This window comes from Glycine soja, chromosome 17 (assembly GCF_004193775.1).
Source record: "Glycine soja cultivar W05 chromosome 17, ASM419377v2, whole genome shotgun sequence".
Lineage (NCBI taxonomy): Eukaryota > Viridiplantae > Streptophyta > Magnoliopsida > Fabales > Fabaceae > Glycine > Glycine soja.
Window position 1 is genome coordinate 12,325,578 of NC_041018.1, and position 103,558 is coordinate 12,429,135.

Consider the following 103,558-nt stretch of genomic DNA (forward strand, 5'->3'; position numbering starts at 1 on the left):
ATCTCTTCATGACCTGAAAGCAAATACAAGCATGCAATTAGATAAATACCAACTTTTTAGATTGGAAACTTTTAACATTACTAACAAAAAATAAATAAATAAATAAACATTACTCGTAATATGTACTGTGTTCCACTGGGGCTACAAACACATACAAGGATGTGCATTGCCAAGATATGATATAAATAAAATAAAAATGCAAAAGGCAACAAACTCTAGACCATGACCACGATGATAAAGGACAATTAAGGTGGGGAAAAACCACCTTTCCACGTTCTCTTCCATCAGTACCCTCCAAATCCATCACAAGTGTACAAGGCTCTATGCCAACACATCTAGCCATTCAAATTCCTTTGGTTGTTTGAGACCTGAAAACAAGCACATCCTATCAGGTTCACCTTGCTAATTGTGATAGCTAGATTGAACTGTTGGAGTGAATATAAGGGGTTGTAAAAACATGCCTTCCCTTAAATGCATTCATCTCTATGAAGTTAGTGCAAAACAAACTATTTAAGAACATGCTCTTGCTTGTCTAAACCAAAGAAAAAAGTCAACAAGTTAAGCATCCCTTCATAGAAATAAAATGAATAATAAGATAAAATTTTCAAAGGGAGGAATTAATAAATTCATTAGAAATCACTAGTATATATAGGTAATTGAGCTATGAAGCACCGACACGGACACCGGACACAACACAGACACGGACACGTGGACACCTAAAATGTTGAAAATGTAGGACACAGACACGGCTATATATATAATTAAATAAAATAAAATTACATAAAATTAAATATAAGCGATATGCATAAAAGATCTAAATTGAAAATCAAGATTTATATATTCATCATCATCTCAAAAGAACTTTTCCTATGATAATGAGTCACAAAAAATACTAAGAGGCCTCATTATACAATTTGTACGCTTTGTTTTTTTACAAAAAAAATTATAAAGCAAGATGATGAATTAGCAACTTCAAGTCTTCAAGAATTCCACAAACTAGCAATCATCATTGAAAAAGACACCCTCTAACTCTGGTTCATCTAAAGACAAACTAGCAATTTCAAGAATACCACAATCATCAAGTGACCCAAAATCATCTCCAGCTACATCCCACATTTTAGTTTCCTCTTGATGATATTGTGGAGTATTCCTTGAGAGAAGTCGTAGGTTGCTATGAACAAATACTAAATCTTCAGCTCTATGTGGTGTCATCTTGTTTCTCTTTAAAGAATGGATAAATGAATATGTACTCCAATTCCTTTCACAACAAGAAGATGAAAAAGGTTGTGCAAGTAGCTTAAGGGCAATCTTTTGAAGTATTGGAGCATTAATGCCATGAACTAGCCACCAAGCTTTTGGATCCATTTGACCTCTATCATTTAAAGAATCAAGATCATCAAAACCTTCTCTTCCATCCGAGAAGTTGGCAAACTCAATATTCACTTTCCTCCTTACATCCACATCAAGAAAGAACCTCTTGAAGCATTTTAATCTTTCACGAGTGAGTTCCATGTCTTGATGTGGAGGAACTCGATTAGAATCTTCACTTAACCATTCATGACTATAATATCTACAATTAAAAAGAAATATATACATGATTAAAATTTATGTAATTCTAAAAAAAATGTAAGTAAAAAAGTATAGAGTCAATTACCTAGGATTTAAAGAATGAGCTAAACAATGGAGATGAGTGCTACTCTTAGTCCAACGGTCAATTAATATGGAGTGCACTACCTCATAAAAGGTTGATCCTTCACTCTTCTCCTTTCTCTCATATTGATATATGGCATTCTTCACCTTTTCAATCATTGAATCCCACATCTCATATACCAGATGGAGAGATGAAGCTTCTGTATCCATTCTTCTAAGAACATCATAGATAGGGCTAGTGAAAGAAAGAATATAATCAACCTTATCCCACCATTTATCATCCAACAAAGTATCTTTCACAAATTTAGCCTTTGCAACATCATCTTCCTTATAAGAAGACCATTGGTCACTAATGACCATCTCTTAGAGTCCTTTCTTCAATTGCTTGAATCTCTTGAGCATTACAATAGTGGAGGCAAATCTTGTTGGAGCAATGGATAACAATTTCAATGAATTGAATGAATTGAAAATTGATAGTCTCATAGAGTGACTCATGACAAAGTTTTTCACAAACATTGCATCATCCGCAATTTGGGTGATCCAAGAACATTCTTCATAAGCAACATTATTTTTTTCTGTATTCTTGGCTGCACATATGTTCTTCAAAGCAAGATTTAATGTATGGACAACACATGGAGTCCAATAAATGGAAGGAAACTCAACCTCAATTATTAAACCTGCTGCTTTACAAACGGCTGCATTATCCGTCACAATTTGCACAACATTTGAGTGCCCAACCTCCATAATTACCTCCCTCATATGTTTGGCAATGAAATCCTTGTCTTTGATCTCATTTGAACAATCAATGGCCTTTAAAAACATAGGTCCACTCTCCGTGACAACCATGAGATTAATAAGAGATCTTCTTTGCGGGTCACTCCATCCATCACTAACAATGCTCACACCCTTCTGGCTCCATGCATTTTTAATTGGTTGTAAAAAATTCTCCACATGTCTTCTCTCGTTTTGAAGTAATGTTGTCCTTAATTTATTATAACATGGAGGTTGGTAACCACTGATCTGATTATTGGCAGCATAGGCAAATGCCTTCCTATAATGAGGATTTCTTGCTAAATGAAAAGGCAGCCCCAAAGAGTAAAACATCCTAGCAATTTCATGATCAAGTGTTTCTCTAGCTTGCAAATTAAAGGGATTTTCTACAGATGATGTCTTTCTCTTTTTTGGATCAACACCAAGAGTGTTTGTATCCATTTGGTGTTGAGTAGAAACCGAAGGCAATGACACAGATTTTGTTTTTGACCTCTCCACCCTCAATGTAACCTCATTGTCTATCTTCTTCAAATCTATAAGTTTGACAACTGTTACCTTTTGACAAACTCTAACTCCCTTTCCTGTCATCTTCAACAAGTGTGCCCTCACTCTAGTGTAAGACCCATTAAAGGTAAAATCACAAATATTACATTTTATCTCATAATTTCCACCATCAGCTACACGTTTTATCTTTGTAACATAGGTCCATAAAGGTTTGGTATCATCATCTTGTTCTTTAGCTTGACTAGGACTAGAAGCACTCATCTCTACAACAATTTAAAAAAATAAAAAATTAATGTAAACAATTTCTAAATAAAAAACAAACAACAAAAAGTAATTTGTAATCAATGTTGACCGGGAATGTGAAAATAAATACGTTCCAAAAACAAGTACATGACAAATACATAACAAATTTATCTCCAACTTAACTAAAAAGAATAATAAAGATTTAGAAGCTCCTCGTGCTGCATAGTTCATGTATGGTTTGTTTGAAATTTGAAATAAGATGGATAAATAATTAAATAGTGAAGTTGACTATTTCACATCAAAAAAGGTAAATGTGTGTGTGTGAGAGAGAAAACAACCTTTACAATAAAATAAAGTGGGATACTTTAAAGGCCTACATGCTTTTTACAATGAGAAGTTGTTTTTTACAATAAAATAAAGGTAAATGCATTTAGAAGGGAAAAGTGGTATGTGTGTGTGTGAGAGAGAAAACAGCCTTTACAATAAAATAAAGTGGGATACTTTAAAGGCCTACGTGCTTTTTACAATGAGAAGTTGCTTTTTACAATAAAATAAAAAATGGAGAAACATGTAATACCCAGCGGATAACAGCCAAAGAGAGAGAATGTGTAAATGTTTAAAGAATAAAGTGGAACACCACAGTCCACACTAAACGAAGGAAAACCAAAGGCATCAGGCAGGAAGAAAAGAAAAACCAAAGGCAGCAAGAAAAGAAAAACTAGAGAAGAAATAGGAAGCAAAGCTTACCTGCGCGGGGAAGGAAACGAATGCGGCAATGGAGGCGCTTGCAGGAACAAGAAGGAGAAGACACAGAATGGCAGAAGATGTATTTTTTTGGTAAGCATTTTAAAATAAATAATAAAAAAACCTAAGGCTCTTAATGGGCCACGACGCGCGTGTCTACGTGGTGGGCCGAGTCCAACCAGAGGTGTCTTCCTGTTCAACCGCGTCCGGTGACGGCGGAGGCGACAGACACCACGTCGCACCGGAGTCATACGCGCATGCGTGTCCGGTGCGAGTCCGACGCGGGACACGCCGGTGATGGGCCGCGTCCGTGCTTCATAGTAATTGAGTCATGAACCTACAACGGTGTATTGAGTTTGGAGAGAGATAATTTCAATTACTACTTTCCGAGTGTCAATTTAGCTATTGATATATTTCATGAAGAGTAACTAGGATCCATCAAGATGCAAGCTTCAAAGACAAGAATAGTGTGCATAGATCAACGATTTAAACAGGGCGCCACAACACACTCATTAACGCGTGTGTAAAATCTTACAAAAACATACTTTAATTAAGACAGAATCAAACCATTCACTTATCAAAAATAAAAACAAGGTTTAATCAAGAAGCATCATAAAAATATGCATGGAATTTATATTTTTTTGTCGAAAATGATACTCTATCCCTCATTAAAACTTGCTAAGGGTCTCAATCTTATTTAACCACAATAGCAGTAGTGTGTGATCGTGACAACTTCCAAGATTAAGTGAGGACCACCCAAACAAATGCTTAAATAACTGTCATTCCAAAATACAAATTTAATCAACTTATAAATATAGATGGCTAACCCAGTATTAAAGTACAAATCAAAATATAGACAGAACATAGTCACATCACATATTTCTAGGCTTCAGGGTTTGGCCATGCCAAGAAATCCAATACGCAACAAGTGTTTTGTTGTCAGTGACATAGGAAATAGGTTTACAAAACACTGAATCAGAACATCATTTCAAAATAAAAAAACTTCATCACGTTTAACAAGTAATGTTTTCTGTGACAAATGAAAGCAAGTTTGATGAGTACCTGTAGATTATTATGTTAAAACTCAATTATTAACTAAATCCCAGTTTCCAATTAAAAAGCACATGGTAGATGGTAAAGAATGAAAGATAGGTGAAGTACCTGTTGCCCTGTATCTCTCCAAACGGCATGCTCTCTGCTGGTTTCTTTGCCGTTGGCGAAAACGCATATTCCTTCGTCGTTTGGTATTCCGAACCCTATGGCCAAACACGAAACACAACCGTCGTATGGATGGGGAACCGTGATCAACTTGTGAATGGCAAGGGCTCAAAGTTTTCGCTTCTTCACAACAGCAACCTCGCCTTAAATGATGCTGACTAGTCCCATGTTTGGTCCTCAAACACCATTTCATTGTCCTCCTCTATGCTTTTGTTCCTCAACAACACCGGCAACCTCGTTCTCCGCCAAACGGAGAGTATCGGTGTCGTTTTGTGGCTAAGCTTTGATTTCCCTACAGATACACTTTTACCTCAACAAGTGTTCACGAGACACGCGAAACTGGTCTTTTCTAGAAGCAAGACAAACAAGTCCTTGGGTTTCTACACTCTGTTCTTCGACAACAAAAACATTCTTCATCTTCTTCTTTACGATGGTCCTGAAGTTTCTGGCCTTTAATGGCCAGATCCATGGCTGGCATCTTGGAACGCTCATTAGGACACAATGCACTCATTAGGACGCAGTGAAGTGAGCAACAGCTCTTGCGATGTTTCTTCTCTCTGCCTCTCTCTCTCTCTCTATGACAACAATGAGAATGGAAGAATGAAGTAGAAGAAAAATTGAGATTTAGGGTTGTCCAAACTAACCCAATTAAAATGTACCACGTCAACATGAAAGAGTGGGAAAACATATCTTTTCGAAGATGGTTTTTAAAAACCGATGTGGTAAATCATTTTTAAAGTCGTTTTTAAAAGATTACAATTATTTACAAAAATGTCACTGCTTTACTTACTACATCGATTTTTATATAACCGTCTCAAAACCAATGTCGTAGGATGCTTTTTTTTCCTGTAGTGTTTTGATCTCATCCTCAATTTTGTTTATATTTTATTTTTTTTATTTTAGTCCAATTGAATCATAAATCTAATATATTTATTTAAGGTATTATCAATAAATGACTTATGATAATATATTTATTTAATTAAAATATATGAAATAAAAAAATATGGACAAAATTAAAAATTAAATAAAAAATATAGATTTTTAAAAAATAGAAAGACTAAATATCTCTCTTAAAATAAAATAGGAGACAAAACTGGAAATTAAACTAATGAAATCAAAGTTGTCTTTAAGTCTTAAAAATAACTTTACATTGAACTATCATGTTTAAAATACTTAATTCTCTTAAGTACCAATCTAATGTAAACTCAATAACGATTAGGAATGGAACCGCCCTTCTAACTGTACCATTGATTGTGTTATAAAAATCTACTAAATCAAAATGAATTAAGTTATTCCTCAGAAAATATAGCAAGAATAATGTTAGAATAAGAAAATATAGCAAAAATAATGTTAGAATAAGAAAATATTTATTGAGGGAGGTCCAACTTTAATTTTTGGTTCATCTTTAGTTTTTGGTTCAACAATATATATGAGTTGTTGTAAATTTTTCATACGGATAAAAAAAGAAAATAATATATTTAATGTTATGAAATATTGAAACACATATTCTGGCTTGATATGTATTTTGAAAAAAAGAATATTCAAAATCAATATATTGACTGATATTAAAAATTATCATGACTGATATATATTTTGAAAAAAAAGAATATTCAAAATTAATACAATACATTTTATAAAAGAAAAACTAAAATATTTCTTAATTTTATTAAATGAAAAAGGGAATAAGATCTTGAGTTACATAACATTACTTGTGGGCCTGATTAAATACTATTAACGATTGGTTGATTCAACAGTAGGAATATTCAAAATGAGGTAAGTGCACAAGTTTTTTTATTTTTGGTCAGCAGGTAAGTGAACAAGTGATTAATGGGTTTGACAAATATGAGCAGTTCTATTCTCTGTCAGGAAATTTCAAAACCAAAATCTTCTCTTTCTTGTTTGGAATGAAAAGAGGAAAAATCAAGTAAAAGGAACCCCATGTGAGGCAATTGACTAAATAGGAAAGTGCTTGATTTAACAACAGGAATATTCCAAATGATACCCAATGATTCCATTTTCACTTTTCCATCTACAATTGTAAAAAAAAAACTATGAATTTAAATCAGAGTAATTTTGTTGATTTAGTCATTCTCAACACGGTATTTTCATAATTAATGATACCTAATGCATTATTTCTCTTAGAATTAAATAAGAAGATCAACACACATTAACTTAACTGATTAAATGAAAAAATAATTAAGTAAAAAAAATAAATTATGAGTCTGAATATTTTAAAAATGATTTTGATAAAATACTATAAATTATTAGCAAATTTAATATAATCATATTAATCAATTTTTTTAAAAAATGTAAATTAATTAAAAGATCTCATATTTAGATACGGAAGTAGCAATATAGTAATCTTTTAAGATAATTAAATAAATAATTAATAATTTTACTTATATTAAATTTTGTATGGGTTTTGCCGCCATCCAGAAACACGAGTTCGCCGTTACCGTTTCTAACTTCACTTCAGTTTCAGACAAACAAGAACAGAGTGAATCTCTAAACTGTGCATATTATATAAGGCTTCATCACAAACTAACAATTACGCTTTTTTTTCCTCCCTCTCTCTCTCTATCTACGAACTCCGCGTAAACCCAAGTTTCTCTCTCTACCCTTTTTCTTTATACCAGCTTCTACCTCCGTCGCCGTACTCGCTCCGATACCAAGTTTCTGAACACGCACGCTTTCGAAGAGGGTAACTTTCTTTTCTATCTGCTTCTATTTGTGTTCATTTTTTTAACAAAACCTTGTTATGATTCCATTTCCTTCTTGATTTTTCTCTGTTTCTTTTTTCCTTTTGAGTTTGACTTGCTTTGATTCAGATGCTCATTCTTTGATGGGTTTTATGGTTGGGGAATTGGGAAAGTACAATGTGGGTTTTGTTGTTGTTGTTATTGTTGTTCCTTTTTCTTTTGTTGAACAATTGGGCTTGTGGGTTTTCTTTCTTTCTTTCTTTTTTTCTTTTTTGATATTTGATCTTCTTGATTTGTTTTTTTAGCCTGCTTTGATTCCGAGATAATGGAAATAAAGTTATAATTTTGGCTTCCGTTGCGTGTTGATTGGATTGTGTGATGTTGATTGTTCTTTATGTTTTAAGTATTTTTTTTTTTTTCATATTGCTTGTAATGGGATAAATCCAAATTCAAGGTCAATTTTTTTTATTTCTTTGATTACTTGATATGTTGTTTATTGTTTGCCCTTTTGCTTCATATGGCTCTAACTTGTTTTTGAAAAAGTATTCGTCAATAATTACGTAAATTATGTCTCTTTGTGACACCTGAGCTCATGGCCTTCATTTGGTAATTGTCAATTATTGTTTCTGACATATATGTTTTGGAATCCTTTGGACTGCAATCATTATTTTAATTTTTTCTTCATCTTTCTTTTAGCTTTTCTGAGACAACTTTTTGTTTTTTTAGTTAATCTACCATGAATTATTGGAGGGTTGAATTGTTTATTATTTATATAATATGGTGTTTCAATTTGGTTGGAATTGGAAAAGTTAAGATGGTTTTGATGATATATATTTCAGTTAAGTTCGAGTACACCGGTACTGTGCTGTGCTGCCTTACCTGCATTTCTTCCATAATGGGCTGCATGAACTCGAAGTCTGTGAGGAAGTTTCCGGCACGGGAGGATTCTCTTGATCTTGCAGCGGAGACAGCTTGTAAGTTGATGAACTTTTCCAATGAATTGATGCAAAGCTGTAATTCTTGTACAATGATATGTGATGGTTTCATTGAATTCTATCTGTGTTCGCATCGGAGGAGTTGTTTATTGAAAATTTACTTTTGGTCTTGCTGGATGAATCTTATAAGTATTATACTAATGATAAAACTAAGTTTCATGATTTCGTCTGTACGGGCTTTTAATTATGTATGGTATGTCTCCTGTGCCTGTGAGGTTTTTCAGACGGGAAAGATTCCCTATTTGTAACAAACAAAACAAAGTTCACTTTGTTTGGTTTATTGTTAAAAGTAGAAACAGGCACTTCCCTTTGGTCCTACCCATTCGTATTCTATCTTAATGTTGGCCACATTAAGGGAAATGAAAAGACCATTCTCTGTCAATATAGCTGTATCTGTGGGTATATAAATGTAAGGCAATAATTAAGATAAATTGTATTTCTTCTGTATTTTCTGAAGTAAACTAAACTGAAGAAAATGTTGTTAGGTCACTTGCAAAATTGAAGAGATTTAAGACCTCTGTCTTTTCTGTTGAATTAGATTCCATAATCTTCCATTAGTTTCCATTCTGCCACTTTGCTACAAAGTTCTTCTCCTCTTTGGAACACGCAATTTTAGGCCTATGCATTTCAGCAAGTTCTGCAAACAAAATTGAGAGTTGTTGGTTTATAACTACGTTATATGTTTCATTGTCTCAGTTGAAATGGTTGTGTCTTGTTACCTGTCAATTATTTAGAAGAACGTTTCCATCTACTGATGCATTTGTTATAAAATTGCTTTGTCTCTATTTCTCCATGTGTTAGTTTTGTAGTTTAAACTCGTGTATCAATTTTTTGTTTTCCACTTCCCAGTTACTGTCAATGAGGTTGAAGCACTGTTTGTGCTTTTTAGGAGCATCAGCAATTCTATTGTCAATGATGGACTGCTAAGCAAGGTACTGCATAGAAAATACCTTCTTTTTTTTGCGCATAAGTTGTTCTATGATGATTGTTACTTTTTATTGTTTCTATCTCCACTCATTCTCTGTGAAGAACTTAGTTATATTCTGATATCTATCTTGCAATGGGTATTTTGTCATGAGAAACTGGGTCATATATTTGCATTTGTAATTTTGTCAAGAATTTAGTCCACACATAGCTTTGGTTTGGAATTTTCCAATTAATCAATTATATGTAATAACGAAGATAATCGGTTGTTATTTTCTCAATGATGTTTCCAGGCTCGAATGATCATACAATAAAATATCTGTTTTCTTAAGTTTTTCTTTCATATATTTGATTTTTGATTTGTTTATTTTTTGTTTGCTAATGAATTTTTCATATTATATTGTCCAAATCTAATTCATTATCCATGTTGTGGTTATGGGGTGATCTTTCTTTACAGGAAGAATTTCAATTGGCAATCTTCAAAAACAAGAAAAAGGATAACATTTTTGCAAATCGGGTACACATCACACTTTTCTTTCTTCATAGTAATGACTATGCCATAAATGTTTATGTTTCTTGCAAGCAACTGTGAATGACTGTAGACTGGCCCAAAAGTACTCTTTAGATCAACAATTTGCTGTGCAAGTAGGCTATCAAAGAAATTTGCTGTTTCATGAGTTATGACGTTCTTCTGAAAGAAACTCAACTAATTAATCCTTTCAGTACAAGCCTGTAATATATTTATTGGGAAACCATTTGCTTCCATCCAGGTTTTGTCAAATTTATACGTGCATATTATTTTTCTCATCTCCAGGATTCCTTTGCAAATAGAAGTCAATGTTTGATTATTGCTACTTATAAATATCTTAAATGTCATTTTATGTCATTCTTGTGTGGCATCTCTATGAAGTAATCTTTCAATTGACTATTGATATGCTACTTGCAGATCTTTGATTTATTTGATGTCAAGAAGCTTGGAGTCGTTGACTTCGAAGACTTTGTCAGATCTCTCAATGTTTTCCACCCAAATGCTTCATTAAAAGACAAGATAGCTTGTAAGTTAAAGTTCAAATCCTTAGCCCATGATTTATTGGAAATACTTTACTGTAATCTAAGTTGTTGATACATTAGGTTGGTTTGGTATCTTGTTTCAGTTTCATTTAGGCTCTATGATTTGCACAATACTGGCTTTATAGAGCGCCCTGAGGTAGGATGGTGATTTTCCTTTCTACCTTCTTCATTTACCACCAAACCAACCTTATAATTGTTAGTTGTTGAAGTGCTTATTGCTACAAATACAAATACAATAAGTGCTAACCTACACGTACGTAGAGATAGGTCTTTGATGTGATGGGATGATTTCATTTTGGTTTGGTGTATTTTTTTCATGGCATCTATCTTCAGTGTTTGTGCACTCCTATCCTATTAATTTTTAGTGGGCTTATTCATTTTTCTTTTTTGTGATTTCCAACAGGTCAAGGAAATGTTAATTGCACTTCTTTTTGAGTCGGATATGAAGTTGGCAGATGATGTCATAGAAACAATTCTTGACAAGGTTAGTTATGCTTATAGAATTCCAAAATAATACTAGATAATTTGTCTGCTGCATTATGAAAGAAATATAGTTTATGGCTGCCATGTTGTATCTCCTATATTTTTTTGGCATCAATTATTTCAAACAAAATAGAAGGCTTAAGTTTGACATCGTATTTTTATTATTGTCCAGACTTTCGTGGAAGCTGACCTAAAGCAAGATGGGAAAATCGACACTGAAGAGTGGGAAACTTTTGTTAAAAGGAATCCGTCAGTATTAAAAATCATGACCCTACCTTATCTGAGGTATTGTGTAGAATTAATTTTATGGTAGATATGAATCTATCTACATTCATCCGTATTTTGAGATTTAAATTATGTAATAATTTGTTATTCTTCTTTAAAATGCAGGGACATAACAATATCTTTCCCAAGTTTTATTTTTAACAGCACTAACGTGGAAAGGGTTGATGAAACAAGTACAAGGCTTTAGGTTATGTGATTGATGGGACAATTGGATGTACCAAACACTGAGAATGGAATAGGTGCCATGCTTGATTAGTTAGCCTTAGTAAAATTGTAAATGACGTTTTTGCATTGAAATTTTCTAGCCACATCTCGAGTTAGTTCCTGTTTGGAAACCCTTTATTTTTAAGGGATATTTTTTAGTAGAGAATTTTGAAATGAGTTGCAATGAAAAAAATAACAATTTTTAAAACCGTTTGTCGTGAAAGAATTGGAATTCACAATTTGTAGAGGATATGCAATTCAAGAGTTGCGATTCACAATTATGGATGGGAATCCAAAACCTATCAAGACCTCAAATTCATGAAAAGCGTATGATAGTAATATCATAACAAGTTAGAAGAACACCAAATTAAGCTTAAAAGGACTTTTAAAAACAAATTATGGAATTTTACACAATTACAATATTGAAGGGACTACAAATAGTCTTAGAAACAATTACGGAATTTTGTTATGGTAAACTATTTTTTTAAAAAAAAAATAAGTAAAATAAGAAGGAACACATTCTAGAAGATGAAATTTCCTAATCTTTATATATATAAAAGGAGAACGGTGGGGATATTTTTGGAAGGGTTTGAAAGAAAATCAAATTTATGAGAAGCATTTAAAAAATCCATTATGCGGTGTATTTAAAAAACATTTCCAAATTAAAAGGTGGATTAAAAATTGTCGATAGGTTTCGTTTGATGAAAAAAAAGGCGTTGCAAACATAAAGGATTCATTGTAAAATTAACAATAATAATTAAGGTGAAAAAAATACCATAGACCTAAAAAAAGGGAAACACGTTTATTTCTTTTTTAAAAAATTCTGTTTTTTCCTCAGTTACATTAAATAAGATTCATGAGTTAAATTATTATTTAATCAATTTTAGTTTAAAATTTGTTTTTTCTGCTTTTAGTATATGAGTTAAATGCAATCATATATTTATGAAATAAATTTAATTATCTAAGAACTGATTATTAAATTTTTTATGTTTTTATGTATTAATATTTCTATTCATTTTTAAACTAATACATTTACTCATTATTGATAAGAAACTACCAATTCAAAAAAAAAAAACTGGAAGAAAACTAAATATTAAAACGTGTGCATTAAAAGGAATCAATTGAGTTAGATAAAAAAAACTGAAATTAATATTATACCTGTGAAAAAAATCTAAACAAATAAGATAAAAACATTTTCCCAAAATATATGATTTATTTTCATAAAAAGAATTATTTGGACGATTAATGCGCGATTTGTTTTTCTATAACAATTCACGGGAACATCAAATTCAAGACATTCAACCATTTGATATTCCCTGATGTATTTGAAAATAGATAAATGAAGAGTTGTAATGTTCAGAGTGGAATATCATTAACGTTTCTTCTTTATGTAGTATTTGATTTCAATAAACCAATTGTTTCAGGTCTAGGTTGGTGAGAGGAGGTTGATCAGGGGATGAGACAACCAGCATTGTATGAGATTGCGACAAATATTGGATACAAAGTCATACGTTTTTCTTCTTTTCTCAATCACTTTTTTCTTCTTTTCTTAATCACTTATCCTCATGTCTCTCATATGTCAACATTGTTTTCTGGAGAGGTTGCAGTTTCAAATGACGACGTGTATTCATGGTACTAACATGCTTTTCTTTATTATACTTTCGTTTTCGAAAGCAAAATTGGAGGTTCATCTTTCCTTCCTATTTTCACTTTATTTCCTTCGTTCTTTTTTCTTTCTCAAATTTCTCGTTTTTTTTATATATTTTATCAGGTTGAATCCTACTTTCTTCATTTTGTTTTGTTTCATTTTAAATTATTTATCATCAATTATTATATGTAGCTCGATTGGCCTTTTTGTTTTGTTACAATTCTTCACAGGTCGATGAAGGTAATGATGCCTTTTTAGGTTAAACCTTGCAATGATTCAGGCACTGCTTCATATGGCCTGTGGCTTTTGGACTGCATAAATAAAGATCTTAGAGCTTCATATATCATGAAATATCTTCATCATTCGATAATATATATATAGATATGATGTTATATCGTGAAATGCCAATGAAATTTATTACTAATCTAAACTTAATAAAAAATATGATATCAACTAATACTTAATGAGAAAAAATTTGTGTGCAGTGCGTATATAAGTTTAATATTTTTTATTTATAATTTATATATAACTTTTTCAAAAAATTTAAATAACATTCATCTGTATGACTTTTTAATAAAATATGATATCATACGATATATATGTTACTAATAGTTAATATTTAATGTAATATAAATTATTAAATATGTATTTTTATATAAGTTACGTTTTAATTATAATTATAATTATAATTTTTACTTTTTTATTTTCTATGCGATGAGGAAAATCAAAGCATTCCCACCAAAAGTTCACAATCGAAATTTTAATTTGATCATAACCGTTGATTTGATTTAAATGTCTCACCTAAAGTATGGTACACACATTTAATTTCTATTTCATTCTATTCCATTGTAACGTTTATATTCGCAATCATGTGTTTTTTTAAATTACATATGATATTTCTCTTTTCTTTTACCCTATAAACAATTCCTTAATTGTTAAACTCACATTACATCCAATCTTTTCTCTCCTAAACATCGTTTAATCATTTAACATAAAGTAGACACATGCTGGTCAAATGATTTTTAATGAAAAATTTATGTCTAAAATATCTCTATCTTCCTCTTAACTCCATAAAAGATATGTTACCATTTTCAACCTGAAAATATTTTAATATTCTTTCTTCTTTTTCTTTTTTCTCTAATTGGATGTGAATTAGGTTTTTTGTTGGATGTAAAGTCACCTTGTTGGTACCCATGTGTTAACATTATTTCTTCTTTCTCTTTTTTTTAGTTTAATTTTTTTTGTGCGTGTTGGTCGTTTGATTGTTGTGTTTTTTGTTGAACGTGTTTCCAACAATACTTATTGATTGAAATGATCATTTGCTTCAAATTTTAGCGTTTTAATCCTGTATTTATGTTTTTAACTCCTTTCTTTGAAACACTACTACAATAAGCAGTTTCAACGACTAAAGTTCAACTACATTCCTCTCAAACGCGTCGTTATTTTTTAACCGGTGGTATTTTGGTAAATAAAAGGAACATCTCAAAGACAGTGATTTTCAAAACCCGTCTTTGAATGATGTGAGTTTTTATTTTTATTGTGACTACTCAACTCATGCCCTAGCTAGCCTTCGCGTGGACTCCCCTCACTCCATCTTTTGAACTTCTCTCTCAACCGTGTCGTCGAGGTCTGCAATGTCGACACCCTTGGCCGCGACGCCGTCAAGGATCTTCAACGCCTCATCGAGATTGCTGTCACGACCCTCAAACAAACCCTTGCCGGTGACGGTCAGGTCCACTGCACCAAGAGGGCGCTCTCCGCCCTCGTCACTTCCACCGCCCTCGCTGAGATTGCTTGACGACAACAACGCTGCCGCCAAGGGAACCGTATGCACCCACTCCTTCAGTCACCGCGCCGAAAACACCAACACCACCACTAGATCTACATGATGAGCACCAGATCTTCAAATGTAAGCAGACTTCACCTTTAATTTGCATGAAATGTTGTTCTGAGTTTATTGGTTAGCTGAATAGTGGTTTCTGTTTGGATTTTAGAATTTATTCTAACACTTGGATGTAAATTAGATTGTTGGATTGGACATTCAATGATAGTGGCAGCAGTCTTCATTTTGTTAGTCTGCTGTTTCAAGTTCCTAAATTCATTTCTATGCTTGTTTGACAAAAAATGATTCAGCTTTTGATCTTCACAATGGACCTTGAACTTAGGATTAGAGAGTAGAAATCCTCACCATTCGTGGAAGTTTCTATTAGAGAGGTACACATGCATCTCCTGTTAGGTTGATTCCGTCTAGCTGTTAGCTCTAAAGTTATTTTAATTTTTTTTACAAAAAAATATTATTTACTAAAACTAGCTTTTACTGTAATGTATTTTTATATGTATTTTTATAAAGCTTGAAGGTTTTTATGATATATATATTATATTTTTATAGCGCTTATGAAACGATCGTTATTCATTACACCCAAGAGGTTTATGTTATATTATATTTTATTTGTTTGTTAACAAACCTTTTTCTGTCTTTTTAGGGAGAGCTGGGTGAATTTTCTTTATATGATTTTCAACCTTACGAAATACCAGTCCCTGTGTTTTACTGTTTTACTATTAATGGCGCATCAATTTGGGTAGATTATTTTTTTCATGTGTCCATCCAGTCTTTAATTTGATCAGTAGACCATTCAATACCATTAATTTATAATGCAGCACTTGAGGCTCTAAACAGTGTTCGATGTTCATTCACCACAAGGATACTTGATGAAGATGAAGCACTTCTTAGTTCAATTAAAGCAAGAGGTACTTAACTGCTTTTTATTTTTGCTATAGAAGGGGTAATATAAGGCTGTTTAATTTACATTAAAATACTCTCTGTCTTGCACTTACTTTTGAAATTGATATGTGTGCAAAGTTTGATTTTTAAAAATCTAAGCTCGATTTTTAAAGTAGCAGTCAACTTGGTTGCAATAAGCTATTAGAAGACCATATATAATATTATAGTGTGCTTTGTGTATATTGTGTGGTTTCTTCTTTATGGAAATATATTGTGTGATTTTTAAAGGATAATGATGACTTTTATATAATTATCTTTAAAGTTATACCAATGGTAATTATCTAATCTGCAACTATATACTTAGTTTCATGAATGTTTAATTATATTTGTTGATTACTACTTAGATAATATTGGAATTATAAATACGCAACTTTTTATATTAAAATCAATATTTATAATTAGAAAACTATTTTATATGTTACTAATAATCAATAAATATATTTATTGATTATTAGTAACATATAAAATAGTTTTCTAATTATAAATATTAATTTTAATATTATATAATAATATTTATTGATTATTAGTAATATTGATAATATCGTAATATTGATTTAATTTACCTAAAATTTAATTACAAGTAATTCAATATTTAACATCGGTGCTCAAGTCAAGAATGATGTAGAAATATGTAGTTTCTAAGACGGTACTGACGTCAGCACCGATGTGAAAACGAACATATTCTACATCGTTTACGAAAGAACGACCGACTTAGAAGATGTAATTTCAACATCAGTGACCTGGATAGCACCGATGTAAAAATGCGACTTTCAAAGATGGTGGTGGTGTTAGGATCGATGTAGAAAACGTTGTATTTTTACAACGGTGGATTTGGGAGTGATGTTGAAACATAACACTAACAACGACGTCATATTCTATATCGGTTGACCACCGATGTAGAATGTCGTTTTCGACCGATGTAAAAAGCGCGCTTTGTAGTAGTGAAATATTTATTTTTGATCACTAGGTGTTTGATATAATGTCAATTAAGAATTGCATCTTCTTCAAATGTTAGCAACAATGAAATACGGGTCAAATATTAAAGAAAAAACTCTTATTGCCTTAAGAAAAGTCTATTCACATGATCAATAGTTAATTTGTTATTGGGTATTTAATAAAGATGGTAGGACAATTTCGTTTGCTAACATGTTTCAACCGATGTTAGTTAATGATGTTAACAAAAGAGGGTAAAAGTAATGTAAAAAAAAGGGAGAAATATTATGTGCAATTAGAAAAACACATAGGGTGCATGTGAAACAAAGATGTTACGAAAATTTCGTATGTTCACATATTTCAGTTTACGTAGTTAATGAAGTTGACGAAAGGAGATAAAAGTAATGTAAAAAAAGAGAGGGGTATCGAGTACATTTTGAGAAAAAACACAAAAGGTTCGAGTGAAATAAAGATGTTTAGAAAATTTCATTTGCTAACATATTTCAATTCACGTTAATTAATGACGTTAACAAAATGAGATAAAAATAATGTAAAAAAAAGAATGAATATCAAGTGCAATTTGAGAAAAACATAAGAATTATGAGTGTAATTTACTCTAAGATAATTCATATTGTTGGATTGAATTCTGACTTAAAAATAAAATTTTATAAATCATTCTACTAATTTGTAATATTATATTAGAAGATAGTAAAAAAAAGGTAATATTTATAATAGTAACTATATGTATAAGAAGTGTATTCTAATTATATATTTTTTCATTTTAGAGTGAAAAATTTATGTTTCCGCAATATGATTTTAATTATATTAAAAAATAAAAAATTGCACACTAAATGTATATAAATATTTTTTTTAGAGTTTAGAATGGTAAATTTATGATAAGGTAATGATATTTATTTTGAATATGATAATTGAAAAATTAAAGTTATTATAAAAATTCATATAAATTTAAAACATTAATATCATAAATAAAATAAAATTAAAAAGAATTATATGTAAAAGTGTGTCTAATTTTTTATTGATTGCTAAATTTTAGTCTTATTTGGTGTTGACTAATGGACATAAATATAACATAATTTTTAATATTTCTTAGTCTTTTATGTGAAAATTTAACAAAGAATGTCTGAATACCAATTTTGATTGATTCTTACAATTTCAACTTATTTTTGTGTCAAAATAAAGGGTTTGTAACATTTCTTTTTTTAATATTTCTCATATTGGAGGTTTGTCAAAACTTTGAACAGGCAACGACTCAATCCATCATAATTAAAATCATCTATGAATTTGAATTAAAATATATAAATGTAATTATAAATGAAATGATATTAATGTATAATATACATTTAAATAAACAAATTTTATTGTATTTTTATATTATATAGATAAAATAAAATTATTATATCAATAAAAAATTATGATTGACAAAAACAATTATTTTGGTAATAAGTATATAGCAACAGAATTTAAATATTTTTTGTTAATAATAAAAATATTCCATATCTTTTTTTATGAAAACCTTTAACAAAAATATTTTTGTTAATAATAGAGATAATTCAAATATGACTTTAAATATTATTTATCAAGATGTTTTTCAAAATTTAAATCAAATATTGTTACTATTTATTATTTTCTATCTTATTTAGTTTTTAATATTTAGAAGCATATTATTTCTGTATTTGCATATTCTTAAATATTAATTTAATTGTTTTAAATTGATACAAAAATATAACATAAGATTGAAACTTTGACATCTTTTATACAGTGTCGTCTCGGATATTTTTAGGACCCGAAGCAAAAACTAAAAAAAAGATTCCTAAACAATGGAAACGTATTTTATAAATAATTCATGGACAAAAAATTTCATGAATTTGTAAATTCGACCAAAAAAAATAATACACAAAACTCTTGTATATTAAAAACTTCACCAAAATGAAGTTAATAAAAAAAATTCTAAATTTTTTAAAAGCTGTGGGACCTCTCAAAATGTGATCTTTAGTCGTCGATTGTCTTGTGCATGTGTCCAAGATGACACTCTTTTATATAGAAAACATATTACAATAAAGATTTTCATTTTGTTAAATTTTAAAATATAATTCATCATGTATTGTTGGATATAACATCCTATATTAATTAACATTATGTTATTACCAATATTAATTGTCATAAAAATAAACTTATTTATCTTAATGGGTCAACAATTTATTATCAATTTTACTATATTGAATTAATTTTATTTAAATTTTTTATTAAGTATTTTGGACATGTGACTAATAATAAAAAAATTAAGGATACGCTTCAAAAATTTATAACTCATTTAAAAAAGATTTAAATAATGATGATAGACTTATTTCTAATATCGATAGATGTTTTGTGACGTACATTACTTATTTTTTTTATTATATTATATTTATACTTATTACATTGACTTATTTTTGAGATATTTTATTTACTATATATCACAATAAATAATTGAACATACATAAATAAACTTTAACTTGCACGGGTAAAAAACTAGAATTGATAAAAGGAAAATAGCAAATCAAAGTTGATAATGGAAAATGAAAGGGACACATAAATTCGAGAAGACAAAATGAGCTCAACTAAACAACCACTTGTGCTGTGTGTGGTTTCATTAAAAGTCAAATTAAATTTATAGCCTGTTTGATTTTGAGTTTGAATTCCGAAATTCTCATGCCCTGATTTTTTTTAAGGCATACTATATGGTTTGGAGTCTTTCAAATGCAAAATTAAACATACGCTTGATTTTAAATTAAATATATGGATTACTATCGAATACTTGGATTTGAATTGGTGAGAATTTTTTTTTAAGAAGAATTGGTGAGAAGTTGTTTGAACTTAATCAATAATTTTGAATTTAATATACTTGATGTATTAAATATTGTTATTTATAATAATCTTAGTTGATTAAAAAAATTAAATATATGAATTAAATTTTAATATGCAGTGAGAGGTATCCCTATTGGAAGTGAATGTAGTTAACGATTTCTGGTTAGGACAAAGAATCTCTGACCTGAGAAAGCAGTCCTACTATTAACTACTTTGCCACATCAACTACTACACCTGTTTAGGGCAATGTATCGTATGATTCTAAAAAGAGATAACTTGAGGATTTTTACCCTTTTTTTAAGATTGTTAATAATTAATATATTTATGCTATTGATCAACAAAATAAAAGAAAAAATATATTTAGTGACAATATAATTTTACATATCTTATAAAAATATTGTTTTTTAAAATTTTACTCAGTGTCCTAGGATTACGAATTAACATTATCCTTTTGAATAACAAAAAGGTTATCAAGCTACATTTAAACCACAACTTTGGTAAAAAAAGAAAGAAAAAAAATGAAATAATACACATTAGCAAAGAAAATATATATAAAATTTCTTGCTGTAATTTAAAATGCAACTAGCATCACATTTGTTTTGTTTGGGCACTTAAACGTTACCATTATTTTATAAGATTCCTTGTTATTTGATTAACTTTTTTACAAAAAAATTCCCATAAATAAAATTGCGCTAGTGTCTTTTTCTTTTTAATATTATATATTATAAAATAATCTCGCTCTTTATAATCTAATAATATATTGTTATAATAATTTCAATATTTAAACATAAAATTATGATATTATTATTTAATTATTTTATCTATAATTGATCCATTACTACTACTAGAATAATAAATATAAACTTATAATATATATTATGAATAAATTAATTTATATATGTAGATAAACATAATTTTTGTATTGTTACTTTTTAAAAGAAAATACTTTTTTTGCTTTATTTCCACTCTTATTTTATTATTACCACAATATAATAATAAAGTACAAGGAGTATAACAAAGATTTATAATTTAAACTTCAAGGCTTTAAATTTTAATAAGAAAAAAATATTAATTTAGTTTATCAATGATTCCCTTAACACTGACATGATTTTCTAATACATAATGATATTAATTATTTCTCTTAAATATTAAACATAAAAAACATTTTAAAAAAATATCTAACGTAATGAAATTAAAAAATAAATCAATGTCAAGTAAATACTCAGAAAATTAAATAATTAATTTAGTATATTGTAAACTGAATTATAAATATTAATTTTTAAATATATAATTTAGTCTATTTAAATTAACAACACTAGTTATAATATTCTGATTAATTTACAGTATATATATATATATATATATATATATATATATATATATATATATTAAAAAAATTACGGTATATTGTAGTATATACCTATTAAATTAACTTTAAAAAAAACTAAGCAATATATATTACAAGTTAGGGCTTAAATATAATTTTTATGATTGTAATTTAAAAAAAAATTTCATTTTCATTCTTATAAATTTAATTTTTTCATTTTAGTATTTATAAGAAATATTTGTTTTGTTTTTAGTTCTTAAAGGAGCTTTAAATGATGTTCTGAACAGAAAAAAAAGTTTTGAAGAGAAAAAATATTATTTAAAATATTTTAAGGATAAAAAATAAAATAAATATATTTTAGATGGATTAAAAAAATTAATTTATAAGGAGAAAAATGAAAAAAAAAATAGAGTATTTTCATTTTGGAGGGAAAGAAAATGTTTTGGTAGAAAAATTAATCGTAAAACAGAGAAGGCGTCATCTCTTCTTCTTCAGTCACCTTAGGGTTTCGCTTTTATTCGATTCCCTTCAGAATTTCCCAAATCTTCCATTGTTTTGTGTCTGCAACTCTCAAAATCGAAAATTCACCATCTCTCTATCCGTTTGAGTAGAAACCTTTCAGTCTCGGCGTTGCATTTGTTTGCATATAAATGCATCTCAAATAGCATAGGCATGGTGGAATGGTGCTTCCTTTGACCAAATTCATTTTGTTTCGTAACCATTTCTTCAGAAAGTTTTCACCTTTACACAGGATTTTTCAAGGGCATGTCTGCTTTGAGCAGTTTCCTTTTCTGCAAAAATTTTCCACTTCTGGCCACTGTGAAAGACTATCATGGGAACGTTCCACCGAAGAAATTCTATTGGGGAAGCTTAAATTTGCTTTGAGGAATCACCAGGTGCAAGAAGCATGGGAATCATTTCATGATTTTAGAAGCCTTTATGGTTACCCTGAGGTTCATCTAGTGAACCAGCTCATTGTTCAACTGTCTTATTCTTCTAATCATGCTTGGATGAGAAAAACTTGTGATTTGGTTTTGCAGATTGTTAGAGAGAAATCAGGTTTACTTCATGCTGATACGTTAACCAAACTTGCACTGTCTCTAGCTAGGTTGCAAATGACATGCCCTGCCTCAGTGGTTCTTAGATTGATGCTTGACAAAGGGTGTGTGCCCTCTATGCATTTGTTGTCTTTGGTTGTTTTTCATATTGCGAAGACAGAAATTGGAACATATCTTGCATCTAATTATCTGTTTCAAGTTTGTGATTTTTACAATTGCTTGAATGATAAAAAGGGTAACCATGCGGTCAAGGTCGAGCTGGATACCTTGGTCTTTAACCTTGTTCTTGATGCTTGTGTGAGGTTTAAATTGTCTTTGAAAGGCCTGAGCCTAATTGAATTAATGTCAATGACTGGGACCGTGGCCGATGCACATTCGATTGTGATAATTTCACAGATTCTAGAGATGAATGGTTTGAGAGATGAACTGAAGGAATTGAAAGATCATATTGGCAGAGTTTCGTCTGTTTATGTTTGGCACTATCGTCAGTTTTATGATAGTTTGTTGAGCTTGCACTTTAAATTTAATGACATTGATGCTGCTGCTAAGCTTGTTCTGGATATGACTAGCTCGCATAACTATGATGTTAAAAAAGAATGTGAGAAACATTTGCAAAAGCCTTGCTTTATTGCCATTGGATCTCCTTTCCTTAGGACTGTCTTAAAGATACATATTGAACCTGAGCTACTGCATAAGGATTCTGTCCTTAAAGTGGAAAGCAGACAAGATCTTATTTTCTATAAGGGTGGGAAACTAGTTCTTAGTAATAGTGCTCTGGCTAAATTCATCAGTGGTTACAAGAAATATGGGAGGATTGGTGAACTTTCAAAACTTTTACTTAGTATTCAAGGGGAACTAAATTCAGTGGCAGGGTCCAGTTTGTGTTCTGATGTAATTGGTGCTTGTATTCAGTTAGGATGGCTTGAGTGTGCTCATGACATTTTGGATGATGTTGAGGCCACTGGTTCTCCAATGGGCCGGGATACATATATGTTACTTGTGTCAGCATATCAGAAGGGGGGAATGCAAAGAGAAACAAAGGCACTACTGAAACAAATGAAAAAGGTTGGTTTGGACAAAGGATTATCTGATGATGCTATTGATGAACACAACCTCTGTGAAGAAACATTAAATTCACTTGGTAAAGCTGATTTGGCAATCGCCTTGGTTCAAATATTGAAAGATGAAGATCAGACAGTTTTTCCTTTGGTGTATAACTTAAATTCTTCCATTTTCTTTTTCTGCAAGGCCGGAATGATAGAGGATGCACTAAGGGCATATAGAAGAATGGTCGACATGAAAATTCAACCCACAAGTCAAACTTTTGCTTTTTTGATGTGTGGATATTCTTCTCTTGGTATGTATCGGGAGATCACAATTTTGTGGGGAGACATTAAGAGATTCATGAGGAGTGGCAATTTAGTGGGAAATAGAGATCTGTATGAGTTACTGCTGCTAAATTTTCTTCGAGGTGGTTACTTCGAGAGAGTGCTGGAGGTCATTAGCCATATGAGAGACCATAACATGTATCCTGACAAATGGATGTACAAAAATGAGTTCCTTAGACTTCATAAGAATCTTTATAGGAGCTTAAAGGCATCAAATACAAGAACTGAAGCACAAAGCAAACGGCTTGAGCATGTTCAAGAATTTAGGAAATGGGTGGGTATTGATTAAAGGTCTCTGGCAAATATTCATGTGTCGATGTACCTCCATGTTTTCCAGCAAAAACCTGGGTGTCTGAACCTTGTGAATGTTATGTCTGCTTAGGCTTATTTGAAGTTTATTTAATTATGGTTGTGGCTCAAATCTATCACCCCTGGAATTAAGTGGAAATTTGGTTTCATTAATCCCCCATCCTATCAAGATCTTAAGAATGAATTTCCTCGTATGGATGGTGTATTTCCCAATATGAAGTGGATACATTGAATGATCTCTCATCGTACAACTCATAAATTCTGCGAAGTGGTGGGTACTGCTCATTGATGATGTTCTTTTTTGGTTGAAAGATGGCATGTTGCTGCCTGCTTGTTTTAGAGGTTGCGAATGGAATCAATTGTACTTATTTGCTATGTAGTTGGAAGAATTCTGACAGAAAGACCTTTTCACTTCACTTGTTTGTGGCTGATGAATTGATGATGCTTATTGTGCAGCAACTAACGTTATACCACATTTTAGTTGAATGGAAGTTGGAAGGAATGAAGGATTTATAACTACATGTATTAGCCCATTGTTACACTCATGTAAGTAATTATATAACAAATCATATGGTGTTAAAGTAGGAGTTATGTAAATTAATTTTTTGGTTACTAGCTCAGATTTTGAAACTTATATTTATCTGAATGCAGGGGAGGAACACCATTTTGTGTGAGACAATGAAATAAAGGGTAATTTTTTCTTCAAAGAAAGTTGTTATAATGAGAGTAAAAACGAACTCTTGGCTGGTATATTTGAACTGCTGCAAGGTGCATGGTGGTTAATCTTTGTTTTGGTTGACATTACAATTATTAGTAAACTTTCCGCTCCTTCATGCTATTCCAATGCAGATGTACAAGATGTTAACTTCCTTCTCTGACATCAATTAGTGATCTTCACTAAGCTAATCTTTGTTTTGGTTGGCATTTCCTGATGAAGTATTATGCTGGCTCTTTGAAACAGTGAAAGAGAGTACTATTTATTTGACCCAGCAACAGTTTTGTTTATTGAAATGATGAAGTCCCCCAGAAAACTCCTTTGCAAATCAATTTAAAATGCATGTCATTCTGTCCATTAGTAATTTAGTGTGTTCGTTTCCTTATTGGTTCATATGAAGATTACTTATTGCAGTTTAAATTTAAACTCTAATCCACCTTGCAACCGTTGGGATTTGGGAGCTTTCTTCAAGCCCGAGTTATGCGCAGATGTAAAATACTAGTCATTTAGAGCTTTTGTGAATAATCAGTCCTTACAAATATATACTAAGCGAGGGGTTTGAACTCTGGATTTGCCCCTGTATCTTCATTAAGTTCAGTTCATAAACTTTTGGGGTTCAATCATTTGTGAACTAAAAATGTTAGGTCTCAATTAGCATCTCAAATGAGGCACATGTTAATATTAATAATGTACTGATAAATTAGAATACACAACATAAAAAGTGAGATTCTCACTCTCGTATCTCCTTTGGAGGTATATTTCATGCTTAGGCATAAGTGTTTCAACTTTATTTTATCTTTATTTTTAAATTGAATTTTAATAGTATTTTTAAAAAGAATTGTAAATAGTTAAAAATCATTTTATAACACAATTTAAACTGTTTATTATAAGGTTTGGACATAATTTATATGTTTAAAAAAGGGTAATCTATCTGCCTCCAAATAAAAGTGGGGGTAAATAATCCATCCTAGGTGCTCCAATAAAATTACATAGAATTTTGTACATAAAAAATCTAAACAAATATGTGGAACTTTATTGTGCCACGGTTGTTTAACTCTATATTTTTAGTTGGATTAATAAGACAAAGTTTTTTAAAAATATTTAGTTATTATGAATTTTAATTATTAAATATTTTTTTCTTAACTTCTGTTTTATCCCTGAATTTGAGGTGTGTTTTTTTTTAGTTCTTAGAATTTAAAAATGTTTCTTTTAATTTCTGAATTTTGATAAATTGTTTTTTTCCTGATATAATAAATTGACACTTTATGACGATTTCAATCTTTTGTGGCTGTTTTAAAATGCAAATTCAAGTGGCTAAAAAATAAAAATTAATTTATACAACTAAAAACTGTCACAAAATATCAATTTATTATGTTAAAAAATAAAATAAAAAATTATCAAAATTCAGGAAAAAATAATTTTAAATTTTAGAGTCTAAAAAAACATACACATTCTAAATTCAAAGACTAAAATAATAATTAAGTCTTGTTTAAAACTAGTTTTGATACCAAAGACAATTTTTTATACTTTTTTTTAATTGTTGAAATCAGTTTGATAAAAAAAACAAATTGATTTTCAAAATTAAATCATAATACTAGTTCATTTTGAGTTTTCATTTTAAAACTATCACAAAGTGTTAAAAAATCATCATAAAGTACTAAAAATCGGCATAAAATGTCAATTTATTATGTTAGGGACTAAAAAATCAATTTATCAAAATTCATGGACTAAAAAAATATTTTTAAATTTCAAGGACTAAAAAAAGCGCACTCCCCAAATTTAAGAACTAAAACAATAATTAAGCATATGTTTTTTTATCGACAAATATTAGTTTGTTAGAATGACAATTTTTGTTAGACGGGATCCAACTTGTGATTTTTCTCATTTTTTCTTCTCCTCCGATCATGCAATTCACCTTATATCTCCATTATAATATAATTTAGGGTTAATATATTTTAGGTCTCTCATAAAAGATTGATTTTTGTTTTTGGTCCCTAATAAATTATTTTGGTGCATTGGATTTCTAATATTTCAAAACTTTTGTCTTAAGTCCTTAGTGTCAATTAGATGATGATGTGACACCATCTCAACTATTGATTATATTAGAAAGATTTATCCTCACATGTCACATCTTCACTTAATTGATAACATAGACTTAAAACAAAAATTTTGATACATCAAGGATCTAATGCAATGAATTTTTTTATTAGAGACTTGAAATAAAAATTGGCTATTTATTATAGACCTAAAACAAATTTTAGCCTATATTTTATATACTTTAAAAAATGTTTCTTATAAATTTTAATTATATTTATCATATGCAAAATATTCAATACAAATACTATGCAATGAAAAGGCAAATACTACATACTCAAACTCAGAGAAAATGAATGAAGCACTTTTTTATTTCATCATTAATTTTTTTCTTCTTCCATATTTACATTATTTCTTTTGCCTTAAAAATTAGGGAATTGTTTTGCGCACTAGTCAGATTATTGGTATACCCAGCACTAGATGGACGATTCCAATAGTGTCCTTTTGTAAAGTTGATATAGATTGCGAACCCGTAAACCTATTACGGATTGACAATCTGAATGACATATGAATTAATTTAAAATTTATTATATGTAAAAAAAAACATTATTAGATCAAAATTAATTATAATAAGGCCAAAAAATACATTAGTAAATTTATGTTAATAATGTATTTTTTACATATATAAATTTTTATTAATGCATGAGCTATTAATTTTAAATTAATACATATGCCATAAGTATTGACAATCCGTAGTGGACTTACGGATTCAGAATCCATATCAACTTTATGGAAAGATAATATTAGAATTGTCTATCTTATGTTGGTGTATCAGCAATCTCACTTGTGTGCAAAGCAATTTCCGAAAAATTAGGGGCGAATACTGTTTTTGAAATCCAACAAAATGGGCCGATATGAGTGGGCCAAGAGAAGGAAACGTCCCTATATAAAGTGTTTATTTTTCGAAACAAAAAAAGAGCAGAGATGGAGCAGAAGAAAGAGACGGTGACGACGACGACGAGGGAGGAAGCGAAAGAGAGACTATCATATGTTTAGAGAATCTCTACTTTTTGCGCGCTCTGGAATCCACCGTCACTCTCCCTTCTCAACGCAAGGCCATCTTCAGCGACCTTCTCTCAAGAGACGTTGCTCTTTTCTTAGGTCCGTTTTCAATTTTCCTATGTTGCAAACAAAACCCTAACTAAACCCTAACTGTTTGTATTGTTGCATTGTGTGTAGAACGATACGGGTCCAAACTCGCGTGCAGTGAGCTTAACGAATTCGATTCGATGAAAGACGGTTATGAGGTTAATTGGCACGTGAAGCGGTTAAGGAGCATAATTAGTCCGACGTCGGAGGAGCTGAGGATGCGGCCAGTGACGGTGAAGAATCGGAGGCGCGCCTGCTTGGACAAACTGCTGTGCCAAGGGCATTACTTCTCCGAGGATGCAATGAGGGAGAGAGAGCCGTATCTGCATCATGAGTACGTGGGGAGGTTTCAGGACCAGAGTTGCAGACGCATGGCGAGGCCGGGGGAGCGGTGGTCCGAGACACTGATGAGGAGGTGTGATGAGACGGAGCTGGTTGTGAAGATTAGAGGGGGAGCAGCAGAGGATGGGCGTGCCGTAGAGGGACTGGGTTGGTAATGAGGGACTTCAAGAATAAGAAGAGGAGGAGGAGGAAGACAAAGAAGAGGAAACTCAAGAGGAGGTGGAAGTGGATGAAGACAGGAGAAGAAATAGTAGCAATGGACAACCCTGTAGAGGTACTACTCTTTAAACTATTGATCATGTATTTATTTATTTTTCTCTTCTGTTTTAACTATCCTTGAGCATTTGGTTTTTTAATTCAGCTTCAGTGTTGTGTGATCCATGTAATTGATCTCACTTGGTGGGATAATAATACTATTGCTCTTGTTCTTGTTTAACTAGAATAATGGCATGTAAGAAAAAATAATTGAGAAATCCTGCTACAGAGAAAAATTACAAAGGGGAAGGATGATAAGGAATCCTGCTACAGGAGAGAACAGAACAGAAAACAATTGAGAAAAAATGCCACATGCTTTGCACCAACTAGGCACCAAATACTTAATCTTATCCCAAATCAAGTTCTGTGCCAATGAAATCTTAAGCATGTGAGAGTTCTGGTCCTATTAAATGCACCAAACTATTGAAGTAGCATGGGTTGCACATTGCCACAAAAACTTAACCTGTTTACTTTCACCACAACCAAGAAAGCTAATCACTATAAATTGTTCTAGGGACTTGGGACACACCCAACATTCGCCTGAATGAGGAATTCCATAAAGCAACCTGGCAGAACAATTTAAGAACAGTTGAGTGACAAATTCTCTGCACACACCACACATCACAAACACATTAGGGGAAGAACTAGCCCCCCTTTTTTTAATATCATCTGTCCTGTATTGTGTCATCATAATAAGTTAATAACCTTTTGGCTTTTGAAATTAGATCTTTTTGCTGTTATCAGCTGACTATTACCTTGCTTATGATATTTTAAAATGTAATTTGATAAATTTATCATTGTCTTTGGTAGATACGCAGATTTAGACTTAGCATGTACAACTTCAGTTTGGTAGTTCATGAGATATAAAGAGCTTAGATCAATGTGTTGTGTACTTTTTTGTGTTTGATGTAGAAGTATGAGTATTGTGCATACTTTTCCTTCCTTTTCTCCACAGACAATTGTCTGATAGTGACTAGTGAGATTTCTATCAGTAATCAGTTAAGTTTGGTTTAAGCTCTTTTATTATCTTCACAGACAATTGTCTGATGCTCTTTACTATTTATGCATAAATAGGTTTCACCAAATTTAAACTGAAAAATATGCTTCTGCACATTCTAATTTTTATTTGAATCGAAACCCTGCATCATTGTTACTCATAAAGAGAAAGATGATGTATCCCATTCATAATAATTGATTTTGGACTGGTCTCTCTGAATAAGACGGATAGCCATTAATATTTATGCTTGTGCCGAGCAGCAATCATCAGTGCATTATAGGAATTTATTTTTTTTCCTGACATTTCTGATAGGACCCGGGAAGTTATTTCTTGAATGTACTTTCTTCGACATTTGATTTGACCCACCCAATTGTGTATTATGTCTGTGCTTTCTTTAATGGTCACCACTAACTTATTTTCCCAATAATTATGTCCATCCAGTGACGAACCCCATGTTTTCAAAACCTTGAAGTTGGTATTGTTTTCAGGATTGTATTCCAATATTATTATTATAATCTATTTGACTTGAATTCTCTGTTTTAAACAGTTTGACTATTTATGAAACTATGTAAATGCTCCTCATTTTTTCGGACTTGGGGACTTTAGTGCTGTAGTACTCTTATGTTTTATGAACTTCAATAATTTATTTTCTTATTTCCTACTGGCAGAGACACCTGAATGAGGGTGATCCAGGCAGAGTGAGTGAGGAGAATCAACTTTATCTGCAGAAGAACTGGAGGACCGGATGAATCAGTTCACCTACATTATGCAGCAGAAGTTTCTATTAGGGAAAGATCACGAACATCTTGATTACACTAAAATAGATAATGACGAGGCCCTTGACGATATTTTGCTGATGACTGAACAAACTGAACTATGGCATCATACTGGGTAATGGGGATTCAGATTCGCCTTTGTCCATATTGAAATCTACATTGTACGTAAATAAGTTACAGGTGTATATTCTTAATATAAAGTTTCTTTAATTTCTTTGTAGAATATGATTATTGATTGTGATAGGAACTCGGAAGCTTGGCATGGGTCGCTTCTTGCATTTTCCGCAATTACTCGGTTTTTATTTTTGCAATAAGAAAAAAAAATCGGTTGTGACTATACAAGATCAATACTATATAGTATTACAAAAAAATATAGTATTATTTATACAAGGAATTTTGATTAAATATTAAATAATATTATAAGTCAATACATAAAAAGTTAAGGTGAAAAATGAAATAGTATTAGATTAATTAATTTAATTACAATGCAATGATAATATAAACGAATTATAGTCCTTTTTATGTAAAATTATAGTCAGTTATAAATTGATATATGATATATATCATAAAATTATAATAATTATATCTAAGATGATTTACATTTACTATAAAAGGTACAGCAAAATTATTGTACTGTATAAAATGGGGTGGATGTGGATGTCCTTGGGAACAAATATCTCATTGTGGAACCAAAAACATGGTACGACAACAACACGGACGCAAAAAAAAAAAAAAACAAGAGGGTCCCACCGAAACAATGTTGGAGCAAGTACGCAGGAGACACGTAGACGCAGAGAGAGGGAGTTACTAAAAATGAGATTTCGTTTGGAGGGAGTTGCATCAACGACAAACACTGGTGGGAGGGAGAAAGGAAGGAATGAATGAAGGAAAGTCTTATATTTAATAATTGCTAATTAGTAATTAATTAATTAATTAATGAAACAAACAAACTAATCTGTCATTTCTGTTGTCGGAGAAGAATGAATCCTGAGAACAAGACACTCACAAGAACAAGAAGAAGCATTTAGAATCGAAATTGGAAGAGAAGCATAAGGAGGGTATGAATGATTACAAAGGAAGAGAAGGAGAAAGTAGTGTTGTTGTTCGGAAGCGATTCAAGGAGAAGCAGCAACAACAACAACAACAACCCTTTCCTTCCACAAGGGCCATCATCAACCAACAACACCGTCGCTGTGCCTCCCTCCCCAACAACACTCAATACGGTTAGTCATCTCATCTTTCTTTACAATTAATCGCTCGTTTTTTCTCCCTTTATCCCTTAATTCGAACAACCATTTCAATTCTTTTTTCTTTTATTTAAGAAAACAAAATCACCAATCTTCCATTCCATCTGAAACGTCGCCTTCTTACACATCTCGCATGCACTAATTGAACGTGGCATCGTTTATATATTTCATTATGGAAGCCTGCAGAAAATGATTTCTCTTAGTTGGCACGTCTTATTGTTAATTATACCTTTATTTCCATTACTGTGAAAGCCCCATCATTTCAAGTTTCATTCTTGAAAATAAAATTCAAAGGGGATGCTATTGGATGGCAAGAGGAGGATTCTAGAATTGTCTAATATCTCTGTTGGTTTTCTACTTTTTAAGGTTTAAATGAATGCTCCGTGAACTTGGAATGAAACCATGTATGGTTATGTGCAACTTTTTCGAACTTGTTGGTTCTATAAGATAAAAAGGAAAAGGACAATGAAAATGAAAATTTGCCAGCGGGATGGAATGGACCTATTGTGCACGGCAGAGTTTTGGGCTATGTTTAGATTTCCGTTTAAAATGCGGTGCACGAATTTCAAGATAAATTTAATGATTCACAAACTCAGTTTTGCAAAAGGAAGGGTCTGGATGCTTTTGTATACCTCATTTTGCCTCAAAAGTCTATTTGAAACGATAAAACAAACATGCACTTGGACACATTATAATTACTTGGGTTTTTTTTTATCAGCCAATGTTAGTTTGTTAGTTTTGTTAGAATGTTACTGGTGTAATTTGAACAACTGGGGCTGACTTTAATTCGCCGATCTTTATTTTCTGTGTATTGGGTGCAGAGGAATCTGAAACAGATGTCGAAGTGTCTGATGTTAGCGTTTCAGAAGGGGATGACACATCTTGGATTTCATGGTTTTGCAATTTGAGAGGAAATGAATTCTTTTGCGAAGTGGATGATGATTTCGTGCAAGATGATTTCAACCTTTGTGGATTAAGTAGTCAAGTGCCTTACTATGATTATGCACTTGATTTGATTTTGGATGTTGAGTCCTCCCACGGTAAGCATATTCTTTTCTTACTTGAATTCAATATTTGTTCTATAATGCAATTTCAAGTTGTTTGATGAAATTGGAAGCACTTGTTTTTCTCTTGCTATGAAGTAAGGCAAAATCTTCTTCCCTTGATGCTAAATTCAACTGTTTTTCTTAAAAGGCAAAGAGGAATATATATTATAGATTCAGGTAAAGTGTGTAACTGTGTATACAAAATCTGTACAAGCTGTACTGTATAATTCTAAGCTAAGTGTAGCTATACCAAAAAACCACATAGCATGCTAAACTCAAGTTGTTCACCGATATGACTTTAACTCTGAAATCCTCTTTGGCTATTCTTCTACTTGCTTGATTGACTGTAACTGATGGTCCATTGATTAGGAGACACGTTCACAGAGGACCAAAATGAGTTAATTGAATCTGCAGCAGAAATGCTTTATGGTCTGATTCATGCCCGGTACATTTTGACAAGCAAAGGAATGGCTGCAATGGTATGATTTTTCTCCTAGTTATCCTGTTTTTTGATACTTTGCTGTGGACAAAATTGGCACTGGTAAATGACACTAGATTATCTACAGCTTCACAAGTACAAAAACTATGACTTTGGCCGATGTCCAAGAGTTTTCTGCTCTGGACAACCCTGCCTTCCAGTTGGCCAGTCAGATGTTCCTAGGTCAAGTACTGTAAAGATATATTGCCCCAGGTGTGAAGACATTTACTACCCAAAGTCCAAGTATCAAGGTAGTATCCTTTGAAATGCCTTGTTTAACACTTGAACTCCTCTCAACTATATTTATATTTTCTTTTTGAAATTTTGGATTTTGTTATTCTTCGATCTATGCGCTTTATCATTGCCTTCTAGATTTTTGTTTAATTTGTCCGTCAATTAAGGTTTTAACTTGTTCGCTGTCATATATTAAGTTTTGGCTTTTGAGCATTTCACTTCTCTCTTACATTTACTGGCTGCTTGTTGCCTTTTCTTTTCATATTGGTATCTAAAATAAAAAAATAGAAAAGAAAATGTGTGCTGATCTCAAGGTCTTCCTCAAGCATGGTTTAATTATCAATAAGAATGACAAAAGAAACTGATTACTAATTCTCAAAAAATTTCTTTAACTTGAATGAGCTAGTAAAATATACACAAAAAAGTCACAATTTTTACTTGGATTTGTTGGTGCTGGTATTTGAGACTAAACTATCATATATTAAATATGATGATTAGGGGAATAAACACATAATATTATATCTACCTGTTGAAGTCTGTGTATCTTGTACCTTTTGAAGTTTTTGTTTTGCTATAATAATGGGTGGATACTCAAACACATCATAAGGTATTTCATAATCAAGTCCTTTGATTATTACAGACATGTGATTAGTAATGTAGTAGGTTATGTCTCAACTACACTGTTTGATATTATATCTTAGAAGTTTCTGTTGGCTAGATAAAGGCATGTTCTTCTGCCGTACCTCTTTGATTATAAGTACAGTTTTTGAAGTTTCTGAATTGTATGCTTTGAAGGAAAAAAAAAAACTGGAAACTTGCAGGGTTTTCTTTACACATTTTTTACACAGTTGCTATTTGAATTTATAGAGAAATAAGTGGTAACAAATTAATCTTAGGTTATGAATATTTGCCTGATTTCTTTAACTCAGTTAACAAATCAATTTTGTTTAAAACTTTTGTAATCTTATTGAGATTTTCTCATTACCAACTAAATCCTGAACATTTTTGAAGTGATAGTGTGTTACTCTGTGTTCTGGCATATGATTGTGGATTCTATTTTATTCATTGGAGGAAATAATATCCTGTATTTCATGCTCAAATTTCCTTAACTGTGTCTAGACATTGATGGAGCTTATTTTGGAGCTACATTTCCTCACCTTTTTCTGATGACTTATGGGAATCTGAAGCCACAGAAGCAATCACAGAACTATGTACCTAGAGTTTTTGGTTTCAAAGTTCACAAGTCCTGAAGCTGGATGGAGTTTCAAGCTTTCATCAAAGTAGGAATCTGAGCATGCCTTGCTTAGTTGTATTTCTTTAAAATTCAGTGAATTTTCAGTTTCTGAAATCAGTACATTCTAGATCCATATGTTCTGTAAACGTAAAGATATATGCAGGCACCAACATCAAGGCCACAAGAGATTAATTTTGTTCTCTGCTTCAAATTCAGTGTGCCTTTGTAAAGTTTTTCTGATAGATTTTAATGATAAGTATTGAATGCACTTTTCAATAATATACTATTAAATTAAATTTGTCCAAGAAGTGGACACTGTCATTTTCTTATCAAATGTGTTCCTGCCTCTTGCCAATTTTCTTTTCAACTTTTTTTTTGTTTGTATTTCTCCTTGTTCAAAATTCAAATGCACGAGAACTTTCTCTATTGATGGCTTATTTCAAATGAAATGGTAAATTCATACTACAATAACTTATATAACACTTCCTTTTCTGTCTATTTCTCTCCACAACACCACTACATCAATTTTATCTCACATTTCTCTTCCTACCTCTCTTATATATAAAAACCGGTATAAAAATGAGGAAATTACAATGAAAACTCGTGTGGTTTGCTGTAATTACACGGGACACTCCTGTTTTTTTTAACCCTAAAAAAACATTCTAATTGTTGATTTTTTCGTGGGTTACTTTTTGATGTTTTATTTTTAGTTAATAATAATGACCATTACTATGGTTTGCTTTTATTACACTATCATTTTTTTCTTTTTGGACATTACTTTTAACCTCATATGTTAATTTCGAGAAATTTCCGTTAGTAAATTTAATAAAAGAAAAAAAAAGACATTTATTTATGAAAGGCAAAAGAAAATAATGTTTAAATAGTGACATGAAGAATTTTGTTAGCAACTATTTCAACACTCAATTACACGTAATTTTTTGGGTTTACATAATTGAATTTTAAATTTTGATTTAGCTTATTGAAATTTAATGTGAATCATTTTACACAAATGTACTTCTCGACAACCATTTTAATGTGAAACAATTGTAAAGTTAAATGGAACGAATAAAGGTATTTTAGGCCAAAAAAAATATCATTAAAAATCATATAGTCCTCATGTGATAGTCTCAAACTAATGTTTTTCACATCTAAAACATCAAAGGATAATTTCAAAAAAAAAACCAACAATTAGGATTTTTTGTAAGGTTCAAAAAAGTCAAGATGTCCAGTGTAATCAAAATAAATCACAGAGGTGGTCATTGTAATTTACTCTAAAAGTAATGTCGAAAAAGAAAAAGGTGATAAATGTAATAAAAGCAAACTACATGGGTGGTGATCATGATAATTAACTAAAAAAAAATCAAAGAATGGTCAATAAAACAAAAAAACCAACAATTAGAATATTTTTTTATAGGATTAAAAAAGCAAAAGTTTCAAATATAGTAAAAACAAACCAAAGGCCCATCATTATAATTTACCCTAAAAATATTGAATGAATAGAATTTCTCGTTTCAAATTACTTAAAACCTACTATTTTTGTAATTATTTTATTAAGTTTGTTACTTAATACTTGTATAGTTGGACTTACCTGAATGTATTTGTGCTTCTGAATTTGTTTTAATCAATTACAAGTGATTCAATTTCAAGTCCATTTATCCAAATCCCAAATATTATAGACATTATTGGTGATTGTCTATGAAATTCTGATACTTCAAAAATGACCATATATATCATACTAGTATTTGATATTCATGCATGCATTGTTACCGGACATGGTTCAAACCAGTAGGATCAACGCGTTCATCCGAGAATCATCTAGCATGACAACGAAATCCATATGCATGGCTATTCCTCTAAACTCGTTCCGCTTTTAACAGAAAATACTTAAGTTGTTCAGGTACAGATTTGGATTTAAGGATTATTTGATTTTTTTAATCGTGGTCCAGGTTAGAATTTGGGATGTTATTATCCGTCTCATACCCGTACCCATATTCATCCATGTATCCATCCTGATGATGAAATTATTAAAATTTTATTTATTACTTGTTAATATTATTTTAGAATTTTACATAATTTAATATTCTTTTCTTGACGATTTTTGTAGACAAATACGTTGCGATGAATTTATTGATATATAAGTAGTTTAAAATAAATGCGTAACAATTAATTTATTTTTTCTAAAATCAAATTTTTAATTAAATTTTTTTACAAAAAAAAAACTTATTTTACAAATCTGAACCATAAACAAGGCGGAGATAGGAATATCTGATACCCAACTAGTATAGGAATGATGTAACAAATTTTAACCGAGTATCGAAAATGGATACAGGAGTATGTTGAGAAGTCGGGATTGGGGATTGGTGAGGCAATTCCCGTCCCTGTCCTGTTGCCATGTCTAGAATCAACCATTTAACCAGTTCAAGCCCTTAAATGGATTGGTCACGAAACAGATTGATACGACTTGATTTGACTCTGTTGGTTTATAGGTTGAACAGGTGACTTGACAACATGGTTGATTTGGCGTTTCACATAATAATTTTATTTTATTTTGTTTTATTTTTACAACTGAACAACATCATGCATATGAAAAAAAAAAAATTGCTTTATACCTCACACTTGTGTTATTTATAGATTTACTTACCTTTTTAACAAGCATAATTGCATCTTTGGGATTTGAAATGTTAAAGTTGTTGTCACTTTCAATTTGACTTTTTTTCTTTGTCTTATATTGTTATCTACGAATAAACTATATTTACCCTATCTCATCCACTAGACTTATTGGTTTGAAAATGATTATTTTTTATCATAGCAATAATGGAATGAATGAAAAAATTGTATTGTCTAAACAAAATAGGTTTTGTAAAAGTTTATTCACTTCATTGAATTTGCTTTTATATTTGTTCTCATATAAATAGATACATGGCCTAATGCACAGGATATATTAGATTATGTCTATCATTGAGCCAAAGTTTTAATTTTTCGTTAGAAACATTAATGTTTGGTTAACTTTTAAATTTTAAAAAAGGATCAAAACAATACATTTCGAAAACATAAAAGATCAAAATAAAACTTTTAAATCTTAAAGTACAAAAACAAAACAACTTCAAAATATAATAAGTCAAAAGTGACATTAAGCCTTTTAAAGTAATTAGCTTCACATAGTGGCAACTAAAACTACCACTATCTTTATTTTATTTCAAAAAAATTCATCTAAAAAAATCATTATCTCTACAAACTTTTCCTAATTTGAAAAGGTAAAAAAATAGTAGCACACAGATTAAACAACGTTAACACATAATCTTGTTGTAATCACAAAAAATTATTATATTCCTCACCGAAAAACCCAAACATTTCATACAATTATGTTATTGGAAACAAAAGTAAGGGAACTCAAAGCAAAAGTTGTCTTCAATGAAAGAGAAAAATATGATCCTAACTCGCCAATTGATTCAGATCCAAACGAAAAGTTAAAATTTAACTCTTCGTGAGGTTTGTGAGCAAGACTTCTATTTTCACACACGGTTGGACCGGACAAGTGAGGATTTCCCATTCGATATTTATGTCTTCCTCACCGGTAGTGGAACTCAACGAATCAAGGTTGTTTAGCTAGATGATTGGCCCTCTTTGGTTGGCAATCGCATGTAGTTCCACGGAGGATTTTCCTCAACGTACTTCGTTACGCACACAAAGACCCAAATTTGTGATGCACTTCATGAACCTAGATTTGTGACACACTTCACCAAACAATACATTTTAAAAATACAAAGGACCATGATAAAACTTAATGTATAAAAAAAATAATTAAAAAACATAATGAAAAAAATGACATTAGACTTTTTTTTTACACTTTTTCCTTTCATCTTCTTCCTACACCGTTTAAGATCTTGAAAACACATTATTTTCCTTTTTCTTCTTCGGGAAATTAAAGTCAACACAACTTATATATATGAAGTTATTTTAATTGGATTGTATTATAAAATTTAACATAATTAACATGAAGGTAGTTATATTGTCATAAAAGATGCCTAAATTTAACATAATTAACTTGAAGGTAATTTATTATAGTTACTGTCTAGGGTTCGAATCATACTTAAATATGAAATATATCATATTAAAAGAAAAATATTTATTTTGTATACGCTAAAGATCCTCTACAAATATTACTTTTGGTTGAAACAATTTGGTACCAAGATCAAGATTAAAAAAGTATATCATCATATGACGCTAAATGAAGTTTCCTTGTTGTAATTCGTTGTCTATTTTGTTACTTCAAGATAGATGTATAATTCAATACTAAATAAGTTGGTCAAATTTATGAAAAGGACTCAGCTCAAACATCTGCAGCCTATTTTAAATCAGATTAAATAGACAATTTCAAATTGATTTTATCAATAAATCACAAAACAATTGGAAAAATTAAGTAAAGGTGTTTTATAGATAAAAATGCGGGGTGCCAAGATTAAAAAAAACTCTTAGGTTACCCTTCCTTTGATAAAAAAAAAAACAAAAAACTAGATAAATAAAAGCCGTCAACGTTCAAATAAAGATAATAGAAAAGAAACAAAATGAAAAGCGATTTTTTCCGCAAGCTAAACTATCAAACTACAAGGATTCCATTATTACTTTGTTCCTCTTCCATATTTTGTTGATTTGAGAACAAGCTAGTAAGGACATTGACATTGAAAGTTGTAGTAGGCTTTGTGTGCTATTACGGGATAAGGAGACATGGAATATAGATAAAACGGATAAGGACAACGGTTTGGGTAATAATATAAGGCCATGAGTAGGATTGGCAAACATGGATAAGAACAAAGTAAGACCACTCAACCCAACCATGCTGCACACTCATACACATGTGGACCCAGGCTTCAACACTTTTCAACTCTTATCACCTCTAATATTATTATTATATATAATTTGAATCTCTCGTTTGATTTTTAATCCTCCCGATTGTGTTGTTCTAATGTCATCTTCATGATTCTTAAGTTAGTATCGTTAAATCTCTCTGATAATCATGTGGCACTACTTTTGTCCATATCCTTATTTATATGGACAAAATAATAACATGGCACTGTTCTACATCACTAAAAAGAAAAAAGGTATCGTGTCATGGTCAAATAATTTGATTTTATTTTTATTTAAAAAAGACTTAAATATATTTTTATTCTTATAATTTTTTTCATCCATAAAATTTGAATTAAAATTTTATTTAAGATAATTAAACTCAATATTATTAAGACGAACGAATTAGTGGATGTATCACTTGTATGTATGTATTAACTTGGAATCATTTCAAATATAAGTAAATCTATAAGTTATGAAATAAACATTTACCAAAACAAAACAAAATCCAATTGTAAGGCGCATTCCACTTCTCAGGTTCAAAGTTTCTTCCCAATTGAGGATTAGCAAATAAAGAGCCAAACGAATTCAACGTGTCAATGAAACAATGCGCCACGTGGACACTGTTCCTGGAACGGTTATCCTCGTTAGCTACTGCAGTTGCCGTTATGAGAGGGTAGCTGATCTGATTGATTGCGCATTAATTTGTTCAGAAGAGGCGACGCCACCGACCACATCTTTACATGTTTGCCCTAATTTTACGGACTAACCCTAAACGTAAGATCATTTCTATTCGATCTCTAAATTAATTACAATTATCTAACGACTTAAATAGTTAAATTTATTAATGAAAATACGATGTGGTGAAAAATTAATTTTTGAGATATAAAAAATACAAATTTAATTTTTAAATGTATAAAAAAATATAACAAAATAATTTTTTTTAAATTGTAATGTTTAATGATTAATTTGTTATTTTTTTTACATATTTAATGATTAAATTTAAATTTTATTTTTTATGAATTAAATTGTTATGATATCATGTTCAGGAATAAATTTAACTGTGTATCTTTATCTAAGAGCAACATTTTCTTGTCTTTAAAATAGTTTTTGCAACTTATTTACATTTAATACATAAATATTTGTGTATAAAAGTAGCTTAATATATGTTTATAAATTATTTACATCTTATTCCAACAAACTTTGAAACTAACTTATATGAAAATTTAATTCTATTTTTTTTCCTTTAATTGAGTGTGTTTGATAAAATTAACTTATAATTTATTTGAAAATTTATAAATTAACATGGTTAAATTGAAAGTGTTTGCAAAAATTATTATTAAGTTGGTTGATAAATATAAAATGACATAAAAATGATTAATATATATTTTTCATATTTAAATTTATTTTTAATAAGTTATCATCTTAAAAAATAAGACATAATTTTTAATTTTTTATATTATAAAGGAATGGAAAAATTTTGATAATTTTATATTATAAATTTTTTTTGATAATTTTATATTATAAATTTTTGAAAATTTTTGATAACTGTATGTATTAACTTGAAAATTTTTTATATTATAAAGTTGGTTGATTGTGAATTCAATCAAATATACATATTGTGCTTGTGTGAGAGTAAAAGATGTAAAAGATAAAATGTGATATGGAGTTTAGTCTTGTTGAATATAATATGCATATATTTTAAAGAGTTGAGTGTGAAATCATAACTTCACAGGATACAATTCACTACTCAAGTTTTGTCTTGTTTCTTTCTTTTTCTTTTTCTTTTTCTTTTTCTTCTTTTAACAGAAACGTTTAGTCTTGTTAACTATCATATCTTGACCATTGGGATCACATTCTGCGTGGCATGTTTACAACTGAATTTTCTTTTATGGAGTCATGAATATCAGGATAAGAATGAAATTGATCCGGATGGAATAATCAATCCTTTTTCCTATATAATTTTCTTTTTTCGTGAATTCTTTTTCCAATAGCTAGTTCACTAAAACAAGGAACTCATCTTAATTATCTAAGTTAATATTTTTATATTTTGTTCATGAATTAATATAAAAGGACAACATAATTAATAAATAAGCAAAACAGATACGATTAACCTATTAATTTGTAAGATGTACCAAAAAGTCCAATGAATTTAATGGCTATGTACAGCTAATTTCTAATCCCTCAACATGCGTTGCAAGTTGCAATCTCGGACTGTATACAATTGGAAATTTAGAAAATTCACAGACAGAAAGCACAGGTCTCATAATTTATACGCATCAACATGCGTTATTGCAAGTTGCAATCTAGAATTGTAGTATTACAAGGGGACTTTTGGTATTGTATTCATTTTAAAAAATAAATATTTTTGGGAAATGATATTTTTTAGGAATATTTTTTAAACAATTTTTCATAAACAAACTTCATACGAAGGTAAAAATGTTATTTTTTTTACCACAATAAAATTATCATATTCTTATTAAATTAAAATAAATAATAAAAATATCACATAATTTCTGGAATTTAGAAAATCCATGCATTATTTTGGTTTCGAAATCCCACTTATTATAATGACACCCCCTCTCATTGGACCCTCAAAACAGACACAAATTGCACACTTTCCCCACCTCTCCATTCTCTCATCTCATTCCAACAAAAAACCAAACCCCAAAACAGCAGAGCAACCAACAAAGTCATAATAGTATTACCCACCCGCCGCAGACTGAAAAAACAAAACCAGATACAATCGCAGAATAATAATGCCAGAACACTCTTCATAGTTGTTCATACAGTACATAGTTATTCTCACACCAAAACCACGTCAACAAATTCAAAAACTGTGTCACCTTCCTTGGTGTGTTAATGTTAATGCATCACCACCACAAGCCAGAGCTTCACATCGGAAAAGAGAACCCCCACCTCTCTTCCGATGACGCCGCCACTTCAACTCCACAAACCCATTTCTCAATTCAGGTTTCACCTTCCTCGCCCCATCCACCTCCACCAAACTCACCAAACACGCCGTTCCACCATGAACGCTTCTCCAACAAGAGAATAATACCCATCATGACTTTCCCTCTGTTCCAAACACCCTTTGGCGCAAAGTTTCCAACTTCCAAGCTTCTCCCGCGTTTCCGCTTCCTCCTCTTCCTCCCCCTTCCTTCCCTCTACCTCCTCTTCTCAAACCCTAGCCCCTTAGATTTCTTCTCAGTTATCGCTTTCTCAGCAGCACTCTTCGTTTCCCTCAATTTGGCACTGTCTTTCTTCACTCGATTGTTCCCCACCAAATTCTCATCATCATCATCATCCTCTTCTCCTCAGCCTGTTGTATGGTCTATTGGGTCGAACCCTAAGCAAGTAAAGAACACAAATTGGGGGTGTTGGGTCCAAGTTTACAGCAATGGGGATGTTTATGAGGGTGAATTTCAAAAAGGGAAGTGTTGGGGGAGTGGGGTTTATCACTATCACATGCATGGGAGGTATGAGGGAGGATGGGTTGATGGAAAGTATGATGGGTATGGTGTTGAGACATGGGCTAGAGGGAGCAGGTATAGAGGGCAATATAGAGAAGGTTTGAGGCATGGAATGGGGATATATAAGTTTTACTGTGGGGATGTGTATGGTGGTGAGTGGTCTAATGGACAGTGTCATGGGTTTGGAGTCCACACTTGCATTGATGGCAGCCGCTATGTTGGGGAGTTCAAATGGGGAGTCAAACATGGACTTGGACAGTACCATTTCAGGTTTTTTTCTTTTTTTCTTTTTTCAATTTGCTATTTGTCTGTGCAGATGCTTTAGTTGTTGTGATGTTGGAAAATGTTGTTTGTTTACTTTAGTCCTTATTTTTTTTTATGGGCAAATGTTAGTTGTTTAGTTTTGTTAGAAATATCAGTTGAAAGGGATTCAAACCCGTCACCTCTCCCTTCACCCTTCCCCAACCACTGGGCTAACATCATATCTCCCCTTTAGTCCTTCATGTTCTAGAGAAAGACTAAGAACTAAGAAGTAAACAATGCTTTGCAAGGGAGTTTAATTTCTATGCGCTGGTGGTATAAAGTTGTGCCTTGGTGACTTGTTGGTCATGGGTTCGAATCCGGAAACAGCCTCTTTGCATATGCAAGGGTAAGGCTGCGTACAACATCCCTCCCTCATACCTTCGCATAGCGAAGAGCCTCTGGGCAATGAGGTACGTAGTTTTTTTTATTGTTAACCAATTAAAAATCATAGCTTGTATGACTTTTACAGTAGTTATTGTAAAGGTCGATTAAATTACCATATATGGAAGTTTGTGAATGAACGATAGTGTAAAAATCTTTTACACTGTCACCATATACACTATTTATTCTGTGAAAAGTAAGTGGCTGAAATGAAGGTTTTGTAAGGTTATAGAGGAAAATAACTGATGCATACAATCTCAAGTATTAGAGTGGGGGTTCAGTCTTATAGAGATTTTACATAATCTTTTTAGGTTTGATATTCTCATAGTTCAATGCAATGGGACTCTGAGGGACTCTGATTTTCTCATTTAGACTTGTTGAGCATTTCCGAAATTATGGTTGATTGGGGAACTTTTAAGTTTTGTCTACATCTGGTTCAAGACTTCTTTTTTATTTTCTTTTTAAGAAAGCATTGATATTCCTGTGGAAAAAGTTTAGAAATATGTTCATCTGGCCTGTAGAAGTTTGTGCCAGAGCATTATTGGATCCAATATGTCAATGCTTCAATTATAACTTCATAAATTTACCCATGTCAGGTCTGTTGATATTTTTGTATGCCCGTCATTATGATTCTAGACCCTTTTTTATATAAAGTTTTGGTCGCAAATATGACCATTCAAATTGTCAACAACCTGTGCTAGAAACACAAGTTTCATTTTTTAGTTGTTACATTCGTACTCTTGTTTTAAAATTTTAGGGGGATATTGATTTGGATTTACTATATGCTTCATTTTAGCCAAACAAAAAATGCCAACACTTTGCTGCACAAACTCACCAAGATTTTATTTCTGCCATCTTTGCTTTATTCTGGTGTTCGGTTGGTTGTTTGTAATATTTTCCATCAGAAGCCAAAGGGGTTAGTCTAGTTTCTTACTAACCACAAGGCAACAATTTAATCGAATTTTCTGTAAATTTTTCAACTCGTTTTGATCAAAGCTCAGTCTGTTTGTAAGCATGTTAGTAAATCAAAGCTTTTCATGCCACATTTCTTGTAAAGAATTACTAAAGTTATTGATGATCTTCCTGAAGATGATAAATTTGCTTCTGTTCCTGGTAGTATCAAGTATATAATGTCTCAACCAATTTTACCTGTAATATACATATCCAGCTAAGACACTCGAAAAGTGATTGGAATTGCAATTGGAATATTGAATCTGTTACTCTGTAGCAGTGTAAATGCACTTGAAGTTTTGTAAGTTACTATATCAGTATACAAACAATATAACTTTCTGATTCTGTCTATCTTCTTCAACCTTGCATTATTAATAGCTGGAACTAGGTATTGAATTTGATCCACATTTCCAGAACTGTATAATTTCCATATTTTTTGACCCTTTCCCATTTTTTAACATGAACCAAAGAACAATCTCATTGGAAGATGGTACAAGACTGTTATTACTTATTGTCATTATTGCTGTGTTGTTTTAAGATCTCTCTATATATTGAATGCATTACAAAAGAACAATTGTGACGGGAAGGTTTGATTTTTTAACAAATACGAAAAGTATCTCTTTTGAGTGGGTCTTTACACTTATTTTATGTATCCTGCAGAAATGGGGACATATATGCTGGTGAATATTTTGCAGACAAGATGCATGGTTTTGGAGTGTATCAATTTCAGAATGGTCATCGGTATGAGGGGGCATGGCATGAAGGAAGAAGACAAGGACTGGGAATGTACACTTTCAGAAACGGGGAAACACAATGTGGTCATTGGCAGAATGGGATTCTTGATGATCCTAAAAGACATAATAGTCCTACTGGGTCTCCATGTGCTGTGGACCATGCCAAGGTTTTCAATGCAGTACAGGTAATAGTACATTTTGCACTTGAGATGGATTAATATGTGTATATAACAGATAGATTGAAAAAGAAAGGGATGAGGGTAGTTATTCTTTATTCTTTGTATTGGGAACAAAAGGGAGTTAAAAACAATGATATAATTACTAGAAAAGGCAATCATCGAATTACTTTTGTATTTTTTTATATAATAAAATGCTTTTTATTTTTGGCTCTATACCATGTACAAGAGACACATTAGAAAATCCGTTTAACTAAATGTTGTTTTGCTGCTTCTTATAGTTGCTCTCCCTGTTTCTTCCTGGATGTTATTATGAAGGACCTTCAAATAACAAAATCATGAATAAACCTGAACCTTCCCTAATTTTATCAGACTTGGCTTTCTGCATAAGCTACTTGGGTCTTATGCTGGACCTTAAATCACCTTGATTTCATAAGCACTAGACTCTGCAATAATAAATATGAGAAATGTTTATACTTGATACTTACTTCTCTCATTCTAAGCAGGACGCACATTCTGCTGCTGAGAAAGCTTACAATATGGCAAAGGTGGATGACGGGGTGAATAAAGTAGTGGCTGCAGCTAATAAAGCAGCAAACACAGCCAGAGATGCAGCTGTAAAGGCTGTGCAAAATAGGATGCACCATAATAATAGTAATAATAAATGATAATAACCCATTTCCTCAGTGTCATCCTCCATCATAAGTTTGCATACACAGAACATTATTAGATATGCGAAAGCAAAGGAAGCAGAATGAATGCAAGGAAGGAGAATCACAAAGATGTGCAAAAAAATGGTATCTTCTCTGAAGTTTGATAGCTAAGTTATGTACATTTTCTTCTCCTCTCCACTTGAGAGGTGTTTCCATTTCTTGTATCTTTGTATAGCTACGAGGTGCCTGCTTGGAACCACTTTCTGTCATTGAACTCAATGGCAGATTGTGGAGCAAGTAGGTTCCTCACTTTTGGTGGATGCTTTTATGTGTATAAGTAAGAAGAGCAAGAATAGTAGAGTATAAAGTTACACCGTGTAAGGCAAAAAGTGCCACAAAGATGGACAAAGGATAGCGTAGGATTTACATGTTGGCTTCTTGCCAAGCCATAAACGTGTTGGTGTATCTATCCATCTGGGTGCATTTATCAAGTTGCCCACCAGCTAGTGCTGTATGTGTTGTTTGGTGAAGAGTTAAAGATTTGGGAAGCTCAATTTCGTTATCATTTGTACGATCAGACTTACACATCAAACAACGATGTAAAGTTTTATATCTTAAAATAGTAAAAATATGATAGAAGGTGGAGCTCTATTATTACTTGAAAGAATTTGTCTTGTAGAATGGAGGTGACATCGCAACAATTTCTACAGGAACTCATGCCAAAGGTGTCAAACAGGCTGGTTCATACCAATCACCAGGCTAATAAGTATTTGTTGAGTACAATGTTATAGAGAAAAATGCTAGAAATACTTTTTAAAATTCTGTGTGATTTCATCGGTTAAAATTGATTAAGGGTTTCCTTTAGAAGTTAGCAACTAACATGTCAAAATTTTGTGCAATTTCATTAGACAAAATGAGAATTTTTTTTATTTCTATAAATTAAATGCATGAAATTTATATTATTTACATAAATGTTCAACCAATTAAGTTAGATCTCTTATTTTAGACAAAATGAGATAATGAAATGAATTGTTTTTCATGACCCATTTTGCTTCAAATATGATATCTCCATATTATAATTTAAAACCATTAAAGTGCAAGATTTTTCCAAAAATGAAGTATTTATCAGTTTTGTTAATTATTAATTTTTGTCTAAAAATTTAACTCATCATGTTTAGTAAAAAAAAAAAATAATCATATTTTTTTTTAATTCACAATGCTCGAACCTGAAATTTTACTTAAGAAAATTGATATCAATGACTTATTGATTCATGTCTTGTACAAAGAGTGCTAAAGAGATTAATATAACAAGATTCATTGTTAAAGAAAAACCTATAATTAAAAGAAAATTATACTAAATAAAAAAATTTAGAGGATGAAAATAAAACTTGCTTATTTATATTGGGTGGACGAAAACAAACAGAAAGAGAAACAAATTACTGCCTTGGGAAGACAATACCTAAGGAGTCAGCAAACAGCATACTATGTTTCTCTAAAATTGGAACTAGAATGCTATCTTAAATTATAAACTGTTGAGACTATATAAAAGAAAGAGTTATTGAAAAAAATAATGTTATTTTTTAATCACCATATCTAGAATTTTGTTAATTGGGATTATAATCATTTATTATAATTTATAACTAAATGAGAGTCTAAAAACACTTTACATTATCAATATATATTATATTCCCTTTCTAAAAATAACTGAATGATATTTTTTTCTGCTTAAAAAAAATTCATTACCATATGTAAGGTTAAAAAAACGTACCATTACACATTAACACTGTCTTCTTAAGATGGCTCATCGGATTCCTTGTACGTCTTTATTAAAAAAATCTTTTAACATCTTCCTAACAAATGGTTTAATTAATGTAATCAATTTAACTTTGAAATAATAATTGAATCAGACAATCACTTTGCAGTCTAATAGTATGTTTGTGTTACCATTTGCATCCCACAAACATAAAAAAGGATGTATTTCCTTACTTATGCGTTGAAACTATTGCTCAAACAAAAAATTTTAAAATAATTCATTTTGCATACAAAAATAACTTGGAATTTAACTCTCACCTTTAAAGAGATTTTCAAAACAAATAACAATTTTTTTTAACAAAAGCGAAAATACGTAATATGAAGTTCTTATTAATAATCACACCGATAATTTTTTTTTTAAAAAAAATGTTATGCGTTGATTGTATAAAGAAATTTTATATTATTATTTATCACAAATTAATATGATAATAAATTTTATAATAATTATTTTAAAATTTATACTATAATAATAATAATTTTTTATTAATTAATCGCTTCTTCTTTTTTTTTTTTTTTACATTAGATTGCAATTTTACTTGACTTAAAAAAAGTCAATGATAATCTTTGCCGTTGAAGGAGAACTTAAACTAAGATTTGTTTGAAATGAGTGAAAGTTGAAGGAAAGAAAATTAAGTAAAAAGAAATACAAATAATGATATTCTTTTATTCGATTGAAGAAAAATAAAATAAAAAAGTTGATTTCAACAAATAAAAATAAAAATTACTCTTCTTTTATTTTTTCTCCAATTTAAATTTTAAAATTTTAAAATTTTATTTTAGCCTTTTTTTCGTTTTTTTTTCCTCTGTAAATACACTTTTTCTTAGTCTATACTACTTTTAATTTTCAATATACACTACTAGAGATTTTCTCTCTTCTTTTTGTTTTTTTTTTAATTTAAAATATTATAAAATATAAATTATATTATATAATTTTTTTAATTGGTTTTAAAATTACTTATTTATTAAATTAAATTTTATAATTTTGTTTTTTTAATTTTTTTTAAAGAAAATGATATTATTAAATATAATTATTTTTGTTTTATTATTTAATTTACTTAACATATTTCTTAGGTGAATATTTTTATTTAAAATCTGAATTTTCTAATATAATTATATTACTAAATATAATTAGTTTGTTTATGTCATTAGATTTAATTAAAAATGAGAAAAAATTTTGTTTAACAACTTATCTATAAAAGAATATTGTAGTGCATTATCAATAAAATATTTAAACAATTAGACTTCATTAGAGAAAAACTTAAAATAAAGATATGTTAAGACAATTGTTTCCTTCTGACCATTTGCCGGCTACATTTCATGTTCATTTTCTTCTTCTTTGTCTAGCATGATTGCTAGTTGAAACGGAACGATCTTTTTTCGGTTTCTGATCCGTTCATATTTTTGCCATATTGATTCGAGTGATAATAAGGAATAATTGTTAATTAAATATCTTTAAAGATATTTTCAATATATTTTTATTATAAAAAATAGCTCATATTTAACAATTATTAGTATTTTTTGATATTTTAATTTTTTGTCTCCATATCTGCCGTCATAAATAATAAAAATATTAATTATTATCACTTAACAAAAAAAATAAGTGCTAAATAAATATTTTTAAAAATATTTTCAATATAACAGTTCCTACTCTTTAAAGTTTTATATTTATTGTATAAAATAGATGTATCAATTATTTTTATTGTATTTTTTAGTTTATTTTAATACTATTAACCAATTTTATTATTTTTTTAATTAATGAACATAACAAAAAAAATATCAACAACACATAAATTTAACTACAAAAATACATACAAAATAACTAAAAAATTTTATTATAATTTTATTCAATTTTTTTTATTTTTCTTTATCTGTATATTTTTTTCTTTAAAAAAATAAAAAATAAAAATATAAAATTTAATTTAATAAATAAGTAATATTAAAACCAATTAAAAAAATTATATAATATAATATTTATATTTTATAATATTTTAAATTAAAAATAATAATAAAAAGAAGAGAGAAAGTTTCAAATAATATATATTAAAAATTAAATTAGATTGGAAAAGTAATGTATTTACGAAAAAAAAACCTTCTTTCTTCTCTACCAAACATAATTTTAAAATGCTGACAAATAATTAAAAATGATATTTAGCTTACCTTGCATTAATGTCTGAATATTGATAAAATTTGGCAAACGGACCCTTAATTAATGATGTGGGAGCAGGTAAGGGGTAATGATAAAAATCAAAAAATGGGGTTTGCTTAGTTTAAAGTTGGCACCTGGCAGCAAGTAGTAGTAACAATTTAGGATTGTGGTGTGTTGTTGTTGTTGTAGCTATCAGTAGGTGAATCCAAAACCCTAGCCCTCACTCTCACCACCATTTTTTCAATTCTTGAGCTATGTTTCAGGGATAATAGGGCAGGGATGTACAAAGAACGAGAGCGAGGTGGTGTTTCCGTTTCCGCCTCTAAATCCGAGGATCGGAAGCGAATCAACGACGTTCTCGATAAGCACTTGGAACGATCCTCTCCTTCCACTTCCCGCCCCATCAACACCGCTTCCAAGAATTCCAACCTCCAAGGTACTATTTTTTTTCCCTTTTTTTTATCGCTAAATGTTAGTTTGTTAGTTTTGTTAGAAATGTCAGGTGTCTGGGGATTCGAACCCGCCACCTTTCCCCCTCCCTTCTCCAATCAATCGGCCAACCTTATATCTCAAAGGTATTATCTTTTCTTTTCTTTTCAGCCCCTTTCAAACAAACATAGGTAAATGAATATGCTTTAAGACATTGTTGTTGTTAATTAGTTTATAATATGCTTCAAAAGTTGGTGAATGTGCAATTGGGGAAACTGGGCTAACTGGATGATAATGATTATAATAATTTGGTGTGCATTGGGTGCAGTGGAGGAATCTGAGACGGAGAGTGAAGAGTCTGATGTTAGTGGCTCTGATGGGGATGACACCTCTTGGATCTCGTGGTTCTGTAATCTAAGAGGGAATGAGTTCTTTTGTGAGGTGGATGATGATTACATACAGGATGACTTTAACCTCTGTGGATTGAGCAGTCAAGTGCCCTACTTTGATTATGCCCTTGATTTGATTCTCGACGTTGAGTCATCCCATGGTGAGTTTGTTGTGTTTTTGTACTTTGTTGTGCGAAATTGTTAGCATTGAAGATGATGAATTTGAATTGCTGTTATGTGATATCAAGGTTTTAAAACATGGTTCGCAATCGTGGTCTACAATCTTAAGGTTTTTCGTTTTTGAGGTTTTTGTGACTGCAATTTCTGACAATGTCAAGAATTGCACCAAAAGCGTGGCTGGGACTGCAATTTAAAACCTTGTTAAGTATTCAGTTTTTTTTTTAATGGCTACTTGGTTTGGTTGGAATTTGTAGGTGACATGTTCACGGAGGAACAGAATGAGTTGATTGAATCGGCGGCGGAAATGCTTTATGGTATGATTCATGCTCGATATGTGTTGACCAGCAAAGGAATGGCTGCCATGGTAAGTTTTATTGGTTGATTGACGCTCTTTTTGTTCTTTATTGTCCTGGGGATTGGTGTTGTTATTGATGTCGTTGGAACTTTTGCAGCTTGACAAATACAAGAGCTATGATTTTGGTAGATGCCCAAGAGTTTACTGCTCTGGACAGCCCTGCCTTCCAGTTGGTCAATCGGACATTCCTAGGTCAAGTACTGTGAAAATATACTGCCCTAGGTGTGAAGATCTTTACTATCCGCGTTCCAAGTATCAAGGCAGTATCCTTATATCTATTACTTTACCCCTTTTTTGTGGGGGATTTGAGCTGATGCAGCTACATGTGACTGTGTTTCTGAAAGAAAAAAAATTTATTCTTGTGCCTCTCATTTCATTTTTGGTTGAGTTTCATCCTTGAGTCTGACCATAGCAGTTTGTAAGGATTCATCCTTTTTGGTTTATTTGGAAATTCATTTCTTACTTAAACCAGTTTGTGTTTGCTGTCCTGAAAGAAAAAAAAAAATTGCATATGGAGCATAAACTATTTTCTGAATATGATTAAACCATATATAAGAATTTCTGGAAACTCTGCTATATTTTTTCTTTTTTCTGAAAGTATACTTGTATGTCTTGTTCATTTGGACTATACTATACCGGTCCCTGATGGAAAGAGAAAGTAATATTCAGATAACGAGTAGTTTAAGTTTAGTTTTATGAGAAGTGGGGTTCATGATCTAGACATTTTAGTAAGAGATATCTGATATCTGCTAGATGTTTGATGATATATGAAAATTATACTGTATTTTCTTGTTTGACAAATTATATCTGCAATTTTACTTCCAGCTGTTGTATTCTTCAAAGTGTAAGGACTGTTTCTGAAAACTTTGGTGGGCATACTTATGCTTAGAAAATTCTGCAGGAAGTGAACAACTTTTTGGAATTGTAAAATCTTTGGAACACCAGTTTTCTTTAATCTCTCTTTCTCTCTCAAAGTTAAGGAAGTTTGATCATTCTTATTTTTCAGTTTATTTTTAAATTGCCTGACATTACTTTGCTATTTGTTTGGCTTTTGCATTCTTCCTATAAAACTTTACTCTTTTAAATGCTGGTGAATATATGACTTTTGGTATGATTTATGTTACTGTGTTTGGGGTATATGTAATTGTGGTTTAAATTTTACTCCCAAATTTCCTTAAGTCTGTCTAGACATTGATGGAGCTTACTTTGGAACAACATTTCCACACCTCTTCTTGATGACTTATGGACAACTGAAGCCACAGAAACCAGCACAAGGCTATGTTCCGAGAGTTTTTGGGTTCAAAGTTCACAAGCCATAAAGCCGAAGTTGAAGCTTTCATGAAAGTAAAAATCTCCCCGTGTCTCATTTAACTCTTCTTATGGTTCTCTTTGCAACAACAGGCGAATCATATGCTTTCCAAACCAGTACAATCTAGGCATCTGTTTTACTTGTTATAGGAGCTTGTTGTAAAGAAATATGCAGACATGTGAAGCAAGTGCTTAGTTTCAGCTTCTGATTCAATGAGCAAGTGCTTAGGTACTCGATGGTACTTCTTAATGGCTTTTTACAAATTGTATTCTTGCAATTAACTTAATATTGTCTATGGTTATGTCTCGAATTACAAATACCCTGCTATTTTTATATTGTTTTATTCCATTTCTCCCCATTTCTGTAGCCTTTGAATTTGTGGATTTGATGCCAATGAATTCATACATTAATGATTTCCAAGTTCAGTTGCTTGGATGTTATACTCAGCTATCCAACATTATTGATTATATGGAATATGAATGCACAATATGACCTCAAGTCTGTCTGTCTTTCTCCTGAATATATGATTGCTGACTTGTGAAAGCTCTCACTATGCACTTGCTTGTGTGCATACATAATTACTCCCTAGATGCTGAAGATTTCTTTCCACAGCTGAAAAATGTGAGCTATTATCTATTATCTATTCATCTAGTTTATGCATGATACGAAAACAGTTTTTAGGGCAGGGAGCACGGGATAAGCTATATAACCTTTCATCTCTAACTTCCATTTTGCTGAATCTCTCAATCCAGTTCTGTCAATTTTGCTACTCTGCAGACTGACATCGTGCCCCCATAGTCCCTGCTTTACCTGTTTGGTTCATGTTATTTCCTTCTCTGTTCGTAATATTCATGGTCAAATTGGCGGGCTAGGATAGAACTAATTTACTGTTTTATCGATTCAATATTGATGTCCTAGCTAAGACAGTTGATGGTCAAATTGGTTGAACTGGCTATTGAGTTGGTTGTTCATGATAGCAGTTATGCAAATTATTCGGAGTAATCACCATGGAAACTTAGTTCATAAAAATTGCAGGCTCATACATTTAGATTCAATTCTATTTAGCAAACATAAAATAAATTCAAGTGATTATAAATCTCTGGCTTAAATGTTTTTTCCCCCCTTTAAATTAGGTATTTTTGTTTTTAGTCCCTAAATTTAAGTTTGTTTTTTAGTCTTTGATTTTAGTCCTTTATGTAGTAAAGAACCATCTGTGATGAGAAAACTAAAAAGAATATTTTTCAAAATTGAAAAACTAAAAGTCAAATTTAAATGTGAGGACCAAAAGCAAAAGGGATTCAAATTTGAGTATTGAAATTATATTTAAGTCTAAATTTCAAAGTTTATTTTATTAAATGCAAATTGATTAAAAATTAAAAACAATAAAATTACCTATCACCCGGACTAGTTAAGTTGTGATTTGATAAAATTGCCTGCATTTTATGCCATATTCCTAGTATCTGATAGCATAAATTGGACATCACTGGACGTTGGATTTCCAAAGAGTAAAAGTTAATTGTTATTCAACATAGGCTACTTTGAAAAATAGCTCTGCTCCCCTTAAATAAGTTCTTGCCAATAACCACGCCCGCTGAATAGAAACATTAAACTAAAAGCCCATACAAAATGTGCACCCAAGAAAAAAAGACCATACTATATAATAAGACAATTGTTATATCCATTTCCCTTCTTTGCTCATCCACTTCCCTTTTTAATTTGTTTTCCTAAAAATACACTCCTAATTACTTAGAAAAGAAGAGTAGATATAGCAATTGCCTATAATAATATTCTGAGTGGACTTTTACAGCAACTTCAGTATTAGTATAATATTTAGAGCACCACTTTTCCATCACTTTCTCATCAAAACAAATGAGAAAATTTCCGCCCAAAATGCGATTATTCAATTCCTTTTCATTTCCCGCAACTATGAGTTGGCTGCATACTTACAGGCATTAAATACATCTCATTTTTGCTATGATTCTGCTAGGTTAACTTGCTACCAAGTACCAACATTTTCAATTGGTTTTTTCTTCGAAGTGGTCACTTATGTGTGATGAATTGATTTGCATCACTTCAATGTGTTTTTTGTGTAGAAGAGAAAAATATAGTCGAAAATATAAGAGATAATTTGAAAACGAAGAAATAAAGTAGAAATGAAGTGATATATTTTATTGTATGATTTAAGAGAAATAGGTAAGAAAAAATAGAATTAATATTATAAAGTTGCTAGATATAATATAGATAACACAAGGAAGAGAGAATTAAACAGACACAAAAATACCATTGTACCATTATATGAGTAAGTCTGATCACGTTGAATGTCACCCCTACTCAAAAGACAGAAATTTTAACCACTAGGTCCCACAAATGTATTTCTCTTCATATTCAGTCCAACCAAACTCATGAACCATATTTATTAATTAAGAAACTAAAAAAAAATAGCATTAATTAAGAAATTAAAAAAAATATGCATATACATAAAAATATTGACACAACAAAAATTATGTATCTTTCTCTTTTGTTTTTCTTAAAGATAGAAACTGGTTAACATTTTGCCTATGTAAAAAGGGAAATCCAATGAAAATGCTGTTGTTGGTAATAAAAAAGTATACAAAATTAGTGTCAATTATGCGTTCTATTACATCGCCACATGCAAAATCAAAATTGCAACTAATCACTTCGGATTTTGGATGGATATATACGCCAAAATAAGCATTTTGACTATTTTTTTATCACTAACTGAGCTCTCCATCATCATGTGTTTGAATATTAGTCGGTTTCAATGAAACTCACAACGAGCGTCAAACTTACAGTTCCCTTGCTTCTACATTTAACATTGAATTGTGCAGGACATCCCCTTAACCTTCCCTAGCTTAACGTTTATGCAATGGTAAGTGTATTAAACTCTCCATTAAACTTGTGAATTAAACGGGGTTCCAATCACCCTCTCAGTGTCTGAAGGAACATAGTATGAGATCGTACAAAATAGAAAAAAAAAAAAAACAAATTATATATGCCCAAGCCAAAGTTTATTTGGAAGATGAGACATTTCAACGTAGATATTTATTATCAGGTAAAATCGTTAACGCAAACGAACACAATCGGACAGCTAAATATGAACAAAAGGACAGGAAGCACCAACAAATCAATAATTGTTATACACCTGTCTAATTGTTACTCATAAAAATCAGATTGGCAGCAACCGCACCGGATTACTTTAGTTTTTAAAGAACAAAGTGATTTATACTTAAAATTTCAAGAATTAAAATGAAATACTACTATTATTTTTTTAACATAGAAGAAAAACTTTCAACTGGTTTTCCACCTATCTATTTAACTAAATTATTCAAAGTAAACTTCCGCAATTAACTTCAACAGCTCAATTTTCACATTTTATAAAAATGAAAATGCCTAAAGACAACCATCCCCGTGAACAAGACCTAAAAGCTTCACGCATCCAATTCAAAATGTTATTCTTAATGCTACCTTGTAAATCAAAAACTATCTCCATGATCAAAAGCTTCGATTCAATTATTAATGTTTTTACTTCACTAGAATAGGGAACAAATGCATACACATCAAGAGCATAAGTAAGCCATCAGCTTAACATAGTCCTAGAAGATTTTAGGAAAAGCTTTTGCAACATAAACTAAGATTCATCTTAACAAGCAAGAAGAGAAACAAAGAGCCACTAGAATTGCAAACAATAAAATGAAACTATGAAGCAAAATCACCCCGACAAAGTTCCAAACAATTAAAATTAAAAGAGTCATCTCAAAATTAAACTTAAGGAGTTTACTTTGAATACAACCAGTGCAGTTCAGTGAATACAAACTAGGCACTTCATGCAAAGTCTAATAGTAATTGATAGCATAAACAAAAAAGCTTAACTCTCAGTTTGCTCCCTCAACCTCCTGATGGTGCTCCGTACAGTCACGGCACTTGCGGTACTGTCAAAACAATGAGAACAATGTCAGGTCTCTCGTTTGGAAAATAAAACATACAAGTAGAAAGAACAAAGATCATTACTTCAAAGTGTAAGCACCGCCAGCTTTCACTTTACCACAGTCCTTGCATCCCCATATTCCCACAGCTTTCCTCTTCACAGCATACTGCCACACAGAAAAAAATTGATCATCAGAATAGAAATAAAAGATTAAACAAAACTTCTTGTTAGAACACGTGACCCTAAAGACATAATAATTACACAATAACAACACAAGTTTCAGCTACCTTTCCACAAAATTCACAGAAAAACTTGCTGTGTTGACTAACTTCCATCTTCTTAATCTGCTTACGCAGACTGGCGCCATAACGGGTACCTGAAATAACAAATCAATCAAAATAGTTTCTAAGGAATTAGTCAAATTAAACATATTTTTTTGTAAACAGCATTTTCAATTACCTATACATAACATACACGAACGACTAAAAAGTGTTTTAGCAAACCAAAACCAATCATCCCAATTTTAAAAACAATACATTAATCATCAATAATCATTCTTCTAAAAACCCGAGAACATGTACGACAGTAACAAACGGCATAACAGCTGAAAAAACATTACGAGATTTGGGTAAAATCGAATTAACAAGACATACCGTATTTTCCAACAATGCCAGCCTTCTTTGTTCTCTTAGTCTGCAAAAACAAAACGGTGCAGTGTCAACGTATAGCGACGCACACAAGAAACCCTAATTTTGATTGCGGAAGTGAAGGAGAAGAGAAGAGAAGAGAAAGAGAGTACCATGTTTTCTGGATCGAAGGCGCTGCAGAGGTTGAGGAGGTGAACGAATGGAAGGCAGCAGACACTGAAACCCTAATTCTGATTTCAGAAATTTATATAGAACCAAATTGGGTTTGGGTCGGGTACAGATCCATTTTATTCCTTCTTATTGAAGCCCGATATGAAGTTACTAGATTTTGTTCTATACAATAATTTTAAAAAAATTATAATCGTAATATTCTTATTACTAATATTTTAATAATTTATAATTATAGTTATAATTTTATTAAGTGAAGTAAACATAATTGTTTAAAAATTAATAATTTTATGAATTTTTTATTGCATTAGTGTTGAAGAACATAATAGCTCAATATTGTATTGTATACAGAAAAAAAAAATAGAAAAACATATATGTTTGCTTCATGCTGTATTATTTTTAAGAAATAAATATATTTTTAAAAATTTCTAGGAAGTAAAAAAATACTATTTACTAAAATTGATACACATACGAAATTAAATTTATTTTGAAATATTTTATAAAATATGGTATAAAAATATATGATTTTACTCTATATTTTTTTATTTTATAATTTTTAATTTTTAATTAAGTTTTAATTATGTCTTGGTGAATTTTAAAAGTTAAATAATCCTATATGTAGCAAAAAGAAAAATGAATCCTTTTATAATTATCAAGACGTTCAATATATGTATGAATTGTTTTATATTAATATCATAGAAATTTAATGGTGACCTCAAAATAATATATTTCTCATTTTAACTTTAGAGGCACATAATTTCATATATAATAATATAAAATTTTTATTAATTTTTTAAAATATTTTTATTTATTAATAAGGCTTAACGGTAACAATAATATACATGAGTCAAACTTGGATAAGAAACCTACAAGAACTTTGACATTCAAGATAATATTTATAGGTCAAGGTTAACATGGATCACCTCATAAGTGGTCCACTGTGCATCACTAACTTTAGCCACCAAATTAAACTAAATTACAAATTATTAGCATACACCCTCCACACTATATTTTTTTCCTCTTTCATTACCATAGCCTCCTTGGTTCAATGTCAGTCATGATCCAACCTCCACGTGATACATCCTGTTAGTGAATATTTATTTTATAATTTAAAATTTACAAATATATATTACTTATATTAATTTTTTTATAAAATAAAATATTTATTTTAGAATCTGTTACGCAAAATTATATTTTCTATCTTTCTAAAATTTTATTTTAATGGGTCAATGTAATTTATTATGTTTGTATTTTGATACCTATAAATTGATTTCCAACCATCATATTTTTGTTGTTACATAAGAGGTTTATGCCTATATATATATATATATATTTTTTTTCTTCTCTCTAGAAAAGACATAAGCAGATGACCTTGTAACAATACCTTCTAAAGGATGATTCTGATTTTTTTTTTCTCCCTAAAATTTTCTCTTCCTTCTCTTATAAAAACTTATTTTTGAGAGTAAGAACATTGATGTTTAGAAGGTTCGCCTACCAGTGCAGTGAGGACATTTTCTCTCTAAGGATAACGTTTCGGAGCTTCAACCTAAGCTAATTATTCCTCTCTCTAATTTATTTTGTCTTTATACTTATTGTATGATATAGTGCATTGTTGACTCATTGTTGACTCATGTATTTCCTTCTCATTTATTTCTTTTATTTTATTTTAATTTTTCTAATAGTCTTAGAGAGAAAAACTACTTTCTTTTTGCATAGTCTTTTCTACAATAACATTCTCTTTTATCAAAAGATGTTTGTCATGGATATGATTGAGTCCCTTTCTAGTAAACATGGAAAATTAATGGACGAAAACACAATGTATTCTACTCTATTAAAAATGTATTTATTATATTATTTCATTTCTTTAAATTTTAAATTAGTAGGAGATTGTTGGAAAATATTTTCTTATAATTTGAAATTTAAAATTAAAATATATTTTATTTATCAATTATTTTTTTTAAAGATAAAATGCTTTTAGAATTAGTTTATGTGAAAAAACTAAAAGCACCCTATTACTTCCATTTTTATATGTTAGAAAGCTATCTTTTACTTGGTCAGTTTCCTTTGTGCACGTTATAGGTCTTTAATGTTAGGAAGTTTGTTGTTCGATTTTTATTTTACGTTTCTTGCTACAAGTATTTTATTGCTACACGTTGGTGACTGGTTGCCTCTATATATGTAGCTCATTGTTAAAAAAAATAAACATGTGAAAATACAACACACAAAACAATAAAATACTTGTAGAAAAAATTAACCTTTGCCAATCAAAACAATATTTTATTTTACGTTTCTTTCTGCATGTCATATTTTTAATATGATACCTTATAAAAATTTTGAAAAACCCCCTTAGGAGCTATGGAGAAAAAAGAGAATCAAATCTGAAATATCTTAAAGTGTGGGGGTGTCTAGCAAAGGTTAACATCCCTATTAATAAGAAAAGAAAAATTGGACCAAAAATTGTTGATTATGTTTTTGTTGGATATTTTTTGCATAGTACTACTTGTAAATTTTTTGTTGTTAAATCTTTATATGATTTGAAACAAGCTCCAAAGCAATAGCACGAAAAGTTTGATCAAGCTGTTCTTTCGTATGATTTTCAAATTAATAATAGTGATAAATGTCTGTATGTGAAATAATTTGATGATAATGGATGTGTCATTTTATGTTTGTATGTGGATAACATATTGATATTTGGTAGTAATATGCATTTCATAAATGATGTGAAGTCTTTTTTGTCTAACAATTTTGATATGAAGGACCTTAGTCCTCTAGATGTGATTTTGGGTATTAAGCTTATAAAGAAAAATGGTGACATTCATTATACACGTTTTCCTACAGTAATTGAGGAGGTTTAGTGATGCAAATTGGATTTCTGATTCTGATGAAATAAAATCAACAAGTGGTTATATTTTTACTTTAGCTGGTGGTGTAGTATCATGTAAATCTGCTAAACAAACTATTATTTCACGTTCTACTATGGAAGCAAAAATTATTGCTTTAGATATTGCTACTAGTGAGGCTAAATTTCTTAAAAATTTATTATGCGATTTTTCATTGTTGAATAAGCCTATACCTCCAATTCCAATGCATTGTGATAGTCAAGTTGCTATATATCTAAAGTTACTAGCAAAAATTTTAATGAAAAAAGGAGACACTTAAGAGTGAGAATAAGTCTATCAGAAATTTGATTTCTCATGGTGTCATTTCTCTTGACTTTGTCAGGTCAGAAAATAATATTGCAGATCCGCTTACAAAAAAGTTGACGCATCAACAAGTACATGAGTCGTTGAGGGGAATGAGACTAGAGTCCATTATTTAGTTACAATAATGGACACTTGTTTCCGTGTTATTGATGATCCCATGAATGGAGTTCAATGGGTAACAACAAAATTGCTTGTTGATTAAAGTACACCAAAATAAATTTTTGTGGAGTTGTTCCGTTTCTCGTTCCTATGACGAGGTGTATTATAAATTGTGGTAATATTAAGGTTAAAGTATTTATACATATGTATTTTTGGTAAAAAAAATATCTCTTAATGAATTCGATGACAATTATTGTAGGGGTGGGGATCACAAATCACTCTTTGAGGATTCATCTAGTGAGTGTGGTGGTGGGGCCGCCACTATGAGATATGGGTTAATCTCTAAGTGACACTCATGAAACAAGATACATGCACAAGGCCGTGTAACGTGCTATCACTGATTAGAACCTAATTGAACGTCAATATTATAGGGGTTTTGTACTAAAGTCCAGTTAAAGAAGGTGTAGTTCAAGACAATTAAGGCACTACATTTTTCTCAGGTGGAAGTTCATAAACACTAGGTATAAGGCTCAAACCCGGAAGGTTCCTTATACTGGAATACAATATCACATGCTCTTTCTTTCTTTTATGTTTCTATACAAATTATTTTTTTATAAAAAATATTTTAAATTTTAAATTATGTGGGGGAATGTTAGTAAATATTTGTTTTATAATTTAAAATTTATAAATATATATTACTTATATTAAGTCTATTTTATAAAATAAAATATTTATTTAGAATCTGTTACGTAAAATTAGATTTTCTATCTTTCTAAGATTTTGTTTTAATGGATCAATGCAATTTGTTACGTTTGTGTTTTGATACTTGTAAGTTGATTTTCAATGATCATATTTTTTTTGTTGTATAAGAGGTCTATGTCTATATATATCTCTTTCATCCTCTCTAGAAAAGACACAAGCAAAGCAACAATCTATTTCTTTTTTCTCCCTAAAATTTTATCTTCCTTCTCTTATAAAAAGTTATTTTTGAGAGCAAAAACATTAGTGTTTAGAAGGTTCGCCTACCAGTGCAGTTGGGGCGTTTTCTCTCTAAAAATAACGTTTGCGCGCTTCAACCCAGATTAATTATTTCTCTCCCTAATTTATTTTTTCTTTGTGCTTATTGTGTGATATAGTGTATTGTTGATTCATGTTCTGCCAATTAAAATTATTTTATTATTTAATTCAAAACTTTGTATTTTCTTATTATTTATTTATTTTATTTTATTTTAATTTTTCCAACACATCCTCTGCCACCTCCTCCTCTCCTCCCTCTCCACCAGAATCACCATGCCACTTGGCTAGTTGCTTTATTTTCACACCTAAGAACAAAGAAACAACCCAATTGGAAAAAAAAAATCACCAACCTTTTCAACAACAAAAACAACACTTGAATATTTCATAGTCAATTAGTCACTATAATTTTGGGATTTGGCTTAAAGGACACTTGTTTTTTTGTCACAATGATTTAGCCTACAAAGGACTTATATTGTCTCCACATTAAATTCTTTGGGTGGAGGTTGAATGTAATTGTCTATGTCTCAACAACCTCGACCCCTCCCTCTATTCAGCCACTGCCTGCCACCACTCTGAGATTCTACCACCTGATGTAATGCCTAAGCCAACAACGTTGAGCAACTATTCAGCAAGTTCTTCATGATGCACTCGGTGATGGTGGGGTGGTTGGGAATCGCAACAACGATGACCTGCTCGCAAAGAGGAACACTTCTTCGCTTAGGGGGTGCAACGTTGGCTTCACGCTAGGATTTCAATGACTTGGTGGTGTGTGGCAAATAGAAAGTGGAAGAACAGGACAGGGATACACAATGATGGCAGAACTACGACAGGGACAGAGGAGTCAACAATTGAGATTTGTTCAAGCAATTATATGGTGTGGAGGATGTAAATTTGACTCACGGAATGAGATTAATCCAACAATTCAAAATTATGGTCCACTCTGGACCATTCAAAATGCTGGTCCACTAAAGTATTAGTCATATTTATATGTGGAGGTTAAGTGTGTAGTGTAAAGTTTGAGAGTATACTCAAGTCCCCATTATGACTTATTCATAACTTTCTTGATTTATATTAGTGATTCTTACTAACGATGTGCGAAAGGTGGCTCTAGGGTGAATTTTATGATATTTGTTGTTGCTAACATTTTTAGTGTCAAATCCAATGCTAATCATCTATATGGATGATGATACAAGATCGAAAGGTTCTCAACCTCTACTTACTGGATTTACTTATCCACTAGTAGTATTAGGTCAATTTTTTTGACTTTGAACCCACACATATCAGAAATTTTAATTTATCCAAATGTTATGGCAAATTGTTCTTTCTCAAAAGGATTTTTTTTTTTTTGTATAAAATATGACTAATTTTATCTTACAAGTAATTAAAATTAAGTGATTATAGTATAATTGTATAAGTTTATCATGTATACTTGTTATACTAATGGTTAAATATGTCTTGTAAGTAATTAGCAGTGTCATGAAACAATAGAAATATTTAAATAAAGTAATTAGTTTTGCCTGATAAATGGAGAATTCGAGTAGCATATTGATAATTTTCAAATTATTATAACTAGGGGACCGTACTTCTCTAATTTTTTTAAATAATGAAAAAAATAGAAGTTAAGTACAGTTAATAAAAAAATGAAAAAAATAAAAAAAATAATAATATAAAAATAGTGTGAAGTTAATGAAAGTTAGAAGAAAATTTTTAAACCTAAGAACTGATTTAAAAATTAAATTATCCAATAAAATACCAAATGAAATAATTTTTATTATTAATAGTTATAGATGTAATATATTAATACGTTGTTTTATGCATTATTAAGTTTAAAATTTGAATCAATAACAATTGAGTTCGATGGATCCTTTAACCATAATCAAGGAAAAATTTCCAATAAACAAAAAAATAGGGCAAAGACATAATCTAATGTTACTTAAATCAACCGATGACCAAAGTTATGAAAATAATCACTATACTCGTTTCTTGTTTGAACTTCCAATCATCCAGGAAGCATGTGAACTTAGTAGGTGAAACAACATCTTTACATGTGCACTCAAAAAAGTTACCCTTGTTCAATTCTTAGAATCTACCTAGAATGTCATTTTCATGATAAAACCAACTTGCTAAAAAGACGAGAGAAATCAAGCAAGCAACGTGAAGAAAACAGCAAACATGGCAAATAACATGGTTACGATGGTATTCCTCATATTGATGTTGATTTCATCAATCACTCCAACAGAAATTGATGCAAGGAATCAAGACCTCGTTGCAGCCACTAAGGAGATGCAAAAGGCAAATTACTTTACATTTGTAATGCTCATCAACATGTCTCCACTTGACACAATTGAGGGAAATGTGACATTCTTGATGCCCAATGATCGAATGCTGGCTAACATGGTCTTACAAGAAGGGTCCATTTCAAGCTTCTTACTTAGGCATTCAATCCCATCACCAATGCTCTTTGATGTCTTGGAACAATTCCCCACAGGGACAACCATTCCCACATCACTGCCAAATTGCATGCTAAGAGTCTCCAACAATGGTAGGAAGAATTATGTTCTAAACAATGTTAAAATTATAAGTCCAAACTTATGTGTAGCAGGATCCTCAATTCGATGCCATGGCATAGATGGGGTTTTGTCAGAAGTGTGTGCATCAATAGGTAACTATAGTGTTCCTCTAATTCCATGTGTTAATAACACTGAACCTTCATGTAAGGCATCACCTCCTATTTCATCTTCTTTCCCTTCAGCTTCTCCTCCTAGTACTAGAGACAACCTCAATCCTCCTACATTGGCAGCTCCTCAGCCAACAACACTGAATATTGGGCCACACAAATCAGGGTCTCCACATTGGTTTTCTTACGATGGATCATTGAATTTTGTAGCATGCTTGATGTTGTATCTGACTGGGATATACTTTTAATCCAAATAGATTGATGGCTTAAAATTGTGCTAGTTGAATTTAGGGTGCAAAGGATTCATTTTATGTGGTCAAGGTCATATTAATCAGGTGTGTACGTGTTACTTATTTTATCATAAGTTGAAAAGAATGAAACAATCCCTTTTATTATAATTGGTATAACGTGATGAAACTGTTTGTTCTTTCTATCTATAAATGTTTCTACAACGATGTGAGCATTCACTATGTAGCAATTCGTCATCTTCTAGTCTTGGGTAGCAAGCAAATAACACCACCTAATGTATACCCATGTTATGTAATTTCCGCAATATTGCTTATGTAATTTCAGCAATATCTATTTTAAACACGGTAGCACCTATAATGTTTAACTTATTATTTTGACATTACATTTTGTTTATTATTATTTGAAAATTTTTATGTTAGATGATTTATTTTAACTATTATACTAATTAATATAATAAAAATATAATGTCTATTTAAGTATATATATTATTTTAAATTTGATTTAAAATATTTTTAAAAATGATTTAAGATTAATAATAGAATACTTAATAAAAAAAATGTATCATAAAATAGTAGAATATAAATATGTCTATTTCTATCATTTTACATTTTTAGTTATTTTTTACAGTTAGTCTTATCAAATATTTCTAATTTAATAACTTAGATTTTAACTAGTTTTTTTGTTAGTTTTATCGAACATGATCATAGTAAATGTAGGCTATGTTTGACGAGACGTTTTAGGCATTTTATTTAGTTTCTATTTTTTTTTACTAATTAAAAAACTTGTTTGACTATTTGATAAATAATTTTTTTAATAATTTATGGTGTTTTTTGAAATGTTATTTAAAAGTAGTATTTTTTAAAACACTAGATTATACCATCTAACTTTTTATATTTTTTTTATCCTTAATATATTTATCAAGATTCTATATTATCTTTTTAAATAAATTATGATTTTATTACTTTTATATCATTTTATATTTTTCAACTAATTCAACAACTTATTTTTTATCGAACACTTATAATTTAATAAATTAATTTTTCAACTGACAATTATCAATTTTTCAATTAGTTTTGCCGAATATAATCATAATAGATTAAGCTCATGCATTAAATAACTTTTTTTCAATCAAAATACCTCATAAACAATTGAAAGGATAAGCTCCTTAAATTTTTTGCCAAAACAAGTTATTTAATTTTTCTACGTGTATTCTTATTTCAAAACACTTTTTTTTTTTCATGCATTGTCAAACACTAAATATGTATATTTCACTTAATGGAGTTTTGAAACTTGGGTCTCGAATTCACCATGCTGTAATATACTTATAAGTTATAACAACTTTATTTTCTTTCTCCCAAAAAAAATATGCTAATAATTTTATTTTATTTTTTATTTTTTGGGGGACAATAAGCATGCTCGATCATCGCATGTGATTAGGGGGAAAGTTGTAGGTTCTCAATTCAACTATTTAAAAATGTTATGCTTACGTGTCTTAATTTTTAAACGTTTTAGTAACTAAATTCATCTGTTGAAAAATTATTTAACATTAAATTAGTTTTTTTAAAAAAAATTGTCACCATTTTAATATTTTATATTAGATCATTGAGAAAAATAATTTAACAATAGATTAATTTTTTAAGAAACTAATGTAATAATCAAATCTTTACAGAGTGACACTTAAAATATTTAAGAGATTAATAATTAATTACAATTTTTTTTTAAAAATTATACGTATGACAAAAAAAAAACTAATAATCATCACCATTCACCAACTGCTAGGGCAAAGCCACTCAATGTGCCCCACTAGCAAACAAGCATGTGAAAAGTGATAGAAAGTTTAAGCTTTCTTGATGCAAAAATAGAAGAACATTTCTCGACTATGGGTGTTTGTTCGACTTAATCCCCATTAACTATGCCTGGAATCTTGACTATTCATAAACACACAAGTTAGGTACTTGGGTTGAGCAAAATAGAGCCTCTCGTAACTTTTTTTACTTTTTGAATCCTCTCTTACAATCTAACTTATGTTAGATGTTAAATATAATGTTTTATATTATTTTATTATATTAAGTAATTTAGTCAATTTTTAAAACATCAAGTATTATTATAATACTCAGTTTACTATTTTTTTTATTCCATTTTTTTTTTCTGTTAATCCCTAATCTAACTTTTATTTTATTCAAAGTATTTAAACTTATTCTCCCCATTCACTTGTACTCTCTGGATTCAAGTAATAATATTAATAGATAATGTAATAATCACATTCATAAACTAGTGACATGTGACATCATTAAAGTGTCTAATAAAAATTAAAGGAATCTTTAGTTGAGTAATAAAATTTATGAATGTTATAAATTTTATGATATCTTATTAAATTCGGATAAAAAAATCCAATAAATAATTATGGGTAATTATTTTTTGGTAAATAATTTATTATTAATTAGTCGGCATCATCAAGTAATATAAATAAATAAATATTAAAAACATATTACAAAAAGAAAGTTAATAAGAGATACCCTCGTTAGACTATACATAACATTAGATTCTGAACGTTAAGCAGTAGTCCTTTTGACAACATCAATGATGTTTTATCAATAGTATTATTAAAATTGTCCAATCACCGTCCGCTAGACAATTTTTAAATTTATTTATTTTATTTAATTACTTAATTTGTTATTTATTTTTTTACTGTTTCTCTTCTTTGAAAATCCATGTAATGCACTCGTTGCAATGTTAGTTACTTGACCCTAAGGACTAAAAATGATGGGAAAAAAGTTTAAGAATTTTGATCAACTAAATATTTTCACTTTTAATTTATTAACTTTTGTCTTAAAATTAATTGAGAGAAAAAGCAAATTATAACTTATTAAGTAAGTGTATGATATATTAACAAATCATATTAATAAATGATAGCAATTTTGATTTACGAAATAACTTGATATTGAATATTATTTTTTTAAGCATTATTTTTTACAAAAAAATATAAATCTTATTTTTAACAAAATCTTCCTTATAATATAAATTTATTCCAATAAAAAAATGATAAGAAAAGATTTATTCATTTAAGAAATCGTTCGAGAAACTGCATTTAAGATACTGGTAGATGCTTTCATTTTTATTTTATAGAAAATATTCATTCCGAAATATATAACCCTTTTGAGTATTTTTGTCCCAACAACAACAGCCAGCCTTATGAACGTCCCTACCGCGCTATCTACAACATCATTGCAATGTGACAACCACGTTAACAAACCTTCACGGGAAAAATCCTAAACCTAATAGCGGTTTAAATTAAACGTTTAAAATAAAAACAAAAAAAAAATAGAAAAAAACAACTCACTAAGTTGCTGTAAAAAAAATTAAAAAAAAATCACGAATCACGAGGAAGGAGAAGAAGAGAAAAAAAAAAAAAAAAAAGAGCCAATGTTTTTGGTTTGTTCCTCGTAAAGTAACTGTTAAGGAAGATCTTACCCACCCAAACCAAATGCCGCAGCAGCGCGCTGTTTGGTACCAACACAAAATCTAACCCGCATTTTCTCTGTCATCCAAACAACCCCTTTCGCCTCAGATCTCTCGCCGCGAGAACATGGATCAATTGTCGGCGATCAGCGAGGACCTGGCCGAGATCGACGGACACATCGCCGACAATTTCCGCGCCCTATCGTCAGAACCTTAACCTTCTTCTCATTCTCATTCATTTCGTGTTTTGATGATGTTCCGTTCCCACGTTGTTGTTTTCTTCTGATCGGTGTAATGTTGTTGTTGGTTGCAGAAATGGATTTCAGAAGTTGGAGAAGATTAAGGATTCGAATAGACAGAGCAGGCAGTTGGAAGACCTCACGGAAAAATTGCGAGAATGTAAACGGTAATTTTCACCTGTCACATTGATGCAAACTATGTGCAAGAGAGCCGAAGATTGTTCATTTTGTTGGCTGCAAGGTTTTAAACATCGGTCGCGGTCACGTTGCCATTTTGTCGTGTTTGTTGATATCCCGACAAATGCAGCCGATGCGGTCCCAATTGCAGTCACGGACAGTTGAAAAACCTTGATGTTGCATCCCAAACGGTTGCGGGCTGTTTGTTAAAACCTTAACGCTTGTTATCATTTTCAGATCTGTTTTGAAAATTTGTAATCAGAAACTTGTGTATAGAGTGCCATTTTGATCTGTGTTTAAAAGCCTGGTTATGCGATTTTCCTGAACATCATTTGGCATTGGGAGCGTACCTTGGATTTGAGGTTTTTCCGTCACTGCTAACTCGAGTGTGTGTGTGGTTGGATCTGATTTTGCAGGCTTATTAAGGAGTTTGATAAAGAAGTCAAAACATTGGAGAGTAGCTTTGATAGAGAAACCAACAAAATGTTGAATGAGAAAAAGCAGTCAATGGTGAGATGTTTATAGTTTTTTCCTCCGTTGATGCCTTAATTGCTGCTGCTTCATATTTTAAGGTTTATTGGTTTCCATATCAACCTTACTGACAAGCATTTTCCATTTCTGTTGCAGATCAAAGAGCTAAACTCATATGTTGCTTTGAAAAAACAGTAAGTGAAAACATCATATTAGTTATCGATCTTAGCCTGTTTGTTAGGGTGGATTTTTCTTGCTGGTGTTATATACCTTCAGCTTCCTTAACATGCCATCAATCAGAATCATTATGTTCTTGCATGAGTGGGATGTGTTCCTTGATATCATTGACCAATTACTGCACGTGTTATATTGCAATGCAGGTATGCTACAAATATTGAGAATAAACGAATTGAACTCTTTGAGGGGCCCAATGAAGGTTATGCAGAAGAAAATGGCTTGCTAGCATCCTGTAAGCATACTGATTTCTTCATGTCGGTTGTGCTAGTATTCAAATAAATGGAAGTCCTTAATTTTTTTTTTTACTTACTGGGATATTCTTGATAAAACAGCTGTAGTATATGATTTGTCAACCAATGCATATTTGTAGCTCTTATTCTAGGCTGAAAATGTTTTTTGTTCCTGTCTGGCCCTGCTTTGATCTTTTTCATTTTTTGATAAATGTTTTTTCCAAAGCTTTGGTAAAAAGCATAATTAGAAAGAAATTTGTCTAAAACATTTTTTGCTTGTACTTTTACTTCCCAGCAGAAGCACTAATTTCTTGCTGCTCTTTTAATGGCATATTTTCTGCCATTTCTGTCACTGAAAAGCACATCTATATTTTGGTCAACCGCCTAAAAGTGTTAAAAGCCTTTTGTATAAAGATAGTAAATAAAAAGCTGTTCTGGATTTCATAGCATGACCAAATAGAATTAAGTTTTTTACTAGTGTGGTTAATCTAGACCATTTATGACTTATTACAGCAATGACAAACGAACAGCTAATGGATCATGGAAATCGGATGATGAATGAGACAGATCAAGCCATTGAAAGGGGAAAGAAGGTTGGTTTATTTCTTGAGTATCACTTCTTTTAAAATATGCAGTGTCAACAAATTTGTTTATAGTTTGCTATTGTATTTTTCTAGTCCAAGGAAGTGAAGGAACCAAAGTGAAAATTGAAATGACTAGTCTCCACATGTTTTTTTATAACTAGAAGATAGCTACGAAAATACAGGGATCCTATGTCATTGTTACCATCTTTCTTTTGTGTTCTTATTTTTCTGTCCTGCTGTGGTCTTGTTTGTTTCCTGTTGTTTATCTGACACTTGCTCGTTATTTTACTTCCTACAATATCTTCGCTACATGTTCTTCCTCAATTAAATTCACAAACTCATTCTGAATTTGTTGGGTGTTTCTTAAATTGACATCGTGCTCTTGAATCTTGCTTTTGTTCATTTCCATTTTCTTTATCATCCTCCCTGTTTGAATTATTCTGGTTCTCCAGGGTATTATAAAATCACAAAAATCAATGAAATGAAAGAAGTAAAAGTGTGGGGGAGGGGTGGGGGAGAAAGAATATTAATCCTTTTTTATGTTCAAAAGAAGCATAACTTTTTTGTCTTTAAGATGCTGTAAGGTTTTATATGACACAGTATATTCTTAACTTAGACCAAGTAGCAATTAGCGAAGAAGTTATCCATGTACATTGTAAGATTTGACATGGAAAAGATGTGCATTTTATGTGTAACTAACCTTATGGCCACAATTGGACTCTCTGTCCCCTGCCCTTTGGAAGTTGTGAAAGGGAAATGAAAAATTCTAGATGATGTTTAATTTGAAGATTCTGGACATTTAACATTTGCTGCCCTTCTCTGGTTAAAAAGGGGAAGTTTGCTTACAGAAAGTTTATTGCTGTGTATCCCGTTGCATTAATAGGTAGTTCAAGACACCATAAATGTTGGTACAGATACTGCAGCAGCTCTTAAGGCTCAGGTATGAATCTTAAGCCTAGTCCCACACCCCAGAATTAATTGAGAAAAAAAGCTTGAGTTTGCCATGGGAACTAAGGGTTCACTCTTCTATGTCTAGACGGAACAAATGAGCAGAGTTGTCAATGAGCTGGATTCAATCCATTTCTCTATAAAGAAAGCCTCTAAATTGGTCAAGGAAATCGGTAGGCAGGTTGATTTCTACAGAATCCACATCATTCCATTGCAATATAGTTACTATGTGAATCGTTCATCTAACTTAAATGTGTTTTTGTAATAGGTTGCTACTGACAAGTGTATTATGGCACTTCTTTTCCTTATTGTCATTGGAGTAATTGCAATCATTATTGTAAAGGTACGAGAAGTTAGTTTTTAATTCGTATGGTTCAATTCGGAACTCTTATCCTCTATTGTTTTGTATTTCTATGTGAATTTATTGGTCTTTGAGTGATTTTTTTTTACTTATGGAATATGCTAGAAAATCCTTGACAATATGCGTAAATATTTATGCTGCTTAGGGAGCATAATATATGTATTTATTGATTAACCATGAAAAACAAAATTTCCGTTTCCAAGTCTTCATTGGATACAGGTTTTGATGGCCTTCTACAGATCTACAGTCTCTAGTTTATGCATTTTTAGTGTCACGTACCAAGGTTAATTTTTTTGTTATTGATCCATGCAGCCATGTCACAATTATCATAAGAAATTACTCTCAAAATCTATTTGCAGTATGTTTGGAAAGGATTGTTTTTGCCACTACAGTACCAAAAGATAAAACTTGTCCCAGTGCACTTTATTTGAAAGGAGTTTCGTACTTCATCCTCCGAAATGCTGGTGGTGTTGTAAATTTTAAACAAACATATCCTCGGTTGAGTCGGGGCTTTTAACAGATGGTGAAAGAAAGTTCTACAAATCAAATATAGTTATGAATGTAACAATTATAAATGCCATTTTTCTAGTGTAAAATGTTTCATTTTCCAACATAATAGAACTAGGTTCTGGAAGCCACCTTTGCTACATATTTGCCAAGCTGTTTATTTTTACTGATTAATTAAATCTTCCCACATTGCTTAGATTATTATGACTTACTGTGCTGGTTTTTTTTCAAAATTGCAGCTTGTGCACCCAGAAAACAAGGACATTCGCGACATTCCAGGACTAGCTCCTCCAGTTCAGAACCGAAGACTGCTCTGGAGTCACAGTTGAAGAATTATAATGAACATGGTGATGACTGTGATGAGCTTATGACAAATGCATTGGGGGACCGCTAGAGATTAAAATGAACATGTTTATGACTTTATTGAACATGTTTATGACTTTATCAAATTGTTTTGATGGTGATGACATTGGCTGCAGCTGTTTGCTAGAAACAGGGTTGCCAATAATTGACTTTGTTATTACATAATAGTAGAGAGGGGGTTGGTTGGCCTGAGGCATGATAGAACGTGGGTCTAAGCATGCACATTTGATTTTATTTTTTTTTCCCTTGAACTGAACCATTTTTACTACATAGGTTCCGTCTATCGAATCATAGGAAAAGCCAAACACATGTGCCCTCGAGATTATTTGTTATATTGTTATCAATCTTGTAATATACGGTGGCTTTTACTGTATGTATACCTTCAGTCCTTTAGTATGATGAGTATTATCAATTTATAATATAAGGCACTCATTTATTTTTGTTTTAAATCTTACAAATATTTTCATATTAATGTATTTACCCATCGTTCCGTTTCACGCTTGTTTGAGACTTGAGATCCCGTTGATCCATCAGGAGGGAAATCACCTGTCCCATATATCTGTCTCAGTTTCCTGTCCCATCAATAAGGAAGTGCCATCTCAATTAAAATGACATGTAGACTTTGTATTCTTCTCACGTTTCTTTAACACCGTCAACTCACGTTTCCATCCTGATCCATCACCCCATGATTGGCAACACGGGATTATTTTATTGTTGGGAGTGAGACAACATATGTAATTTTGATTATTCTGAGTGATCTTTATAAACAAAATGTCAATATGGGTATGACTAAAACCAATTTATCGGCATAGTTAGTTTTGATTATTGACCGATCAAAATTACTATTTTGACTAACAAATTTAAGAACATGGTGAATGAGCCTATGTGGTTGCAAAATTGTTATTTAAGGCTGTTCCTGTCTTCTAGTGGCTCATACGACGACTTTTTGATAGGTATGGTAATTTTTCACGTTGACTGAGGATCCTTCATTATAGGGACTAGAGACTGTGGACTGTGGTCCATTTGGGGTCATGAGTTGGACAACTTTTTTCTTGGAGAGACGGTAACAAAAAATATTACCGTGTAAAGAGTGTTTATTCTTGTGCAACTAGTCGTGATTGAGCTAGTTGTTGTTTCAAGCTGGCAAAATATAAAAATCAAGTGATATAATCTTACATTTGGTAGCTGTAATATTCTCGGAACCTAATAGGATTAGGATGGTATTTCTAGCCACATTCCATGGGTTTATCTGCAATAATATTCACAAATAAATAGGATTAATACCCATTCGTTGAAAATGGATCCATAGCCATATTTATCTTCAAATTCTAGTGAAGATGACTGCAGATATAAGTACTTATTATAGTATCTAATATGCTTCATTGTTATGAATCAGCCACAAGGGATAAATACAGAGCACAGAAAACATGGAAATCACAAATAGACAAGGAGGGGACAAACACCACTCAGAGACCCAAAAGGATAACCACTAGACCTTAATACCTAAAGGATTTCGCATAACCAACTCTGACAAGAGTGCTGAGCTGGCAGAGCTCTATTGGACAAAGGGAATATCCTATCTGCTATGATACCTTTTTGTTATGATTTACCAATTCTGTTAGTGATATTAAGCAATACTGTTAGGACCTGTAAGGAAAAGAATAAACAACTTTAGCATTTGGTGCCTATATATGAACAAATCATGTAATAGAAATGCAAACAGTAATAAAATTCTCTTTCCTTATCTCATTTTCTGGAGGCTCCTAGACCTCGAATACTAGGATATTTAATTTGATCATAACAGCTTGGTGCTTTCATTGAGTTCTTTTGCGCAACCACCATGGCAGAATCTACACGATCCAAAACCAACATGGAACGTATGGAAGAAGCCATAGCCAAATTAGTCTCCAACCAACTCCATGTCACCACTAAGCTTGACGAAATCATCCAACGTATCACCGTGTTGGAGACCAGTCAACACCAATCCCTCTCACCCTCTTCCTCCTCGGCCAACCCCCTTTCCTCCCCTTCGCCATCTCATCTTCCTCGTATGAAACTCGAAGCTCCCCGCTTTGATGGCTCCGATCCTTCAAGATGGACCATCAAAATAAATCAATTCTTCGAGTATCACACCACCCCTGAACCCGAACGACTCATTATCGCTTCCTTCGCCATGGAAGGTCCTGCACTGGCCTAGTTTCAATGGCTGACACGGAATGGCCAAATTTCTTCTTGGTCGGGCCTCCTTTACGCCCTTGAAGCCCGTTTTGCCCCTTCCAAGTATGAAGACCCCACGGGTACTCTCTTCAAATTGACATAGCAGGGTTCAGTGAGTGATTACTTATCTTAGTTCGAGATGCTCGCCAATCGGATTATTGGCTTACCGACACCGTTCCTTTTAAGCTGTTTCATCTCAAGGTAGACTTTAACATTTGTAGGGAGGTCCAGGCCCTCCAACCCTTAACCTTGGTTCAGGCGGCGGGCCTCGCGCGATTTCAGGAGGAGAAGCTCGCAACACACCGTCGAGCTTTTCACGGCAGGGCACCCCTCACTTCTTCATCTTTTTCGACACCTACACCGCCAACCCCGCCTCTGCTACCTTCACCAACTAAACCAGCGAAATCACCACCACCCCATGTTCGACGTTTATCTCCTGAGGAAATGACCATGCAGCGCGAGAAAGAACTATGTTTCAACTACGATGAGAAGTTCACTAGAGGCCATAAGTGCTCCTCTTGGTTCTTCCTCCTCATTGCTGATCCTGAAGATGATGGTGAACCTTCAGACGACAACCCTAATACTGAAGCTACTTCCTCGACCCAACTCACGCTTGACCCGCCCCAAGACCAAATCAGTTTTTACGCCCTTTCGGGTCATTTGGCCCCTGAGACGTTGCACTTACTGGGTTGGGTTTCGCACCACTCCGTCGTCATACTCATCGATGGCGGGAGCATGCACAATTTTGTGCAGGAGCGTCTTGTCCATTCCCTGGGCCTTAGTGCTCAGCCCACACACCCTCTCAGGGTCGTGGTAGGCAACGGCAACGAAATTGCTTGCCACCACCTCTGCTCCAGATTTTCCATTCACATTCAAAGCCAAATGGTTGAAGTCCCTTGGCCTTGTTCTTATCGATTACAATGATCTAACTATGAAATTCATTCATGATGGAAAAATTATCAAGTTAAAAGGGAACTTAGATACCAATCCTCATGCCATTACACCACCCTAGCTTCGTCAAATCATGCAAACCGATAGTGCCAGTGCATTCTTCCACATTCGAGTCATTGACCCTGAACTCCCTTCAACCAAAACTACCACGACCCCGTATCCAGAAATTGAAGCTTTACTTTGCATGTTTTCAACCCTGTTCCAAACACCAACAACCCTCCCACCTTCACGCACTATCAACCATGCCATCCATTTGCTACCCAATTCTGACCCTATCAATGTTCGCCCATACCGCTATCCTTATTTCTAAAAGCAAGAGATTGAAACTCAGGTCGAATCCATGCTTCAGAACGGTATCATTCGACCTAGCATAAGCCCATTCTCCTCACCCGTTTTATTGGTAACCTACACTATTTACATAGCTACTTAGTGATTCAAACAAATTATTTACGTAGCTATTTGTTTTAGTACTAGCTAGTGTTCCGAAAATTGAATGAGTACTTTTTAATTTGAGTAAAAAAAATTAGTTAAATTTAGATAAAAAAATGAGTAAATTTTAAAAATAAATTTAAAGTATAAATAGTTAAGACTTAAGATAAAAAGTTTAAAATAATTAAAACTTAAACTTGAGAATTCAAAATTTTAGCACAAAAGAATATTTAGTTATAAAAAAGAAATCGCAGTGCAAAAGTAAAATTAAAAAAATTATGCCAGTCAATATCTTTTTTCTCACATAAAACGTGTTATCTTTTTTCAATATCTTTTTAATTCCTTTATCTCATAAATCTCCAATTATGCCAGTCACATCCCTCTCCCCTCAATCCTCATGCATCTTTAATTCGTGGTCAATATCCTGTTTCACCATTTTGTTTTCTTTACCGTTCAATCGCTTTAAAAAAATTTACTGTTCAATCGAGTCTTTTTGGTCATAATGGCTTTAGTTACACGCTCCTCTCCCTCAATAATTTGGCATCCTCATTGCATTATAACATCATACAGTCATACTCTCCTCAATAGTTTTAAGGAAATGGTTGCTGTTAACTCGAATCTTAATATAATAAGGTCATGTTTAAATTTAATTTATGCCTATTTCTATTTTAGTAGACATGAAATAATTAAGCCAATATATTGTTTTTTTTTCTTTTTCTCTTGTTTTGCCATTGAACTGGAAATTGAGAGCATTCATCTTGTTACCAGAATTTAAGTATTGATTTAAAGTTTTGTAGGGAATTTTTTGTTAAATTAACATTATTGTATGTTATAGAATATTAAAATTATATATATTTAATTATTATTAAATTGATGAGATTAGAACTTATAAATAATAAATCAGTAACTTGATTAACCTAATCATCAATTCAATTTTGAAAATATTATTCAAACAAACCTTATAGGGAAGTATATATATAGTACAATGGCTGTACGTGGCTTTTTTGTTGTTTTATTTGCTTGACCAAAAAGGTCAAGTCATTTCTATTTCTCCTAGCTATATCCACGGGCATGGAAATGAAGGAGCTGGAATAGAATCAAAGTACTTTTCTAAATCCACCCAAACCTTTGAAGTTTGAATACTAGTCTTTTGTTTTTACATTTGCCTCTAGACTAACGAACGAGACTTAGAATTTATTTAAAGTAAGTTACATTAAAATTGAAATTTTTGCTTCAACCAAAAAAAAGTTAGTTTGTTAAATGTATTATGTTGAAGAAAAACTCAAATAAGTATAAGTTAACCCAAAGGTTGATGCACTGGTATAAGAAAGATTTAACTACTTTTATAAGTGACAACGATTTATTAATAAGAGAATATGTATTTGACAAACACACACAATGACTTAGATTAAATTTTGACCCACTAGGTTAAAAGATACCGGTACTCTCTGACTAAGAAAAAAAAAACATTCAAACTTTCTAGAAGAATGAAACACATAAATTTGACCCTGTAACCTTGTAACAATGATCATGCAACTTCGATCGTATTGGGTCTCATGCACTCTATATATATTTTTCTTTTTATTTAAATAATAATAATAATAATAATAATAATTTGGACAATTTTCACAAGTCTCAGTCCGTGAAAGCCACTGGCAAACGTTAATCGTGATTAAAAAATTAAAATAATTTTTAAAAAAGGCGAGGCTGCCAACTCATACGAAAATAACGGGTTGAAATCTTGTTGAATTGTGCTAATGCCTATCATTATATTTCAAAAGATACAATGCTTTGAAACTTCTAAGCACAAACAATTGTTTCTTTTTTTGAAAAAAAAAGGATATGATTATAATTAATATAAAGTTATCTACCCGTAAAAAAAAGACGAAGAAGATACAAATTAAACGTCAGCTCCCCTCACATGTCGTTATGTAACATTATGCAGAAGAGTTATATTAATAATTGGAGATCACACTGTCCTCGCAACTTATATAAATGGTATCTTTTGTACTATTCGTATATATTGTTAGTATATTGTGGTTCAACTACTATATTTAAATATTCTTTTAATTAAAAATATATATTTAAATATTCTTATTAATTTCTTCCATTTGGAATTTTGGATAGCATATACGCTTACGTAAGGGACGAAATAGCATGAAAGAAGATGAAATAATTTTTAGTTACCTTCATTTTATTTTCATCTGTGTTCAGTTATATGCAATTAGAAATGTATCAAGTCATAATAATATACAGTTCTCAAAGGAAGCCAGTGGGAGTGGGAGGGGCTTGCCCCTCTTGTGTCCGTCTCTGCCTAGAACTAGAGGATCGGTCTAGATTAGCAACTAAGCTAAGGTACTCAGAAAGCTAGTAAGAAATAATGTGTATGGAATAAATTATAGAAATAACCTAAGTTGACCAATATTACTTTGCAGGGACAATTCTTTTTAGACCCACTTTGTTATTAATAACATGTACTTCCTCTAATCTTTTTTATAGGATACTTTGGACATCAATTACATAGATAATAAAAACAATTAATTCAGTTGATTTTATTGATTTTTTTTAAAATATTATTAATGGACCAATTATATCTTTATTAATAATCATTAACTTATTATGAATAATGTAAAAACATTAAAATCTAAAAATATTATGCATCACTATTAATAAATAATTAAAATATTTATTGTGGACAACTAATAAAAAATGATTAGATGCTTCATATGAATTCTAAAATGCTTTATAAAAAATTATCAATTCCTTATAAACTATATCTTATAATAAAGATCGGATCGAATAATACACAATGTTTTATACACCGACTCACATTCTCATGCTAATAATTTTAGAGCATCATAAAAAAAAGAGTTTGTTTTTTGCATAATAGTCGCACAAAAGTTTAAACATATAACTTCAACCTTGCCCCACTAAATTGACCCTTAATGATTTTAGAATATAATCTAGTGATTAAAAGAGTCATTATCTCATAATTTTGTTTGAGTATCTTATTATGATTCACTTTTATCCAAACTTCGTAAATATCGTTCCCACTGTTGCTTGGTACATAAACTTTCCCTTGATTTGTTATATTAAGTTAATAGTTGAAGTATTTTTTTGAATACTTCCTTACTTTTACCATTGTTGGAGATCAACATATTGGTTAGATACGGATATACTAACCATTTAGTTCCTAATTAAACTTTTTACGATTTATGTTTGTAACCATCACTACAAAAAAAAGATATTTTTTACAAATGTGTCAATAATTCTCAAAATCTGTCCGTAATTTGGGATTTTTGATATATTTTTTATGAACCAAAATTCGTCGGTAAAATGTTCATAGAAAATTCCTATGATGAAATGTTTTGTTTGTCGGTAATTTTCAATGGATCTATTGGTAAAAAAAGAATCCGTCAGTAATTTTCAATAAATATATCCATAAAAAATAACGATGACCTTTTTTCGACAGATATATCCATGAAAAACTTTTGATGGATAGATCCGTTGGAAATTACCAACGGACATATCCATGAGAAATGTTTTACGGATGTATTCGTGGATAATTATTACCTATGGATATGTTTGTCGGTAAGAAAATTTTCCATGACCATATTACTGACGTAGAATTTTAAATCCACAATACTACTACTTTCAATCAAAGAAGCCATTTACACAGGAAAAACTAGGGAAATTTTCTCAAAGGAACCAAAAAGACCAAACACATTAATTGGGCCAGGGGAACATTATTTTGGAAAAATGAAGTACAAATGAGTAATCATTTGCTGAAAAGTTTGGAGGGACCTAAATCCTAACTATGCTTTGCTCCTCAACATTAAGAAATCGAGTGTAGATTATATTATTATGAGACAATGGAAACTAATATAAAAGAGGGAGTAGACTCACTTCGAATTTGCTCCTGCTCATGAAGCCACTATTTTCGTAGCCCTCCACACTCAGCTTGCTCCTCAGAGTCTTGCTAACTAAACATGAATCCTTAACACTCCTATGCTCAAACGTTAGGGCAACAACCAATAAAGGGAGAGGGGGGGGGGGGAATACAAGATGAGATGCCACACACACTTGTCAGGTAGAAAGCTAGTTTCCCCTGTCCTATGTGCAACAATAGAGCACGTGTGACGATGACATGGGCGTGACGTGAGAGGGTGGTCGTGAAGAAGGCCTGGGCATGATGGAGGCCTCGTGCGACGACGACATGGGTGGTGGAGTGAGTGCGACAACGACATGGGTGTGAGCGCTATTAGAAATTAGAAACGTGAGTGATTGAGAGTCTGGTTAGAGTTGTGTTCTTTTTGTTTTGGGTAAAATTTTAATTCCTGACGAATACATATTTTATGGATAAAACCTGTCGATAATATTTAAATTTTCAACAGAACTAAATCTATGGGTAAAAAAATACATGTCATTAGAAATATATACTTGAGACACATAAAACAATCTTAGATAGTCAATCCTACACAAAGTAATGTGTATAGATCTTGTAACCATTGTAAACATTTTTCCTTAGTTAAAAAGACAACAATATACTTATGTAACATCATCATGCATTGATCGATTCATGCGGATTGAAATGATTGTTGTTCCTATGAGTGATATGTATGTATTCACCCATTGACCCACTCTTAATGCAAAATTCATTACATTCTTATAATTCGTCTTTGCATTTCGATTTTAACTACATTCCCTACACTACACTTCATTTCTTTGTCCATCTATGTTTCAGCACTTTACATTTTCAAGTGTTTTAAATTTCAATTTCTTCCTTTCGAGCAATTTATAATAACTTTTTATTTACATTTCATGCACTTTAATTGCTTTCTTCTTTAAATTCTGTGCGCTTTTGATTTCTTGCAATCTATATTTCCTTTATACATTTATTTTTCCAGCCCTTTACATTTCAATTGCATTTCTAGTTTCTTGCCATTTTTACAAAACTTTTCATTTACAATACGACAATTTGATCTTTTCAGTCATTTATTTTTCTGCAAACTTTTATTTTCCAACTTTTGAATCTTTCACGCAATTTGCTTTGTTTTACATTTCACCGTTTTTATTTCTTTGCCGTCATCATGTTGTCTTTATTTTTCTGAGTTGAATTTCTTCGTATTTGATTGTATTCTTCAATTCTTTGTTTACAACTTCTTTTACTTGTTAAAATTAACAAAGTTAAGCTGTTCTTCTATTTGCTTTTTCATAAATCGAATTAAGCAGTTTACACACTAATTAGAATATTGATCACAATTAAATTAAGATTTTAACTTCCGAAGTTGATTTGAATAACAAAAATCACAACTAGTAATTAATTTTAAGTCTCATAAATAAAGATATTTATTCATTTGAGTCGTGTATCGGAGTTATCTTTTTATTGATCCAGGGTTTTGATATTAGGTTAGATGACTATAAATTAACAAATAAAAATTTTATATTAATGACTAATGACATTAAACCAAAATACTTTAAAGGATTCTTTGTATTTAAACTAACAATCACTTAAATTTTCAATATGATAAAACTGAATATTTATTAGTTACTTATAATAACAATAAACTTCATTATAATTACAAATTGAGTAACATGATTATAAAGGTTAATCTTTACCCATGTGAACACATTTTTCTTATATTAATATAAAACAATACTTAACAATACTTGAATTAACAACTTTTACAATTACAATGATAAGTTTATAGTAACATCATGTATCGATATATATATATATATATAATTGAAAACGATAAAGAAACAAATATAGATGGATGAAGGAGTTATGAACAAGAAAAAGAGTTATCGAAAGGAGAAGATATTATAAAAAATAAAATGAACAAGAACATATAATTTTTTTCATAAAAACCGACAACCATATCTTGTCACTTTATATAGGGTGTTCTTCTTCATTCAAACTTCTTCAATCATTTGATTTCAGTGTTCAAATTCATTCATGTTCGATTCATCTTTCTTTTGAATCACATTTTTCTATAGTCATATACAATCCTTTTCTTTATAAACATTGAATCAATTAATATATCTTTCTATTGTCTCATCTTTTTACATATCTTTTAATCAATTCCATATTCTCAATAATAGCGATCATTTATGCCTTTAAACAACGATAATCTTATATCGAAAGGAGTCTCAATTTATTATATCGAAAATAATATCCGAACACTCCCAACACTTTTAGAAATTTAATGATTTCTTTTGGCACGCCAAAAATTAACAATTTATTTCAACTCTAAGAAATCTCGAAATAATTTTTCACCATCAACACAATTGTACTATCTTGTGTACTCAATGTATAAATTAAGGAGTTAAACATAATTTTTTTTATGTAACTGATGTTTTTTTATTAATATAAAAATGAATTGCGTATTTTAATATTTTATTTATTTTTAACTGTTTAATATACGTATCTGCACGTAAGAAAGAAAAAAATCTCGAAAAGTTAAAAGTTATATATAAGGACGTCAAAAAAGCCTATCAAATACTCTATGATTCCGTAATAAAGAAAAACGTAACAGTGGCTGCCTGATACTTGAGGCTTTTCTCTTTTTAGGTGCACGGCATTATTGAAAAGTGAAAAAAAATCCAAAGTTTTGTTATTATTTTGAACTTAATCATTCCACAATGGAATATTTTCTTAATTATAAAAAATAGTAAAATAGCTATATTTATTTTATTACTATTTTCATAAAAATGTTTAAAAATTATGAAAATAAGATATTATATAGGAGGCTATACCCTATTGTCTTAGTTTTTCTTCTAAATTTTTAAGCTTTCCCCAAAGTGATGATCATCCAAAATTTCAGTTTGACGGAACTCGTAACCCTAAAAGAGTCCATGTATATCAAGATGGAAAGAAGACCAACGAAAAGGCAAAAAGTAACATTAATATAACTTTTAATTGTACAAAATTAGCATTATATTATTTAGTCTGTTAATAATGTAAATTTCATTATATTTAGTTTTTAAATCTCATTTGCCGTATAGTATCACTCTTTATGGTTAAAAGAAAATTAATACCAAAATTATTTACACTAAAAAATATCAAAATGATTTAAAAAGAGTAAAACAATGAGATTTATGTTTCAGATTGCAATTTGCAGAAAATGATGCTTATTGATTCTCCAACCGTGCAGCTGGTATAGATAGATGATTTTTTTTTTTCAATAATTAAATTGTTGAAGTCGAATTCTACTAATAAAGTCACTAGTGACATCCATAATAGTATAATACTATGAAAATTTCAATGTTCCGCTTCCTGAATATGTGTGTCAGTTTTGTCAGCATTGTTATTATCTAATCTAAATTTAAATGTTACCAAATATGTATGAGAAATGTTAGGGATATTTTTTTTATACTCTTTTTCGGATATTTTTTTGGATTAAAATTTATTAATTTTGAAAAAAATTTCTTTTTATTTAATACAAATAAAAAAAGAAAAATATTAATTGAGAAATAAAACTTACTAAAATTAAAGATTTTTAATGAATAAAAAAAAATATCCGAAAGAAAGTGTAACACTGTTGCTAGCCTTCCTCAAATGCAAAATTGATTCTCATAGCAACGAAAAATTCTCGCTCTCATCCATCATAGATCATGGCATATAGAAAGTTGTGCACCGTTCAACCACTGTCGTTGAAAATCACACTATGTTCAACGTAACACAATACTATAATTTAAAGAAAATTTTTAAGAAAGAAGGGCAATAAAGAAAATTTCAAAATTTTAAAAAGAAAGTTATAGTCTTTAATTTCAAGAATTTTTTTCCTTTACTTTAATTTTCACTAAACAATTAAATTTTAATTTCTTTCATTGAAAGAAAGCATAAAGGAAACTCTATGCTTCAAACAACACACCTCATTATTCTTTATGAATAAAATTAGATTTATAATTCAAACTTTATGTATAAAGCATTTTTTTTATTTTCAATAAGTTTTTCCAGTAAAAATAATTCAATAAGGTTTGAGAAAAGTGTTTAATTTTATTATATTATATAACTTTAAAGGAATTATATAATAGTAATAAATAATTGTTATATTATATATGTATAAAGGTATAATTTTTAGAAGATACTATAAAATAAAATGTGCATTTTAATTAATTTATTTTAAAAATTAATATGATAAAAAAGACCAGAACCTTGTGATTGGGGAGACTAAGGTTAGGAAAAGCTTCTGACTTATTATAACTATCAAGAGTAAAACAATATTTTAAAATAATAATAATTTTTAATTTTTTAATATAATATTAATGATAGATAATAAAATTTACAAATAAATTAATAATAACATAGAATTATTATTATTTTTCTTAGTTACTATGAAATGTAAATATGACTATTATTCTTAGAACGAAGAATTATTATTATAGAGTTAAAACATGAAGATAGATACGGACATGCAAAGGATCGGAATCGGACCCAAGTCACCCAACTGTCTGTTCTTGTGAAAGAAAGATATTCCAGCTCACACCATTGAAAGGTCTTTTCTTCTTGGGTTTGGTCTTTTTTCTACAACGTCGTAAACCCGCTTCACTCCTGTCCTCATCTCTCTCTCTCTCTCTCTCTCTTCCCTCACGCGGCTGTGTGATTAATTATGTTCCACTTTCTCACCAACTTCTTTTTCTTCTTCTGGGTTCCCATTCAATTTTTATTTCTTTCACTTCACGGAAACGCAAAACTCTCTTGTCTTTTTTCATCTTCCTCTGTTCCTCAGAACAATTCTCACTACCCCTTATAAATATATACTCAAGGTTCCATTTTTCTCATCTGGGTCATCATCAACTCTTTCTTGTTCTCTAACCAATTATTTAATTGCCTTTTCCCTGCTGTTGTTGCAACTAATTGATTTTCATGGTTACAAGATGAAGTGTTTCTTCTTCAAGGAGAAGTGCAAATCCGCCCCGGAACTGCACAAGAAGAAAACCCCCGCCGTGAACCGCGCCGCAAACTCCACCGGCTCCGTGTCTTCGCCCAAGAGCGTGAAGGACTTGTACAGAGAGAAAGAGCACAGCTTTAGAGTCTTCACTTTGCAGGAACTGAGAGATGCCACCAACGGCTTCAATAGGATGCTCAAGCTTGGAGAAGGGGGTTTCGGGAGTGTCTATAAAGGATCCATTACGCAACCTGATGGACAAGGTGGTGATCCAATTCCAGTTGCAATCAAAAGGCTCAACACTCGTGGCTTCCAGGTATATATATATACATACTCTCACTCGTTTCAAATATAAACAAATAAAATAAAAACTAAGAAAGTTAGTTAATCAGCTTAGTTGTATCAATCTTAATTAAAAATTAAGTTTTTTTCCACTTATCCTTGATTGAAACTTGATATTAAGAATAAAAAGGAAATAAAAAGGAGTTATTAGAACCAACACCTCAATAAAATAAATGATATTTTAGAGATAATAATGAAGTAAAGTTAGTTAATATTTTCTTATATTTGAGAGAAAAAAAAAGAGTGCTTTTTTTTTTTCTTTTTATATTTGAGATGGGAGGGAGTATGATATACTTGCTTTGCTTCTTTTTATCCTTCTTCGATTTCTCTTATTGTTTGCTGTTGTGATTGCTTTGGGATCCATTACTGATAGTAGTTACTTAACAAGTTAACATGTTAAGACTTAAGTTGCTAACAATAATTTACAGTTCTGTTCAATGAGTATAGGAAATGTTGGAAGTTATTTGCATCTACATTGTTGTATTTGGGCCATCAAGGATAAGATGATTCTTAATTTCTGCATATGACTTAAATGGTCCTGAAGCATATCAAATTCTCGGCATTGTTATTACTTGTTTGTCACTGAGCTGTCAAAATATTGTATTATGCTTTAAAAATATACCTGCAATCTTATGGTGCTCTCTTTTGTTGTAAAGGGTCATAAAGAATGGCTTGCTGAAGTTCAATTTCTCGGCATTGTTAATCACCCAAATTTGGTTAAACTTTTGGGATACTGCTCCGTGGATGCAGAAAGAGGAATCCAACGGTTGTTAGTGTACGAGTTCATGCCCAACAGGAGCTTGGAGGATCACCTTTTCAACAAAAACTTACCAACCCTGCCTTGGAAAACAAGATTGGAGATCATGCTTGGTGCTGCTCAAGGACTAGCTTATCTACATGAAGGACTGGAAATTCAGGTACCTCATAGGCTCATATTATCCACAAGTTGAAATGAAATTGTTGCCACATATATCACTAATTAGCTTAGTGCCTGCCATTTTTTATTTTCCTATGTATACTTTAATTGTATATTTGAATACCAATTTTGGTTGTTAATCTTTCCATTTTTATGTTGGGAAGGTGATCTACCGAGATTTTAAATCTTCAAATGTTCTATTAGATGCGGACTTCCACCCAAAGCTCTCAGATTTTGGTCTGGCTAGAGAAGGACCACAAGGTGATCAGACTCATGTATCCACTGCGGTAAGTTCAATGCACATACAAATTCTCAAAGTGCTTGTTAATGTCTCTTTCATATTTTAAGCACCTAATCATAGGGACTTCACATGCATACATTGCTATCATGCACCACTCCTCAAGCCTTCGTGATTTATTCCCTAACTTGTGATTTTAGCAACATTGCAATGATCCCATCCAAGGTTTTAACTAGCGGTTGTGGTCACAATTTCCTCGTGTTTTTTTATTTTGCGGGAAATTGTGGACAAATGCAGCAGCCTATGACCACAATTGCAGCCTGAGAGATGCCCGATAAATTTTAACATTGTAGACTTGTAGTCAAAATTGCAGTCACACCATTCTTTAGGACATTGTCTTATCTATTCATTACAACAATCATAGAAGTTATGAACTCATGAGTTTGTTTACACCAATGATTTATTCTTACTTCTATTTTTTGCATTCTTTTGTCATTAGGTAGTTGGAACACAGGGTTATGCTGCACCGGAGTACATTGAAACGGGTCACCTGAAAGTTCAGAGTGACATGTGGAGTTTTGGTGTTGTATTGTATGAGATCCTCACAGGAAGAAGGTCATTGGAAAGAAACCGTCCCACAGCAGAACAAAAGCTTCTAGATTGGGTCAAACAATACCCTGCCGACACCAGCAGATTCGTCATCATAATGGACGCTCGTCTCAGAAACCAGTATTCTCTTCCTGCAGCTCGCAAAATAGCTAAGTTGGCTGATAGCTGCTTGAAGAAGAATCCAGAAGATAGACCCTCCATGAGTCAGATAGTGGAAAGCTTGAAGCAAGCATTGCAATATTCAGACACTACTTCTCAGGACATTGCTGAATCCTCCTCCTCATCTCGTTCTAAATTGGTCCGAAAAAAGTAAATATGGAGCTTTTTTTTTTTTTGAAGGACTTGTGGGAAATTTAGCATTTTAAGGTAAGTTGATTAGATCATCTATGTAGTAAGTATTTACCACCATTGAGGTAGTTTTCTGGTCAATCTTGGAAGTCAGTTTTGAGGATTTTTCTTACTTGTCTGTTTGGCCTAGTTCAAACAAAACCAAGTCCTTCTTTACTTTGTCAGCTGTTGGCTTTTAATACAGTTTAGATGTCATTGTAGAAAATTTTCAATTAACAAAATTATTCTTTACTTCTAAGTTAAATTATTCAACTATTGGCCATTCCCATAAGGAAGAGCAGGACTAACTGAAATTGATTTTTTCTTTGTTACCTAAGTTAAATTAGACAAGAAAATATTTGAATAGGTGATATATTTATAATTAAAAATAAAAACAAAAAATGTTTTGTGAGATCAAATTACAAGATTTTAAAGGAAGATGAAGAATTTTTCTCTCATCTTTATGTCCCTTTCAATTCCCTCGCAAAAACTAAGAAAACTACTACTATACAACACAGGGTGTACAGTTGAAAAGTCTATTCCATTTGGATATGATACCACCTTGTAACAATAGGTGTAACTGGTGTTGGCGTGCTGCGTGAGGATTTTCATTGTCTAACTAAACCCTTTTAACTTTTTTAATTAGAAAATTAGAACCTTAATCAATAAAGTTATGTCCTAATCAATTACAATATTAATATTGAGGAGCCGTGGACGTTAATGGAATAAATTATTCGCTTCTTAAAGAGAAAAAAAATAGTACTGCATATAATAAATTAAATTGTGTTGAAGGGACATACCGACTTTGACTTGAATGATTAAAGTATTGGATTATCTATATGGTTGCCTAGTTTGTAGAAAAATTGTTGGGGAATTAGTTAAGAATTTCGTTTTCAAACATGTTATTGGGTAACTCTACAAACTATCCTCTGTTTGGTGAAGATGAAAGAATATTTTAGAATATTTTTTTAATAAAAAAAGTAGAAAATAAACAGAAGTAGATTTTATATTTTTTAATTAAATAAAAATAATAATAGAAAATTCACTCTAAATTGTTTTTTAATATCCAAATAATATATCTTACAATACCCTGATGCAAACGTCATTCACATGGAAGCATTCTAGTCATCTACACTATAAGGTAATGTGAACGTTAGACTTGAATTGAAATAGAGCGATGAGAAGATCACAGATGGGAAACATTAATGCACTTGAACTCTAAGGTGGTGGACCATGCCTCTCTTACACTTTTCCCATTTCCTTTTAGCATGGGTAGGCACTAGTGTGCGTGGATATAATGTCATAATTTCAAATTAGATTGAATTGGTTTTACCATCAACTTGGTTTAAATTTTAAAATTGTAAATTGGAGGATATTAATTCGGATATTGGATCTAAATATATAAAATTTGACTTGATCGAAACAATCCAAAATTATACTAATTTTTAAAAATTATGTTGTATAATTGTTTGATTCAAGAAATGGAGATTCAATTTAGGAAGAGATCTTGATTTAGAGACAAACCGTGATGGTTGAACTTGACGGCGTCAAGAGATTCCTATAGGACGCGTGTCGCCATGTGAGCCTTCTCAGGATGAGGTTGAATGACTGGTTTTCGTAATCTGAGTTATGTGAGTATCTCCATTTGCATCATACCAAGATTTCACTTCTAGAACAACAATTTATAATTTTGACTTCTTTTTTTATTATTTGTTGTTTCTTATTCTTTATTTATTTATAGACTCAATTACCCAAATCAATCTAACTCTAACATAACCAAGTTGATTACTGATAAAAAAAAAAATATATAACCAAGTTGATTCGGTTTGAACTTTGGTTTCTTTTTTGTTTTTTTCTTTGGAAAAAATAATCTAACCCAAACTCCCAATCAAATTAATACAGAATTAATTTAAATCTAAATATCTGGTCACTACTTTTGACGTTTGCCTACATGAAGTTAATAGTGCATCACAATTACCACTAGATGTATAAAATGAATATTAAGATCTCACGTGTACGGTAATGAAATAAAGCCTTTTTGTCTTTGTGACCATGCATAAATTTAAAAATTATACTATATGAGTAAACCTCTTGATTTGACTTTAATTAGTATTATGACATTTAACCCTTTCTTCTTCAAAAAATGAGCTTCCTCTTACCACTAAGGCACGATATCCATCCTATTTTATTTTAGTTTAGTACTTTATTGCTCGTTGAATGTAATTTCAACCCAACCCACTTATCGTTGTTCTAGACGAGCTCAATCCCACTATGCATTCGCTCCACCATAATGCAGCAACTTTGAAAGCTGTGTCACCACTATAAAAAAAATATTTATTAAATCTACAAAAAAAAGTTAAGATTTCTATTGTTGATATACTTTTTATCTTCAAAATATTAAACTATTCTATAGGAATTTTGAATTTACTTAAAAATGAAATACATAATGCTGATATTTGATGTATTGATAATATAAATTAATTATTTATACAAATAATAAATAATAAGAATTTGTTTGTTTCAGTATTTTGATTTTTTTAAATACAATAAAATCTAAACTACACTTATTTTCTAAATCTAAGAAAAATGAAAATGAAAAATATTTTCAAAAATTAAAAACAGAAAATAAAAATAAAAAAAAACATTTCCTCAAACCAGGTGCCCCTAAACTTTCACTTAAACTTGGTTATGGTTCTATGTTTTCAAATAAGTAAATTTAATCCCTCTTTTAACTTTGTGACAGGCAAAAACTGTCACCAAATATTATGTTTAAATGCGAGGAGAATAATTGAATTTACTTATTTTTAAAAACTAGAAGACTAAATTTATCAATTTAAAAATGTAAAAACTAAAATTAAGTTTGACTTGAAAATTCATGACCAAAAATCAGTTAAAAAAATCATGACCAAAACACACATTTTTTCCTCTGTATTTTTGCTGAGACATTTTTCCCAATGTAATCCCTTAGAAACAATCTTATAGAGACACTACAGTCGGGTAAAAAAAAAAATCTCTGTGAGAACCCAGCAACCTAATTTTTGAGATACGATGTATTAAAATTGGATTTTTTTTTTCTTTTTTGAATTTGGCAAAAATTGAAGTTGGGCCTGGCGATGTTGAAGGCCCAGGTTGAAGGATTGATGTGTTAACTAGCGGAGGTTGCAGAGAGAGAGAGAGAGAGAGAGAATGGAGAAGAAGATGACTTTGGTTCAGACTATTGCCACTGCTGGCGTCTTCTCTGCGATTTCATTCTGGTAATTCAATTCATTCTCACTCACTCCTAATTCACTTATCATAATTATTATCGTCACTTGCCTAATTGATTTTCTCTGCTTAGGTATGGGTTCATGTTTGGTAGAGAGTCATCGCGCAAAGAACTCTCTCAGCTGATCGAAGATCTCCGTCACGGCGGCGAAAACACTCCACCTCCCTCCCATTCTTGATTGAGCTATCTCTTTCTTTCAAATCGTTACAGTGTATGTCTCTTCCAAATTTCCCCCTAACATTTTTGTAACTAGCGTTGATTCTCAACTCTTTAGCTTGTTCTAAGTGCACCAAACAACACAGTATTGCAGCTTCCTTATATTATTACCGTTATGAATTATCTCTATTAGAGAGAATCAGGTAAAAGCTCCCTTGCCTTAGTCATAGTTTGATACGGTTGTTTGCTTAATGCTTCAACTACTTTGCTTGCTAATGTTGGTTTTCAATTTTCATGGAATCACTTAGTGAATGTTTGGTTTGAAGTTAAAATTTCTGCGACGCTCATTCCAAACTTCCAACGTAATCCAAATGATAAAAAAAAAAAGGAAAATAAAAGCAAATGTTTTGATCCTTTTGCAAAAGTTCTTTTGTCTCAAACGTATTTTTTCACCTGATTTCCAAACATGCACTAATGTGGCTGTATAAGAGAGAAATAGATGCCAATTTTATTATGCAAAGACTTCCTATGATTGGTTATAAGATGTATTATTATATGTCTAAAATTTAAAATTTGAATTGGTTATAAGATGTATTATTATATGTCTAAAAGGAGGGATCATCTTACACCAAGAGTAGCTCTTACCTTGTGTTTGGATTAGGAAATTTAAAATTTTAGGAAATTTGAAATGTCTAAAATTTGAATTGCTTTGATTTTAATTTCTTTCATTTTTCAAATGCTTTGTTTGGATACATCAATTCAAATTTCTTCAATTTTAAATTTTTATTTGGATAGGGTAATTCAATTTCCTTCATATGTAAAATTTTAATTTTATTTTTTAAATAAATGAAATTTTAATATTAAACTTTATAGAAAACAAACACAATCTAATTTTGAAATATTAATTAAAAAATATTTTTCAATTTTTAATAATTTAAAAATATAAAATATTGACAATTTTAACGAGGGTTGTTTTGCATGACCACAACTAGTGATGTTTTTAAACCGACATCAACCAAGGCTCCATCCAATCATTTTAAATTCCTTGAAAAAATGAATTCCCCTATTGAATTGGTCCATCCAAACACACTATTAAAGTTATTTCCCATCCCCACCATTTATTTTTTTAAATCCGATGGTTGTAATAAGTCATTAATCTTATCAGTTAGATTTCAAGGAAAAAAAAATGTTATTTCCTGTAAGTTAATCCCTCCCTGTGTTCAAATAATATTGGCTATTGGGAGATTTTTCTTTTTGACATTTCCTTAGTTTGTACAGCTGTTACAGCATAAAAGAAACAAATGACATTAGTGAGTTTATTTAGCTGTGTTTATGGAGATTAACCAATCAAAGTAGAAGTGGCAAATGTTGAATAGAGACCAATATCTGTATTATTGGGTTTATAACGTCAGCAGATAAACTGTTTTTTCTCCATTGTAGTTGGAGTTATACATTACATGAAATAAAATAATATCTTCTCGATCATCTCAGGTGTTGGCATGACATATGCCAGTGTTCTGTATCATGATCCTATGTCATTTCTCCTTTTTTTCTGTAGCTTCCCTTTTTCTATAAAAAAATATCTTATGATGCTTTTAACTATATACCAAGATGCCTGAACTTGCAAAAATATGCAATTACACAAGAGCAGCCTCTTGTGTGTGCTTTTCCTGTGTTGCTTTGATGTGCCCAACATAAAGATCACTCCCATGGGAATCAGCTGCCGGAAGTCTCTCTCTCCGACCACCCTCAGACATGCTTCTTACGAAATCCACTAGGTGCCGCCAGTTGTCAGCTTCAAACAACCTCTTGTTCATTCTTAGATATGTGAATGCAGCCAATCCACTGCCGGATTCTGACTTACTTGTTGATAAAACTTGAGCATATGCATCTGCATCATATCTCTCCAATGCATTTTCCCCCGCAAGCTCTGCTCTAGCTGTTGTTGTTGCCATCTTCACCTGGTGAACTAACCCTTCAGGTGAGCAGTTTGCAAAGTCTGGCTGCTCTCTGTCCTTCATTTCCATGCAGGTGAAATTGAAGACAACTCCATGTTTTGCGAGCATCCTTGCTATAGGCAGATATCCATCGTTATTTCGTGTGTTGTAGTAGCCAGCGGTTAGTTCAGCTGCGTGAGATCTTGCTCTGTAATGCCAGTGGATTCCTGCAACTTTCCCTGATAGTTTCACCCCAGTTGTTTCAAATATTCCTTTGGCAGATACAAGGATCCTCTCACCGTGTTCCAGCAATTTACCGGAGTACCATTCCAGAAAGAACTGTCCATATTCAGTGTTCCATGTTCCTTCCCTTTTGAAAAATCCAGTATCCTCAGGAAATTGATTGTACTGGCCTGAGTCATGGGGTCCACCTCCTCCCCATTCTTTCTTTCCAATGTCTTCGGCTGCTGCTGCCAAGGATGCTTTCATATACTGCATGACAAACAAGTCATTTTAGTCCATAGATATTTTGAAATTTTCTCTCTCTTTTGTGTGATATCCTTGTGATATGTCAATAGGGACCAATGGCTTTGAAACATTACCAATACAATCATTCTTTAGGATTAATGTACAAAAAAGGTTTAAATTAATGTTTTTTTAATACCTTGTCATAACATTGGAATTCTCCAATTCCGGGAAACCTCCAAGTTCCATTGGTTTCTGGATAAGATGGATATCTGAGCTCTCCACAAGGACCCATTCCCAATTGTATTTCCTGCAAAAGTATTGATCTTATAAGTTCAAATTTCATTCAAGGCAGAGGGACAGAGCAAAAGATGTGGAAATGGAAACGTATTAAGCATCAAGTTCCAATTTCCCATTGTAACCTCTATCAACCGAAACCTTGATTTATATAAAAAGCTGATAACCAAAGCCATCTGATAGGCCCCAAATGTTTTTAAGTTTGTACTATTGCTATGCTTAGACTCTATTAGGATAAGTACTTGTAAGATAAAAAGAAAAAAATAAGAAAGAGTAAACACATTCACAAGTTTCTCCCATAAAGTTAAAGTTAGCTTATATACAAGTTAAAGTCAGCTTTTTGGAGAAATTTAACACATTTAACTTATTCAAAAAGCTGATTTTAATTTATGCACAATTTAATTTTAGTTTAGAAGACAAGTTTATCTCATTTTTTTTTAAATTTCTTTTTTCTTTTATAAATATGTATGAAGAAGTTTATCCAGAACCTAATTACGTAACGTTCACTGCAAGCTCAAAATTACAAGGGAATTTCTTGTACGTTTGTTTGTTGCCTGAGTCCAAAATTGTAGCATGCGCATGGAACACGCATTTTAGGGAATGGACCATATTATCGGTGGTGGATTTTCGTGACAGACAAAAATACCTCAGAATAGGATGTATAAGGGTGAAAGGAGAAAGGAAATATTTCTAACAAAAACTAATAAATTAGTATTTGTCGATAAAAAAAACCCCTTAAGAATATAAACAACTTTATTTATTGCAGTTTCTGTATCCTATATCAGCAGTTAACAGTCTGTAGCATTAGTTGCCGAATTACTTACCACGATAACACTGCCCAAGTAATCTCTGAATTTGTCACGAAAGCTTCTCATGTAGTCAGAGTACACTTGGAGAGGAGTTCTTCCATTTAGAACAGGAACCGAATCACAGCCCAAGGAGATGTACTCAGGATTCCTCCTCCCTGATCTGTCTGTGTAAACCAGCTCAGGGTTCTTGCTGATTTCTTCCAACACCCATGGTGGTAGAGGAATGCTGAAACAAAAAATAAAAAGTACAATACTAAGATAAAACAAAATGTTTTTTACTTGGTCAAGGTCGTAACAATGTCAATTAGCTCATATCATCCAACATTTACAGAATATAACAGTAATCCTTTTATTTAAAGGGAAATGTTAGTGATACTTTCTCCAACATTCTTTTTATGATCGACTGAAATTTATTGAAAATCATCAATTTTGGTGGGTTACACTTCTCATTCAATGATGACTCTTTCCTGTGATTCAAAAGTGGGATCTACAACAAAAATTAATGATTTTCAATAAATTTTAACTAGTCATAACAAGTATTTTTCTCATACCTGCAATTGTCTCCAACATTTCCCCCACACTGATGGAAAGACATAACAACTTGAAGCTTCAAGCCATGCATTTGCAGCATCTGCACAAGTTCAGCATAGGGTTCCCAGTTGTACTTCAAAGGCCCTTCTTTCTCCACCAAACCCCACCAAGCATCCACCATTACACCTTCAACCCCTGCACTCTTCAGGGCCATCAAACTCGCATTCATCGCTCTGGGCTTGTTCAAGCTTCCTCCCATTGTTACTGTGTCTAATGGCAACATCACATACACAGGTACTCTCTTTGAATCATTGTGGCTATGTGCGACCGACGGAGCCAGCACCTTCTCCCATTTCTCACGAGTGTGATGAGCTTCTTGCATGGAATTTTTTGCCCGGAGCCGGAACAATGATGATGATGGCTTGAATTTTGAAAAACTAACTATTGCAGGGGCATTGTCAGAAGTTTTGAGGACTTTGGTTTCCTTCTGATTAATAAAAGAAGTTGAAGAACGAAGTGTTAGAGCCATGTTTTTGAAGATGGAGGAAGGATATGTGGGAATTGGTTCAAGATGGTATGCTTGTATTTATAAGAAACAACTTGTTGGGTTGAGGAGTTGAAGTTGACTACATTGGTGGGTTCGTTATTGAAAAGTGGAAAAAGTGCAAAAAATCAAAACTAGTCTGTTCTGTTTGAACCTTGCTTACGTGTTTCCACCTATTCCATGCTTATCTATCTCAAAACGTATGAGCCTCAGTTTTTAACGGTTATTTAAGGTATGAGTCTCTCTGTCTGTTCAAGTGAAAATTTCGAGCCATCCCCTAAACAATAAATAACATGTCTTGAGGCTATCCAATCCTATTGACATTTTGAATTAGTTGTCATTTAATTCAATTGAAATTGTTCAACCCACTAGTTTGTTTGATTTTTATCAATGGGAATTGAAAACAATCTTAAAATTTACAATAACTCACAAGTGCCATCACCGTATAAAAAAGAAATCGAAATTGTTCTGCTTGGAGGACACGTGTCCCAATATGTAGCTTTGTGCATAGATCAATATTGCTTAGACGTTACTGATAATACAAATATATATATATATATATATATTGCTTAGACGTTTTGCTAAACTTGTTGCACTGATTGAGGTGGAACAGTTTGCCTTAATGAATGTTTGTTTCCTAGTGCTTTAATCTGAAATGAAATGAATACTAAAATAAAATCAGGTGAAATTGTAAAAAAAAAAGTAATAAAAATTTACATTTTTTATCTAAATTATTGAAATAAATTCTTGGATAGCAGCTGCAAACAGCTTTCAGCTGTGAAGCCAAAATTGAATGTGCCAAAATGGAAAGTTTAATAATTTCTTTTCTTTTCCTGTGATATAAACATATTGGTTGGCGTGATAATTGATGAGTGGCTTTGTATTTTCGCCATAAGCAAACCCCACCAAATGAAACTAGTTTGTCACTGGTTTCTTTCTTCTGCCTTTTCCTACATACTGGGTTTTCGTGGACGAAAATGTCTCATAATTTCAATATTTTCTTGGTTCTGGTTCACCTGGCTCAGGATAAGAAATGTTGAATGTTCATTTAGTTGGGAAAACCTGTGGTTCAGAGCAAGTCTTTGGTTTCACTAGTCTTGGACCGTTCTTTCGGCGTGCTTTTGATAACTACTCAATGTTTCATACCATTTCAGATTTAACATATGCATTTTATTGATGCGATTTAATAGAATTTTAATGTTGACCAATAATATATAGCCATTGAATGTGGATGAGAAGTGTTTTTTTGTCATCTGGCAGCAATTTTCCTAATACCTACCACAGTCTTGCAATTATTTGGTTTGATAACGTCCAAATTATGACGCCATGCAGGAAGAATTAAAATGCTGATGAGATTTTCCTTTTGCTAATATGCTGAGCTTTTAAGGATTAATAGCTTTTTTTAGCTTGTTTGGATTTACGTCTAGCATTCATGTCTTCGCGCCTTAGTGGGATAAGACTTGGTTGTTATTGTTGTATTTACTTCTTCACGCCAAATCATGTAGAAGATGTGTTAAACGCGAATCCAAACATACTATTAATCTGGCTGGTAAAGCCTTTGTGCTGCTGATCCATTATCTGATTGATTAAAAAGATAGTGACAACATAAAATAACGCGAAAGTTTCCATAACTGCAGAGGAATTTTGCGTGAATTGATTATTGATATGATATTTGAGCTTCTTTGACTTTGATATGTGGATATGATTTAGGGGAAACAAATCATTTTCAAGTCTGCAAGACTGATTTAGATTAGCAGAACTTGATAATCAACGTATTATAATATGATTGGTAGATAATTATGTTTCTTAAGTGCGTGATCATGAGTTTAATCTTCATGTGTATTAAAAAAAACTTTTACTATAGCAAAACTTTTGATAGCCAAGATGTAGATTGATTGACAAATAATCATTCTTGTTAAACGTGTGATCAAGTGTTTGATCCCTAAATTCATGTATATAAAAAATATTTGTACTTTGAAAGATTAGTATTTGACTTTCAGCTAAAGAATATACTGGATAAAAAAAATAGAACTTGATAGTTATAACCTTATCAATCAACTTAATAATGTTCATGTCCCTTTTATATAGATAGATAGGTTTATATCCTTTTTAAATGAGACTTTCATTAGGTTTACATTAGATTCTAGGATCAAGACCCCCTTACAGTTAAAATTTTAACTGCACAAATATTAATCCTAAAAAAGATGTTTCTTTATTCATTAAAGTAAAGTATTTTAGTTTTTAAAATTTATGCATTGTTGGATTGTATCTGCATGGGGTGAACTTGAATTCCAAAATGTACATTCTAGAGATCTAATACCTAGATTCTATGCTATCCACTTGTGACATGTGGTAGCACAATGAGTTGTTTCTCTTAAATAGGCACTGCTTATCCTCGCAGTAAATCTTTAGAGGGAGAGTCATACCATTTCATTTCCAATTCAAAAGGAGTTTGGATCAAGAGTAGGTCATGCTCACCTATGACATAGGTTTATTTCTATTTCAAATTTCAACTTCTTTTAAATAATAAAAAGAATAAAGTTAACATAATAAAAATTAGAACTTATGCATCTCAAACTCAAAGGGTTGGAGCAGTGGTGTAAGGTTTCGTTGCGTTCACATAAGTGGAAACGATCTATTTAGCGGAAGAACATGTGTTCACTGTGTGCAAAATTTCCTGGGACTAGCGACAACTATGTACCACGAGCGAGATTAGTCTCTAATCCAATGGATTAAGAAATACCTATGTCTCTGACCTAGGACAAAAAAAAAAGAACTCATACATCTTATAGATTAGAGCTTAGGTGTTAATGTGAGGTTGTGGGCACCTCAATGGGTGTTTACAATAAACCTAAATCTTAATGCATACTACTCAAACAGTCAAATCCTTACCACTAAGTCAACCTTAGTGGATGATTTGATAAATGATATGATGCTAAAGGAGAAGACATAAAGGAAAATGAGAGTTACCAAAGAATCTGGATCATCAATCAAATGTATATGCATTCACGCATTCAACAATTTTTTATCAGATGATTTATATTTTATTTGTGAAGATGTGTCTCTAATATCAGTTTGCAAGCTATCAAGTTAGTTAGAAACAATTTTCTGATAAGTTAGTTGATGGCCAACATCTAACTGTTTTTAAGTTTTTCCATTTTGGTAGTTTTCTCTTTGATAACTTATTTTCTTGAGTGCTATATAAACATAGAAGTATTTCCTTATGGGTATGTTGCAACAGTGAGGTCCCATTCATGCAATCACAATGAGTGGAAGATCAAAGTGTGTAAGAAAGATAGAGTGAAACTTGGGGATCCTTGATGTTGTTATCTCAACAGTGAAACGCCCAAACACGATTCTATTTGTATACAGAGTTCTTTGTAACTCTTTTGTGACTGAACCATGTAATTGCTTGTGTTCATCTTCTATTCCTTATCTTTCTTTGATTGAATTTCTTTTATGTTATTAGCTTTTGTATGCTTGTTGTTGTGTTGCTCTATTTTCTGGTTTTGTAAATTAGTTGCAGGTTTTGAATCATAACAACTGGCGATATCTATGGGAAGAAAAGAAAAGAAGATCAACCATGGGTTCAACCAAGTTCGATATTGAAAAATTTCTCTGGGTCCAATGATTTTGGCTTGTGGAGAATCAAGATGCAAGCAGTCTTGATACACCAAGGATTGGGTGATGCTTTGAAAGGTGAATCTTCCCTCCTTGCAACAATGTCAAAAAAAGAAAATAAAGATTTAATTGAAAAGGCAAAGAGCACAATAATCTTATGTCTTGGAGACAAAGCTTTGAGGGAAGTAGCAAGGGAACCAGCAGCTGCAACAATATGGTTGAAGTTGGAATCACTCTACATTACAAAGTCAGTGGCAAATCTACTTTTCTTGAAACAACAACTCTATTCTTTCAAGATGACAGAGGAAAGAATGTTGTCAAATCAAATTGCTGACTTTAACAACATTCTTGATGATCTTGAGAATCTTGAAGTAAAGATGGAGGATGAAGACAAAGCTCTAATACTGCTCAATGGACTTGCAAGTAGGTATGATCATTTTAAGGATGCTATGTTGTTTGGAAGGGACCAAACCATTACCCTTGAAGAAGTGCAGTCATCAATTCAAACCAAGGAAATGCAAAGGAAACATGAATCCAAGGTTGACAATAATACTTAAGAATTGAATGTGATGATGGGTAGTGATAGTTGTTATTCATAAGTTAGTTTGGTATTGAAAATTTGCAAGGAAATAGCATTGTGCCCCCAATTTATGGTTCTTTTTGTAGGAATTGTACATAATTTCTTTATTGTGTGATTTATTAGAGCAGAAACTCCATTTTTGTGATCTAATGTTGAATCCAACTCAGTTTCAGGCCAAAGAAGAGAAGGCAAAAGCTGTTGATGACTCGCTTAGCGAGACAAATCTGCTCAGCAAGATGCATCCGCTTAGCGAGGCATCCAGCTCGCTTAGCGGATGGGAAACCCTAGAAAAGGATAAGATAGAGATCTGCTCACCTAGTGTGCTGCCAGCCCGCCCATCAAGGACGTTATCTTTTCTCGCACTCAGCGCGCCTACTCTCACTAAGCAAAAATTCACTAACTCACGCTTAGCGAGACATGCTTGTTAAGAGAGCCTTCAGAAACTGAAGGGTCTAGGAGCCTTTAAAAACACTAAAGTTGGCAGAAATGAAGAGACACAACGGGTGGAGAGCAACAAAGAGAGCTTAGTTCAGGAAAAATAGAGAGATTTGGGGTTTAGAGACTGGACAAGACATTCTCCATCATCTTCTTCCAATTTTTTTCACCAAAAATAGCTTCTTTCTTGTATTTTTGAAGCTTTGCTTGTAATGGAGGGCTAAGCCTTTTTGTTGGGGAGTTACTATTGAACCTCTTGATGTAATACTCTTACTATCTATTTAATATTATTTTTTTGTGTTCATTACTTCTATCTATGCTTATTTTACATGTTTGTGGCTTAATCACCCATTTGTATGTGCAATTAGGATTTTTAGTATTGGAAAATGCTTTAAAACCTTAGAACCTGATAGAACAAGCTAGAAATCTGTATGTCTAGGAATGAAGTGCAATGATCTAGTCCATTTTACACTGTAGGCTTAGTGCAACTCTTTTAGAACGTTTGTTGAGGAATCAAGGACAAAGGCTAAAGAGAGTTAGGCTCATTCATGTGAAAAATCATGATTTGAGTATTTTCTCAATGCAAGAACACTAGGATAACGTTAAATAGAGAAAAACACATTTTACCCACCAAGATAAATTCAGTAGGAAGCTCCCCAACACTTTTAACATGATAGTTGTCAGTTTTTATAGCTTTAAATATCCTGTTTATGTTCAAATAGATTTTATAGTATAGAACTCAACATTTGCTTTATTTCAACCATTATAAGTGTTTACATACTGAATATACATGGTCTAGGTGAAACAAATTCCCTGAAGATACGATACTCGGTCTTACCGTTTTATACTACTTGTGCGAATACACTTGCTGATCGATTGAACATGTAGATCAGAGAAGAGGAGCTCAAAGTTAAACAAGCACAAATCAAAATCCTGAAGACAATCTCAAAGCAAGTTTAAATGTTTTCATTGTCATAAGAAGAGACGGTACAAGAAGGGTTGCCCTGAAAGGAGAGGCAAAGATTTAAAGAAATCTCAAGAACCAGAAAACGTGGACATTGATCAAGTAAGTTATGAAACTGTTGATGTTCTGGTTGTCTCAAATTCTGAGATTGAGAAGGATTGGGTTATGGATTCTGGTTGTACCTTATGTCTGTCCAAGGCGTGACTACTATCCTTGATTTTGAATGAAGGTGGAGTAATGATGCTAGGAAACAACAAGCCATGCATAGTCCAAGGTATGGGTTCAATATGACTGAAAATGTTCAATGGTCAAGAAACACTCTTGATATGTGTAAGGTATGTACCTAAACTTAAAAGAAACTTGATTTCTATCAATATGTTTGACGCTTTAGCATACACTACACAAATTGAACATGGCATGATGAAAATCTTTAAAGACTCTGTGATGATTGCTAAAGGAATTAAAATGAATGGTTTGTATATCCTAGATGGTTCTACTATTATAGCACAAGTTGTTGTTGCTAGTCAAAACCAACATGATAACACCAATTTATGGCATATGAGGTTAGGACGTGTTAGTGAAAAAGGTTTGCTTGAACTAGCAAAACAAAATCTTCTAAATGGTGATAAAATAGAAAATTTGCATTTTTTGTGATTATTGCATTTTAGGAAAAGCTAAAAGGGCCAATTTTGGAATAGGCTTGCATGCTACAGGTAGACCTTTTGAATATGTTCATTTTGATCTCTGGGATCCTGCAAGGACCATGACTCATGGTGGTTGCTCTTATTTTCTGTCTATCATTGATGATTATTCCAAAAGTGTTTGGATCTTTGTTCTTAAAAATAAAAGTGACACTTTCGGAAAATTTAAGGAATGGTATACTTAGATACAAACTCAAATTGAAACCAAGGTTGAATGTTTGAGAACTAACAATGGCCTAGAGTTTGTTTTAGAGCAATTCAATGAGTTTTGCAAGAAATTAGGAATCCAAAGGCATAAAATAATGGCTAACACCCCTCAACAGAATAGCTTGACAGAAAGGATGAACAGAACCATCCTAAAAAGGGTCAGATGCATGTTACTGAGCGCGGATTTACCAAAAACTTTTTGGGGAGAAGCTATTACAATTGTTTCTTACCTAATCAATAGATGCCCTTCTTCTGCATTAGGTTTTAAAACCCCTATGGAACTTTGGGGTGGAAAACCATCATATTACTCAAATCTTAGAGTGTTTGGGGCTTTGGCTTTTGCACACATCAAGCAAGACAAGCTTGGGGCTAGAACTGACAGATGTGCCTTTATAGGATATCCACCTGGAATCAAGGGTACAAGCTATGGAAGATGGAACCGGGTGAACCAAACTGTATCATCAGCAGAGATGTAATCTTTGATGAAACCAAAATAGCTATAAAGGCTAAGGATCAACAACAGGCTAGCAATTAAGGTAGCAACTTAGACATTACTGAAGTTGAGGTGGAGCTACCAACACAAAGTGTTCAAGTCAAGGAAACAGATAATGATCAACAACCTGAACCTGTAGTTAACAATTACAACTTGGCTAGAGACAGAGTTAGAAGAAACATTGTGCCTCCTAGAAGATATGGACAAGTTGATCTAATCTACTTTGCTTTGACAGTTGCTGAAGAGATTCAAGCTATTGAACCTATAAACTTTAGGGAAGCCTTGAACCACAAGAAAAGTGAAGAATGGATCACAACCATGGAAGAAGAAATGCTTTCTCTTGAGAAGAACAAAACCTGGATTCTAGTTGATCTACCAAGAAATCAGAGAGTGGTAGGTGCAAATGGATATTCAAAAGGAAATAAGGTGTTCAAAGTGGCGAAAAGGCTAGATTCAAAGCAAGACTTGTTGCAAGAGGTTTCTCTGCTTGCGTTGTTTCTTTGCCTGACAGTTTTTCAAGTAATCAAGAGTTGGAACATAGAGAAAGAGTAGTAGGGTTCAAATCCTAGCTACACTCTCTCTTATCCCCACTTAGAGACCAAAAGCAAAACAAAGCTTACACTGCTGATAAATTTGCCTAGTATGGTCCTCCTGTAGTCATAGTCCCATAATTTTTTTTTATCCACAAATGTTAGTTTTTGCTAGAATGTCAGTTGCGGGAATTAGAATCTCTGGCCAATGATGGGTCTAAAAAACATTTCTGGTGGGAACAAAATATAATTTAATATTTTCTCAAAGATAATATAAACTCTATTTAAAAAAGTATTAGAAAAATTGAAAACAATAAAATTTAAAAGGATAAAACAAATAAAATTAGTACCAATTTATTTTCTTTTTTATCTTTTTCAACTTTAGAGGCAATTGTCCCCATTGCTTTATACATAGATCTATTTTTTCTCTATTATTCATTCACCTTTTCTAAACCACTAAATCAATTTTATATCTCTTTTAGGATCCCATTAACTCCATAAGTAATAGCACAGTACGAGATTACTGTAACTTCCTAAAGTCTAAACTAAAGATATTAGGGAACAGACATACATGTTAGGAAGAACTCGGTTAACAAGTGTATGTTGTCGGCTTTAATGCATCGGCATCAGATGGAACGTGGAAGTATTCAAGTTTTATTGAGAAATCGGGCAAGTTGATCTTGTTTCAGAAATTGATGATTCAGAATCTTCCAAAATGCTTAATTTTTGATATTTTGTACATTGTACTCCATCCAACGAAGGGTCATTCAGATGAGT

General features: G+C 31.6%; 12 protein-coding genes, 1 long non-coding RNA gene and 1 pseudogene across 16 annotated transcripts; 10 read left to right on the forward strand and 4 right to left on the reverse strand.

Moving 5' to 3' along the window:
• Positions 1-902: 902 nt before the first annotated feature.
• On the reverse strand, positions 903-2,010 carry LOC114393582. The gene is made up of 2 exons (XM_028354935.1): positions 1,655-2,010; positions 903-1,570 (listed from the first exon to the last, which is right to left on the reverse strand). The coding sequence occupies exons 1-2, from the start codon at positions 2,008-2,010 to the stop codon at positions 997-999; spliced, it is 930 nt and encodes a 309-aa protein (XP_028210736.1). The 3' UTR covers positions 903-996.
• Positions 2,011-2,013: 3 nt separating this feature from the next.
• Positions 2,014-3,186, reverse strand: LOC114393583. Its single transcript, XM_028354937.1, has one exon. The coding sequence runs from the start codon at positions 3,184-3,186 to the stop codon at positions 2,014-2,016; it is 1,173 nt and encodes a 390-aa protein (XP_028210738.1).
• A 4,442-nt stretch (positions 3,187-7,628) lies between these two features.
• Positions 7,629-11,907, forward strand: LOC114393005 (calcineurin B-like protein 1). 2 transcript variants are annotated; one of them, XM_028354263.1, is made up of 9 exons: positions 7,629-7,831; positions 8,669-8,803; positions 9,674-9,756; positions 10,206-10,265; positions 10,695-10,803; positions 10,903-10,955; positions 11,223-11,303; positions 11,475-11,587; positions 11,693-11,907. In XM_028354263.1, the coding sequence occupies exons 2-9, from the start codon at positions 8,725-8,727 to the stop codon at positions 11,772-11,774; spliced, it is 660 nt and encodes a 219-aa protein (XP_028210064.1). In that variant the 5' UTR covers positions 7,629-7,831; positions 8,669-8,724; the 3' UTR covers positions 11,775-11,907. The 2 variants fall into 2 exon arrangements, with proteins under 2 accessions (XP_028210064.1, XP_028210063.1); XM_028354262.1 differs by lacking the exon at positions 7,629-7,831 and having other exon boundaries at positions 8,548-8,803.
• Positions 11,908-21,773: 9,866 nt separating this feature from the next.
• Positions 21,774-25,180, forward strand: LOC114392030 (pentatricopeptide repeat-containing protein At4g17616). The gene is made up of 2 exons (XM_028353069.1): positions 21,774-24,647; positions 24,753-25,180. The coding sequence occupies exon 1, from the start codon at positions 22,027-22,029 to the stop codon at positions 24,079-24,081; it is 2,055 nt and encodes a 684-aa protein (XP_028208870.1). The 5' UTR covers positions 21,774-22,026; the 3' UTR covers positions 24,082-24,647; positions 24,753-25,180.
• A 2,654-nt stretch (positions 25,181-27,834) lies between these two features.
• On the forward strand, positions 27,835-30,706 carry LOC114393585 (annotated as a pseudogene). Its single transcript, XR_003662567.1, has 4 exons — positions 27,835-28,011; positions 28,090-28,615; positions 29,111-29,184; positions 30,262-30,706. The product of XR_003662567.1 is annotated as a coiled-coil domain-containing protein 97-like (transcript).
• Positions 30,398-34,904, forward strand: LOC114393893 (casein kinase II subunit beta-1-like). 2 transcript variants are annotated; one of them, XM_028355373.1, is made up of 6 exons: positions 30,398-30,530; positions 30,984-31,592; positions 32,438-32,656; positions 33,032-33,141; positions 33,229-33,394; positions 34,494-34,904. In XM_028355373.1, the coding sequence occupies exons 2-6, from the start codon at positions 31,430-31,432 to the stop codon at positions 34,622-34,624; spliced, it is 789 nt and encodes a 262-aa protein (XP_028211174.1). In that variant the 5' UTR covers positions 30,398-30,530; positions 30,984-31,429; the 3' UTR covers positions 34,625-34,904. The 2 variants fall into 2 exon arrangements, with proteins under 2 accessions (XP_028211174.1, XP_028211175.1); XM_028355374.1 differs by having other exon boundaries at positions 33,229-33,391.
• A 7,135-nt stretch (positions 34,905-42,039) lies between these two features.
• LOC114394031 (MORN repeat-containing protein 1-like) lies at positions 42,040-46,785 on the forward strand. The gene is made up of 3 exons (XM_028355576.1): positions 42,040-43,193; positions 45,219-45,477; positions 45,975-46,785. The coding sequence occupies exons 1-3, from the start codon at positions 42,313-42,315 to the stop codon at positions 46,134-46,136; spliced, it is 1,302 nt and encodes a 433-aa protein (XP_028211377.1). The 5' UTR covers positions 42,040-42,312; the 3' UTR covers positions 46,137-46,785.
• A 3,396-nt stretch (positions 46,786-50,181) lies between these two features.
• LOC114394032 (putative casein kinase II subunit beta-4) lies at positions 50,182-53,226 on the forward strand. The gene is made up of 5 exons (XM_028355577.1): positions 50,182-50,515; positions 50,837-51,058; positions 51,332-51,441; positions 51,530-51,695; positions 52,621-53,226. The coding sequence occupies exons 1-5, from the start codon at positions 50,359-50,361 to the stop codon at positions 52,749-52,751; spliced, it is 786 nt and encodes a 261-aa protein (XP_028211378.1). The 5' UTR covers positions 50,182-50,358; the 3' UTR covers positions 52,752-53,226.
• A 3,212-nt stretch (positions 53,227-56,438) lies between these two features.
• Positions 56,439-57,602, reverse strand: LOC114392530 (60S ribosomal protein L37a). Its single transcript, XM_028353699.1, has 5 exons — positions 57,487-57,602; positions 57,341-57,380; positions 56,975-57,063; positions 56,771-56,853; positions 56,439-56,691 (listed from the first exon to the last, which is right to left on the reverse strand). The coding sequence occupies exons 1-5, from the start codon at positions 57,487-57,489 to the stop codon at positions 56,628-56,630; spliced, it is 279 nt and encodes a 92-aa protein (XP_028209500.1). The 5' UTR covers positions 57,490-57,602; the 3' UTR covers positions 56,439-56,627.
• A 6,391-nt stretch (positions 57,603-63,993) lies between these two features.
• LOC114393586 lies at positions 63,994-64,746 on the forward strand. The gene has a single exon (XM_028354939.1). It carries the CDS (start codon positions 63,994-63,996, stop codon positions 64,744-64,746), a length of 753 nt encoding a protein of 250 aa, XP_028210740.1.
• A 3,407-nt stretch (positions 64,747-68,153) lies between these two features.
• Positions 68,154-72,772, forward strand: LOC114392008 (novel plant SNARE 11-like). The gene is made up of 10 exons (XM_028353046.1): positions 68,154-68,410; positions 68,520-68,612; positions 69,039-69,132; positions 69,250-69,287; positions 69,474-69,562; positions 70,074-70,153; positions 71,028-71,084; positions 71,181-71,273; positions 71,361-71,435; positions 72,200-72,772. Exons 1-10 carry the CDS (start codon positions 68,334-68,336, stop codon positions 72,287-72,289), a joined length of 786 nt encoding a protein of 261 aa, XP_028208847.1. The 5' UTR covers positions 68,154-68,333; the 3' UTR covers positions 72,290-72,772.
• Positions 72,773-84,393: 11,621 nt separating this feature from the next.
• On the forward strand, positions 84,394-87,511 carry LOC114391422 (probable serine/threonine-protein kinase PBL19). The gene is made up of 5 exons (XM_028352426.1): positions 84,394-84,692; positions 84,804-85,130; positions 85,813-86,073; positions 86,237-86,359; positions 86,810-87,511. The coding sequence occupies exons 2-5, from the start codon at positions 84,804-84,806 to the stop codon at positions 87,230-87,232; spliced, it is 1,134 nt and encodes a 377-aa protein (XP_028208227.1). The 5' UTR covers positions 84,394-84,692; the 3' UTR covers positions 87,233-87,511.
• Positions 87,512-90,371: 2,860 nt separating this feature from the next.
• LOC114392195 lies at positions 90,372-90,979 on the forward strand. The gene is made up of 2 exons (XR_003662259.1): positions 90,372-90,500; positions 90,584-90,979. It is a non-coding gene; the product is annotated as an uncharacterized LOC114392195 (long non-coding RNA).
• A 1,054-nt stretch (positions 90,980-92,033) lies between these two features.
• LOC114392194 (beta-amylase 3, chloroplastic-like) lies at positions 92,034-95,313 on the reverse strand. The gene is made up of 4 exons (XM_028353246.1): positions 94,727-95,313; positions 94,191-94,401; positions 93,269-93,379; positions 92,034-93,096 (listed from the first exon to the last, which is right to left on the reverse strand). The coding sequence occupies exons 1-4, from the start codon at positions 95,233-95,235 to the stop codon at positions 92,305-92,307; spliced, it is 1,623 nt and encodes a 540-aa protein (XP_028209047.1). The 5' UTR covers positions 95,236-95,313; the 3' UTR covers positions 92,034-92,304.
• Positions 95,314-103,558: the final 8,245 nt, after the last annotated feature.

Coding starts and splice junctions, on each gene's coding strand:
- LOC114393582 (XM_028354935.1), bottom strand. CDS start 2,010: ATGGTCATTAGTGACCAATGGTCTTCTTATAAGGAAGATGATGTTGCA. Junction 1,571..1,654: donor GCTCATTCTTTAAATCCTAG/GTAATTGACTCT, acceptor TTTTAATTGTAG/ATATTATAGTCATGAATGGT.
- LOC114393586 (XM_028354939.1), top strand. CDS start 63,994: ATGGCAAATAACATGGTTACGATGGTATTCCTCATATTGATGTTGATT.
- LOC114392530 (XM_028353699.1), bottom strand. Junction 57,064..57,340: donor TGGCATTGTTGGAAAATACG/GTATGTCTTGTT, acceptor TTGTTATTTCAG/GTACCCGTTATGGCGCCAGT. Junction 56,692..56,770: donor GGCGGTGCTTACACTTTGAA/GTAATGATCTTT, acceptor TTGTTTTGACAG/TACCGCAAGTGCCGTGACTG.
- LOC114391422 (XM_028352426.1), top strand. CDS start 84,804: ATGAAGTGTTTCTTCTTCAAGGAGAAGTGCAAATCCGCCCCGGAACTG. Junction 85,131..85,812: donor TCAACACTCGTGGCTTCCAG/GTATATATATAT, acceptor TTTGTTGTAAAG/GGTCATAAAGAATGGCTTGC. Junction 86,074..86,236: donor ATGAAGGACTGGAAATTCAG/GTACCTCATAGG, acceptor TATGTTGGGAAG/GTGATCTACCGAGATTTTAA.
- LOC114393893 (XM_028355373.1), top strand. CDS start 31,430: ATGAATGATTACAAAGGAAGAGAAGGAGAAAGTAGTGTTGTTGTTCGG. Junction 32,657..33,031: donor GGATGTTGAGTCCTCCCACG/GTAAGCATATTC, acceptor TCCATTGATTAG/GAGACACGTTCACAGAGGAC. Junction 33,395..34,493: donor AAAGTCCAAGTATCAAGGTA/GTATCCTTTGAA, acceptor AACTGTGTCTAG/ACATTGATGGAGCTTATTTT.
- LOC114392030 (XM_028353069.1), top strand. CDS start 22,027: ATGGTGCTTCCTTTGACCAAATTCATTTTGTTTCGTAACCATTTCTTC.
- LOC114394031 (XM_028355576.1), top strand. CDS start 42,313: ATGTTAATGCATCACCACCACAAGCCAGAGCTTCACATCGGAAAAGAG. Junction 43,194..45,218: donor CTTGGACAGTACCATTTCAG/GTTTTTTTCTTT, acceptor TGTATCCTGCAG/AAATGGGGACATATATGCTG. Junction 45,478..45,974: donor AGGTTTTCAATGCAGTACAG/GTAATAGTACAT, acceptor CATTCTAAGCAG/GACGCACATTCTGCTGCTGA.
- LOC114393005 (XM_028354262.1), top strand. CDS start 8,566: ATGAATTATTGGAGGGTTGAATTGTTTATTATTTATATAATATGGTGT. Junction 8,804..9,673: donor TCTTGCAGCGGAGACAGCTT/GTAAGTTGATGA, acceptor TCCACTTCCCAG/TTACTGTCAATGAGGTTGAA. Junction 9,757..10,205: donor ATGATGGACTGCTAAGCAAG/GTACTGCATAGA, acceptor CTTTCTTTACAG/GAAGAATTTCAATTGGCAAT.
- LOC114392194 (XM_028353246.1), bottom strand. CDS start 95,235: ATGGCTCTAACACTTCGTTCTTCAACTTCTTTTATTAATCAGAAGGAA. Junction 93,380..94,190: donor ACTTGGGCAGTGTTATCGTG/GTAAGTAATTCG, acceptor ATACTTTTGCAG/GAAATACAATTGGGAATGGG. Junction 93,097..93,268: donor AATTCCAATGTTATGACAAG/GTATTAAAAAAA, acceptor TTTGTCATGCAG/TATATGAAAGCATCCTTGGC.
- LOC114394032 (XM_028355577.1), top strand. CDS start 50,359: ATGTACAAAGAACGAGAGCGAGGTGGTGTTTCCGTTTCCGCCTCTAAA. Junction 50,516..50,836: donor CAAGAATTCCAACCTCCAAG/GTACTATTTTTT, acceptor CATTGGGTGCAG/TGGAGGAATCTGAGACGGAG. Junction 51,059..51,331: donor CGACGTTGAGTCATCCCATG/GTGAGTTTGTTG, acceptor TGGAATTTGTAG/GTGACATGTTCACGGAGGAA.
- LOC114393583 (XM_028354937.1), bottom strand. CDS start 3,186: ATGAGTGCTTCTAGTCCTAGTCAAGCTAAAGAACAAGATGATGATACC.
- LOC114392008 (XM_028353046.1), top strand. CDS start 68,334: ATGGATCAATTGTCGGCGATCAGCGAGGACCTGGCCGAGATCGACGGA. Junction 68,411..68,519: donor GACAATTTCCGCGCCCTATC/GTCAGAACCTTA, acceptor TGTTGGTTGCAG/AAATGGATTTCAGAAGTTGG. Junction 71,436..72,199: donor TTGCAATCATTATTGTAAAG/GTACGAGAAGTT, acceptor TCAAAATTGCAG/CTTGTGCACCCAGAAAACAA.